The sequence below is a fragment of the Geotrypetes seraphini genome, chromosome 17 (assembly GCF_902459505.1).
Source record: "Geotrypetes seraphini chromosome 17, aGeoSer1.1, whole genome shotgun sequence".
In the NCBI taxonomy this organism is placed as follows: Eukaryota; Metazoa; Chordata; class Amphibia; order Gymnophiona; family Dermophiidae; genus Geotrypetes; species Geotrypetes seraphini.
Genome location: NC_047100.1, coordinates 30,663,197 through 30,807,375, shown reverse-complemented (window position 1 = coordinate 30,807,375; position 144,179 = coordinate 30,663,197). Strand labels below are relative to the sequence as shown.

The following is a 144,179-nucleotide window of genomic DNA, read 5'->3' as shown; positions in this document are numbered from 1 at the left end:
ATCTTAAACAATAAAAACTGAGCCAATAAAAACATAGAAGGCAAAGAAGAGTATGACGCATCATGTCATTACAAGGACGAGGAAGTTATGAAGATACATGTCAAGAAAAACACTTGTTCAAAAAGATGAGTTTTCCACAATTTCTTGAATTGCAGTACATTCCACAGAATCTCAAAATTCCTGAAAGGGCATTCCACAAATTAGGCCTTGCAATGGAGAAACGTATCTTATCGTAGTCCTTTTACATGTATCGAGTAACAAACGGTTCTCAGATCTCAGAGCTGTAGTCGGTTTGTTTACAGTCAAACACTTTGGGCTCCTTAGGGCCTTGACGCGCGGAATAGCGCGCTGGACCTTAACGCTAGCATTGAGCTGGCGTTATTCCAGATGCATACCGCGTGGTTTAGCGTGCGGTTATTTTGTGCATGTGCTAGCATACCTTAGTAAAAGGAGCCCTTAGCCAAATAAATTCTCTGCTGACCAAGTTTTGAGATTTTAAATTGTATGCAAAAATGGTGGTGTATTAGAATTATATGAGTCTCAAATGCCATTACAATAATCGAGCTTTGACCAAGCCATCGTTTCCAACACTTGACGAAAATCCCAGTGTACAAGGTATTGGAGCAATTCAGAAATGTTAGATTAGACAAGGCCATGACCCTTCTATGGCTAAATCCCCATTTTGAGTTGCACGCTCTGAGATTTGGGCATGCATCCAGTTATTGACTGTTAATGGCTGATTAACCTATTAATTTGCATGCAATGCCATAAGAACATAAGAATTGCTGCTGCTGGCTCAAACCAGTGGTCCATCGTGCCCAGCAGTCCACTCCCACAGCAGCCCTTAGGTCAAAGACCAGTGCCCTGATTGAGTCTAGCCATACCTACATACATTCCAGTTCAGCAGGAACTTGTCTAACCTTGTCCTGAATCCCTTTCCCCTATAACAGCCTCTGGAAGAACATTCCCGATTTCTACCACTCTCTGGGTGAAGAAGAACTTTGTACGGGATCGATCCCCTTTTAAAATGATTGCACATAGAATCCAGGGGCTAGGCTCAATATTCGGAAAATTCAGAGGTCCTAAATTTCTGCCTTCTAAATTTTTGCCCTGTTGTCAGCCAAACTTCGGCTGAAAAGTCATCTTAATTTGGGAGCTCATAAATTTAGGCCTGCCATTCCTAGTGCTGAAAGTCAGTGTCAAGCTCCTAACTTCTTTTCTCAGTCCTAAATCTGACCACTTTTTGCTGCTGCTGCATTTAAGAGTTGAGTGATATTTTGAGCAAAAATGTATCCACCCAACCCTAGTAATTTTTAAAGAGACCAACTTATAAACATAATTCTCAAAGTTAGTAGCACAAATCCTTTGAACATCGGACCCATATAGGATCCATAGTATTAATCCTGCATGTATTTATATATGATACAATGGTGAGTTGTGCAGAGCCAGCTTTTTGAAGGTCATACACCTAGAAAGCCTTTCTAAAAATTACCTTCCACATCTCACCAAAAATCTGCTGAGTGGAAAAGTTATTTATATAGTCAGAAGAACTTATCCATACAAGGGTATTGATAAAAGTTACGAGATAACTTTAAGACAGGCAGGAAGGTATTAATATGGAATACTGATATTTTACTAATAACCCCAGTTATTCGAAGTAGGTCTGACCACATAAAATGGGACCTGTGCTAAAGTGATACGAGTTAACAGTAGCTTACATAACTTCCCCCTTAGTGTGAAGAGTCTAAATCTCTGGTAACCAGAGCTGGTATTATGATGTCATAATGCTTCATTCTGCCAATGCCTAAGAGCCAACCTCATCAGTGATGTCACAATGGCTCGATTGTCCTAGACTTGGCTCACTTTTATTATATATGCAGTCATTTTGATTTCTAGAAACATTTCTTTTTGCTTTAATTAAGGAGAGAAGTTATCAACATGGTTTAACCCCCATTATTAGTAACTAGGTCTCGCTGCATAATATGGGACCTGTGCTAAAGTACCAGTAATATAAATTAGTGATAAAATAACGTCTTAACAGTAGCTCACATTGATAACCACCCCCTAATGATACCAACTACATTTTATCTGCCATTATGTTTCTGTGTTTCTATAAAAAGGGTGGTACGGTAGATATGTGGAATAGTTTCCCGGTAGAGAAGGCAAAGACTGTGTCTGAACTCAAGAAAGCATGGGACAGGCATGTGGGATCTCTTGTGGAGAGAAGGAAATATCAGATGCTGTGGTTGAGCAGACTTGATGGGCCATTTGGCCTTTATCAGCCATCATGTTTTTGTTTCCTATTTATCTGCCTAACTTTATTTGGCTTGCACTAAATATCACTGATAAGTAGATATAGATTAACCCTTAGCTTGCTGTCTTCTTGAGGAAGGGACCTGTAAACATGTGAATGATAATGTAGCCGGCAGATTTTAGACCCAAAGGAATGGTCCATCCCAAAGAGTGTTCATCCTCATTGTGCAGAAATGGACCTGATGGCATCGACCAAGAATGTAAAGGTGAAATGTTTTTACAGAGAGAGGCGAACCGAGAAGTACAGGATTGGACATGTTGGTTCAACCCTGGCCATAAGAAAGGCATCAATATATGTTTCCCCATGGCCCATGGTGGGCTGGGTCATCTACAGAATCGTGTTTCACCTTGATAGCCCCAGTCTGGCCTGGCCGGCCCTGGTATGTAGATCTTGTTCGTCTCCAATGAGTAAATGCCTCAAACTACCAGTGCATGCAGGTCTTTTCAGTCAGGGTTCGATTCCCATGGAAAACCCAGCTTGCTTTGGTCTTATAGCATGGCTATTGAGCGCATGGCCTTGACCCACAAGAGCTATTCTGAGGTAATTATTGCTACTCTCCTTCAAGCAAAGAAGCAAAACGTTTGCGGCCTATGCTAAAGACTGGAAGGCTTTCCAGCTCTGGTACTCCAAAGATCAGGTTGAGCCTTTCATAGTGCCAGTTCCTGTGATCTTGGTATTTCTTCAAGCTGGATTAGAAAAGGACCTAGCAGTGGTGTCTCTCATGGTTCAGGTGGCATGCCTTGCATGCTTCTGGGCTCAAGGAGGAAAACAGTCTCTGCCATCTCATCCTGATGTGACCTGGTTCTTGAAGGGAGCACTGAAGTTGTGACCTCCCATATGCTAGCCTTTTCCATCCTGGAATCTTAATATCATTCTGAAGAGCCTGTGCAAGCCTCCATACGAGCCTCTTCACAAAGCGTTTCTTCTATCCCCTTATGGTGAAGGCAGTATTCTTGGTGGTGATATTCTCCATGAGATGGATATCGGAATTTTAGGCTCTTTCTTGCACAAAACCCTTCCTAAGGATCTAAGAGGCTGGTATTTCGTGCGAGGTACCTTCTTTCCTACCAAAGGTTGTCAGTTTTTATGTCAACCAAGAGGTTTGTTTACCCACTTTTTATCTGACGGGTTCAAACAAGCAAGATGACATATTGCAGAGGCTAGATGTGCGAATAGTAATACTTCACTACAAATGAGTCTTGCCCTTCCGACAATTATTTTGTGCTAACTAGTCAGTCCAGACTAGGCAGACCAGCCTTCAAGTCTATTACCAGATGGATCTGCATGGCAATTTCAGTCACCTATTTCTGTCAAAGCTCATTCGACCAAAAGTGTGGCATCTTCATGGGTGGAGTCCCAGACAATTCCACCCAAAGAGATCTGTAGAGCAGCTACTTGATCTACTTTCCATATCTTTACAAAGTTCTACAGAGTAGACTAGGCAGCTCGAGAGGATGCCACTTATGGGTCTTCAGTCTTATAGAGAGGCTCATCTGTCCCTCCCTAGACATCTGGCACTGCTTTGGTATGTCACCTGATGTACACATTCCTGTGTATATGTAACAGAATGAAACAATAAGTTCTTACCTGGGTAATCTTGTTTCTGTTAAACGGGCCGAGTCGGGGAGGCAGCAGCTCAGGAGAGGGAGAGGAGAAACGCTGGTAAGAGCGTGGTCGCGAGGGACAGAGCAGGCGAAGGCAGGCAGAGCGGGGTAGCGGCGAGAGGAGGCTCCGCCCACCCCCAGCGAGTCAGAAGCTCCACCCACCCCCCAGCGAGTCAGAGCGCCCGGACTCCCCCTTAAAAGGAGGAGAACCGCGGCGCAAGGGAACTTGCTCGGGCCGAGTCGGGGAGGCAGCAGCTCAAGCAGGCACCAGCAGGAGAGGGAGAGGAGAAACGCTGGTAAGAGCGTGGTCGCGAGGGACAGAGCAGGCGAAGGCAGGCAGAGCGGGGTAGCGGCGAGAGGAGGCTCCGCCCACCCCCAGCGAGTCAGAAGCTCCACCCACCCCCCAGCGAGTCAGAGCGCCCGGACTCCCCCTTAAAAGGAGGGGAGCCAACGGCGCGCAGCCGTTCGGCGCGCGGCGAAGGCGAGCGGCAAAGGCGCTCGCCTTAGCGAGGGCGCCTTTGCGAAGGAGCCTTAAGAAGGAGCCTTAAGAAGGAGCCAGGGAGCTAAGCTGCCCACAGAGGGTTCCAAATCGCAATACATCAGTCAGTTACCTAGACAAGCTTCAGGGAACACCACACTCCCCAGACAAACACTCAACCGCACGCACAGTAGCACCAGCAAAATCACAACTCTCAGGGGACAACAAACAGTAAGCAAAACCACAGACAACCAATAGAAACAAACCAACAAACTAGCAAGCAGATTTCTCTTTCAAACTCTCAGGCAGCCTTTTTCCTTTCTTTCAAGCTCTTAAACAGGCAGACTTTTCTCTCAAATTCACAAACTAACTAACAGGCAGGCTTTCTCAACTAACTAACAGGCAGGCATACCTAAATAACAATTTGAAATGGCAGGGAGAACGAGAGGCACCAGGACTGCAGTCAAGACCAGCGTTCCAGTCACCGGAGGGATCCAGGGGATGGCTATGGCCTATGTACAGACGGAGGATGACCCGGGACGGTGGACAGAGGCGTGTGTGCAGACCGAGGCCATCCCCCCCCAGCAATACACCTCTGTCTCTACACAGACAGAGGAGATGGGACAGCTGGAAGGAGACATATTACAGGAACTGTTGAGCCTAAGGGAGGAGGTGAGGCGATTGAGGAGCATCAGAGAGGATGAGGCCTTCATCGACGGCGTAGTCCAGGAGCTGTCCCAAATCTCCGAGCAGGCACTGGACAAATCCATCCTCGTGATACCCAGACCCTCAGCCTTGAGACCAACGACTGGGGTACAGGAAATGGCTGGGGACGCCGACTCCTGGCAGCTGGTAACCTCCTCCACAGGCAAGCACAGGAGACCCCCCCCCTTTCTCAGTTTCTTCTTCATCTTCTTCCTTTTCTCTCAAACAGGGCAGTTTTACATCGACCCCACAAATCGCCCTGAGAAACAGATTCCAGATCTTACAGGAAGGGATTGCAGTTGAGGAACAGGAAGACGTCCAACACATGATCCCAGTCCCAGGGACGACTGAACAGCTCCCCTCAAAGAAACGCAGGGTGGTGGTCATTGGGGATTCCATGTTAAGGGGCACCGAGGGACCAATTTGCAGACCGGATATACAATCAAGGGAGGTTTGCTGTCTGCCTGGGGCCAGAATCCGAGATGTCACCACCTGTCTAGATAGACTTCTCAAACCACAAGACCACTTCCCCATGCTTCTCATCCACGTTGGGACGAATGACACTGCCAGGAACACCCCGGAGACCATACCCAAAGACTTTGGAGCCCTGGGTGAGAAGCTGAGGCAGTTGGGAGCGCAGGTGGTCTTCTCATCAATCCTCCCGGTAAGAGGTAAGGGTAGAGCCCGGGAGGAGCGTATCCAGAGGACTAACGAGTGGCTACATGGATGGTGCAGGGAGATGAACTTTGGATTTCTGGACCATGGAGATGCACTGCAGGGACTTCAGGGACCAGACGGACTCCACCTGACCAGAAGAGGTAAGAACGTCTTCGGACGTCGACTAGCCCGCCTACTTCGAAGGGCTTTAAACTAGGTAAGTTGGGGGAGGGTATCCGTTCATTCTCTGGAGCAGTAAGTAACTATCCTGAGGAGGTGAGTCGCCACTCTGAGTCTGAGGTAAGTGCACACACTGTAAACAATACATCAGGGGTCACACTAACTCAGGCGGGAAACTCTGTACAGGGACTTAGCAAACATAAGGTATGGAGAGCTATGTACGTCAATGCATACAGTTTGGGCAATAAAATTCTAGATTTAGAGACAGAAATAATGAACGCCGACCTAGACGTGGTGGCGATATCCGAAACTTGGTTCACGGACTCACACGGGTGGGATATGGTTATACCGGGTTACAACTTACTCCGTCGAGACAGGGAGGGCAAGTTAGGAGGAGGGGTAGCTCTATACACTAGAGAAGACATCAAAACTACCATAATCACAGATGTCAAGTATACCGGGGAATCCCTCTGGGTGAACCTGGCTAGAGGAAATGAAAAATGCCTGTATCTTGGTGTGATTTACAGACCTCCGAGACAACAGGTAGACAAGGATATGGAATTAATCGAAGACATTGAAAACATCACCTTGCGTGGGGACACAGTACTGTTAGGGGATTTTAATATGCCCGATACAGATTGGAATGCACTTACCGCACAAACTAGCAGCAGTAGAAGGTTGTTAACCTCCATAAAGGGTGCACAGCTCAAACAATTGGTATTGGAGCCCACTAGGAACCAGGCGTTACTAGACCTGGTACTCACCAACGGAGACAGCGTATCAGAAGTTTCGGTAGGTGATACGCTGGCCTCCAGCGACCATAACATGGTTTGGTTCAACCTTAGGAAGGGTTTCTCCAGATCGACCACAACAACAAAGGTCCTAAATTTTCGTGGCACTGACTTCAAACGCATGGGAGACTTTGTCCATCGGGCACTGCAAGACCATGCCGAAACCAATAATGTAGAGGCTATGTGGGCAAACCTGAAATCTACCCTACATGAAGCAATAAATCGCTATATAAAAACAACAAGCAAACGACGGAGGAATAACAGACCCCAGTGGTTCACTACAGAAATCTCGGACCTCGTTAAGAAAAAGAAAAAAGCATTTGTTTCCTACAAACATTCAGGAAGAGGAGCAGTAAAAGAAGACTATCTGGCCAAGTCCAAAGCTGTCAAAACGGCAGTCAGAGAGGCCAAGCTTCAGATAGAAGAGAATCTAGCAAAGGACATTAAGAAAAGGGATAAATCCTTCTTCAGGTACATCAGTGATAGGAAAAGAAACACAAATGGGATAGTACGCCTTAGGAAAGCAGACGGGATTTATGCAGAATCAGATTCCGATAAAGCCGAACTACTAAACGAATACTTCTGCTCAGTCTTTACCTGCGAGGCGCCAGGGTCCGGTCCACAGTTGCAAGCAAGGCATAGCTCAGATGACCCGTTCTGGAATTTCGAGTTTACACCCAGCAGCGTCTACTGCGAGCTATCAAGACTCAAAGTGAACAAAGCCATGGGACCGGACAATCTACACCCCAGGGTGCTTAGAGAGCTGTGTGATGTCCTGGCAGAGCCATTGTCTGTGCTCTTCAATCTTTCCTTGAAGGCGGGAAAAGTCCCCTTGGACTGGAAAACAGCCAATGTAATCCCACTCCACAAAAAGGGCTGCAGGACAGAGGCTGAGAATTACAGACCGGTGAGTCTCGCATCCATAGTGAGTAAACTCATGGAAACACTAATTAAGCATAAATTAGATACAATCCTAGACGAGAAGAATCTACGGGATCCCCGCCAACATGGATTTACCAGAGGCAGGTCCTGCCAATCCAATCTGATTAGTTTCTTTGACTGGATAACAAGGAAACTGGATGTGGGTGAGTCCCTGGACGTCGTTTACTTGGACTTTAGTAAAGCTTTTGATAGCGTTCCACACCGCAGACTATTGAACAAGATGAAATCAATGGGACTGGGAGAGACGTTAACTACATGGGTCGGTGATTGGCTAAACAGTAGACTTCAGAGAGTGGTGGTAAATGGTGCCCCTTCAAAAACGTCGGAGGTGATCAGTGGAGTGCCTCAGGGCTCGGTCTTGGGCCCGATCCTCTTCAACATATTTGTGGGAGATCTGACTCAGGGGCTTCAGGGTAAAATCACATTATTCGCCGATGACGCCAAACTATGCAACATAGTAAGCGAGAACACTTTACCAGACAGTATGACGCAGGACCTACTTCTATTGGAACATTGGTCCTCGACTTGGCAGCTAAACTTCAATGCTAGAAAATGTAAGGTCATGCACCTCGGCAGCAGGAATCCATGCAAAACTTACACACTAAATGGTGAAACCTTAGTTAGGACCAAGGCGGAACGTGATTTGGGGGTGATCATTAGCGAAGACATGAAGACTGCCAATCAAGTGGAGAAGGCTTCATCAAAGGCAAGACAAATGATGGGTTGCATCCGAAGAAGTTTTATCAGCCGGAAGCCCGAAGTTATAATGCCATTGTACAGATCCATGGTGAGGCCTCATCTGGAGTATTGTGTACAATTCTGGAGGCCACATTACCAAAAGGATGTGCTGAGAGTTGAGTCAGTTCAAAGAATGGCCACCAAAATGGTCTCGGGACTCAGAGACCTCCCGTATGAAGAAAGGCTGAATAGATTGCAGCTATATTCGCTTGAGGAACGTAGAGAGAGAGGAGACATGATAGAGACGTTTAAATATATCACCGGCCGTATTGAAGTGGAAGATGATATCTTCTTTTTTAAAGGTCCCTCTGCCACAAGAGGCCATCCGCTGAAAATCAGGGGTGGGAAATTTCATGGCGACACCAGGAAGTTCTTCTTCACCGAAAGGGTGGTCGATCGTTGGAATGAACTTCCACCTCAGGTGATTCAGGCCAGCAGCGTGAAGGATTTTAAAAGGAAATGGGATACACATGTGGGATCTCTAGGGGGGTAAATTCAAGGGGGTAGGGTTGTTGGGGTGGGCAGACTTGATGGGCTGTGGCCCTTTTCTGCCGTCATCTTCTATGTTTCTATGTTTCTATGAGTCCATACAGCCTGCCCTGTGTATTCTGCAATTCACCTGCTTTCTGCCTTGGACAATTCAATGATCTGGAACTGGAGTTCTTCTCCTGTCAGTTGGATGAACATGTATGATTAACTTACTAATAAAGTACTGAGTTATTGAGCTTTGCTGTTCTTTATGTGTTAGTGCTAGTTGCGCACACTAGGTCGATTCACTGATACACTTATGTTGCAAGTTCATAGTAATAATTGTTCTTTTTCTTGAGTTACAGAGCAGAACAGAAATGTATGTTTTTCCAGGGAAGTTCCCGCCCCTCCTTTTCTTTTCTCTTGATTGCTATGGTACAAACTGAAGAGGGAGCTATACTCCACCGGTGAAAGAGGAGGAGCTAAGAGATGTGATGGATACCCTTGTGCAAGTGGTTCACGAGCATGGATTGATCACCTAATGTACTAACAGAAGCAAGATTATCCAGGTAAGTACCTAATCTTTCATTAGTTTTGTTTCTATTTGTGCCGTTTTGTTGTGATTATTGGGATTACCGGTTGCCTCAGTCTCCTTTACCTCACTTTGAGTGATTTGCAGACGATTCAAGTAAATGCTTCAAATAAGTGAATTGTACACAGCAGTGTACACTGATAATATTTGTGTCAATCAGACTGATCAGTGGCTTTATTTTATTTTGTGCCAAATGTTTAATGTCCTTAGTGGCATCAAGTGACAAGACACTATAGGACTTCCTCCTGCCTCACCCCTCCCTTATCATACAGTCGCTCAGCCTGACAAAAAAAGAGAGCATCCAGTGTGTGTAGCTCAGACTCTTCTCTTGGAGCCCAGCCAAAGAGAAGCTGAGAGCAAGGCTCCATTTTATTTCATCTGAAGAGAAACCAAAGTAAATATATTGCATTTGAGGTGTTAACATTTGAACCACAGCGTGTGTTGCACTATTCTCTGCTCCTGTTCATCTGAACCTTGTGGTGCACCAGATTATAACAGCAGCCTGGTACTTTGCAGTACCCAGCTTTGACCTTGCTCTTGATCAAGTGCCTGAACAGGGTGTAACTTGTTTTCCCACCACTCCCTATTGTGCCATAACACTTAATTAGCACTGCAGGTTTTTTTCTGTTGTTGTTGTTGATGTTGTGGGGCGCTTGGCCCGTATGATGGCACATACAATAAGGTTGGGTGGCAATTATGAGTCAAAGAGTGGTAAAATTCTGTGGAAAACAAGGTTCAGTAGTTTTTCTCTGTACAATGCTGAATTACAGAATGCTTCGAAGCTTGGCATTGCCTCAGTGAAACCTAACCTGTTACACAAAGGTGACAGTGAGATTTAATTGCCACCTGGCTCCGTGCCATCAGAAACCGGCTAATCCAGTCCTGGTCTTAGCCTATGCATGCACAGGCTTGTAGTCTTGCTTTTCAGATCATAAGGGTAAAACCAGGACTGGACCAACCGGTTCTTTAAGACATGGAGCCCAGTCCACTGTACGGATGCATTTCTCTTATTCTGTATTTATGGGTACAGCAGTCCTCAAGCTGCAGATCAGGATTTTGTGTGTGCATGCTGTGAACAAAATTCAGCTCTCTAAGATCCTGATTTAGTAAGCCTGAAGCCGTTTTCTGTGTTTCTGTGCTTCTTGTTTTTAGAACCCAGGCTATTCAGAATGCTATTTTTAGCCCTGGTGTATACAGTACATTTGTTCAGGAATTTAAAGACTGTTCCTTCCTGAACTAAGGTCTGTCGTCAAACACTAATTCCCTAGAACTGCCTCTTGCTTCGTCCCAGCCTTATCTGTTTCTTTCCATAATCCAATAGAATTAATTAAAGCGCATCTCCCCTGTCTAATACAAAATATTGTTTGCCAGCTGCATATCTTTTCAGATTTGCATTTTACTGGGTTTTATCAAATGGGGTCTGGTGTAGTTCACTAGTGCTGGAATCACTGGGAACTTTGCATTTAACAAATCTTTTGGTCTGTGGCTTGGCCTGGCAGCAGTCTTTTTGATGACTCAGTCATACCAAATCACCTTCACAAACACTACGCAGCTGAGTGTCAGCGTCAAACTGGTGGCACAACATATCTTTGTGTCAAGGCATCTGTGCACTGTGCAGACAGGAATGCCTGCAGTACAGGATAAAGATAAGAGGTGTATGTTACCTGGTAAAGGCTATGAGTCATGTTAAGGCCATGCATATTTTTGGAGACAGTGCAATCGGCCCATAGCATGGTGCCAGCTTGGTACTTACTTGCCTAATTAAGCAGAAGTACTAACTAGATTCCTTGAAATAGAAGCCTACCTGTTCTTTGACTTTTTTTTTCCTTTCTAGGTGTTCATAAATGTCTAGAATACTTGCACTTATGTGCATACTATATATGTGTACTTACCCATAGCCTTGGCGCTACTCTTCAAATACCTACTTAGCTTACATGGTATGTATTTGCAAAGGAGCATACCCAGAAGTATAGCATGGGTGGGACAGGAACAGGGCTTCCACTTACAGCATTCTGAAAGTTATCTGTGTGAGTGAGAGGAGAATTCTCTAAAGTTACTGTGCCCTTAACGATGGTCCCTAAACCGGTTCCAGCCGGTTTAGCGTGGCAGTATTTTATCGGCCGATTATCCAAACGGCCTTTTCTGAGCTTCTTAGCAGTCTCTGACTCTGCCATGCAAATGTAGTACACACACAACAATTAACAAAACTACTTGCCTATAAACTCAACGTCTTCCCAAATCCACAGAGCACGTACCTTCCTATCCACTGTTAAATTATTCTATCACACTAAGTGCTACTTGATTGCTTTTGTACAAACTGAGGGGGCAGAAGCAGCTCCCTGGGAAGGACGTGGAGTTCAAAAGATGATTGACAGCATTGTGCAAGCAACTTGCGGGTTCAGCTGCATAACCACAGCATTCAGGACCACTAGGCACATCTACAAGAAAACAGATTATTGAGGTAAGTACCTAATCTTTTTTTGCATGCACTGCTTCCAATGCATGCAAATCTTTCATGAATATTCATTAAGGATCTCCTGAAACCCTGACTGACTGGGGGTCCCCCAGAACAGGTTGGAGAACCACTGGTTTAGACTATTGTAATTCGCTATAGAACAGACTCAAGCTATTCTTATTCAAGTGCTTACAAAAGCAGCCATAACTATAACCTTATCTAGAATTCAGTAGTTAGACTCATCTTCTATTCATAAAACATCTGACTGAGTTTTGGCCAGGTACTAGTGACCTGGATTGGCCACCATGAGGACGGGCTACTGGGCTTGATGGACCATTGGGCTGACCCAGTAAGGCTATTCTTATGTTCTTATCACTCTTTGATTGAAAAAACACCATTAGTTGCCAGGGATTCAAGAGAAAGTTAGACAAGTTCCTGCTGAATTTGATCTTAAATTCCATTGGCAACCAATGGTGTACAATGTGCATACAAAACAGCCTAAATGAAACTCACCATTGACAATCTTCTGTAACCATGGGGAGGAGAAGTGAGGACGAATTGGAGGAGAATTGGAGTAAGACCTGCATTAAAATGTAGGCGGAAGAAGACGCAAGCATAAGACCTGCATCTATTGTAGGTGAAGACCCCTGAGAACCCCAAATAGTTATATTTCCAAGAGAGACATTGTGCATATGAATTCAAACTTCTAAGCAGTCATTTTCCTCTCTGCTATTAAGAGAGAGATTCACCTTTGCTTCAGAAACCAGCAGTCAGATATCCTGACTGTGGCATCATTATTTGGGGACTTTTCAGAACAGTACAATACAGAAGCGCAACTCATGCAGCTACACTTAGGTCCAATCAATGATTGGAAATCCTACCAGAATCAGGCTACTTGGCCCAGCCAACCCAAGTATGGGTAATTTGGGAACCGCGCCAACTCAAATTAACCGAGCTGCTTGGGGTTCCTCTCACCCTGGAAGTCATATTCAGAGACTAAAGGGAAACCCTCATTTATACAGCTGTCATCCGTAGAGGGTGGTCTGCTCCTGGCCTCAAAAGATCATTGTTCTGCCAATGGATAACAGTGACTGAGACTGAAGGAAAGGGAGAGTCGGGGACCTAATGGCAAGGCCCGCACTGCTAGAACAGGAGAAGAAGAAAGGTGGAGGGGTATTATCTGATGCTAATGTTCTTGAGTGAAAGCTCAGCTATAAGAAAGGCCAAAACATTTCCTTGCTCATTTTCTTCTTGTCTGCCAGTGTCTCTCTTTCCCTCTCCTTATTTGATGAGCTCTATCGTTAACTTGCAATCACAGAATTCAAACAGAGCAAGCCCCCAACCTCTATCCTAAAGCAAACACATAAGCATAATTTGGAGAGTTTGGAGGGGCAGTGCTCCACTATAAATGTTTTGGTACTTTACTTTTCCTAACATGAAATTCCTTAGTCAGCTGTAAGAGCAAGCTGTGGTTTAATCACTGATTGCCGCAGGGCAAGACAGGGTCTGTGCTGTGGAGCTTTGCACTGCAAAGTCCATGTGCTTCCTGCATCACTTCCTGTACAGCTCAGCTATCACATTGTGTTGCCTAAATGACTGGTGCAGCCACAGAGACCAATGCCAGAGAGAGGTGTGTGTGTGCAGATGCTGTTCTGACATGGAGTTGCTGCCTCCTATCTTAATCCAAAAAAAGTGGTAGAGCCACCGGGAGCTTATCTTATGCTAGGAATTATTAGGAAAGGAATGGAAAACAAAGATCAAAATCTATCGCTCTATGGTACTGCCGTACCTTGACTACCGTGTTCAGTTCTGGTCGCCATACCACAAAAAAGATATAGCGGAATTAAAAAAGGTACAGAAAAGGGCGAGAAAAATGATAAAAGGGATGGGATGGCTTCCCTATGAGGAAAGGCTAAAGGTGTAGAAGTACAAGGGACGCTGGGAAGCAGTGATCACAATATGATCCGCTTCGACCTGGACACAGGGGCAAAACATCGATCCAGAACGTCGGCCATAGCATTGAATTTCCGAAAAGGGAATTACGAAAAGATGAGACTCATGGTGGGGAAGAAGATCAAGAAGAGAATAAGCACTGTAAAAACGCTAGAGCAAGCATGGTCCCTTTTTAAGGACAAGGTTACCGAGGCGCAAAATTTATATATACCACGTATCATCAAGGGATCCAAAAGGAAAAAGAACAAGGAACCGGCGTAGCTCACTGTAGCTGTGAAGGAAGCGATCAGAGACAAGAAGACTTTGTTTAAGGAATGGAAAAGGTCAAAAAACGGACAAAAACTGGAAAAAGCACAAACAACATCAAAGCAGGTGTCACAAGGCGGTAAGAAGGGCCAAAAGAGACTATGAGGAAAAAATAGTCAAGGAGGTGAAAAACTTCAAGCCGTTCTTTTGATATATTAAGGGGACACGACCCACAAAGGAAGCGGTTGGACCGTTGGATGACCATGGAATAAAGGGAGTGCTAAAGGAGGACAAAGCCATCGCCGACAAAGTGAACACTTTTTTTGCGTTTGTATTTACCAAAGAGGATATACATAACATACCGGAGGCTGATAAGCTATATGTAGGAAATGAGGATGGGAAACTGAAAGGGTTGACAGTCAGTCTAGAAGAGGTATGCAGGCAGATTGATAGGCTCAAAAATGATAAATCCCCAGGACCAGATGGCATCCATCCGAGGGTAATCGAGTAACTGCTTCAACTAATAGCCAATCTGTCGATCAAATCGGGAAGGATTCCAGAAGACTGGAAAGTGGCAAATGTCATGATGATCTTCAAGAAAGGTTCGAGGGGAGATCCGGGAAACTACAGACTGGTGAGTCTGATCTTGATACCAGGAAAGATGGTAGAGGCGCTAATAAAGGACCGCATCATTGATCACCTTGCCGGACATAATCTGATGAGGACCAGCCAGCATGGCTTCAGCAAGGGGAGATCTTGCTTGACGAACTTGCTGCACTTTTTTGAGGGAGTTAAACAGGCAGATAGATAAGGGCGAGCCGGTCGACATTGTATATCTGGATTTTCAGAAGGCGTTCAACAAGGTCCCACATGAACGACTACTTCAAAAAATTGCAAGCCATGAAATCGAGGGTGAAATACTCGTGGATTAAAAACTGGTTGGCGGATAGGAAACAGAGAGTGGGGGTAAATGGACGATACTCGGACTGGAAAAGCGTCACGAGTGGAGTGCCACAGGGTTCAGTGCTTGGACCCATGCTCTTCAACATATATATAAATGACCTGGAAATTGGTACAATGAATGAGGTGATTAAATTTGCAGATGATACGAAGTTATTCAGAGTAGTGAAGATGCAGGAGGATTGTGAAGGCCTGTAATGTGACATAAACACGCTCGAGAAATGGGCTGCGACATGGCAAATGAGGTTTAACCTGGATAAGTGTAAAGTGATGCATGTTGGTAATAAAAATCTTATACACGAATACAGGATGTCTGGTGCAGTACTCGGAGAGACCCCCCAGGAAAGAGATTTGGGAGTACTGGTTGACAAGTCAATGAAGCCGTCCGCGCAATGCGCGGTAGTGGCAAAAAGGGCAAACAGAATGCTGGGAATGATTAAGAAGGAGATCACGAACAGATTGGAGAAGGTTATCATGCCGCTGTACTGGGCCATGGTACGCCCTCAACTGGAATACTGCGTCCAGCACTGGTCGCCGTACATGAAGAAGGATACGGTACTACTCGAAAGGGTCCAGAGAAGAGCGACTAAAATGGTTAAGGGGCTGGAGGAGTTGTCGTACAGTGAGAGATTAGAGAAGCTGGGCCTCATCTCCCTTGAAAAGAGGAGACTGAGAGGGGACATGTGATCTACAGGTACTTTCTCACAATTTCAGTTTTTTTGTATCTGAGACAATGAAGGGTTAAGTGACTCGCTTGGGGTCACAAGGAGCTGCAGTGGGAATTGAACCCAGTTCCGCAGAATCACAGTTAGGCTACTCCTCCACTATAACACTGGGCAGCTTACGTAACAATAAGGCAGTGCAATCCGCAGCTTGAGGCATCCAGAAGTGTACGGTCATCACATCAACGTCCCTCCAGGCAGGCCCTGAGTCGCCAGTGGGGGGGGGGGGGAGTGCTGGCCCTGGCGCCGGCTGATTGCCTACAGGATGCGCCTCTCCTTCCCCCACACCTGGAATTTCAGGCAGCACACAGATTGTAGTACACTGCTAGAAGGTATTTGATTGGAGCATATTCTAGAAATTAAAGTAGTAGCTACTTGTATAACAGGTTAGATACACGCCCTGGCATAGTAAGGGGGGGTGCAGTCTGCCCTTGGCATGGTCTCTGTAAAAGGCACAGCCAACTGTCCTCCTCTGTGCCCCTTTGCCCTGCCCTCGTAACTTTTTAACGTTCCCTGCGTGAGCAGCATTACGAACTTGCTGCCTGCATCGGTGTCGCCTCTCTCTGATGTCACTTCCGGGCTCCGCACCTAGGAAGTGACATCAGAGGGATAGCCGACACAACATGGGCAGCAAGTTTGTGCTGTTGCTCTCGACTGGGAAAATTAAAAAGGTGCGGGAAAGAGAAGGGGACACGCATGTGGTGGGAGGGGGGGCAGGGGAGAGTGCCACGTACTCTTGCTACGCCACTGGATACATGCTTATAAATTAGGCATGGGCACGTATGGCAACCACAGAGCGAAATGCCTAAATGTCAGACATACGTGCATAAATGCTGGAGTCGAATTAGGCTGGGGGGTTGCCTAAAGTGTGTGAGCTATAATATCCAGTGGTGAGGGGGCAGTCCCCCCCTGGGCGCCATGAACCCCTCCGCCTCTTCCCACTCCTCCCCTCGCCATGCGTGGCCTCCCCTTCCCTTCCCCCATATCTCTAGTTGTTCACCACTCCGAGCAACAACTTCAACGTGTTCCTCACGACTGCATCAGCTTTCCTGCTGATGTCACTTCCGGGTGCTGCGCATGTCATTTTTAAACGTTTATCACGAGCCACAGCCAGAAAGGCACGCCTGAGACACACTTTTCACAGCCGGTAATTTTTGGTCGTCAAAAGCCAGCGCCACGCTTGGAAAATCACCCGGCCCTGATAGAGAATCGCCTGGAGTGCTCGTTTAAATATTAAGAATCCATTTTACTACCACTTTAATATTAATGACCTCGGAAAAGACCCCAGTGAGCCATTCGGATAAACACCGCCACACTAACCCGGCTGCAGCCATTTTAGCGGCCATTGTTAAAGGCAAGGTAAGTTTTGAAAATCCAGCCCTGAGTTTTAGATTATTATCCATGCATCTCTATTTCACAAAGGCCCTGATTTTGAAGTAGTTCTGTCTTGTATTTCAGCAGTAAAAATGGTAAATTCAGAACAAGGTTTCATTTTTTTAAACATAGAATGGCATTAATTGTCCCCAATGAACATGTTTATGCCAAAACTGGAATCTGTACTTTGGTCAGATCTGACATACAGTTTTTGAAGTACTTTCAGTGCTAAAAGCAGGCCGTGTTTCAAAAAAACCACAAATAGGCAGGAAGCTGTCAGTTACTCAGGGAGAAAGAAACAAGAGTGAACTTTGATAACATGTATCTGTCCAACTGAAGGAGCTCCTTTTTAACTAAATTAAGGGGTAATATGTTTTAAATGCTGACCACCGCTGCCAAAATTGTGCCATTTCTGCTTTCTGGCATTAAACATCTGAGTACGTGCAGAGATGGCCAGCAGTCAAGTGAGTAAGCGCCAGAATTCAGCCTTTATCCAGTTAAGCTGGCCAAAGATAGACTTCAATTTATGCAGTTCTATTTGGCAGGTTAACTTAACTAGAGAATGGCATGGGGAGAAATGTTTTTCCATCCCCACAGGAACTCAATTTCCCCGTCCCATCCCCGCGAGTTAACCGCACAGGCCTCGAACACTTGATTTTAAATTGTTTGAGGCTTGTGCAGATGAGGACGGAGCTTGCAGGAATGGGGCAGGGACAGGAAAAGAATTCACGGGGACGGGACGGGAAAATGAGTTCCCGCTGGGACGGGGAGAAATTTGTCTCCGTATCATTCTCTAAACTTAACCGGTTACTGTTAATTGCCGACTCCATCCACACAATAGCTGCCGTCAGCTTTAGCAATTAGAGGGAATGTTCAGGGACCTGCTCAATGCCATTATGTTTTATTTTCTGCATCATTAATTTCTCCAGGTTTTAATTGAAGCAGGTTTGACTCAAAATTTCAGCTCAGCATAGCATCATGGGATCGGTCTAGATCTGAATTCTCTGTACCTGTTTCAAGGCACACAGGGTAGTCCTATGAGCTCACTTCGGCTTCTTGATGGCATTTGTTTGTTTCCCGCTGAGGGCAAAGAGAGCATGAGATGTGGTGCAAAGTGCTCAGCACAGCAATAAGTTATGAAACATAACAAGAGTTATGTGTGGCCTTAACGTGGATGCCAGGCTCAGTTGAGGTGTGGTGACATCCAGCTCATGGCCCAGCGTGAACAGCAGCAAAGTTCTGGCAGTACATTTGGCCTTGGATTCACATCAGCATTGTCAGGAGCTATTTATAACCTGTACTTTATACCATTATGCTTTTAATGTTCAAGGTTTTAAACCTAACAGTTAACAATTTACCTTTTCTGTCGAGTGATATCAGTGAAAAAGAGAGAAACCATCTACTGTCACTCAGTTTATGCCCTGGGCATATGATTAAGCAATCAAAATATTTTTTCATAAGATGATTTTGGGAGCACTCCTCATTAATAATGACTCGCATAATCTTTCTTGCCAGTATAAGAATGAGAGGCCCTCTCAGCCTTCGTGGCAATTAAAGCATTCATCGTCCTGCAAACGTTTCTCAGCAACTTGGCCATACTTTTGGCATAGAGCATCTGAAGGAATCTTCGTAAATCAGTCTAAGGCACGCCAACTAGATTCCAAAGAATGAACTCACCATGTGACTGTGCCATCGAGTTTGTCTGCGTCTTCTGGAAAGTCCTGTTGTCATTTTGAGTCAGATTCAAAGTGACCATTGGTTTCAAATGATGTTTTACCTGCTCAGTTGCATAAATGAGAATAAGCTGGGCTACCTCTGTAAGAACACCTGCAGTCACTTGCAACTTTCAAGAACTCTGGTGACTAGAAAGAGGAGCAAAAGAACATCTATTTGGTTGGGGAAGAGGGACAAAGAAACCAAACTACACCCCCACCCCGCAACTCTCTAGTTGCTACTACTGTACTGAACGTTCAGACAGTTTCTACTACTACAAATCTATAATGCTACTACATCAAAACACAGAAGAGACAGTCCCTGCTCAAAAGAGCTTACAATCTAGTCAAGACAGACAAACTGGACAAGAAGATGTATCTATATATAGTGCTCAGGTGGGGGAACCATATACAGCTGCATTATGATGTCATCAATAATTCTGCGAATGGCTCAGATGCATTGTGATGTCACTGAACATTCAGACAGCTTCTAGTGCTACTAAACAGACACAGCGCTGTCCATCAAACACAGAAGAGAAAGTCCCTGCTCAAAAGAGCTTACAATCTAATCAAGACAGACAAACCGGACAAGATGGTGCCTCAATACACAATGCTCAGGTGGGGAGAATTACAGAGGGAATGATAATCCCAAACAAAAGGTAGAGACTGTGGAATCCAATGTTCTTGACAAAACAAAAGTATCCACTGTAAGTTGCTCCTGGCTAAAAGGGTTGGTTGCGGACCCAACATGGTCTGTGTTTCGGCTAACACAAGCCTTCCTCAGGGGTCCAGGTCAGTATATACTCAGAGTAGAAAGCGGATATAAATATAGGTACCACATGGCTGCGCGTTGGCCCTTATTAATCTCCACCGGCCTGGCCCAATCCTTCCTCTGAGCATCAGAGCTGTTACTGCTGTGGCCGGCGCTAAAAAAACACGCTACGGTTTTGTAAAAGGAGGAGGGGAGTTAAAATCCATGTGAAACCCAAATTGTGTCAATTAGCTTAAATAGCACAGAAAATGGCCACACCATTGAAGTTAATTGAAAAAAATGTATAAAAATCCACTAATTAAAAGTTGAGCACGGAATTCTACGCAGCACCTAGCGATATCTAAGTTGAGGCGCTCTCCAACGCCTAATGATACCTATCTGATGAATGGGCATGGTTACGGGCAAATAATAGGCAATAATAGGCAAGGTAAACTTATGACTCATGAAAGCATGAAGTCCACAATACCAGAAGGAGGACTACAAGAGGAAAATTCAACTGGCAATAAGAGAAACAGCTAATGCTGCCTACTTCCAGTAAATAAACATATTTCCTTGCTTAATTACACAAGGTTCAAATTGAGGAACAGAAATGTTCTTGCTGAATCGGTTCAGAAAATGGCATGCTTCACTGCTTTTAGCTTTGCAATACACTTACACGCATTGAAATATTTGATATTGCGTAAAATCAAAATTTAATAAACTTGAAACTTGAAACTATGATCCTATTTACCCAATTTTTAACTTGATCTCCAGTTGTTCTGATTTTGTTCTGATTTGTTCTGATTTTGTTCTGAATTTGTTTCTCATTGCCACTTATCACCCCTACGTGCTAATATCCTGCTACCAAGTTTGTTTCATTGTTTCTCATTGCCACTTATTACCCCTTACGAATTTTCTTCAGCCCTTGAGAGCCACCGAAAGCCTCTCCCCCCAGCGACTTCCTAAGCAGAGGAAGGAGGAAGTTTCTGCCATCTTGTCCCTCCTTCCTCTGCCCGACGCCGTTCAAGCAGGAGGACTCTGCTCTTCTCTTAGAGCCCCTGCTTCCTTCAGCCACCGGGGATCGCCGACTCAGCCCGACTTTAGCGCCGGATTTTCTTCAGCCCTTGAGGGCCACCGAAAACCTCTCCCCCCAGCGACATCCTAGGCAGAGGAAGGAGGAAGTTTCTGCCATCTTGTCCCTCCTTCCTCAGCCCGACGCTGTTCAAGAAGGAAGACTCTGCTCTCTTAAAGCCCCTGCTTCCTCCAGCCACTGGGGATCGCCGAAAGCTTCCTGCCAGTGCAGGTCTCTTATCTGGCTGCCTCTGCCCAACTTTAACTGGGTGTTGTGAGCCAGCTCTGTCCCCCCCCCCAGGCCACCGAAACCACGCGGATCTCAACTAGAGAAGGGCTACTGGCCGGTTCTCAACTGTCCTCAGTTCCAGCTCTCCTTCCAGTCACTCTCCAACAGCTATCCAACAACATGTGTCACAATCCTATCCCTAAAACGCAGCTTTTACCAGGGCAGGTCTTAGTGAAACCTGGCCCTTGGATACAGAGGGCAAACCACGGGGATAGGATTGTGACCAAGCCTAAGGAAAAACCTAGCTTTCCCTTGGATACTGAGGTGATTGATCTCCAGGGAGGAGAGGAGGAGCTTCAGAATAGCTCACAACAGCCACTGAGGAACCTCTCTCCCTCTGGTGGATATCAGCTGAAGGGAATGATTAGGCTCCCAAAGTCAGCCAGGAAAAGTAAGCAGAAAGCTCCTCCCCCTCAAAGGGCAGGGCAGTTTCCCTTGAGTACTTTGGAGGCTGCTTAGTGAGGGAGAATTGGTTATCCAGTTATTTTGGTGCCGCACTTGGGTTGGTCTTTCTGTTTGTTTTTCCCAGGTGTCAGGCCAAGATGGACCAGCCACAGCTGATGACATTCCTGACTGACGACAGGCAAAACCAGTCCGAGGACCTACAGGCCGCCCTGAAAGCAAGCCAGGATGTATGGACTCATAAGCAAGAAGGGCAAGTACGACAGCATGAGGAGTTGATGAGGGTGATGAACATCCAGGCCGAGGTCCTGAGACAGCTATTACGACCACCGTTGGTCGAAACACACACTACGTCGACGGTGGACCAGAACAGCTCACCAGGGGTAGGACAGAGTTTTTTTTCTTTGCTGGACATAACTGAAGGCAGGGATGGTCCTAAGCCCAACCAAGAGTTAGGGAGGCCCATGGGGGGCGCTGCTCAAAGGACCGAACCCCAGGGGAAAAGGGCTAGAGACTATGTAAAAGGTGACTGGTTGGACAGTCTGTGGCCCTCTCCCGGGGTTGAAGGGAATTCCGCTCCTTGCTCAAGGCAGCCTAAGGAGGGGGTGAGGGACACCAGGGTTAGGAAGGCCCTTAAGAGAAGCCCTCTGCGGTGTTGGAGCTGTGGGGAAAAGGGGCATGTCCAACGAAGTTGTGGGACCAGGAAAGACTCAGTAGTCGAATGGGGACCAGATAAATATAACCCTAGGGAATACCAGCTTCCAGTTTCAATTGCTGGAAAACAGGTTATGGCTCTAATAGATACTGGTGCAGACCAATCTATGTTGGCGGCTGATCAGTATCACTGCCTGTTCCCGGGGGAAAAGATGAGAGGGAAAGAAAGAACGGTGGTCATTAGGTGTGTGCATGGAGATAGCCTCAGATATGTTCTCCGGCCAACTACTATGTTGTATGGGGATAGGGTCTATAGGGTAGATCTAGCAATCGTGCCCAAAGCTCCCTATTCCCTGATATTAGGTAGAGATTGGGAAGGTTTGGGGGAGTGCCTAAGGGCCAGACAAGGCTTGGTGGGGACACGCTCCCAGGGTCCTGTGAAGACTAAGGAGGAGGAAGGACTAGACCATATTTTTCCCTTTAGAGGAGAGGTGGTAGGAAGCCCTTCATCGAGACAGTCTCGACAAACCTCAGCCCAGAAAAAACTACAGAAACATCAGAGGAGTCAGGCTTTAAGGAAGGTTACCAGTTTAAAGGAAATACCCTGGCTTCCCCAGGATATCAGAGATGCTTTCCCCACATTTCAGGCCGAACAAAAGGCCGACGCCTCGCTTCAGGAAGCTTGGCAGCAAGTCTCTGTACCTATCCCGGGGAAGATTCGGTTTCGGATAAGGCAGGGACTATTATATAGGCTGAATGGGGGGCCGCCCTCGAAAGAGACCCAGGAACAACTAATGGTACCTCAAGGGTTTCGCAAGTTGATATTGCAATCCGCGCACAACCATCCTTTAGCGGGTCATAAAGGGGCAGAGGCCACCGAAATCCAGGTTTTGAGGAGGTTCTTTTGGCCGGGCATATCCCATGAGGTGGCACGCTTTTGTCAGTCTTGCCCTATCTGCCAAAAACTATCCCTCAAGAAACCCCCACAGGTCCTGTTAGTGTCGGTCCCTAGGGTAGAGGAACCGTTAGCAAGGCTAGCCATGGATATGGTGGGGCCGCTAGAGAGGACTCCTCGGGGGCATAACTTTATTCTGGTCGTCATGGATGTGGCCACTAGGCATCCATGGGCCTTCCCGCTGAGGAAATCTTCCTAGGCGGCTATTATGAAAGAACTGGAAGGGCTGTTTTGCACTGTAGGATTCCCCAAGGAGGTCCTAACTGACCAGGGGAGTAATTTCCTGTCAAGAGAAATGGAAAAGTTTTGGACAGGGTTTGGCATTAGACACATAAAAACGTCAGCCTATCACCCCCAGGCCAATGGGTTGGTTGAACGGTTCAATCAAACGCTTAAACAGATGTTAAAAAAAGTGACAGGTTCTGATAGGAAAGACTGGGACCTGTTCATCCCGTTGGTATTGTTTGCTGCCAGAGAGAAGGTACAGGACTCCCTTGGGGTCAGTCCCTTCGAAATGTTATATGGGAGAGCGCCCCGAGGAATATTAGACATTATTAGAGATCAGTGGGGGTCCCAGGAGCAGGAGGAGACTAATGTTATATCCTACCTGACTCAGTTAAGGAAGAGGCTAGCACAAGTGGCGCGAATAGGGAAGGACAATTTGGAGTGGAGTAGAGATAGGCAAAAGTTTTATTATGACCGGACTGCTAAGTCCCGTCAACTTAAAATAGGAGATAGGGTATTGGTCCTCATACCCTCGGACCCTCACAAATTCCTCGCCGAATGGAAAGGGCCCGCCACGATTGTGGAGAAGCTCAATGAGGTAGACTATAGAGTCAGGGATGAGAAGAATAGGGTACAAACTTACCATGTTAACCTTCTGAAGCCCTGGCGGGAAAGGGAGGTGTTGGCAGTAATAGCTGAACAAAAGCAAGATGAGGACTTAGGGCCTCAAATAGCTGATTTAACGCAGGCCGAAGGGGTCAATATTGGGACCAGTTTATCGGAGGACCAAGCTAGGCAGCTTGAGACCCTTGTCCGGGACTTCCAGGATGTATTTTCCCCAATACCGGGATGCACCAAGGTGGTCACCCATGAGATACTCACTACTCCGGGGAAGATAGTGAGGGTGAAACCTTATAGGTTGGCAGAGAAAAAGAAAGAGTTGGTGCAGAATTTGGTGGAGGAAATGCTAACCCTGGGGGTGATTGAGCCATCCCAGAGCCCTTGGTCAAGTCCTATTGTGATCGTTCCCAAGGCAGATGGCACCCCCAGATTTTGCATTGACTTCCGGCAGCTCAACGAGATATCGCAATTTGATGCGTTTCCGATGCCCAGGGTGGATGAGCTCTTAGATCAATTAGGACAGGCCCAATACCTCTCCACTATTGATCTCACAAAAGGATATTGGCAGATTCCGCTGTCGTCCAGTGCAAAGCCTAAGACCGCATTCAGCACCCCTGGGGGCCTATATCAGTTTCGGCGCATGCCGTTCGGCCTTCATGGGGCCGCGGCTACATGTCAAAGAGGGGTCATGGAGGTACTGAGAGGGCACCAGGCCTACGCTGATGCCTACCTCGATGATATAGTAATACATTCCCAGGATTGGGGCCAACACCTAAGGCACGTTAGGGCAATCTTAGAGTCATTACGGAAGGCAGGGTTTACGGTCAACCCGAAAAAATGTTATCTAGGGCAAAGACAGGTGAAGTATCTAGGGTACATGGTGGGAAGAGGTCAAATTAGGCCCCTCATCGATAAGGTTGAATGTGTGAGAAACTTTCCGTGCCCCACATCAAAGAAACAGCTCCGAGGATTCCTGGGCCTGGTTGGGTACTACAGGCGATTTGTACCCAACTTTGCCACCCGTGCTTCAGCCCTCACTGATATGTTGAGGAAAGATAGGCCGGACACACTGAGATGGGAGGTGGCGGGCCGAGAGGCACTAGAGGACCTCAAGAAGGCTTTGTGTACAAACCCGGTACTGAGGTCCATTGATCTAGCCAAACCTCTGATACTGCAAACTGACGCCTCTGGCACTGGATTAGGGGCGATCTTGAGTCAGGAGGTACAAGGGGTAGAACACCCGGTATTGTATTTAAGCCGGAAGTTACACCCCAATGAGCGTAATTACGCGACGGTAGAATTGGAGTGTCTTGCTGCGAAATGGGCGATGCAGACCCTGGAACATTATTTATAAGAACGGGAGTTTACTTTGATAACCGATCATGCTGCGCTGAAGTGGCTGAATACCATGAGGAATAACAACTCTCGTCTCACTCGGTGTATTTAGCCCTTCAGACGTTTCGGTTCCGGGTACTGCATCGGCCAGGGCGGTTGAGTACGAATGTGGACAGTCTATCGAGAATGCAAAATGTGACTGAGAGGGGTTTAGAGTCCCGGGATAGGCAGCCCTTAAGGGTGAGGGTATGTCACAATCCTATCCCTAAAACGCAGCTTTTACCAGGGCAGGTCTTAGTGAAACCTGGCCCTTGGATACAGAGGGCAAACCACGGGGATAGGATTGTGACCAAGCCTAAGGAAAAACCTAGCTTTCCCTTGGATACTGAGGTGATTGATCTCCAGGGAGGAGAGGAGGAGCTTCAGAATAGCTCACAACAGCCACTGAGGAACCTCTCTCCCTCTGGTGGATATCAGCTGAAGGGAATGATTAGGCTCCCAAAGTCAGCCAGGAAAAGTAAGCAGAAAGCTCCTCCCCCTCAAAGGGCAGGGCAGTTTCCCTTGAGTACTTTGGAGGCTGCTTTGAGAGGGAGAAGGGCAGTCTGTCCTGAACGAGCTCAGGGAAGGATCTCCCATCCTGAAGGCACCCCAGAGGCTGGGGACTGGGAAATGCAGGAGCCTGACACAGACCCCTTGGACAACCAGCTACCCGGGGTAGAACCTATGGAGTTCAGTGAAAGTTCCAGTCTGCCTGAAGAAGTCCTTATGGAAATCAGTTAAGTGGCAGGGCCGGAGAATGTGAAGCTTATTTCCCTACTGGGAGGGGGTTTGCATTGCTTTGGGAGGAAAGGGTGTTTGTAAAAGGAAAACCCCTTTGAAGGACTTGTGCTGGCAGTGCCTGCTCTGCTTGAATTAAGCAGAAAGAAAAAAAACAAAACGTTTTTTTTTTCCTTGTTACAAGTTTAATTGGTCAGCTGGGTTTTATGCTGACTGGATGTATCAGGATATGTGTGAGAACCTGAGGGAAGTAAGTTGGGGAAGAATTCACTAAACAACCGGTTGGGTTAGTGGGGCCATTAGTGGCAGGTCTGTTATTCAGATTATTTAATTGGTGAATTCACTTGCTCCCCTCCCCCCTTTCCAACTCTTGTGGAGCTGGCTGGGGAAGAAGCCAGAACAGCAGAAGGCTTGTGCACCTGAACTGATTCAGCAGTGCTGTGAAATTGGACTTTGTGTGCCAGTGAAAAGAACTGTTCATACTCTTTTATTTTTCCTTTGATAATTGTTTTGTTTTACTTACCTGACTAAAGGTCTGAGTTGGTCCCTTTTGCTTTTGGAGACCACTTCTTCTGGAGTTCCTGATTTAAAGTGTTTGCTTTGTGACTGTGTGTTGTGGAACAAACTATTGGACAAAGCTTATCACACTTTCCACCGAATAAAGTGGATTACCCAGGATTAATGAATGATTGACTTTTTTTTGTCTTTTTGTTTTACTGATAAGTCAGAGAATAGTTTCCAGCAGGACCTTCCTCAGTTAGGGAGGCACGTCGGAGCAGCGTAACTGTGAGCGTGGGCCGGACCTCCTTGTTTCACAGGATCTGGCTCCGCTACACATGTCACCCTCCACTACCAAACTCCTATGCATCCTATTACTTCTCTCCTTACTCTCAACAAACTGGAGAACAGCAGGCCACCACTTCTCGCCAATACCAATAGTGACAACAACTTACAGGCAGACTCAATCACCCAAGAAACTTCACCAGACAAGAAACCTGATAGAATGCACGACAGACTCACAAGAAAGCATCCCACTCACATGGGGACGAAAACCACCCCCCAACACAAAGAAGTCGGGTCACAAACTCCCCCATACACCCAAGAACCTCCTTCACCCACAGATAAGCCCCAACTACCACAAACATCGTTTCTCAATCCCCTGTGCGTACATGAACATAAGATCAATCAGCCCAAAGGCAGACCTAATAAAAGACTGGATAGTTAATGAACAGTTAGGCTGCCTTTTCCTATCCGAAACTTGGCTATCCTCCTACTCGGACCCAAGCATTACAGAATTTTGCCCCAAGGGATACAAACTCGAATTAGTCTGCCGAGAAAAAAAGCGAGGGGGCGGACTGGCCATCCTAGTAAAAAACAACCTTACCATCATTGTCCTAGACAAACACTCCACCCCACAATCAGACCTGCTTGCCGTCCAACTTTCCAGTAACTCACTCAAAGACACCCTAACCTGCATCCTCTGCTACATAGCTCCAGGACAATGGAACACCACAAAACACGATCTTGAAGATTTCATCTTCCGGAATTCATTAACCTCAACACACAACCTGCTCCTCGGAGACATAAATCTCCACCTAGAAGACACCTCCTCCAAACAAGCTGCTGGCATAATCTCATACCTCAATGCACTCTCCTACCAAATTCTATATCCTCAACCCACTCATGAAAAAGGCCACCAACTTGATATTGCAGCTTACATGTCCCAACACCCCCACGCACCAAACATTCATATCTCCAATGGGGCCTGGCACCCTTCCCTCTGGTCAGACCACTTCAAATTCACCTTCAACATCAACTGGACTCAAAGCACAAACAAGCACGAAACCCACAAAACCTCATTCAAAACCCGACCAAAAATCGACCCTTCTACATTCTGGACCACAGTAGACCCCTCAATCGCCTCCATAGACCACAATGTATTCATTCACCAGTGGCGCTCCCTGATCGAAACAACCTTGAACGGATTAGCCCCAGAAAAAATAAAACACAAACTCTGCAGATCTTCAGACAAATGGTTCGACACAGAACTTCTTCAACTAAAAAGACACTGCAGACAACTCGAAAGAGCATGGCAAAAAAAGAACCAAGAACCAACCAAAGTAGCTTGGAGAAACCTAATAAAACAATACAAGATCAAACTTAAAGAAAAACGAAGAGCTTATTACTCCAAACTAATAGGCACAGAATCCTTAGACACAAAGAAACTCTTCCAACTTGTGAAGAACCTCACCGACACTCAACCATTCCTAACCACTCAAGAAATCCACCCTCCAACGGCCACCCAACTAGCGGACCATTTCAAGAACAAGATCGCCAATATTAGAGCCTCCTTCAACAACTCACCAACCCTCCTAGACGAGATCATAATAAACCCTACAACAGAAGAAGCCACTGCAGCTGACAGGCACTGGTCCAACTTTACAAAGGTGCAATGGTTGGACATGAACCGACTCTATAGAAAATACAGTCGAGCGTCATGCGACCTGAACAATTGCCCCTCATATTTACTGTTAAATGCATCCCCCAAATTTAGAGCTTGCCTCTTGCAATGGATCCAAACAACTCTCACGGAAGGCCAATTCCCACAAGACCTAGGGGAAATCATAATCACCCCAATACTGAAAGATCCCAAAGGACCAATAGACACCCCCTCCAACTACCGACCCATCGCCTCAATTCCATTATACGTTAAACTAATAGAAGGTCTGGTTGCCAAATACCTCACCAACTACCTTGAAGACCACAACCTACTTCACCCAACTCAATCTGGGTTCAGATCGAACCACAGCACTGAGACACTGCTAGTTTCCCTTCTAGACATAGCCAGACAGCACCTTAGCAAAGGAAGAAGGATGATGATAATTCAACTCGACCTCTCTGCCGCATTTGACCTGGTCGACCACACTATACTTCTTCAGATATTAGAAGCAATAGGGATCTCAGGCGAAGTATACAACTGGTTTCAAGGATTCCTTAAAACAAGAACATACAGAGTAAAAACAAAGGATCTTATATCGGAGCCTTGGACCAATCCCTGCGGAGTACCCCAAGGTTCCCCATTGTCACCCATGCTCTTCAATCTTTACATTTCCTCCCTCGGTACCCTGTTAGACAAACTCAAAGTACCTTCATTCAGCTATGCAGACGATATCACCATACTCCTCCCCTTTGACACACAAGACCCCACCAAATCAGGCATCCTGGAAAAAAACTCTAGAAGCGGCGGAAAAATGGATGACAGAACACAAACTGAAGCTCAACCCAGATAAAACTAAATTTCTACTGCTTGAAAAGGACAAAACCCCTTCTATAACTGAGCTAGAAATAAAAACCACCAAATATCCCTTACAACCCACTCTCAAACTCCTTGGAGTAACAGTAGACAGAGGTTGCACTCTTCAGGTGCAAATTAACAAAATCACACAAAAAGCATTCTTCACCATGCGCAACCTTCGCAAAATCAGAAAATTCTTTGAAAAAGAACAATTCAGACTCATAGTCCAATACCTAGTCCTAAGTCTATTGGATTATTGCAATATCCTCTACCTTTCCTGTCCCACCTACCTAATAAAACAATTACAGACAGTGCAGAACACTGCCCTCAGAATGATCTATTCCCTTGGAAAATTTGACCACATCACCAACGCCTTCCTAAACTCACACTGGCTTCCAATACAAGCCCGCATCCAATTCAAACTATACTGCATGTTATTCAAAACATTAAACGGAACGGCACCCACCCACCTAAACAACCGTCTAAACAGGAACCTCTCAACCAGACAGAGGAGAATCCAATCCCCTTTCTCCTACCCCCCTTTTAAAGGAATTAAACGCAAAAAGATGTATGACAACTTACTAGCAACACATGCAGCTAAACTGGATCCCACTATCACCAACCTACTGACAGCTTCAACTGACCTCAAGGCTTTCCGCAAAGAAATCAAGACCCTACTATTCAAGAAATTCACCCAAACGTCCTAATCCTCCCGTTTCCCCTCTCACCCCCTCTTAGAATCATCTCATCAAAATTGCTTTAGACCTTACGCCTTCAATTGTATTCCTTTACTGGAAAAGTCCAGCTATCTTTTTTGTTGTACTAGGACCAACTTCTTTAATTGTATTTCTCTTCCTGGAAATGTCCAGCTATCTTTCTGATGTAATCCGCTTAGAACTGCAAGGTACAGGCGGAATATAAGCATGTAATGTAATGTAATGTAATGTAATATTTGATAAGTTTGTATCCTAATGCACTCTTGTCTTTTAAAATAACTGTTTTTCTTATATTTTATAACTTGATGTGTTTCTATTATGAATTGTATTTTTTTTTTTTTTCACTGCATGCTCAGCCTTACTTGTTGTGAACCACCTAGAACTATTTCTGGTCTGGCGGCATATAAGATTAAAATTATTATTGTTATTATGTGCAAATCTGCAGACTGCATCTTCATAAAGATATAAACAGGATGGAGTCGGTCCAGAGGAAGGTTATTAAAATGGTCGGTGGTCTTCATATATTTTGGATGAAAGGCAGGAGAGGGAAGATATGGCAGAGATGTTTAAATATCTACATGTGCATGAGGTGAGTCTATTTGAAAGGAAGCTCTGTAGAGAATGACACGGTGACAAAATTCATCACCGTTCCCGTCCCCGCGGATAACCGCGGGAAACCATCTTCATGTCATTCTTTAAGGAGAGAGGGAAGAATCAGAGTATGAATGGCCACAACCACTGACCCGCAAGCTTTGGTACATAGGAGGATGGGGAAATACATGGAAGGACAAGAAGCTATATTGCACTGATGGGCTACATATTACTACAGCAGGAAAAAGAAACCTTGCAGAGAAATTTAGACAATATTTTTCTAGGCATTTAAACTAGAAGGTGGGGGTGGTGTATGTACGAAGGACAATTATAGAGACCACCCCCGGCAAAAGAAAAGATGTGATAGTAGTAAAGGCTGCAACATAAGCAATATCAGCAACTCATTTCTTAGTATTGCAACGGAAAGTGAAACGACACAAAAATCCATACGAAAAAGCAGATTATCGCTGAAAAAGAGCTGGAAAGCGATGACCACAAATGCTCGCAGTCTAAGCAACAAAGTTCATGATCTGCAAGCCCTGATATTAGAGGCAGATCTAGATATTGTTGCTATCACAGAGACATGGTTCAGTGAATCACATGGATGGGATGCAAACATACCGGGATATAATCTTTTTAGGAAGGACAGAGATGGTCATAAAGGTGGAGGAGTAGCTCTCTATGTAAAGATCAATATCCAAGCGACCGAAATGCAAGGGACCTGGGGAGAGGAAGAAGCGATATGATTGCTCTGAAAAGAGAAGATGGAACTTCTATCTACGTGGGTGTAGTCTACAGACCTCCGACTCAATTGAAGCAAATTGATAAGGATCTGATTGTGGATATCCAAAAGTTTGGAAGGAAAGAGGAGGTTCTGCTGTTGGGAGATTTCAACCTGCCGGATGCGGACTGGAATGTTCCGTCTGCGGAATCGGAAAGAAGTAGGGAGATTGTGGATGCCTTTCAAGAGGCTCTGCTCAGACAAATGGTGACGGAACCCACAAGGGAAAAAGCGATATTGGATCTGGTCCTCACAAATGGAGAGAGTATCTCTAATGTTCGAGTGGGTGCTCACCTGGGTAGTAGCGATCATCAAACAGTTTGGTTTGATATAACGGCTAAAGTGGAGAACGGCCGCACGATACTTAAAGTCCTAGATTTCAAACGTACGGACTTTAATGCAATGGGAAAGTACCTGAAGAAAAAGCTGTTAGGATGGGAGGACATAAGAGAAGTGGAAAGACAGTGGTCTAAGCTGAAAGGAGCAATAAAAATGGCTACGGACCTTTATGTGAAGAAAATCAATAAAAACAAGAGAAAAAGGAAGCCGATATGGTTCTCCAACCTAGTGGCTGAGAAAATAAAGGCGAAAGAGTTGGCGTTCATGAAATATAAAAAAACCCAAGAAGAGGAGAGCAGAAAGGACTACAGGGTGAAACTGAAAGAAGCCAAGAGAGAGATACGTTTGGCGAAGGCACAGGCGGAAGAACAAATGGCTAAAAATGTAAAAAAGGGAGATAAAAATTTTTTCAGATATATTAGTGAAAGGAGGAAGATAAAAAATGGAATTGCTAGGCTAAAAGATGCTGGGAACAAATATGTGGAGAGTGATGAGGAGAAAGCAAATGTGCTAAACAAATACTTCTGTTCTGTGTTCACAAAAGAAAATCCTGGAGAAGGACCGAGATTGTCTGGCAAAGTTACACGAGAAAATGGAGTAGATTCTGCGCCGTTCACGGAGGAGGGTGTTTATGAGCAACTTGAAAAACTGAAGGTGGACAAAGCGATGGGACCAGACGGGATCCATCCCAGGATACTAAGGGAGCTCAGAGAGGTTCTGGCGAGTCCTATTAAAGACTTGTTCAACAAATCTCTGGAGACGGGAGATTCCTGGGGATTGGAGGAGAGCGGATGTGGTCCCTATTCATAAAAGTGGTCACAGGGATGAAGCAGGAAACTACAGGCCGGTGAGCCTCACTTCAGTTGTTGGAAAAATAATGGAAGTGTTGCTGAAAGAAAGGATAGTGTATTTCCTTGAATCTAATGGGTTACAGGATCCGAGGCAACATGGCTTTACAAAAGGTAAATCGTGCCAAACGAACCTGATTGAATTTTTTGATTGGGTGACCAGAGAGCTGGATCGAGGACATATGCTAGATGTAATTTACTTGGATTTCAGCAAAGCCTTTGATACAGTTCCTCATAGGAGGCTGTTGAACAAACTTGAAGGGCTGAAGTTAGGACCCAAAGTGGTGAACTGGGTCAGAAACTGGCTGTCGGACAGACGCCAGAGGGTGGTGGTTAATGGAAGTCGCTCGAAGGAAGGAAAGGTGACTAGTGGAGTCCCTCAGGGTTCGGTGCTGGGGCCAATCCTGTTCAATATGTATGTAAGTGACATTGCTGAAGGGTTAGAAGGAAAAGTGTGCCTTTTTGCAGATGATACCAAGATTTGTAACAGAGTAGACACCGAAGAGGGAGTGGAAAATATGAAAAAGGATCTACAAAAGTTAGAGGAATGGTCTAATGCCTGGCAACTAAAATTCAATGCAAAGAAATGCAGAGTAATGCATTTGGGGATTAATAATAGGAAGGAACCGTATATGCTGGGAGGAGAGAAGCTGATATGCACGGACGGGGAGAGGGACCTTGGGGTGATAGTGTCCGAAGATCTAAAGGCGAAAAAAACAGTGTGACAAGGCAGTGGCTGCTGCCAGAAGGATTCTGGGCTGTATAAAGAGAGGCGTAGTCAGTAGAAGGAAGAAGGTGTTGATGCCCCTGTACAGGTCATTGGTGAGGCCCCACTTGGAGTATTGTGTTCAGTTTTGGAGACCGTATCTGGCGAAAGACGTAAGAAGACTTGAGGCGGTCCAGAGGAGGGCGACGAAAATGATAGGAGGCTTGCGCCAGAAGACGTATGAGGAGAGACTGGAAGCCCTGAATATGTATACCCTAGAGGAAAGGAGAGACAGGGGAGATATGATTCAGACGTTCAAATACTTAAAGGGTATTAACGTAGAACAAAATCTTTTCCAGAGAAAGGAAAATGGTAAAACCAGAGGACATAATTTGAGGTTGAGGGGTGGTAGATTCAGGGGCAATGTTAGGAAATTCTACTTTACGGAGAGGGTGGTGGATGCCTGGAATGTGCTCCCGAGAGAGGTGGTGGAGAGTAAAACTGTGACTGAGTTCAAAGAAGCGTGGGATGAACACAGAAGATTTAGAATCAGAAAATAATATTAAATATTGAACTAGACCAGTTACTGGGCAGACTTGTACGGTCTGTGTCTGTGTATGGCCGTTTGGAGGAGGATGGGCAGGGGAGGGCTTCAATGGCTGGGAGGGTGTAGATGGGCTGGAGTAAGTCTTAACAGAGATTTCGGCAGTTGGAACCCAAGCACAGTACCGGGTAAAGCTTTGGATTCTCGCCCAGAAATAGCTAAGAAGAAAAAAAAAAAAATTTAAATTGAATCAGGTTGGGCAGACTGGATGGACCATTTGGGTCTTTATCTGCCGTCATCTACTATAAGAATGCTGGTGTAGAAGGATTGAGATTGAAATAGACACTAGAAAATGACATGGGATTATTTCCCGCGGTTATCCGCAGGGACGGGAACGGTGATGAATTTTGTCACCGTGTCATTCTCTACTCTGGAATGAGAATGCATAGGATGAAGTTAAGAGGTGATAGGCTCAGGAGTAATTTAAGGGAATTCCTTTTTTTCAGAAAGGGTGGTGAAGACAAGGACTGTGTCTGAATTCAAGAAAGAGTGGGATAGGCATGTGGGATCTCTTATGAAGAGGAGGTGCTTGTGGAAGCTGTGGATGGGTCATTTGGCTTTTATGAGGGGATGCTAAAAAGTTCTCAGCCCAACCAAGAAGAGAATGAGGTGGATATGGTTCAATCAATGTAAAAAAAAACGAATAGATAACACTCTTTTCAGTTATTGTGGCAAAATAAGAGTCAGAATTTAGGAAGTTGGTTGCCTCATATCTGCCATCATGTTTCTATGTTAGCTGGTTTCTGGTGCTGCCTTCAAAGAACCATATTTGAGGGAATTGCACTAACTGCCAGTGCATCTTCACATTCGTTTTAAGTTGTTAGATATGGTTTAGGAGCATGTTAGTAAAATAGGATTGGATTGACCTAATTTGGCATTGCAGAAATGTATTCCCAGACAGTTGTGGTCTAGTCAGCAAGAGTTGGTTGGTTAGTCCACTGTTTAATGTACAAGTAGTTCATTTAGCAGTCTCAGGGGGTTCAGATGTTTGCTGTGCAGGACCTTGTTCAATCAATTACCTCTGGAAATTCAGAGGTAGATTATATTTAGGGAAACAAGCCTGAAGAGTAGAGTCAATAGAGAAAATCGGTAACGAGAGGTTTAAGTTTTAATGAAAAAATTGTATCCTAGCAGGCTGCCTCGGCCTCCGCAGCATGTTCCCTCTGCCGCGGTCCTGCCCCTCCTCTGATGTAAGGGACCGCAGCAGAAGGAACATGCTGCTGAGGCTATGGCAGCCTGCTAGGATCGCTAAAGCCGACCGGTGATCCTTGGCAGGCTGCTTAGAAGAGGAGGCCGGGATGGAGAGAGGGAAGGAAAGGTGGGCCACATCTCAGGCCAGACCAGAGCCAAATTTAATTGCCCTGTGGGCCAGAGTTTGACACCCCTGTCTTAGAGAGAGGAAGAGATAATGGTTACTATGGTTGGGCAGACTGGGCCATTTGGCCTTTGTCTGCCATCGTGTTTCTCTGTTTCCATAACCATAATACTCTATGACATCACAAGGCAGATGTAAAGAGCCTTAGCCAATAGGGAGAGGAGGAGATAGTGGATGCTGCGGATGGGATTGCATTTGGCACCCTAATTCATTCTGAAATGTTGGCACCCAAGCTCTGCACTGACTCTACTTCTGAACTACTCCAGCAGGAACTTGATAGTACTGTCTCAGTCAGAGTAAGTCTAATATTCAGATGTACTAACTAGACAAGGATTTAGGGGGATTTAGGGGGGCGGGGGAGTTATCAATGTAGGCTACTATTAAGACATGTTATTTTCCTGTTAACACTGAATTGGAAGCCGAGAACAGGCCTCAACTACAGGACAAAAGCACACAATGATGGAGTCATGAGAGCAGGATGTCAATAGATCAGCTAAAGGTGTGTTGTTCAAAATAACCACTTTATTGATGAATTTGCCCCAATGGCTCAATAGATTCGACACTGGCAGTGTTTTGGCGTCTGTGCCTTTACCAAGAGTCTGACTTGAAGATGGCACTGTGCATATTGTCACAAGCTCAACTCCCATACCAGCCTTGTGCCAGTTAAAAGACAGAAACACCTCTATTAAGTGGGTTCAAATTTGAAAATTTTAATAATAAAGAGCTGTTTGATGGGGATTTTTCATTCATCTGCCTGAGGTTTCCCACTGTTTGTTTTTTTGTCATTTGTTTGTGACCTGTTGGACTCTTCTGGTTTTCCCTTTTGTTTTTATGAAAAAGTACAATCACTGTCTAATCTGAAAATTGAACTAGGAGTGTTTAGAGACCATGAGAAAGCCAGTTACTAGTTCTAAATCATTGTAACTATCCCTTACCTTCATGTGTCTAGCAGAGACTCGTTTTCTGAGCTGCATGTTGTATACCACGTGCAATGTACAACTTGTCAGTGTCAGAAAGTACATTCTGTACAAGTGAGAAGACTGATTGACGTGTGGTTACACTGGCATGTGCAGTATGACTTGTAGCTCTTGGCACTTTCCAGGTGTGACCCAACTTGACCTTACTAATTTTGTGTACATAATCTCATGGAAATAAAGCCCTCTTTTCTGTCCGTCCAGTCCTTTAGGTTGTCTTTTCCCAACAGTGGTAGCTGCCACTGCCCCCCTTCCATAGGTGGTTCAGTTGGAGGGTTGTATGTCTCTTCACAGTGCATATTCAGAGTTAGTTATTGGTCAGTAGAGACCTGTGCATTGTTAATAGCTATAGTCTAGATCAGGGGTCTCCAAACTTTTTGCCACGAGGGCCACATTGGGTACTTCAGCACTTTTCAGGGGGCCGTTTTTGTGTTTTTTAAATCTTATTAAACTGAAAGTTCAAATTTTGAAACACTAATTACAAGTAGCCACATCAAATGTTCAAGTATTCTTATGGACAATTAACGACTAGTAACAAACTTCCAGATTCAATTTAAAGATTAGTCACAGCGCCAGAGCTACCTACAACACCGTGAATTGACACTGTCGATTGAGGAAATACTGTCAAGTGCGAAGAAATACTGTGAAGTATACAATTACAATTCAGAATTAAATAAAGTTGTGAATAATATTAATATAATATGGAATATCAATATAGTTTGAACACAATTTTAATTAATGCATTTGAAATCTATCAACACCCTGTGTTTTCTTTTTGCGGATTGTCATTGGAAAATTAATCCAATTGGCGCATTTCCACACAATTCTTCCACGGGCCGGATAAGATCATATAGAGGGTTGTACTTTGGAGACCCCTGGTCTAGTGTGACAAATCTAGCTTTCCTCCTAGCTTCGTCACAGGATTAACTAGGAAAAGCAGTAAGCCCCTATGCAGGAGAGCTGACCAGGTTGGCTATGCTGAGTATGATAGCGCTGACCTCCCTTGCACCATGATTGATGAGACAGACAGTGACTGCCAGGGAGAGTTCAGGCCAGCCGCAGGTCACTCTTCCAAGCCTGCTGTTAGAGCTCATAAGACCTCAGGAGCCAGGAAACTACATCTCCCAGAAAGGCAGAGAACTAGCAGGAAGCTGTCATGTGAGCAGACACAGCTGCAGAGGGAGCTTTCTCCCTTCCCCCTCTTCAGAGCAGGGAGGGGTGGCATGGAGCCTGCTAAAACGAGGCAGCTGAGACCCAGAGAGGGGGAGGAACAGAAAGGCTGGGAACGTGAGCCTGAGAGGCAGCACAACTCAGCTCCCCAGCTGAATGCTGATGAGCTGGAATGAGACTGTGAGATGGTGGCCATTTCAAAGGTGACTGAGCCCACCAGTGAGAGTCAGTTGCAAAGCTGGGAACCTATGGATATTGGTATGCCAAGTATTTCTAATGAGAGATTGGAAGCCATGGACACAAGCTAAAAGGTTGGAAGTGTTATGATATTTTTGATTCTTACCTGTTTTTTTGAAAGCTTTGGGACTGAGTTTATTTTGTGTGCAGAATTGTCTAAACTTTCCAGAGCTAGGCTCTGAGGAATTCTTTCACTCTGTTTGTTGCCTTGAACTGCTTGAACATTTGCAAACTAGGAGCATTTTTGCTTGCTCTCCTCTCCCACACAGCTGGAGACTACCGTATTTTCGCGGATATAACGTGCGCGTTATACGTGATTTTACGTACCGCGCATACCCCTCGCGCGTTATATGCCTGAGCGCGGTATACAAAAGTTTTTAAACATAGTTCCCACCCCGCCCGACGCCCGATTCACCCCCCCCAGCAGGACCGCTCGCACCCCCACCCCGAACGACCGCTCGCACGCGCTCCCACCCGCACCCGCATCCACGATCGGAGCAAGAGGGAGCCCAAGCCCTCTTGCCCGGCCGACTCCCCGACGTCCGATACATCCCCCCCCCCGGCAGGACCACTCGCACCCTCACCCCGAAGGACCGCCGACTCCCCAACAATATCGGGCCAGGAGGGAGCCCAAACCCTCCTGGCCACGGCGACCCACTAACCCCACCCCGCACTACATTACGGGCAGGAGGGATCCCAGGCCCTCCTGCCCTCGACGCAAACCCCCTCCCCCCAACGACCGCCCCCCCCAAGAACCTCCGCCCGTCCCCCAGCCGACCCGCGACCCCCCTGGCCGACCCCCACGACACCCCCATCCGCCTTCCCCGTACTTTGTGTAGTTGGGCCAGAAGGGAGCCCAAACCCTCCTGGCCACGGCGACCCCCTAACCCCACCCCGCACTACATTACGGGCAGGAGGGATCCCAGGCCCTCCTGCCCTCGACGCAAACCCCCCTCCACCCCAGCCGACCCGCGACCCCCCTGGCCGACCCCCACGACCCCCCCACCCCCCTTCCCCGTACCTTTGGAAGTTGGCCGGACAGACGGGAGCCAAACCCGCCTGTCCGGCAGGCAGCCAACGAAGGAATGAGGCCGGATTGGCCCATCCGTCCTAAAGCTCCGCCTACTGGTGGGGCCTAAGGCACGTGGGCCAATCAGAATAGGCCCTGGAGCCTTAGGTCCCACCTGGGGGCGCGGCCTGAGGCACATGGGCCAAACCCGACCATGTGTCTCAGGCCGCGCCCCCAGGTGGGACCTAAGGCTCCAGGGCCTATTCTGATTGGCCCACGCGCCTTAGGCCCCACCAGTAGGCGGAGCTTTAGGACGGATGGGCCAATTCGGCCTCATTCCTTCGTTGGCTGCCTGCCGGACAGGCGGGTTTGGCTCCCGTCTGTCCGGCCAACTTCCAAAGGTACGGGGAAGGGGGGGGGGGGGGTCGGCCAGGGGGGTCGCGGGTCGGCTGGGGGGGAGGGGGGTTTGCGTCGAGGGCAGGAGGGCCTGGGATCCCTCCTGCCCGTAATGTAGTGCGGGGTGGGGTTAGGGGGTCGCCGTGGCCAGGAGGGTTTGGGCTCCCTCCTGGCCCAATATTGTCGGGGAGTCGGCGGTCCTTCGGGGTGGGGGTGCGAGTGGTCCTGCCGAGGGGGGAGAAGAATCGGACGTCGAGGGGGGGCATCAGGCTTTCAGGATGGGGACAGGACTTCAAGGGGGGACAGGCAGATCTTCAAGGGGGACAGGCACGGAGAGGCGGGGCAGTGCACCGAAAGTCAGGGCGGGTGAACGGTGAGTCGGGGCAACCAGAGGAGAGTCGGGGAGGGCGAAAGGAGAGTCGGGGTGGCCAGAGGAGAGTCGGGGAGAGCGAAAGGAGAGTCGGGGTGGCCAGAGGAGAGTCGGGCAGCATGCGCGTTATATTCCTGAGCGCGGTATAGAAAAGTTTTTGTACATATCATCGTGATTTCTGCGCGCTATACCCCTGTGCGCGTTTTACAATGGTGCGCGTTATATCCGCGAAAATACGGTAATTATCTGGTGATAAGCTTGGAACGTCAGCCACGGAGGAGCTCCGTTTGATATAACTTCCGTAGCTGCAGTCAGTCTGTGTCAGAGTTCCAACTTTGGCAGTTTACTTTTGGCTTTTTTGGAAAGTTTTATTTTCATGCAACAAGAACCTTGTGTAGTTTTCTCTACTGCTCTTTCATAGAAAGAGAATATTGCTGAACTTATCTTTACCCTTTTGAAGCTGGTGAAGAGGACTGAATTGCAGAGACTGAAGTCCAGCCACAATTCTGGTTTGTGGGGTTTTTTTTTCTGATTTGATTTTTGAAATAAGAACCATTCTAATGTTTGTGAAGCCAGTGTGGCCAGGTTGGCCCAGCATTGTATGTTTTGGTTTCTGAATGAATGTGTTGGAAAGTATTACACCAGAGCAACCTGACTCAGGGTCAGGAATAAAAGTTTATCTTTATTTTTGACCTTTCTGGATATGTGATTTTCCTTGCCTACTTTTACTGTGGTCATTTGCCTGATGTTTTCATCCTAGGCCGGTGCCTAGGGAGCCTGAAGGATTCCCTAGTTGGAGGGAACATACTGGGAGAAGTATCAGTCGCTGTGAACTGGGCTCGCTGCACTTATCAAGAGCTCGGGTTGCGACATTGGATGATCACCATGTACCTGCTTGCACTATCATCCCAGTGCACCCAGGCCCAAGCAGTTCCAACCATAGAGCATCCAAAGCTGGATTCCCTCCACAGCGCTATGGTTGAGCCAAGAATCAGCAGAATGGGGTAAGCTTCTGGGGCCATCAATATTTGTTCCAGGGTAGGGTCAGGCACTAGTATGCTTTGCCACCCTAACCTAAAAGGTGCTCCAAAGCTGTTTTTTGCTCTTCCCTGCCTATGGCCAAGTGCTTTGAGATTAGATTTCTTGGACTATTCATGCAACTTGATAAAGAAAATGATGTTTCTTCTATTTCTCACTACCTGTGGAATAGATAAATTGCAAAACAAAAGGCAGAGGCAAAACATAACAAACTTCTCAATATGGTTCACAGTGAAAAGTCACTTTCTAAAGTGACTGCCGGAATATTTTACATTGACTAATTCTAGCATTGGTCATCTCTAAAATATGATTGAGGGGCACAGATAGTATAACGAATAAATTCTCTGGCCTAGCTGAAAACAGCAAGAGGCAGGGCTGATGCCTTCCTTCCTCATGCAACCTATCTGCCCTTCCCACCAGGAAAAAGGGACCTTAATAGTACGTCAAGTTCCTCAGAATATGAGCCCTAAGGTTATAGGATCTTGTGGTTTATACTGCGAGATTGACCTTGCCGCCCCCCCCCCACCACCCCTTCCTGCCAGCTATGGTGGCTGAGCTGCAGTAGGGTCTCTGGGAAGGGAGGACATTTAAAATACATGCTTGCAGTGAGAGGCACCCTTACCCTGTGCGTAACACCTTCCTTCCCCCTGTACCTCTAGTGGTTCAACGTGCTCCTTGTGACTCCAGAGGCTCTCCCTCTGATGTCACTTCCTATGCGTGGCTCCAGAAAGTGATATCAGTGGGAGAGCTGACGCAGTCACGAGGAACACGTCGAAGTTGTAGAGGGAAGGGGGTGCGCGCATGGCAAGGGGAGGAGTGGGAAGCGGTGGAGGGGTGCCAATGTCCCCTGCCCCTTCACCACCTCCTTTACCATGCCACTGCATGCCTGCTGTCTTTTGCCATCTCTAGAATCTCAGCACTCTAGGCAACCACCAATTTGCCTAATAAAAGTGCCAGTCCTGCAAGGAGGCTAAGAGACTTGTTCAAAGTCATATGTGCCTCACTTCTCCTAAATTCTCAAGCTGCATTCAAGGCCTAAGGTCTGGAGATGCTGCAAGAAACAGGGATGTATCATTCTGGAAAGTGTTTAGTTCTGTCTAGTGAAAGTGTAATGTGAATGTTTGTTTACCCCTCTGAACTTTGCAGAGTAGAGACAGAGGCTTAAACGTGGGTTCACAAGTCTGACTCTCTTAGCCAGACTCATTACAGACATTGTTTTGAACTGCTGTTGGCCGATGACTTTTGTGTGGATTCCCTAGAAGTCAGGGTTTGACATGTTTTAATCATACCATGATGTACACTTTTGTACATTTTACATTACATTACATTAGGGATTTCTATTCCGCCATTACCTTGCGGTTCAAGGCGGATTACAAAAAGATTTCTGGTCCTTTTTGGGGAAAAAAAGAGTAGAGCAGGTTGATTTGGGGGCTCGGGGGATGAAAGAAGGAAGCTTGAGAGGTTAGGACCTTTTCAGGGATTTTTTGAAAAGTAGAGTCTTTATTTCTTTTCTGAAAGTTTTGTATTTCCTTATAACTAATTGTTCAACTGTTAGAAAGTTGGGTTTGTGCAGAACAGTTGAACAAAATGTAACATTAATTCTATAAAATTCACTGATGAGACTTTTTCCATTCAGCTTTCAATGGAGAATTGGGGAGGGGAGGGGGGTTAGTCTTTTCTCAGCTCTTACCTTTTTTTTAAACTTATTTTCCATCCTTCCTGTGTTTATTATTCTGAGCGACAATGCCTAGCTGGACTCTCTAAGCAGGCTTACCACGAAGGTGTGTGTACACGGGAATCAGCTTAGTTACGTCAAAGACTGGCGAAAAATTTGTGATTTTTAAAATATTTCACAAATATGTGCCAATCAGGTACCTCCAGGCACCTATATATGGGCACAGTGTTATAGATTACCCCCGTGCTAGAAATGGTTGTACAGAAAAAAAAAATGGCATTACCCCGATGGCTAATCAGAACCTGGCCGAGCAGGATAAAGGGCGATAGCTTGTGCCCCATTTCTTCTATGCCAGCCTCATGGCTAGAGTAAAAAAGGTCTAAAGGAACAGAGGGGACCTATGGGTACTGTTTAATTTTTGATACACGTGGAACAAAAGCAAAAAAGAATTTCTGAAAATTGTTTTCTGATTAAATGAAACAGTTTTTCATTGCATTTTATATTGTTTCATTGGATTGTAGTCATTTTACTGTGTGCTGTTTTATTTTAATTTGATTGTGTTTTCATTGTAATACTAAAGGGCTTAAACCCTAATGTGTGCTTAGTGTGTGTGAAAAAAAAACAGGCTACTGCAAAGCACATTAAAGCATTTTGCAATGTTTTGCCCGTTAGTGCGCACTAAGCATATTTTGAACTGTCTTTTTGAAAATGTTTTTTACAGGGGGAGAATATGTGCTAACTGACTAATGCTGAGTTAACTACTATTTATTACTTCTATAGCACTGAAAGGCGTACGTTTTGACATTTAGACAGTCCCTGCTTGGAAGAGCTTACAGTCTTAACTTGGACAGACAGACATGACATATAGGGTTGGGGATGCAGAACCAAAGGTGAGAGGAGTTAAGAGTTGAAATCAGTCTCAAAGAGGTGAGCTTTTAATTTGGACTCGAACACTGCCCAAGATGGAGCCTGCTGTAGGGATTAGGGCAGTTTGTTCCAGGCGAGATAGAAGGGACGGAGTCTGGAATTAGCAGAGGAGGAGATAGGCACAGATAGGAGGGACTTACCAGCTGAATGGAGCTCGTGGGGGGGGGAAGGGTGGAGGACATAGGGGGAGATAAGTGAAGATAGTGAGGGGCAGTTGAGTTAACCCTACAGTCTTCCAGCTCTCAGCATTTGTCCCTACCATCACTACTTCAACACGGAATCCTGCCTTTGTGCTTCTGCGCCATATTTATGGAACTTTCTTACACTAAATGTAGAGGTCTTTTGAAAACCTATCTGTAATAAGATCTTTTGGATTGGAACTTAGGGAGGGATTCCAGACGGCAGCTTTGTAGGGTTTTATATTTTAATTTTTTAATGGGGGGTATATTTGTTTAATCTTGTTTTGAGGTTTTTAAAAATCTTTTCTCTTGTTAATGGAGTTCCTTTTTTTTGGAGTTTAAAATTGTAAACCGCTCTGCTGTTATTGCAAAGGGTGGTGTATAAGTATTAAAAAAACATAAACACTTGCCTAAAAGGAGGTCCTAAGTGCTTCTGTGTTAATTTTTTGCAAATCCCGTGCATTAATGGAACAATTAGCACAAGGACCTGTAAAATGGAATGAACTAGAAGAGTAAGCTAATGGTTAGTGCAGTGGGTTGAGAACCTCCTTGTGACCCTTCGCTGCCCCAGGTACAAGTTTTAGATTGTGAGCCCATTATGGACAGGGAAAGTACCTGCATATAATAGATGTAAACTCAGTGACATAGTAAAGGAGCCGGGGGCATCTCTCCTCCTCCCAACATGGGGGATGTGCATCTTTTAAATTTATTCTCTCCCTCCCCGTACCTCTTCTAGTTGTCATCAGCAACGAGAAGGGTCCTCCTCATCGCTGTTCACACCGGCCTCAGCCATCCTGCTGTTTGAGGGACCAGGAAGTGACATCAGAAAGCAGGCTCTGGCCAGTTAAGTTGCTTTGAATATCAATCCTGTAGATCAGTGGTTCCCAACCTTGTCCTGGAGGACCACCAGCCAGTCCTTAATGAATATGCATGAGAGATTTGCATATAATGGAAGGGACAGGTATGCAAATCTCTCTCATGCATATTCATTAGGGATATCCTGAAAATACGACTGACTGGTGGTCCCCTACAACAGGGATGGAAACCACTACTATAGATTATTAGGAACAGAAGATCAAAAGTTATCCATGTGTAATTCCTAGAAAAGTTCTAATCTTTTACATTCTGATCCACATTGAACCAAATTGATGGGTATTTGTGGAATCCGTTTTGAATTGTATTGAGGCTCTGATCAGTATTTTGTGCTCAAATCAAAATTTTCAAATATTGAAACAGTTTTTTTAAATTCTTCCTCTAAGGCTAAAACATGTGCATTTGAAGCCTGCAGCAGAAACCTTACATGCCAGAGTGCTACGATGGTGAGAAATCCCTCATTCGTACAAAAGACTGAAAACAGAACAGGACATGTGATGTGGCACTATGAGGTAACCCAGGAGTCATGTGAAATAGAGAGCTGATAGTCTGACAGGTCAAAAAAGAGCGAGGTTTTGTTGAAAAAGGGTGCCACACACTGTCAATATCATTGCATTGCCGCACTGGAAGAAGAATATGAGCTGGCTAGAGATATGCCAGAAGTTCATTAATTCAGGGAAGTTAGCTCTGAGAATGAAATTAAAATAATAAGCATAAATGGAAAAAAATATAGTAACTTCAAGACAAGCAAAACATTTGATTAAATTTTAACTTGATATACAAGCAATGTCTTTCAATACAAGTACATACAGTATTTTGTATTAAAGTTTTTGGGCTGTGGAGTTTCTATTATTTCTTATGGGGAAATTTGCTTATGAGTGTTTTGGATTACAAGCATGTTTTCTGGGAACAAATTATACTCGCATACCAAGGTTTTACTATCTATCTATTTATCTATCTATCTATATATACACATACTGTATATAACAAAAATAGCATTGCCTGAGCTTGTATACACTCATGATAAGACTGTAACTTTTCAGAGCTGCTAAGTTACATTGGAGGAAGATTTGGGATCAATCCTGGATTTCTGACAACCCCTTCCTATTGCCTTATAGGACGTGTGGTACTTATTTCAGGGGGCAGAATCAGGGACTACAAATAGCACACCGATATGTGATGTGAGTTTAAAACCAGGACTAGCCAAAAAGTCTCCCTCCTGGATCTGGGTAACTTGGCAGCTCCGTCTGCTCTACTGAATGCAGGTCTGAAAAGAAAGCATTTCCCTTTCGCCAAGAAACACATTATAAAAATAAGCAAAGTGCCTGGAGTCCTTAGGCTAGGAAGAATTCTGGAATTCAGGAATGTTTTCAGGCAGAACAGCAGTTTTTTGTGTGCTGGAGAGGGGCCTAGTCCTTCTGGGAGGTGCTGCCAATTGTGTTGGAACCTTTGATCTTTGTCCAACACCCAGCATTTCACATGCTCGGTTGCCCACCTCTTTCCTGGGAAAGTTAATCACTGTAGTGGTGTACTCTAATTCAGCTGATCTACGATATCCAATCCCAAGAATCTGCAATTGCCATTTAAATTAAATTATTTTATTTAACTATTGCAAGAATCCAATTCAAGACAAGATACAGATACTGACCATCAGAGCAGTAAAAGAAGTTTAAATTAAGAGCGCCAAACAAAGTATCAGAAACATTCCCTCAGAAGAGAAGCAATCCACCCAGTGGCATAGCTATAGAATTACACGGGCCCACCCTTTCTTAGTTCAGGGCCACCCTGTCTGGCGGTCACCTCACTCCTTTCTCTCCCTCTCCACCATCCTTGGATCCAGCATTTGGCCCTCCCATGGTCTAGCAACACTCCCCCCTCCTTGCTTTACCACAGCATTTGCACCGGTGGTAGCAACATTGTACCTCTGCTGCCTGCACTGACCCTGCAGGCTTTCCTCTTCCAAATCTCACCCTCTCTGGTGGCACTTCCTGTTTCCTCTCTGGCGAGATGTGGCAGAAGGAAGCCTACAATGTAAGTGCAGGCGATGGATGTACATCAATGATGCAGACAACGAAGGGGGTCAGAGAGGCAGGGAGTTGCCGGGCTATGGGCAGGGAGCAAATGCTAGATCTGAGGGTGAAGGAGAGGAAAAGAAATGTATGACAAAAGAAGGGGGGAGGAAAGGTTTTGGATCTTAACTCTGGGACCATCCAAAATGAAAGGTCCACCTCAGAAGATATGGAAGCAGCTATATATGGGTCCCCTCTATTCCTCTTTCACATGGAGGGAGGAGGGTTTGGGTGAAATTTATGCCATCTCACCAGAGCCATGGACAGACCAACATTTTGCCTCAATGGCAAAAACTAGGGGTAAAGATAAATGGATCAGTCTTGCTTTTGAACTTATATCCCAAAGCAGTTTGGAACTTTTAGTGGACGATCCTGCCAACTGAAATCATTTCTGTAACTCCCATAATGCCCCAGGATAGGATCTTCAAAAATCACAGACAGTGGCAAAATGTCTAGCTTGGAAATGTTACTCTCACCATCTTGAAGATATCAACCCCTTCTTCCATCTCAATCTCATTGCTCTCCCTCCTTTGAAGTTCACTCCAACTGTCTATTCTCTCCTCTACCTCTCTGAGTAACAGTCATTTACTGAAACCCCCCCCCGATAAGTTCCTCTTCCTTCCTCACTCTCCTTCTTTCTCGAACCCTCATCATCAGTGACTTCAACATCCGTGCTGATGATCCCTCCGACTCCTACAATTCCAGGTTCCTTGCTCTAACATCCTCATTCAATCTCCAGCTGTGCTCCACCACCCCTATGCATCAGAATGGCTACTGACTTGACCTTGTCTTCTCCTTCGACTGCTCTACCACCAATTTCTGCACCTCTACTCTTCTTTGACTATCAACTGTCAATGTTCACAATTCATCATCTTCCTCCCCCCCCCACTAGAACCGGCCAATCACTACCAATATGTTTAGGAACTTTCAGGCTATTGACCCTGGCACTCTGTCCACCACAGTCTCTTCCTTCCCTTCAACTACTATGGCTTATTAGTCTGTCAATGAAGCTGTCTTCTCCTGTAATAAATTCTCTCCTCTTCTCTAGATACTCTTGCTCCTGCCATCTCACATCCTGTAAGGCATGCCAAACCCCAGCCCTCTTAACATCCACTACCTGTGTGCCTGTGTCCACTCTGCTGAACGTCTTTGGCTTAAATTCCGCACATATGCTGACTTCATACACTTCGAATTCCTACTGACATCCTTCCAATCTGCCCTCTCACTTGCCAAACAAGAATGCTATGCCCATTTAACTAACTCTCTTAGCTCTAACACCTGCCATCTCTTTACTACACTAAACTCTCTACTCAAAGTGTTCTCATCTCCAATCCCCCCTTCACTTTTTCCCCAGACTATGGCTGAGTTCTTCTACAACAAGGTTCAGAAGATTCACCTTGAGTTCTCAACCAGGTCACCAACCCTTCTCTCTCCCCCTTCTATCTGTCCCTTCTGCCAACCTCCCTTAACCAACCCCTGCTACCTTTGCCTCCTTTTCTGAAGTCACTTAAGAGGAAACAGCACATTTTCTCTCCTCCTCCAAACCCAATACCTGCTCCTCTGATCCAATTCCCACCCACCTACTCAGCACTATCTCTCCCACTGTCATCCCTCCTATCTGTCACAAGCTCAACCTATCACTCTCCACTGCAACTGTTCCTGATGTCTTCAAATATACCGGTTATACCTCTCTTCAAAAAAACCTCACTAGGCCCCATATGCCCCTCCAGCTATCACCCCCATCTCCCCTACTTATCCAAGCTACTTGAACATGCTGTCCACTGTCATTGCCTGGATTTCTTTTCATCTCAAGCTATTCTTGATTAGGGTTACCAGACTCCTGGGAAACCCCCCCCCCCAGACATATCCTCTTTTTAGAGGACTGTCCAGGCTCCTGGATGGACATTCCAAAACCCAGCATTTGTCCAGGTTTTGGAAAGCCCTAATGAGCTCTGGCTGCATCTGGAGGGTCTCTGAGCATGTGCAGATGATGTCACACACATCCGCGCATGCTCCAGGCCCTCCAGACGTGGCTGGCGCTCGTCCGAAAGAAGAGAGGCAGTTATGTGGGGGTGGAATGAAGCTGGGTCATGTATCTGGTGTTTCCTGGAGAAAAATATGGTGATTCTATTCTTGACCCACTTCAATCAGGCATTTGCCCACTGCATTCCATGGGAACTGCCCTTGCTAGAGTGGAAGTAAGGAAGAAGTAGGGAATTACAGGCCAGTAAGTCTGACTTCTGTGGTAAGTAAATTAATGGAAACGCTTTTAAAACAGAGAATGGTCAAGTTTCTATAATCCTGTGGATTACAGGACTGGAGGCAACATGGATTCACTAGAAATAGGTTTTGTCAGACAAATCTGATCAAGTTCTTTGACTGGGTGATCAGAGAATTGGATAGAGGATGTGCGCTAGATGTGGTGTATTTAGATTTTAGCAAAGCCTTTGATAGTGTTCCTCACCGACGTCTAATAAATAAACTGAGTGCCCTCGGAATGGGGCCCAAAGTGATGGGCTGGGTCAGGAACTGGTTGAGTGGAAAGTGACAAGAGGGTAGTGATCAATGGAGATCGCTCTGAGGAAAGGGATGTTACCAGTGGTGTGCCTCAAGGATTTTGTTCTTGGGCCTGATCTTTTTAACATTTTTACAAATTATATTGCTGAAGGGTTGTCGGTAAGATTTGTCTCTTTGCGGATGATACCAAAATCTGCAATAGAGTAGACACACCGGATGGTGTGAATAACATGAAGAAAGACCTGGTGAAACTTGAAGAATGGTCTGAAAGTTGGCAGCTAAAATTTAATGTTAAGAAATGCAATGCATTTGATCTGCAAAAACCTGAGGAAATAGTACAGTTTGGGTGGTGAAGAACTTATGTGCACAACAGAATAGTGGAATTTGGATGTGATTGTATGTGATGATCTTAAGGTGGCCAAACAGGTTGAAAAGGTGACGGCGAAAGCTAGAAGGATGCTAAGGTGCATAGGAAGAGGTATGGCCAATAGTAAAAAGGAGGTATTGATGCCCCTGTGTAAGACTTTGGTGAGACCTCATTTAGAATATTGTGTACAATTCTGGAGGCTGCACTTTCAAAAAGATATAAAAAGGATGGAGTCGGTCCAAAGGAAGGCTACTAAAATGGCATGTGGTCTTCATCATAAGGCGTATGGGGACAGACTTAAAGATCTCAATCTGTATACTTTGGAGGAAAGGCGGGAAAAGGGAGATATGATAGAGACGTTTAAATATCTATGTAATGTAAATGCGCATGAGTCGAGTCTCTTTAATTTGAAAGGAAACTCTGCAATGAGAGGGCATAGGATGAAGTTAAGAGGTGATAGGCTCTGGAGTAATCTGAGGAAATACTTTTTTATGGAAAGGGTGGTAGATGATGGAAACAGTCTCCTGGAAGAGGTGATGGAGACAGAGACTATGTCTGAATTTAAAAGGGCCGGGGATAGGCACGTGGGATATCTTGGAGAGAGAAGGAGATAATGGTTACTGCGAATGGGAATACTAGATAGGCCAATTGGCCTTTATCTACTATCATGTTTCTATGTTTCTCCAATGACTTGTTTCTGGCCAGATCCAAAGGTCTCTACTCTATCTTCATCTTTCTCAATTTATCTGCTGCCTTCAACAGTGCTGATCACTATCTACTCCTTGATACTCTGTCCTCACTGGGATTCAAGGGTTCTTTCTCTCCTGCTTTTCTTCCTATCTCTCCCATTACACTTTCAATGTATGCAATGGTGGATCCTCCTCCACTGCTATCCCAATATCAATTGGTGTACCTCAAGGCTTTGTCTTGGGACCTCTCCTTTTCTTCATCTATACCCACTCCCTCAGTGCACTGATCTCCTCCCATGGTTTTCGGTATTACTTCTATGCTGATGGCTCCCAGATCTACCTCTCCACACCAGATATCTCTACAGGAATCCAGGCCCAAGCCTCAGCCTGCCTGTCCAACATTGCCATCTTGATGTCTCACTGCCACCTAAAACTGAATATGGCCAAGACTGAACTCCTTATCTTTCTACCTAAACCAGAGGTCTCAAAGTCCCTCCTTGAGGGCCGCAATCCAGTCGGGTTTTCAGGATTTCCCCAATGAATATGCATGAGATCTATGTGCATGTACTGCTTTCAATACATATTCATTGGGGAAATCCTGAAAACCCAACTGGATTGCGGCCCTCAAGGAGGGACTTTGAGATCCCTGACCTAAACCCACCTCCCCATCCTCCTATTCTCTGTTTCTGTGGACAACACTTTCCTTGTCATCTCACAACCTTAGGGTCATCTTTGACTCTTCTCTCTCTTTCTCCGCTCAGATCCAACAAACCGCTAAAAGCCTGTGGTTTCTTCCTCTATAACATTACCAAAATCCAGTCTCTCTTTTCTGAGCACACTACCAAAACCCTTATCTATACTTTTATCACCTCTTGCTTAGATTACTGCAACTTGTTTCTCTCAGGTCTTCCACTCAACTATCTCTCTCGCCTTCAATCCGTTCAAAATTCTGCTGCACGACTTATATTCCACAAGAACTACCTTACTCGCATTACTCTTCTTCTCGCATCACTTCATTGGCTCCCCATCCATTTTCGAATACAGTTCAAACTCCTCTTATTGACCTACTAGTGCACTCATTCTGCAGCCCCTTAATATCTCTCCTCACTATGCTTCCTCCCGTAAACTTCGTTCCATTGAGTCACTCTCTCCTATCCGTACCCTTCTCCTCCACTGCCAACTCCAGACTCTCCCTTCTATCTCGCTGCACCATATGCCTGGAACAGACTTCCTCAGTCATTATGTCAGGCTTCATCTCTAGCAGTATTCAAATCCAAGCTAAAAGTCCACTTTCTCAAGGCTGCTTTTAACTCCTAACTCCCACTCACCATATGATACCTACTCATATGTTCATCCTATCATTCTCTCTGCAAGAAACTCACCAATCCCTATATGTCATGTCATGTCTGTCTGTACAAATTAGATTGTAAGCTCTTCTGAGAAGGGACCATCTATTACATGTTAAATGTATAGTGCTGTGTACACCTTTCAGTGCTATAGAAATTATAAATAATAGTATCTGTAAACGGCAGAGATTGTTTGCTCGGTCCCCCTCCACCTCATCTAAACAGCTGTCCTGCTGCCCTTGCCACAAATGATGGTGAATTCTCAAAATTGTTCATACGAGTTTATGGAAAAACACTAAAATGATGAAGAGACATTCTTTGCAAACGGTGCTCAAGGCACTTTTTTGTGTAAAAAGTTGTGTACTTCTCTAATTACCTCAGCTTGCACACTCCCTGAAAGGCAGATAACATTTCCAGAACTCCATGTGCGCTATTTCTTTTGTTTGTACTCTTTGGATAACCATATTTTCATAGCTTTACATACTCTCAATAATTTTATACTCACTGAATCCATCAAATTTCAATCATTTCTTGGCTCAGGCAATAAATTTATACTTTTAAATCCAAGAAAATTAATCATATTATGCTACACAGTTCTTTAATTGTGTCTGAAGCTAATGCAAGAAATGGGCACTAAGGTCACCATAAAGCAAAGTCTGGAACAAAAGCCCTGGGTTGTATCAGATGGTTAAAATAAACAATGTCATTTCTTCAGAACTAGCAGCAGAACTCCTATCCTATTTTTGGCCTCTCGATGAACACAGAATATGAGTATGTGTCTATGTTTTACTGGGTTAGTTCTTTGCTGAAAGCTTAAATCCTGCCCGCCCTTTTGTGACAATGAGGACCAATATTCACTGGAGGGAAGTTATAAACCTTTGCTGCAAGTGCCATGATGGGGTGTGATCTGTTTAATTGCACATACAGTTTCCTTATGCAGTTGAAATAGTTGTATAAAATAACATTGCAAACTGAAATTGTACTCTTGGCTATGTTTTAGGTGTACTAAAGTTTCAGGTTTATTCAAATGTATTATCCTGCTTGTCACATTTCTAAGTGACATAGAGTTTAAAAATTTTATGAAATTTGGGGGATATACATTTAAATTCCAAGACAATAGACTATGACAATACCACATCATACTTATAAGGTGAAACAAGAGGTTAACGGGAAGAAATACAATAATGTATAGGAAAGTGAGATGGTTGTGTTGGTCCAATTTGTAGCGGGAAAGAAGTTGTAATTCAAATGCATCCCTAAACAAAAAAGTTTTTAAGTTGGATTTGAAATGATCAAGTGATTATTCTTCCCTTATCAACTGGGATGCGATACCAACTTGACATTCTTGGCTGTTGTTCAATGGACTGATGGAGAATGTAAACTGTATTTTGTTTAGATAGGGCCCGTTTTACAAAGCTACAGTACCGAAACCTGTAGGAATTGAATGGGCTTTGGTGCATTTGCCGCAGGGAAATCGTTTCCGTGGCTTTGTAAAAGGGGCCCATAGAATCCAACGCCTGTGCTAAGAAAATCAAGGGGGTTTAGAAAGCCAATCTTAGTGGAATATTTTCTTAATTTTTATATCTTCTTTTTATGTAATCCACCTGAACCTCCTTATAGAGAAAAGTGAGATACAAATGCCCACTTAGAGGCAATTAAATTACATTTAGAAAAAGTGTTCTATGGAGAGGGATCAGTTCTTTGGATCCAAATCGTGCTTTGGACACAGATGCTGCAGAAACAGTATTTATAGCTCCCGGGAGAAAGGGAACAAGCGTCTTGCTCAGCTCCTTGGGTGGCTCAAGAGAGTACCTGCTGCTGTAATAGACTAGATGGGAGGTGAGAAGACAGAGCTGTGAATCGTCATGGTGCTCTACCCTGCTTTAGTAGAGGAAACTACAACATTGAACAACACTAAAAGTTCCGGTTCAACTTCTCTGCATTTTCAAGAAGGCTTACCCAACAGCAGCTCCACTGCAACGCCAATTAGATCAGCTGTGTAATATTTGTGTAAGATGAAACTGTGCTTGAACAATGCCATACGCTGACATTGCTAATAGATTGGATCTTTGTTGTGCAGTGGCAAGCTTTCATTATAATGCTATGCGTCCAATGGAACAAACTCTGCACGTATTTACATTCAAAACTGATACGATTCCAAATGCTGTCAAAAATGAAAGCTTCTGAATGCAAGGGTAAAATGACAAAGGAATCAGAGGAGAGCTCAAGTGAATTTTAAGGGGGCCCAGAGTTCTCTGTTTTATACACTATAATCTAAAAATATACTGTAGGATCAACTGTGCAACTTACTTCTGATTTATTGCAACACATCTTTCTTGAATGAATTATTACCATTGGTAGTTATTTATGCACAAGAAAATTCAGGCTGTTACTGCACCTTGGTTTACTGTGCGGTTGACTCCCCTTAAGAATTCCAGTACCACAGGTTAATTACTGCCACAAGCTTCACTATTAGTAACAGGGAGTAGCCCAGCTCCCAGAATTCTAAAAGGACTGTCCAGTACTGGATAATTTCCACATCCTTACTCCCAAAGAGTCTCTCAGATCACAACCACCCCTCTAAAGAGCCTTCTGGCAACATATCCTCCCCCCAAAAACAAAACAAAACCCAAACAACTCCAGTTACCCCACCCCCCAAAGAACTCCTGCTTCCTTCTGAAGACTCCCTTGTATCACAATCCATTCAATGAGTTCACAGTTTGCAGCACTGACAGCCCTCTCCGTCCTTTAAGGTCCTCAGGCCTAACTTTACAAATCCCTGAGTTCTAAAGGGGACAGGGCAAAAGCAAATGCCAGTTCCTCCTCCTGTTGGGACTGGCTTCAAAATGGTGCCAGTGACACCTAGTGGTAGCCTTATAGTACTACCGCCAAGGGTCAAGATGCAAAACTACCATTAGGGGTCGCCAGTGCTATTTTAAACTGATCCAGCAGGGGATCTCTCCCACTCTCCATACCCACTAAACTACATGGGGTGGAGGCTTTGAAGGATAGGGTCTTATGCCCAGTCCCCTTACAATGTGGCCCAGGAGCATCAGGCTGTGGCTTAGTGGTCCAATGCTCTCAGCCAGGAAAAATAACCTAGCTCATGTTTTGGGTTTTATTTAAGTTCTCTACTGCATTCCTGTGCAAACTATGTACCCCCTTCCCTTCCAGTTGCACTCATCTGGGTCACAGTCTGCTTCGTCTATTGAATGTCACTGCTTAAGAAAGAGGCGATACTTAACTGCTTCCGATTTGGTCCATTTGACTCTTAGAGGTTTGGATTTTTTAGTGCTATTTTCAAATCCTACATTCAAACATTAGGATCCCTCAGCAAAATGGTTGTTTCTGGAGAAAGTAAAATCTGAACAATTTGGCCCATCCTAAATTGAACTCTATATATTAGGGCACGCCAGGCTTGTTGTTGCCAGAAGGTAGTGTGTTTATGTGCCCTAGGCACTGACTTTAGCTAAAATAAGCGACACGTGCAGTCATCATGCCAGAGCATCTGTGGGTATACAGAGGCCCTGTTTTCCAAGACTGCACTGCAGCGGCCATAGGGGATAAAAGCCAAATGTACCGGGCAGATGGCTATGGCATGAGGCTCCTGAGAGGTAATCTATCAGAGACAAGGGGAGTTAATGGGCTCATCTAGTGAATTTTAAGGACAAGATGAGCTTTAGCTATAATGTGCGAGGCTCTCTCAAACTGCAAACCAAAGGAGCCTGTCCTTATTCTATTGTCTTGTGGTTAGAGCAGTGGACTAAGTTGCAGGAAAGCCAGAGCACACATCCTACTTCTCCATGTGACCTTGGTCAAGTCTCTTAACCCTCCATTGCCCCAAATACAAAAACTTAGGTTGTGAGGCTACTAAGGACAAAGTGCCTGCCTAATGCATGACCTCTTGTTATATGTCCATATTCTGTAGTGTATGTTCAAAGACTTTTGGACACAATCACTTCTAAAAGCTAGCAAAAAATATACTACCTTCAACTATTGTCCTTTACTTCTCAAAACACAGATTAAAATAGCATTGTATATATTGATTATAATGTCTGCATTATATTAAAAAAAAAAAAAGTTGCTCAGCAAGAATAATTAAAGTAAAATAGCTTCTTACCTGTAAATCCCAAAGGCTCTTGGCTGCTGTGGGTGTGTCGGCCAGTACTAAGCATGCAGAATGAGGCTGCACTGCTGTGGTTTAATATCACTATTTTCCTTTCATTCTTCTGCATGCCAAATTGCCTTCTAATGCTTCCTGCTAAATCACCCATAGGACAGAGACTAGGACCAGGTGCCTTGTGATATGATGTTTCATTTCCAAGAGGAGGATTCACTATCCCAGGAAAGGGAATCTTCTAGTGAGTAAACCTTAGTGAAAGGAGAGAATGAGGCCGGGGAACGAACACAAAAGCCATCTTCAGTCACCTTGGTTGAAAGTATCAGTATCTAAAACACCTGATCCCAGATGTTACACCAGCTAGCACCACTGCAATTTCAATATAACCATGATGATACAGTGCAGGGAATCTAATGTGTGTTAGATATATATAAGAGAGAGAGAAAGAGGTTATGTTCCTTCCTGACAACTCCTGATGGGGCAAAATATATAAGAATGTTTTCAGTCACATGCTCATATGAATGAGAAGGCAAGAGGGGAAAAAATCAATACAGCCAATTACTATTAGAAGAGCTTTTCTATCCATTAAAACTGGCGAGCAGAAACATAACCCCTTTCATACAATCAAAGCTTGTCTGCAGGAGGACTGAAGTCATCTCCCACTCACAATAATGACTTGATATCTACTGTTTGCTATAAATAATATAAGTGTGCTCATCTTTGTCATTCTGATTACTTTTTGCTACAATGCAAAAGAGCAGAATTCATGAATCACAGCTGCTGGTCTTTTGCAGCAACTTATTTGAAATTCTGCAACATATTAACCGGAATATACATACAATAACATAGGGGATTTACACTATTTAAGATTTAACCAGCTACTTTCAGGTTAGCTTTGATTTTAAGAATACTCCCACATACTGACGGCCTGATTCTATATACTGTATGGTGCTGATCAGAATGGTACTTAGCGTGATTCTATAAAAGGCATGTGCCAATATAAAAAAAGCATGCTTAGCGGCCATATACCTCACTAACATTTAGGAGCACCCATTTAAGCCAAGAAAACTGAGGCCTAAATACCTGCACCTAAGTTGTGCTCAGTTCGGACATATTCTATAACTGTGCTTAACTTTGAAGAATGTCCCTAATTCACACATGCTCCTCGCCTGGCCACACCCCATTTTAAGATTCATGTACTAGAATGTGACTACCAAGTTGTAGGTGCATTCTATAAAGTGCCAATTAGCATCAATTATGAGGTATTAATTGCCAATGATCGGTGCTGATTGGCTTGTGAAACAATTAAGTTGTGTGTGCGAATGAGCTGTGCACACAACTTATGGCGCTACATGCAGAATTTGGGGGCGAGTGGTTAAATTTACTAGCAAGCGTTGTGTGGCGAACCACAAGAATCACCATTAGCTCATGAATTTTTATTGGTTCAGCTGGGGCACAATGGACCAATCACAAATGACCTCAAGAGTTCAGAGGAGGGGCAGAGTCTCCAAATATGATAACCATACATAGTCTATGTTGGCTTCTTGATAAGGTTGGCACTTAGAGTATTGTGATCTATGAGAGCATAGTGACAACTGCTCCCTTTATGTTTTTTTAAGGGAAGGGATATATTATAGCTTTCTTCATCATCTGGGGGTCACATGAATTGTGTATTTAAATGAGGTCATTTGGACATGTTTGAGCATTACGCAAGACCAGTTCCAGAACATTCATTAATGATTCACATCCTGCTTTCTTCTACCTCCCCCCATCTCTCAATTCTATCCCCTCACTCAATGATGCTGTTCATGAGCCAATGCTACCCCTTCAAGCCCCCCCCCCAATACTTTGACCCCGCTGACTGCTATGGGTACCATATTTGCCAAATTGATAGAACTCACCTAGATCTTTCCTTGCCCCTGCTCATCAGCTATTCCTGCTTTTTTCCCCCACAAATACCCTGCAAGCGCTAGCTGTGCCAAGCAGTCCAAACACATGAAGCAGGTAACAGAGCACCCCATTGCAACAGAAGCATCTCATAGCAATGTTACAAGGTTGGTGGAGGGAGGTAGGGAAGTCTCTCATAATAGGGATAGCACAGCCTCTAAGATTAGGCATCTATTTTGGGACATCACTAGAACACTCACAGCAATCAAACTCTAATCAAAATGCAGTATAGCTAGTGAAGGACCTTTATCACTTACACAGCTCAAGGCCTGAGTACCATGCTCTCCCAAACAGGAAGTTTGGAAGGAATAAGATACAACGGGCATTAAGGATGCACAGATGCTCCAGCTCCTCTGCTAGCTGTACTAACTATTTTTTAGAAACTGAAAACTACCCACCAAATTGTTCCACACTGGAGTGGGGGTTACACAGGGAAGGAAGATGCCGGCCATATCAAGGCAGGGATATGGAAGGGGTGATGGTGAACATTGTGAGGGATAAAGTGGGATACTGGACATCAGAAGATGGGGTAGCATCTCTATCCTTGGCCAGCCCAGCTATATCTCCAAAGCTAAGGCATACCAATGCATTCTCTGCCACAGGCTAGAAGAATGATCTTGTAATCTCTCTCAGGTCAGGCTTTCTTACATTTGTACGGAATCTATCCCCTTTTAACTTTAGAGAGTGCCCTCTTGTTCTCTCTACCTTGGAGAGGGTGAACAACCTGTCATTTTCTACTAAGTCTATTCCCTTCAGTATCTTGAACGTTTCTATCATGTCCCCTCTGGCTCCTCTGTTCAAGGGAGAAGAGGCCCATTTTCTCTAATCTCTCACTGTACGACAACTTCTCCAGCCCCTTAACCATTTTAGTTGCTCTCCTCTGGACCCTGTGTCCTTCATGTACGGCGACCAGTGCTGGATGCAGTATTCCAGGTGAGGGCGTACCATGGCCCAGTACAACGGCATGATAACCGTCTCCGATCTGATCGTGATCCCCTTCTTAGCATTGTTTGCCCTTTTTGCTGTCGCGCATTGCGCGGATGGCTTCATTGACTTGTCATATTTGCTTGGCGACTATCGAGCTGCATTTTGAGTTAATTTGCACTCAAAATCAAGCTCAGCCATCGCATTAGCAATTCTGTCTACTTTAGGGGTCCTTGTACTAAGGTGCACTAAATCGTTAGCGTGCCTTAGTAAAAGTACCCCTTAGTTTCACCGTTATTACAATTATCCATACGTAGCTTAAAGAACTTTAAAGAAATACTCTAAAAAATTTTTTGTTGTTTTTGTAATTTTATAGTTTCAGTTATAAAGAACTGTGATAAACATTTGCTCCATTTAGTGTGCCAGAGCTAGAAAAGTTTGAGACATTGGTCTAAATCAGTGTTCTTCAGCTGCTGGTCTGCAGCGCGATCGATGCGGCGTTATCTGCGGGCCGGCTCCCTCTTCCAGCAGTGCACAAAGCCACGGCCAGCGGCTCCTATGCCTGTCCTCCTGCACCTGAACCGGAAACCTTCTCTTTGATGTCGCAACGTCAGAGGGAAGGCTTCCAGATGAGGCGCAAGGAGCCTGTGGCTTTGTGTACTGCGACAGTGAGGAAGAGGGAGCCAGCCCAAAGATAACACTGGGGGCGGCATAAAACGGGCAGGCGGGAGCAAGGCAGAAGGTAAGGCACAGCATGGAGGGAGGGAGACAACAAAGGCGGGGGGATGATTTTATTTTTGGATTTAGTGATTCAATTGGGTCAATTTTGCACTGTTCAGGAAGAAATGCATTTGTTTCTTTTTCTCTGGGGGTTGTACTGCATGCAGAGTCTTGAATCTTAGGGTTTCCTTTCTATATATTAGTACTTTTAGTTTATCCCAGGACAAGCAGGCAGCATATTCTTAACGTATGGGTGACGTCACCGACGGAGCCCCGGTACGGACCTTTTTAACTAGAAAGTTCTAGTTGGCCGCACCGCGCATGCGCGGGTGCCTTCCCGCCCGACGGAGGAGTGCGTGGTCTCCAGTTTCTTCGTTTCCGCGGAGCGAAGAAGACGCATGTGCTTTTCAACGGCCGTTGAAAACTCTCATTTTGCCTTCCCGCTCGCGATTTTTGATCCACTTTTGGTTCTATTTTTGTCTTTCGACTTCATTCTTTACAAAAAAAAAAAAATTCTATTTCGTGTCTTTTTCTTTATTTTTGCAGCCGGCCCCGGCGGGGCCTGTTGTAATCATCCAAGCCTCCGGGTTTGATTTCGCGGAGGCCGTGTTTCCCTTCATGCCCCCTCAACCGGGCTTCAAGAAGTGCCAGCGGTGTGCACGCCCGATCTCTCTAACTGACCCACACAACTGGTGCCTTCAGTGTTTGGGTCCAGAGCATCGGGCTGACACCTGCACCCGCTGTGCTACTCTCAAGAAACGCACTCTTAAGAACCGGCAAATACAGCAAAATATTCTTTTCGGTACCGGTTCTACCATGGATCAGGCCCCGACGTCGACGGCACCGCCTAAATCGGCACCGACCACATCGACACCGCCTGATCCTTCTTCGGGGTCGATAGCGCCAGGTAAGCCGGCTAAGAAGCCTTCCACTTCCCTTGAGCGACCTCCAGTTACAGCGGTGACCCCGGTCCTTCCGACGTCCCGCCGATCCCGTAAACGCTCCGCTCCGATCACGGTGAGTGCCTCGTCATCGGCCTCCTCATCACCGGAGCGTCGAGCAGCACCTATGGTACCGAAGAAATCTAAAGCGGTACCGGTGCCCCCATTGGAGGACCGAATCTCGGCCATCCTCCAGGACAAGCTTCAGGAGCAGCTACAGAAGCAACTCCAACAGCTCCTTCCAACCTTACTGGCACCGCTCCTTCCGGTACCGGTCCAGCCCAAGCCTCGCACCGCTCCACCGGTATCCACCCCCTCGGTACCGTTGGACACATCCATGCCGGTCTTATCTGCTCAGCCTGCACTTCAGACTTGCTCGGCAGAGGACCCTTCCCAGGCCCCAGATCGACGCCGGTCGTCTCGGGATCGGCACCATTCCTCCAGGGACAGGGATCGACGCCGGTCTTCATCCCCCGGCACCGTATCCATGCGATCTGGCAAGTCCCTTTCTAAAACCCGCCATACTGAGCCAGCTATCAGGGATCCAGACCTATGGGAGCAATCCCCACTCGGTACCGAGGAGGATGCCTCTTCTACAGATGAGGAACCCTCCATGGCTGAAACCACTTCTAAGCCCGAGCAATCCTCCTTTACGAAGTTCCTTCGGGAGGTGTCCGCGGCTCTCTCCATCCCCCTTGAGTCCGACTCCAAGAAGTCCCAGGCCTTTTTAGAAGCTTTGGACTTCGACCAACCTCCCAAGGAGTTTCTTAAACTTCCTGTACATGATATCCTACGGGAAACATTTTATAAGAATTTGGAGACTCCACTTACTGTTCCAGGTGCCCCTAAAAAACTGGACAGTTTATACCGGGTCATCCCTATTCCGGGATTTGACAAACCCCAATTGCCCCATGAGAGCCTCCTTGTAGAGTCCACTCTCAAAAAATCTCAGGGCTCCAGCGTTTATGCCTCCACCCCTCCTGGCAGAGAGGGAAAGACAATGGACAAATTTGGAAAGCGCCTGTACCAGAATGCCATGCTGGCTAACAGAGCCAACAATTACACCTTTCATTTTTCATTTTATATGAAACACCTGGTCCAACAACTTTCTGCTCTAGAAAAATATGTACCTGAGCGTAAGGTCCCGCTCTTCCAACAGCAGATTTCCAACCTCCTTCAGCTCAGAAAATTTATGGTGCGCTCGATTTACGATTCTTTCGAGCTTACTTCACGAGCCTCCGCACTGGCTGTGGCCATGCGACGCCTAGCCTGGCTGAGGGTGTCTGACCTTGATGTGAACCACCAGGACCGTCTCGCCAACGCGCCCTGTCTTGGTGACGAACTTTTTGGGGAGTCTCTTGATACCACAACACAAAAACTTTCGGCTCATGAGACCAGATGGGACACCCTCATTAAGCCCAAAAAGAAAACTCCACCTGCACGACCATACAGGCCTCAGTCCTCTTATCAACGTCGATTCTCTGCCAGGCCGCTGAATCCTCCTCACCAGCAATCCCGCCGGCCTCGTCAACAACAACAACACACTCAGGCTCGTTCTCAGTCTCACCAGGCGACCAAGCCCCCGCCTCATACAAAACCTCCTCAGCCCTTTTGACTCCTTTCTCCAGGGCATAGCCAGTCTCCAACCATCGTTGCCTCTTCCTCAACCGATCGGAGGCCGCCTCACCATTTTTCTCCAACGCTGGGAGGCCATCACATCAGACCTGTGGGTTCTCAACATCATCCGTCACGGATACTCACTAAGGTTCCAGACTCTCCCTCTAGACCATCCTCCCGTAGAGTCTGCTTCTCACTCCTCCCAAACTCCACTCCTCCTCAGGGAGGTCCACTCCCTCCTCCTCCTCAATGCCATCGAAGAAGTTCCTCCAGACCAAAGGGGTCAGGGATTTTACTCCCGCTACTTCCTGGTACCCAAGAAAACGGGAGATCTTCGTCCCATCTTAGACCTCAGGAACCTCAACAAGTGTTTGGTCAAAGAAAAGTTCAGAATGCTCTCCCTGGCCACGCTTTATCCTCTTCTATCTCAACACGACTGGCTATGTTCCCTGGACCTCAAGGAGGCCTACACTCACATTCCAATCCATCAGGCTTCGCGTCGCTACCTCCGATTCCAGATACAAAATCACCACTATCAGTACAAGGTGCTGCCCTTTGGTCTCGCATCATCACCCAGGGTGTTCACCAAGTGCCTGATTGTGGTAGCGGCCTTTCTCAGGTCCCACAACCTACAAGTGTTCCCATACTTGGACGATTGGTTGGTGAAAGCGACTACATCTCCGCTTGTGCTGCAAGCCACTCATCAAACCATCTCTTTCCTCCATCTCTTGGGGTTCGAGATCAATTATCCCAAGTCGCATCTGCTTCCTACGCAGCGCCTGCAGTTCATCGGAGCAGTTCTCGATACCAATCAGATGAGGGCGTTCCTTCCTGCCGACCGGCACCGGACTCTACTTCACCTTTGTCGGCAGATGCTCCTTCATCCATCCATCCCTGCTCGCCAGATGATGGTCCTTCTAGGCCACATGGCCTCGACAGTCCATGTGACTCCTCTGGCTCGACTCCACCTCAGGATACCTCAATGGACCCTTGCCAACCAATGGTCACAGACCACGAATCTTCTTTCTCATCCCATCTCTGTGACATCGTCTCTTCAGCAATCTCTTCAATGGTGGTTGAACTCCTCAAATCTCTCCAGGGGACTTCTCTTCCATCTGCCCCCTCATTCCATGGTCATAACCACGGATGCTTCCCCCTATGCATGGGGGGCCCACTTGGGCGATCTCCGCACCCAGGGACTTTGGACCCCTCAGGAGCGTCAACATCACATCAACTTCCTGGAGCTCAGAGCCATGTTTTATGCTCTCAAGGCTTTCCAGCATCTCCTCTACCCTCAGGTTCTTCTCCTGTGCACGGACAACCAAGTCGCCATGTACTACATCAACAAGCAAGGCGGCACCGGATCTCGTCCCCTTTGTCAGGAGGCCCTCCGAATCTGGACCTGGGCCACGGCCCACAATCTTTCCCTCAAGGCTGTCTATATCCAGGGCGAACAGAACTCCCTGGCCGACAATCTCAGCCGCGTCCTTCAACCTCACGAGTGGACTCTGGATCCTCCCACACTCCACTCCATCTTTGCTCGCTGGGGCACCCCGCAGGTGGACCTATTTGCAGCTCCTCACAACCATCAGCTGCCCCAGTTCTGTTCCAGACTCTTCTCTCCGCATCGTCTGGCCCCGGATGCATTCCTGCTCGACTGGACGGATCGGTTCCTCTATGCCTTCCCTCCACTTCCTCTGATGCTGCGGGCCTTGTTCAAACTCCGCAAGGACAGGGCCACCATGATCCTCATCGCCCCCCGGTGGCCCCGACAGCACTGGTTCTCCCTCCTGCTCCAGCTCAGCTCCAGGGAGCCCATTCCTCTTCCTGTGTTTCCTACTCTGCTTACACAGCAGCATCAGTCTCTACTGCACCCCAATCTGTCTTCCCTCCACCTGACTGCTTGGTTTCTCTCGGGCTGACCTCTCCAGATACCCTGTCTCAGCCTGTCCGTCGCATTTTGGATGCCTCCAGGAAACCCTCCACGCTCCAATGTTACCATCAGAAGTGGACCCGGTTTTCCTCTTGGTGCCTCCTGCACCATCACAATCCCACCTCATTGGCGGTAGAGACCATTCTGGACTATCTGCTCTCTCTGTCCGATGCTGGCCTCAAGTCTATCTCAATCAGAGTCCACCTCAGTGCCATCACTGCTTTTCATGAGCCTATCCTCGGAAAACCTCTCACGGCTCACCCTCTGGTTTCCCGGTTCATGAGAGGCCTCTTCAACATCAAACCACCTCTACAGCCTCCTCCTGTCGTCTGGGACCTAAATGTGGTTTTGTCAGCCCTCATGAAACCTCCCTTTGAGCCTCTTGCTACTACTTCGCTCAAACTTCTCACATGGAAGGTGCTTTTCCTCATTGCCATCACCTCTGCCAGGAGGGTCAGTGAACTGCATGCACTGGTCGCCGATCCACCATTCACAGTTTTTCACCATGACAAGGTGGTTCTGCGTACCCATCCTAAATTCCTTCCCAAGGTGGTTTCAGCTTTTCACCTCAACCAATCGATTGTATTGCCTGTCTTCTTCCCAAAACCCCATTCTCATCCTGGAGAACAGGCGTTACACACACTGGATTGTAAACGTGCCCTTGCTTACTACCTTGACCGTACCAGGGCTCACCGTTCCTCTCCTCAACTTTTTCTGACCTTCGATCCCAACCGTCTGGGTCGTCCTGTCTCTAAACGAACGCTGTCCAATTGGCTTGCTGCCTGTATTGCGTTCTGTTATGCTCGGGCCGGCCTGTCCCTGGAAGGATCTATCACGGCCCATAGGGTCAGAGCTATGGCTGCTTCTGTGGCTTTCCTCCGTTCCACACCTATTGAGGAAATCTGCAAGGCGGCCACTTGGTCTTCAGTTCACACGTTCACTACTCACTACTGTCTGGATACCTTCTCCAGACGGGATGGACACTTCGGCCAATCTGTGTTACAAAATTTATTTTCCTAATGGCCAACCATCCCCCCTCCCTCTCTGTTAGCTTGGAGGTCACCCATACGTTAAGAATATGCTGCCTGCTTGTCCTGGGATAAAGCACAGTTACTTACCGTAACAGGTGTTATCCAGGGACAGCAGGCAGATATTCTTACGACCCACCCACCTCCCCGGGTTGGCTTCTTAGCTGGCTTATCTTAACTGGAGACCACGCACTCCTCCGTCGGGCGGGAAGGCACCCGCGCATGCGCGGTGCGGCCAACTAGAACTTTCTAGTTAAAAAGGTCCGTACCGGGGCTCCGTCGGTGACGTCACCCATACGTTAAGAATATCTGCCTGCTGTCCCTGGATAACACCTGTTACGGTAAGTAACTGTGCTTTGTGGTCCCTTATTTGCATAGAGGCTATGTTGAGAAGCTACAGCGTGCTTTGTGTAGTTTGATTTTGTGGTTAACCATTATGTGTTGTTTAATAGGATTATATTGTGTGTGTATATATATGAGAACTGGTGTTACAATGAGTGCTATTATGGGGCGGGGCCTGGGGTGGAGAGGGGCGGGGTATGGCCCACGACTTAGGCCCGTGTTCTTCAACGGCCGGTCCATAGGTGTCAAAAGCGACGGTTCTTCGAATGTGTGATTGTCCCCCTTGAAAGGACGTCCACCCGGCTGCAAGCGGACGCGACGGCGGCGTCTTCGGCCCAGCGCCACTGCTCCGCGTTAAGAAAAGAGGCGGGAAAAAGAGACGCCGAGCGCGGCCCATGCGTCGCTCTATGACTCAAACGGAAACAATGTAGTCTGGCAGAACGACACGCAAGCGGCCTTTTTGTTATTGGATCTCGGGGAGGAGGGGCGGGGCGGACCGCCGCGTTCTCATTGGTCTAGAGCGAGCAGCTGGGGTTTCTCACGTTCTCACGCTCATTGGTCGCTTGACTGAAGGAGCCGTGCGCAAAGCGGTGGCTGGTAGGGGTCGTGTGCAAACCGCGTGTGGCGCAGCGAGGAGGAACCGAAAATAAACAGGGGCGGAGAGAGGAAAGAGCGCGAGCGCCTTGAGGTGAGCGGTGGGGGGCAGCGCGTGGCGGCCTCGGGGTGACGGCAAGCGCGGCGACTTTGAGCCCAGCCGCTCTTCCAAGTGGGTTTCGTGGCGGCCCTGCGAGGCGCGTGAGCGAACGCGTCGGGGGTTTAACGGCCTGGGCCAGGGGGCCGTTGAGGCGCTGGGTTTGGGCGCGAAGCGGCGTTCCCGCGCCCTCTGAGGCGGCGGCGGCCATGTGCTCGGGCGGCCTATCGCCGGCCGTTCCCTAATAAGGTGGTGCGCGGTCGCCGCTGGGGCCAAAGTGGCTGTGAAGCTACCGTTGCCTCATCGGTTTCGGAGCTCTTTGTGCTAAAACTCGGTTCGTCCTGTCTTCAAATCGGAAATTATTTGGCCCCGAAACTTAGCAAGTTAAAAAAAAACAAAGTAAAGAATCGCTTTGATGTGCTCTGCTTTACCTAATTTGGATAAGTGCCCTGTGCCGTTCTTTGGGGTCTGGCCCAACCTCAGGCCTTCTATTTATTTATTTTTTTATTTATTCACTTTTTCTATATCATTCTCACAGGGGAGCTCAGAATGGTTTACATCAGGGGGGTCAAAGTCCCTCCTTGAGGGCCGCAATCCAGTCGGGTTTTCAGGATTTCCCCAAGGAATAGCAGTGCATGCACCTAGATCTCATGCAGATTCATTGGGGAAATCCTGACTGGATTGCGGCCCTCAAGGAGGGACTTTGACACCCCTGTTTTACATGAATTTATTCAGGTACTCAAGCATTTTTCCCTGCCCTCGTGGGCTCACAATCTACCTAATGGGGGGGTTAAGTGACTTGCCCAGGGTCACGAGGAGCAGCGTGGATTTGAACCCACAACCTCAAGGTGCTGAGGGCGTAGCTTTAACCACTGCGCCACACACTCCGTGCATGCAGGAGTTGTGCCCATTCATACATTTATTCCCGAAAGAATGACCCCAGGATGATTTCCTGCAGGGGCGGAGACAAATTCTGGCCCTGTATCATTTTCTACCGGTTACCTTAATGAAATAACCCCAACCTCTGCTAATTTTAAAAAGCAATCCATTCTAAATTTAACTGTACAGTACTATTTTAAAATTATAGCTGTACAGTAGCCATGAAGCTGCTTTTTAAGCTAAATAGACGCTTCAAAAATGTTAGGAAGTTTTGGAAACACGTGCTGTGTGGTGAGACGTCACTGTTTAATGATAGATCTTTACATTTTCTTTTAGCTGTTTTTAAAAAAATCACCACGAAAGCAATTATTGTTTCTTATTTAGATGGCATTAAGGGTTCCTGTGTTATGGGCCCTCTAATGTGCAAGCACTAGTTAATTAGCGCACATTCATTCTCCGCTTCTGGCATGCCCTCGCCAAAATAAAAAAAATTACTGTGTGGTTATCTTATGCAAATAGAAAAACTAATGTGGAATGCTTTAATATGGCCCATATTAAGCCATTTTTGCTGCCTTAGGTATTCATTGGCACCCAAAACATATCCAGTTTGATAGTACATTTTGCGGCCCTTTTAGTAAGCTGCATGATGGTAGATGAAATGTAAAATTGGTTATGGATAAACTTAATATAAGACATATTCTAGTGCAAAAGGCATTTGAGTCTTGAACCAGTGGGTTAACTCCTCTAGACATGAGTTGTAGAGAAGGTATCTTCTACATTTTTTTTTCTCTGTCTCTAGCTCAGGGGTAGGGAACTCCGGTCCTTGAGAGCCATATTCCAGTCGGGTTTTCCCCAATGAATATGCATGAGATCTATTTGCATGCACTTCTTTCAATGCATATTTATTGGGGAAATCCTGAAAACCCAACTGGAATATGGCTCTTGAGGACCGGTGTTCCCTACCCCTGCTCTAGCTCCTCAGTTTTTCCTTCTACTTGTGCGTTTGAAGATGTCTTTCTGATCTGGTCTTTATTCTGGGGGGTTTTTAAACCCAGATTTGGAGGCGTTTTGATGCACCAGATGTCCCCAGTGTTACTGGGAACAACTGTGCCTGAGAGAAGACACAGACTCTAGTCCAGGAGTCTCAAAGTCCCTCCTTAGGGCCGCAATCCAGTCAGATTTTCAGAATTTCCTCAATGAATATACATGAGATCTAGGTGTATGCACTGCTTACAATGCATATTCATTGGAGAAATCCTGAAAACCCGACTGGATTGTGGCCCTCGAGGAGGGACTTTGAGATCCCTGCTCTAGTCAGAAGTCTAGCTGAGAGGGCAACCCTTTTCAAGGGCACCTACATGGCTAGTCTGCATTAACATTTTCTGTGACTTAGAGTCCCCCTGGGAGCAAGGCTCGCTCCTAGTTGGTACCAGAGCTTGAGTGCATGTCAGTCCCGAGGGCCCCATGTCAATCTTGAGGGCTCTAGCAGGTCCTGGCAACATTCTACCCCCAATCCTTCTCTCTTCCCCCCCCCACCCCCAGAAGACACATTGAGGAACTGTTGGGGTCAGAGGTCTATCTCTCTTAGGGTCTGGCTGGCAGCTCAAAGAAACAAGCATCTGGATTATTTTTACATGCTTGTTTGAGGCAGAAGTCGTCTTCATTCCCTAATTGCAGTTCCTTATTGGCAGCAGATGAATCTAGACAAGTGGGTTAAGTCCATCTACCAGCAGACGGAAATAGCACAAAGTTGAGCTCTGCCATATATGCAATGGTCTGCTGACTGGTACTTCAGTATTCTCTATCTCTGCAGACAGATAAATAGTCTTTCTCCTGCTCCTGGTTTCATTTGCTGCTTCATGTGCCCTATAAGTGGTAGCCAAGCGGACTGCACAAGGTTTAGCTAGGTTTCTATTTAGCTATGCTATTTCAGCTGAACAAGGGGAGTAGGCTTCCTATATGAAGGTATAGTTGATTTCCTACCCCTTCCCTATGGCCCCATTCGGATTGTCTTCCACACCTGCTCTCTCATTACATTAAAATAAAAAGTGTTTGTAACCCCAGAAGGTGTGTTCTGGCTGGGAAAGAACACCTTAAGGATCAAGAGAAGTCATTTGCATCAGCTCTGCTAGCGGTGAGTATGTGATTATTTCCCCTTACCCTCAGCTGCTTTTGTTCCCATGCAGTTCCTCCTGCCTGGACCAGTGGCATCCATTCATGGGTCCTTGTTCATGTCCTAGATGTCCTAGGACTCTTGTCATGGTGTCCTTGCTCACCCTTATATTTCACCCTGAGCCCTTAGACTTCAGATGTTGGCCTTGGGTTCTGTTTTCCGCTGCCTGGCCGGCTCCCCATCCCCAATGCTACACCATGCATAGCGTTTTATGCCTGTTTGGATTAGTGTCGCCACTGCATACATACCATCACTGGCCCCACTCCTCTCCTGAGGGGGTATAGCTCCTTCTGTATGTTTGGACTTAGCTCCTTTGGTAAATCAGCACATTTTGGGGCCTTGGGCAAGATATCTTCTATCGATTGTCTGGTCCCATCTTTTACTCTGTTCTAACTTTACAAATAGTGCAAATTCCTTTTCTTGCGCCTCTGTTTCGAGCTACACTCTTCTGGGGGAACCTTGGTGAGATGCCTCCTTCGTTCTGGCACAATTTCATCTATGGCTTCACTCCCTTTCTAGATAGGGAAGTAGGGTGCTTTCAGCCGGTGTCCCACCTCTGCAGCAGCTGTGGCTAGATAGAGGCCACATCTCCTTCACTTGGAGGTAGATTGCAGCTCGGGATGACTGTGATATGGCTCCTTAATCAGAGCACAGTTTTGGCTGCATCTGTCACAGCTCCATCTGTGCCACGGATACATCGCTGGATGTCGAGGCCTGTTCTCACTGCATGCAGGCCCAGGCTCCATCTCTAGATGCGGACTGTTTTTTTTGCACTGCTGCTCTGGCTGGTTCAAGCTGCTCTGGCACTGTTTCATTTCTGAATGCACAGGGCTGCTTCGCTGCCTGTCTAGCGTTGCTCCATCTCTGAATGTACAGAGTGGCTTCGCCTGCATGTCTGGCAGTCAGCTGTCACTCCCCCATCTTTACAAGTACAAGACAGCTTCAGCTGCCTCTTAGAGTGACTTTGGCTGCCTGTCCAGCACTGCTGCATCTCTGGCCCTGTTTCATCTCTACACCTGGAGCGCAGGTTCGACTGCTTGTGTGGCACTGATCCATCTTTGATTTTAGTGCTCGGTACTACTCTATTTTGGAATGTAGTGCATGGATTCGGCCACCTGTTTGGCAATGCTCCATTCTAGATGTAGAGCACAGCTCCACCGGCCTCTTGGTCTCTGCTAAAAACCTGTTTCTTCTAAATATCTCTACAACATCTCCAAAATGTGCCCCTTCTCTCGGAGCATACCATCTGGACTCTTGTCCAAACCCTTATGAACTCATGGTTAGACTACTGCAATTTACTTCTAACAAGTCTCCCGCTGAACTGCTTCTCCCTTTTGCTGGGAGCAGAGTATTGCAGCAGTTGTGCGGCTTTGACGCTGCTCCCTCCAATGGAAGCAGGGATTGGTGGACCTTCAGCAATTATTTTTGGTGGGGGCGAGAACATTTGCGCCAGCCTCTTAGCAGCACTGCCTTTGGCCTTCCAGTTTACGGGAAGGCTCTGACTGTTCCCACGGTTTTAGCGGCTAGCCACCAAAAGGGCCATTATACTGGCTTCCCACCAGAAATTGAGCATTACTCCGACTTTGCCATGGAGTTCATTTGTCCAGGAGTCGGGTCTCTTTTCAGCTTGGAATCTTATCGGTTTCACCAATATTTTTTGTTGTTGCTGTATGGGTGATTTTTTGGCTCTAGCACAGTGTCGATAGTCGCCTGTGTCGCTTCGGTTGCCCCTGCCCTGGGTGCATTGTTTCTGGTTCTTCACTGGCCAGCTATATGGTCCAGCCCACTTCTGGGGAAAGAGAATGGCGTCCCTGATGTGCTTGGTATCGGATCCTTTGACCTGCCCCAAGTTCTTCTGGTACAGGTAGAGTGTGGTGCCTTCTGCCCATTTGCTGCGTCTCCATTTCTAATTCAGTTCCACTTGGGATTCTGGAGGATGGGTATCCTCTGTTTCAGCACAGCTTTATCTACAGCTTGTTCGGCAAGGCCCCTTTGCTGGATGTGCAGTTTGGCTGCACTCTCCTCGCTTGTAATGGAGCACGTCTTTGGATGTAGGTATGCTATGTTCCCATCAAGAGCACAGCTCTATTTGCAAATCTCCCCTGCCTCTGTCATTGAATGGTGCTGCAGACCTTTGATTAATTTGGAGGCCACACGGTTCCATCTCTGGATCTGGAATGCACCTCCAACTGCATGGGTGTCATGGTTCCATCTTTGGATGGGAATCACAGCTCTGAATGCCTTTCTGCCATGGTTCTAGATCCATATGGGGATTGCAACTCTGGCTGCATTTGTGCCATCGTTCCATCAATGGATGGGGATCGCAGCTCCAACTGATCTGCTCTGTTTGACTCTGCACTGTCTCTGGTTGTTGAGCACAGCTCCTCTTTCCTCATAGGGCAACATCATCTTTGGATATAGGGTTCAGCTCTATTTGCCTGCTATGTTATGTGCAGTTCTCTTTGGCATTCCTCCTCCTTTGGTTGCCGAGCGTGGCCCCACTGTCTGCTATAACTCCTTTATTGAAAGTAGAGCGCAGATCCACTTGCCTATGTGGGCACAATTCCATCCTTGGTTATAGACCATGGCTGTGCTGACCTGTTTGACACGGTTCCATTCGTTGAGGTAAACCAGGGTTCCATTTGCCTGTTTGCCACGGCTTATTTCTAGATGTAGACCACGGTTCTGTTTGCATGCTTGGGGCAGTGGCTCCGCTTGACTGCTTAGGGCAGCGCCATCTTTGGTCTATAGGGAGGCTCTACTTGTCTGTTTGCTATGGTTCCATCTACAGCGGCTGTTTGCTATAACTCCATCTACAGCGGCTCCAATTGCCTGCTTTAGTGTATAGGGCACTATCCCAGGACAAGCAGGCAGCATATTCTCAACAGTGGGTGACGTCACCGACGGAGCCCCGCAGCAGGCAGCCTCGAAAGCAGACTTGCTTGAAGATCTTTGTAACAGCTTCCGAGTACTGCACTGTGCATGCACGAGTGCCTTCCCGCCCGAGATAGGGCGCACGTCTCCTGTGAGGAACCTCAATTCAACATTTTCCGCGGAGCTAGAAGTCCTCTTCTTTTCAGCTCTTTTTTGCCTTCTCTCACCGCGGCTTTTTATTATTTTATCATTAAGTCGCTGTGCTCGCGTTTCCATTCATTCTTAAAAAAAAAAAAGTTTGTTCGTGTTTTTTCTTTCTGGTCAGCGACCTTTTGGCCTAAGCCTGGCCGCTCACTTCGTTCAGTACGTCAGACTTTGTTTTTTCTATGTCCCGGCCTCTTACCGGGTTCAAAAAATGTAGCCAGTGTAACAAGACCATTTCAATAACCGATCCCCATAGTCTGTGTATTGTTTGTTTGGGTTCTGAACATTGCCCCAATGCTTGCTTGCACTGTGCCGCTACCCTTCAACCTCGGGCCTTTCGTCAACGCTGTGCCAAGTTTCTCCAACTTTTTGGCACTATGGACCAACTGCCTGAGAAGGTCTCGACCTCGGCTTCGGGGATGCCCTTGACATCTAAGTCCTCAACCTCGACACCAGCTTCTGCCTCCACCAAGACCTCGACATCTTCGGTCTCTAAGGCCTCGCCGGCAGCTCCTTTGAAGTCGTCCCCGACGGGTAAGTCTCGTGCCTCTCCTTCAGGTACCATTCCTAAGAAGCCTCCAGAGTCTCAGGCATCCCAGGCCGTATCCGCGGTCCTGCCAGCCTCTTCGAGACCTCCAGCTAAGCATGCCTCCAATCATCGGGAATACTCGTCGGTCGCCCTCCTTTGAGCGCATTGCTGCATCTTCGAGACCTGATCCCTTTGTCTCGGTGCCTATGTTCGAGGACATGATAAAAGCCATTCTGACCACTCAGATTTCCTCGGTCGTGGCTCGGCTCCTTCCGTCCTTGACCCTGCTTCCTTCGAGCCAGCCTGAGCAGCAGTGTGGGACTCCAGGCAAGCCTCGGCAGCCTCACCAGTTCTCATCTAGTGACTCTTCACCTACTCCTCGGACACTGTCTCCTCAACCGAAACATTCTCGAGGCATTCAAGGCATCTCGCTTCCAAGCTTCCTCAGGAGACATCTCTGCCACAGAACCTTCGCCTTCTCTGGATACTGAGACTTCTATGCCTCGTTTATCGAAGGCTACTGAGACTTCTTCCAAATCTAAACATAAGTCTCGCACAGCCATTACACTGGCTGCTTCTCCTCGAAGTCCATCGAGATCGAGACCACCTCCGAGGGAGTCTTCTCCTCCTGCCTCAACCCACTCTATTCCTCGAACCCCGGGGACCTCACCAACGAGGGGTTTGAAGCGCAAACAGTCACTAACTCCGCTTCCTCAATCACTGTGCGCCTGGACTCTGAACCTTTGTCTCAGTATTCCAGAGAGTCTTCTCCGTCCTCGGTAGTTCCTCGGTCTCCCACTCCTTCTCCAGAAGGTGCCTCGACCTCAAAGTCTGCCTCTTTTGCCAGGTTCATCTTCAACATGGTACAAGCTCTTCAACTGGATCTTCACTCTGATTCCAAATATACACCTGAATACTTGGCTGACATGGAGCTGCCTCATCCACCCAAGGAGACCTTGAGGCTTCCTATGACTCCAGTATTGAAGCAAACTTTTTTAAGGAATATGGAAACTCCTTATTCCATTACAGCCATTCCATCCAAGCTGGAATCTAGGTATCGCACAGTACCTTGCAAAGGCTTTGAGAAATCTCAATTGTCTCACCAATCTTTGGTTGTGGAATCTTCTTTAAAGAAAGCTCATACATCTAAGCTTTATGCTGCGGTCCCTCCAGGCAGGGAGGGCTGTACAATGGACAAGTTTGGCCATAGTTTATACCAGAATTCTCAATTATAACTACATTTTCACTGCTTATTTTAACCATTTCCTCAAATTAATGCCTAAGTTCTATCCGGCTCTGGAGGAACAAAGTCTTTCTGAATTTAAACAGATCATCAAAACTCTGTCTCAACTTCGACTCTTCATGCTGCAAGCCACATACGATGCTTTTGAGCTTTCTTCTAGAGTTTCTGCCTTTGCTGCAGTAGCCATACGTTGTCTTACCTGGCTCCGCATTTTTGATATGGATCCCAATCTGCAGGACCCAATGTGCAGGCCTTGCCAGGGGAATGAACTCTGATGATTCTATTCAAGCTGCTAAAAAAAGCCTCTCTGAACATGAGCGCTCTTTTGCTTCCTTGATTTGGCCGAAGCCTAAGACCCCCTCCTGCTCGGCCATACAAGCAACCACCGCGTTGTTATCCCCAAAACACGACACCAGCTTTCTCCAGGCCTCTGCCTAGAAGGCCTCCACAACAACGACAGCAGAAGGCTCAGACTCCTGCTGAGATTAAACCAGCTCAGTCTTTCTGACATTCCCAGTCTGAGCATGCCGACCTCCCTGCATCAAAATTCTCTTCTGCCCATAGGAGGTCGTCTTAACCAATTTTATCACCAGTGGGAGATAATCACCTCATCTCTGGGTTCTTACCATCCTTCGGGAGGGATACTCACTTCACTTTCTTCAGGTGCCATAGATCGCCCTCCAAGAGAGTGTCCTTCCAATTCGTCACAACTTCCCTTTCTTCTTCAGGAAGCTCAGGCTCTTCTTTGCCTTCAAGCTGTCGGAGGTTCCTCTAAACCAACGGGACATGGGCTTTTATTCCCGTTATTTTCTAGTCCCAAAGAAGATGGGAGATTTGCGACCCATTCTGAACCTCAGAGCCCTCAACAAATTTTTAGTCAAAGTGAAGTTTCAGATGCTATTTTTACCAACCTTATATTTCCTGATGGATCAGGGCGATTGGCTATGCCCTCTGAATCTCAAAGAGGCTTACACTCATATTCCGATTCATCTAGCCTCTCGCAAATATCTTCGATTCAGGGTGGGGAATCTTCATCTACAATACAGAGTTCTTCCTTTCGGACTCGCCTCAACCCCCAAAGTCTTCACAAAATGTCTGGTGATGGTGGCTGCAGCCCTCCATGCCCAGGGTCTCCAAGTTTTTCCATACTTGGATGACTGGCTTATCAAGGCCCCTTCTCAACAAGGGGTTATTTCGACCCAACAAATTAATGTTCCTCCAAAGTCTGGGGTTCGAAGTTAACTTTCCAAAATCTCAGTCTCTCCAATTCATTGGGGCCACTCTAGACACTGTCCAGCTCAGAGCGTTTCTACCTCCACCACGTCGGGATACCCTCATTCGCCTTTACCATCAAGTGTCTCATCTCACATTAATTTCAGCAAGACAAATGATGGTTCTGCTCGGTCACATGGCTTCTACGGTTCACATGGTTGCTCGGTTACATGACTCCTTTTGCCAGACTTCACCTTCGCATACCTCAGTGCTCAGTGGACCCTGGCATCTCAGTGGCAACAAGCTACCGACCCGCTTTCTCAACAAATTACAGTAACTCCTTTGTTGAAGCAGTCTCTCCACTGGTGGATGCTCTCTTCAAATCTTTCCAGAGGTTTGCTGTTCCACAATCTCCCTCATCAGAAGGTTCTCACAACAGACTCGTCAACCTACGCATGGGGAGCCCATCTCGATGGACTCCGTATCCAAGGTCATTGGACTCCTGTGGACCGTCTTTGTCATATCAATCTGTTGGAACTCAGGACGATTTTCAATGTTCTCAAAGCTTTTCAACACCTTCTTCACGACAACGTAGTCCTTGTCCGGACGGACAACCAAGTCGCCATGTACTATGTCAACAAACAGGGAGGTACGTGATCTCATTCCCTTTGTCAAGAAGCTCTGAAGCTGTGGGATTGGGCAATCCATCAGAACATCTTTCTCAGAGCTGCATATATTCAAGGTCAGCACAATTGTCTGGCGGCCAAATTGAGTCGTCTTCTGCAACCTCACGAATGGACACTCAATTCCTCGCCTCTACGTCAGGTGTTTGCTCAAAGGGGGACCCCTCAGATAGACCTCTTTGCGTCTCCCCTCAACAACAACCTGCCTCAGTTCCGCTCTCGAATATACTCTCCCCAGCGTCTCGAGGCAGATGCTTTTCTCCTGGATTGGACGGGTCACTTTCTCTATGCTTTCCCTCTGATACTCAAGACAGAACATGCCACCATGATTCTGATAGCTCCTCGGTGGCCTAGACCAGAGTTTCCCAACCTTGTCCTGGAGGTCCACCAGTCAGTCAGGTTTTCAGGATAGCCCTAATGAATATGCATGGGGCAGATTTGCATGCCTATCACCTCCATTATATGCAAATCTCTCTCATGCATATTCATTAGGGTTATCCCAAAAACCCCAACTGGCTTGTGGTCCTCCAGGACAGGGTTGGGAACCACTGGCCTAGACAACTGTGGTACTCCCTTCTACTTCAACTCGGCACCGGGGAGCTTCTACTAGTTTTTCCCTCTCTGCTTACTCAGAGTCAAGAATCCTTGCTACATCCCAACCTGCAGTCTCTACACTTAACAGCTTGGTATCTTTCAACCTAACAGACTCTACAGTTCTCTCAGTCTGTACAAGATATTTTGGTAGCTTCCAGAAAGCCGTCCACTCAGCAGTGTTACGGCCAAAAATGGACTAGATTTTCTGCTTGGTGTTCTACTCGCCATATAGAGCCAATGTCTACCTCCTTGGCTTTTCATCAGCCTTTTGATGGTTGACTTCTGTCTGCACATTCTATGGTTTCATAAGAACATAAGAAGTTGCCTCCACTGGGTCAGACCAGAGGTCCATCGTGCCCAGCGTTCCGCTCCCACGGCGGCCCATCAGGTCCATGACCTGTGAAGTGGTTCCTGACCATTCTTATAACCTACCTCTGGTTCTATCTGCACCCCTCAATCCCTTTATCTTTTAGGAACCTATCCAAACCTTCCTTGAACCCCTGTACTGTGCTCTGGCCTATCACAACCTCTGGAAGAGCATTCCATGTGTCTACCACCTCTGGGTAAAAAAGTACTTCCTAGCATTTGTTCTAAACCTGTCCCCTTTCAATTTCTCTGAGTGACCCCTAGTGCTTGTGGTTCCCCACAGTTTGAAGAATCTGTCCTTATCCACTTTCTCAATGCCCTTCAGGATTTTGAAGGTTTCTATCATGTCCCCTCTAAGTCTCCTTTTCTCCAGGGAGAACAGCCCCAGCATTTTTAACCTATCAGCGTATGAAAGGTTTTCCATACCTCTTATCAGTTTAGTCGCTCTTCTCTGGACTCCCTCGAGTACTGCCATGTCTTTCTTGAGGTACGGCGACCAGTACTGGACACAGTACTCCAGGTGCGGGTGCACCATTGCACGATACAGTGGCATGATGACTTCCTTCGACCTGGTTGTGATACCCTTTTTGATGATGCCCAGCATTCTGTTTGCTTTCTTTGAGGCTGTCGCACACTGCGCTGATGGTTTTAATGTTGTGTCCACCATCACCCCCAGGTCTCTTTCAAGGTTGCTCAGCCCTAGCAATATTCCCCCCATTTGTAGCTGAACCTCGGGTTCTTTTTCCCTACGTGCATGACCTTGCATTTCTCTATGTTAAAACTCATTTGCCACTTTTTTGCCCACTCTTCCAGCCTCGTCGGGTCCCTTTGCAGGTCCTCACAGTCTTCCGTGGTTTTGACCCTGCTGCAGAGTTTAGTGTCATCTGCAAATTTAATGACTTCACATTTCGTTCCCGTCTCCAGGTCTTTGATAAATATATTGAATAGGAGCGGTCCCAACACTGATCTATGTGGAACTCCGCTCGTGACCCATTGCCAGTCTGAGTAATGTCCTTTTACTCCAACCCTCTGTTTTTTGCCTGCTAGCCAGTGTCTGATCCATCGGTGGACATCTCCTTGCACCCCATGATTCCACAGCTTCTTAAGCAGCCGTTCGTGGGGTACCTTGTCAAAGGCCTTTTGGAAGTTGAGATAAATGATGTCCATGGCTTCCCTTCTATCCATCTGGCTGTTTATTCCCTTATAGAAGTACAGGAAGTTCGTGAGGCACGACCTACCCTTGCAGAAGCCGTGCTGGTTCGTCTTCAGTTGTCCATTTTTTTCTATGTGCTTGCAGATTGTGTCCTTTACCAGTGCTTCCATCATCTTTCCCGGGACCGAGGTCAAGCTCACCGGCCTGTAGTTCCCCGGGTCTCCCCTTGATCGATTCCTTTTTAAAGATGGTCGTGACATTTGCTATTTTCTAGTCCTCTGGGATCTCCCCAGTTTTTATGAAAGGACTTTTTAATGTTCATCCACCGCTTAAACCACCCCCAGTGGTCTGGGATCTCAATGTTGTCTTTGCTCAATTGAAACCTCCCTTTGAACCAATTGATAAGTCTCATCTCAAGTACCTTACTTGGAAAGTAGTTTTCCTGATTGCCCTTATGTCTGCTCGAAGAGTCAGTGAGTTACAAGCTCTTATGTCTGCTCGAAGAGTCAGTGAGTTACAAGCTTTGGTTGCGGATCCACCTTTCACAGTTTTCCACCATGACAAGGTGGTCTTCCGTACTCATCCAAAATTATTACCTAAAGTTGTTTCAGAATTTCAATCAATCTTCCAGTATTTTTTCCTAAGCCTCATTCTCACCCTGGAGAAGTGGCGCTCCATACTTTGGATTGCAAGCGTGCCTTGGCTTTCTACTTGCAACGCACTCAACCTCACAGAACAGCCCCACAACTTTTCATCTCCTTCAATCCAAATAAGTTGGGGCATCCTGTCTCGAAGCGAACCATCTCCAACTGGATGCTGCTTGCATCTCTTTTTGCTATGCTCAGGCTGGTCTCCCTCTGCAGGGTCGAGTCACGGGCCACAGAGTTAGAGCTATGGCGGTGTCTGTAGCTTTCGTCAGATCAACTCCTATTGAGGAAATCTGCAAGGCTGCCACTTGGTCCTCAGTTCATACATTCCACCTCTCATTACTGTCTGGATACTTTCTCCAGAAGGGATGGCCATTTTGGCCAATCTGTTTTGCAAAATCTTTTTTCTTAACTTGCCAACTCTCCCTCCATCCCATCTGTTATTATTATGCTTAGCTTGGAGGTCACCCACTGTTGAGAATATGCTGCCTGCTTGTTCTAGGATAAAGCACAGTTACTTACCGTAACAGTTGTTATCCATGGACAGCGGGCAGATATTCTCACAACCCACCCTTCTCCCCTGGTTGGCTTCTTAGCTAGGTATCTGAACTGAGGTTCCTCACAGGAGACGCGTGCCCTAACTCGGGCGGGAAGGCACTCGGAAGCTCTTACAAAGATATTCAAGCAAGTCTGCTTTCAAGGCTCTCCACTGCGGGGCTCGGTCAGTGACGTCACCCACTGTTGAGAATATCTGCCTGCTGTCCCTGGATAACAACTGTTACGGTAAGTAACTTTGCTGTTCCACTCACCTGTTTGCCACAGCTCCATCTTCGAATGTAGACCATGGACCTGATTACATGATTATTGCAGTGCCATCTTTGGATGCAGAATGTGGCTTCCCTTCCTGATTGGTACTGAGTTACCCTTCAATGTACTATGTAGAGAATGACAGAAGGACAAATTTGTCTCCGTCCCCGCAAGTTTTGTCCATTTCCCTGCCCCATTCCTGTAAGCTCTGCCTTAACCGTACAAGTCTCGAACATTAATGTTTTAAGTATTTGAGGCTTGTGCAGATGAGAACGGAGCTTGCAGGAATGAACTCGGAGTGAACTCAGGGGATGGGAAAATGAGTTCCCACGGGGACGGGGAAAAATTTGTCCCCGTGTCATTCTCTAGTACTATGCAGCTCCTCTTGCCTCCTTGCCACAGGTTCAACTTTGGATGTTGAACGCCACTTTGGAAGCCTGCCTCGCACACCATCCTCTTCAGCTGTAAAATGCCGCTATGGACGCCTGCCTCGCACACCTCCCTCTTCAGCTGTAAAATGCCGCTATGGACGCCTACTTGGCATGCTTCTGTTTTCTGGTTAAACCATTTTCTTGTCTGCCAGGGGCATCTTAGGATGCGTTTCCTGCCTGCTAGGCTGGTCGCAGTTATAGCCGCTGCCGGGTTATGTCTCCAACTCTGGTGGTAGTGTTTCTCGTGCTTTCATCACGTCTTGGAGTCCAATAGCTCAAGGATGGGGTTCAGCTCCATTTGATCTGTCCACTGCGGCACAGGGTCAAGGATGTGCATGGCACTTCCTCCAGTGTGCAGTATCCTTCCCTAGTGTTGGGTGCATCTCTGTAGTGGACCTCCTCTAAAGGGCACGTGCCTTCTCTGTCATGCCTTCTCCTCCAGAATGGTCACATTGGCTACAGGTCTCCTGTTCTATCTCTAGGCGCTTCGCACCATTGGTTTATTGCATTCAAACGGAGTTGGTGAACTGCCTTATATGGTTTCTTCCTGCTGTTGTTCGTTCACTGGGTCTGGCAGCGAATTTCTGTTGGGCTGTCCTTCGCTTTTTCAGAGATAGTGGTCCACGACTCTTGGCCTCTCTTTTTTTTGTGTTCTGCTTTCTGTCTCACCCTAATATGGATTGCTTTGTTACATCCCACTCATCTGGATTCATCTGCTGCTGATGACAAGGAAAGCAACCTTATGTATCATACCTGATATTTGTTCCTTTAGTCACAGCAGATGAATCCAGAGTCCCGCCCTTTATGTTTCTTCAGGTTATGTTCTGTTTTCCCTTTCTGCCATAGGAATTAAGACCTGAGGGTGGCCTCAAGTTGCACTGATCAGCTGTGAGGAGGAAATTCTGCTCCACTGAGCCTGTTCGGTCGATCCTTCTTCTTTGTCATGAGGAATATCAAAGTACAGTGGTACCTCGGTTTACGAGTGCACTGGTTTGCTAGTGTTTTGCAAGACGAGCAAAACATTGCAAACTTGGGGCCTCGTAAACCGAGCTTGCCTCGCTGTACGGGCACCCCCTGCCGCAACCTGAGATCCCCCAACCCATCCGAACTCTCTTCTTACTTCCAGTGTAGCCTCAGCATCGGCACCGGCACCAGCATGTCCTGTGCGTTGGTGCCGGTGCCCAAAAATCTGCTTCCTGTGCCGGGCCTTGAGCATGTTCAACGTGAACTCTAAGGCCTTGAGCATGCGCGCATGAAGCAGATTTTCGGGCACCGGCACCAACACACAGGAAATGCTGGTGCCAGTGCCGATGCAGAGGTTACACTGGAAGTAAGAAGAGGGTTCAGGTGGGTTGGGGGATCTCAGGTTGCGGCGGCGGGGGGGGTGCACGATGGTGGCGGGGGGGGCCTTCGGGGGGAGCAATGCCGGTTCTCGGGGGGGGGGGGGAGCAGCGCTGCTGGCCTCGGGGGGGGGGGGGGGGGAGGGAAGTGGGGGGGGGGAACATATCAAAGCAAGTTTCCCTTACTTCCTATGGGGAAACTTGCTTTGATATAAGAGCATTTTGGATTACGAGCATGCTCCTGGAACGGATTATGCTCGTAATCCAAGGTACCACTGTACTTGTGAGCAGACCATAGTATATATGGCAGAGTTCAACTTTGTGCTCTCTGTGCCTGCTGGTAGGTAGGTGGACACAACCCACTCATCTGGGTTTATCTGTTGTGACCAAAGGAAGACTAAAGGAACGACCATTATCAGGTATGATAATAGAAATAGACGGCAGATAAGGGCCACGGCCCATCTAGTCTGCCCACCCCAATGACTCTCCCCTACCTATCTCTTTGAATAGATCCCACATGTCTATCCCATTTGGTCTTAAAATCAGGCACGCTGCTGGCCTCAATGACCTGAAGTGGAAGACTATTCCAGCGATCAACCACCCTTTCAGTGAAAAAGAATTTCTTCGTGTCACCGTGCAGTTTCCCACCCCTGAGTTTCCACGGATGCCCCCTTGTTGCCGTGGGACCCTTGAAAAAGAAGATATCTTCTTCCATAATGTTTCCTTTCTTACATACACCTGTGGGGGATCTGACAGCTACAGGAGTGCGTAATAATGGTGCACTGGTTACCTTGTTGCTCAGATGAGGTGGCCCTCATCAGTGGAGTGGGCCCAGGTCACCTCGGACCAGTAGCTCTTCGAGGTGATCAGAAGGGACTATGCCTTGGAGTTGCTAGTCTAGGCTGACACCTTCATGATGTGGTTAGTGTTGGCTGATTCCCTGAAGATTGCATGTTGGAATCTGGGGCAGCTGCCGTGGCAGACATCTTGTACAACTTTAGTTCAGATTTCTTCTCTTTCTGTTGTCTTGTTGATTGTAGTGAGGAGGTAGCTGTGGCTTTTGTTACTGATCTGCAGATGTGTCCTCCAAGGTGCTTGGGTAGTCTTGCTATTTTACAGGTTTTTGCTTTATAGAATCTCCTGTTTTTACATCAGCCAGGAAGCTCTCAGTTATTTTTAATTGAGAGGGTTTATTTTTCCCAAATTGGCATTATGACACCGGACTATAGATGTGTGTTTGCAATACCATCAACTCTTTATATTTTGGTAAGATTACTGTAAGGAATTGTGAAAGGTAGATAAAACTCTGGTGGTCTTTTTGAATAAATTATCTACATAGTAAGTTATTTACTGATGAGCTCTTTAGAGCATTCTGTAAATGAGAGATAAGTGATAACCTGATTATTATTTTCTTTTAAGAGTATCTAACTGCAGCCATGAGCAGTAACGAATGCTTTAAATGTGGACGTACTGGACATTGGGCTCGAGAATGCCCTACTGGAGGAGGCCGTGGTCGTGGAGGGAGAAGCCGTGGTAGAGGAAGCTTTACTTCTTCCAGAGGTAAAGAAATTGTGTGTCCAAAAAAAAAATATATATATATATTACTTTTTTTTTACTAATTTGTAATACTTGATTAAAACATCAGTTTTCTTTTTTTTTTCTCCATTTAAAATAGGTTTCCAATTTATTTCTTCATCTCTTCCAGACATCTGCTACCGCTGTGGAGAGTCTGGCCATCTTGCCAAGGATTGTGAGCTTCAAGAGGATGGTATGTGGTGGTTTTGCTTATGGCATTACCAAGTTTTATCAGGAATTTTTCTCCATTATAGGAGAATATTTTAAGATAAAAGTAGCAGTTTTCCTGCATCCTGTTTATAAAATAAAATGCAGCTTCTGTCGTAGTAGAATATATCCTCATAACTACAGCAGCTTAATCTGGCTCTTAATATGTACCTTTATACAAGCCACTTTTAACTTTCATCCTGATTGACCTGGCATCACTTTTAGAAAATGTAACAACTGAAGTTTTTGTAGAAGAATAATACTTGGGACTAGAAATTCTTGCTATAGAGACTTTTGATGTTAATGGCAAAAGTTTAAATTTGTCCTCATCTTTTTTTTTTGTTTTAGGCCTTTTGGCTCACAGCTGACTGCTTACACTTGGGCAGGCTTGTCCAACCTTTCTTTCAGGGGCCACATTTTATATTTTATAACATTTGGAGGGCCAAGACATGCACCATTATATTTTGCCATATGCTTTGTCAAATAGCAAAATACAACAGTGTGTTGTACATTCCCAGCCAGTCTCTCTTCTCTGTGTCTCATCCAGTCTACTTGCGCTCTCTTTCCCATGTACCCCATGAGGTTTTATTCAATCTTTCCCCCTCACCTGTCTTCAGCTGCAGAACAATGAGCTTCCTACTTCCCCAGTATTACTCAGCTCTCTGCAGCTCTGAGATGCATAGTGCTGGAAGTTCAGGTTGGTCTCATGGTTTCATATGACTTAAGACTGCAAGACAATCCAAATTTATGGCACTGCTTGGCTCAAACTTTCAGATATCGGTATCATGGTGGGGAAGCAGGCATCTTGCCATAGGCGCCAGTTCTATGGGTGCTAGAGCACCCCCAATATATTTTCCAGCGTTGCCAAGACATCAGAGATGAAATCTTTCCAATGTAGAGCTGCAGGGGAAAACAGGAAGTGTCTTTGTAGCTTCTGCTCTCACCTCCCCCTGCAACCCATTGGTCAGACATTCCTTACCTAGACAACAAACTGCAAAGAAATCAGGACCCATAGCTTAGGAGAGATCACTGATCAGACATTCCTAAGCAAAGAGTAGCACATGCTAGAAGAGATGGGTTGTGCGGGGAAGAGATGCTGAGAGAAGACACATGGACTTTGAAAAGGAGTACAGAGTTGAAGTGAATGCAAGCAGAGGGGGGGGGGCATGGGCTAGGATATAAATATAATTCCTTAGCAACAGCAGCAGATAAATCCAGAGACCAGTGGGATAGCACACATCTACCAGCAGGTGGAGATAGAGAAACTGATTAACAGGTGGTCCGATTGGCTGGCACTCCTCCTGTAGCTTCAGTATGCTCTTCTCCCAGCAGGTGATGGTCGATATTCAACTAGCTCCTGGATTCTGGCTGTGACTGGACAATTAATGTTCTCCTGTTGAGAGTGCTCTTCAGTGAGACAGGAATGTCCGGCTGAATACCTTACCCTCCCCTCAGGATGGATTGAGGGGTTTGGTTGGTACTCTATTTTTTTCTACTTTCCTTTAAAAAACAAAACAGAGACCAAATTGTGGCTGGGCTGTACTTTCCTGACAGTCTGCAGACTACAACTACCAGCAACAACAACAATTTCCCGAGGTCGGGTAAGGCAAGTTTCCCCTGAGGTAGATTTACTTAATTTTATTGCCGTCAGGTTGTGTGTGCTGTGCACTATTCAGGGGCAAAAATGGCGGCAGAAGTAGTGAAGAGGTGTTCGCACTGTGGGAAGCGCCAAACACCATCAGGGTTGTATGTGGCTGGCTGTGCAGACACTGGGAAAGGAGGCCAACATGGCGCTGGATGAGTCGGCTGTTTCCTGCGCAGATGAAGCGCAGTTGCGCTCCCGTTCACTTTCAGCAGTGCCCAGTTCAGTTCAGAGCACGTCAGCGAAGGCAGTGTGTTAGTTACAAATTAGAATTTTCCTCTCCCGTCACAGATTTTTTTATCAGTGTCCCATGTGTGGAGACAGGCAAGAGGGAATCGGTGCGAGACACCCTTCAGGTTCTTCTGTAACTCGGGGTAGTGGTTCCAGTTCTTCTGGAGCAAAGGGGCCATGGAAGATATTCTATTTACTTCATAGTGCCCAAGAAGAAGGGGCTCGGTCAGACCGGTGTAGGATCTCAAATGGGTCAGTCAGTTTCTCAACATCAGACATTTCTGCATGGAAACTGAGATCAGTTATTACAGTGGTTCAACCAGGGGAGTTCTTACAGCGCTCGATCTCAAAGATTCCCATCTGGCCACCGCATCAGCGGTATCTTCGCTTTGCTGTCCTCAGTCAGCACTATCCGTTTCGGGCGATGCCAATTGGCCTAGCCATAGCTCCACGGATGTTTTCAAAGGTGATGATGGTAGTAATAGCAGCATTTCTTCACAAAAAAGGGATTCGGGTACATCCTTATTTGGATGACTGGTTGATTCGGGCATCTTTCAGAGAGGAGAGTTTGACAGTGACCCAAAGAGTGATCTCCCTTCTTCAATCTTTGGGGTGGGTTAACAACTTTCCAAAGAGTTCTCTTATCCCCTTGCAATCATTGGAACATCTGGAGGTGATGTATGACCCAAAGGTGGGGAAGGTGTTTCTACCCAGAGACGGGCGACGTTAGTCTTAAGTTCGCCACTTTCTCCAGTCACCCAGACCAAGATTCTAGGATTATGTGCAGGTTCCAGGATCAATGGTGGTGGCTCTGGAAGTGGTGCCTTGGGCTCACTTTCACACGAGACCGCTGCAGCAATCACTTATGTCACGGTGGTCCCCGGTATCTCAGGACTACAATCGTCATCTCCAGTGGATTCCTCAAGCATCGTTCAGCATGAATTGGTGGCTGAGCGAGATCAATCTGTTCAAAGAAATGCCACTGGCATTGCTGGACTGGATCATAGTTACCTTGGAAGCCAGTCTGTTGGGGTGAGGGGCTCAGTGCCTTCAGTCCTCAGAGAGTTCTGGTCTCAGGAGGAGGCACAGTGGTCGATCAATCTTCTGGAGTTGCAGGCGATCCGGCTAGCGTTTCAGGCCATGATTCAGGGTTGACCAACGAGGGTCTTTTTGGGCAGTGGTGGTGTATATCAACAGGCAGGGAAGTATGCAAAGCCCTCTGTTGGCGAGCGAGGCAATGATCTTACTTTGGTGGGCAGAAACTTATCTTCCTCTTCTGTCGGTGGCTCACATTGTGGTACAGGCAAATGTTCAGGCAGACTTCCTCACAGAAACCTCCTCGATCCCGGAGAATGGGAACTGTTCACTCAGACGGTCAAATTCAGAGGGGGGATTTCTTGGAAATAGACCTCATGGCCTCATCTCAAATTGCAAAGCTTCCTAGATTCTTCAGCAGGCACAGGGAGCAGGTGTCAGAGGGGATAGACGCGTTGGCTCTTTCGTGGCCGCCTGGTCGTCTTCTCAGGGTATTGCATCACATAGCTCGCTTTCAGGGCACGATAATCATAGTAACTCTGGATTGGCTGCGCCAACTGGCTTGCTCAGACTGGACTGCAACTGGAGAATTGTATCATAGCTTGCAAGGTCCAAGCTATGGCAGTTTCTGTAGCTTTCCTTAGATCTATTTCTATTAATAAAATCTGCAACGCTGTTACCTGGTCCTCAGTTGATACATTCACGTCTCATTACTGCCTGGAAACTTTTTCCAGATGGTATGGACATTTTGGCTACTCAGTATTGCAACATTTATTTTTTTAAAGGCCAACTCTCCCACCATCCCATTCTAATTAGCTTGGAGGTCATCCATGTGTGAGAATATGCTGCCTGCTTGTCCTGGGATAAAGCACAGTTACTTCATAACAGGTGTTATCCAGAGACAGCAGGCAGATATTCTTACAACCCACCCACCTCCCCGGGTTGGCTTGTTAACTGGCTTATCTTAACTGAGGGATCGCGCGCCTACATCAGACGGGAAGGCACTCGTGCATGCACAGTGTGGGTTGATTGCGAACTTTCTAAACTCTTAGTTGCGATCCACTTTTCAAGTGTCCGTTCTGGGGCTCCGTCGGTGACATCACCCATCGGTGAGAATATCTGCCTGCTGTCCCTGAATAACATCTGTTACGGTAAGTAACTGCTTTCAGGGAGTGGAGCAGGAAGCGAGCTATTCCCAAATATAAAACATCAAATTAGGTCTGGGCAAAAGGAGAAAAATTGAAATAGTGCAGAGGGAATAGGGAGAGAGAGAGTTTCAAGGAGGAAGGACATAAAATAGGGGATAGTGAAAAAAGTGTGGTGAGGGATTGGTTGGACAAAAGTGCTACAGATGGCCTGAATGGAGAGAGAGTGGCAAGACCCTAGCTTTTGATTTGTCCACATTACCTGCCCTGCTCTTGGTGGTTGTTGTTCACTCCTATGAATCTTGCTAGCACTCCATGAATTACCAAGTTTCCTAGGGCCATAGGTTGAACAAGCATGATGCACTAACTCTTGCTTTTCACATGCTCCCCTCCCCACACATACCATCTTTCTTTTTTTCTTTTAAATTAGTTGATTTTATACAATACTACAAGAGTGGTAAACTAAAGTAGAAAGAGAGAAAAATGAATGCAGATAAAGACTTTATGACCTATCTATTTGGTCTATTCTTGTCATCTACTATCCCTTCCTCTCCCTTAGAGATCCAAAGTATTTTCACAAGCTTTCTTGATTTCAGATAACTTTTTTTTCTCCACCTTCACTAGGAGGCTGTTAACGCTTTCATCACCCTTCTTGTGAAAAAGTATTTTCTGGGGTTACCTTTGAGTCTATCTAAAATGCTAAAAAAATACTTTAGATATTATGACATTTTATCAATCAACTCAAATAACTTTTAGGATATTAGTGATAAAACAGTTTAAAAACAAACTGTAAAAATAATCCCTTCAGCACACTACACAACCATTCATACAAATATTTGCATATTTCTAAAAATAATAAATGTCATATTCATTTTAATGTTATTAAAAGCAACACATACTGAAATTAAGGAAATTTTCATCCACACCAAATAAATTACATCCCCTTCCCTTAATTTCTTCACAAACAGACAAAGATCTCTCTTAAATCATACCTCATACCCACATATATTCTTTAAAAAATACAAATTATTCATATTCCTACATAACATTATTCTGTGTTCTGGCAAAAAATTATTAACTTCTAATTAATTTCATGAGAAAGAAAACCTTCTCTTACATTCTGAATATTCAACTGCATAACTCATTCCATTCCCACACCCTATTCCAGAGTTGAATATATCATATATACTAATTGAAATTAATTAAAACAAATAACCACTCTCACTTCTCTACCATTCACACTCTAATCCAGAGACAACTGCATCACTGAAAGCTCACACCAAATTCATTACCCTATCAGTCATGTATCAACCCAGACTTTTAAATGCACTCCACAATGTGTCTGCAAATCACTCGTGTTCTTTATGGGAATGCAACCAATAGAGTGCAATTTTATCTGGAGCCGCCAGTCTTAAATCCATCCCTTACATGCCACGGGGAATACACACGACTCGACTTTCTCGCGTGTAAATATTGTTCACAAAAGATTCCTTTTATATTCTCGATTTTATTGGTGGTCATATTTATTTATTTATTTATTTTTCTATCATTGTTGGAGGCTTGGTGCACAGAGATTTCCTTTTTGTTAGGCAGAGAACTTTCTTCCTCAGGAGACAAAACAGCTGATGGACTGATGCGACAAAAGTTGTGGAATCGAGGAATGAACCTTAAAGTATTGTAGCCACGGTTTCAGGGCTTCGACAAGACATACGGCAAAAAACGCTGTTTGGCAGTTTTCTGCCAAAAGTTGGGACTTCTAATAAAATCTGAGGTTGAATTTAGATATCATCTTTGCTTTTTTTCCTGCGTGCTTTTCCCTAATACTGTGCAAAATAGAAAGATAGGCAGTTGTAAATTTGGAAAAACGAAATAACAATCACCACATTAATAAATAGAAATAAAACAAGAATGGAAATTAAGAAAAAAGCATTTTATTGGACTACTCCATTTTTGAATTAGCTTTCAGAGGCCAAAACTAACTAAACTAAACCTTAAGTTTGTATACCGCATCATCTCCACGGAAGTAGAGCTCGACACGGTTTACAGGAATTACTAAAGAAAGGAACTCTAATGGGAGGAAGGAGGGCTTGGTAAAAAGGAAGGAAGGATGGGGACTAAGTAGAGTGGAGAGGGAGGTAGTGGTTACATTTTAGAGAAAAGCCAAGTTTTCAAATGTTTTCTGAAACGTTGGAGTGAGGGCGAACTTCGAAGAGGGGCAGATAAGCTGTTCCATAGCTCTGTGATTCTGAAGAGGAGGGATGTTCCAAGTCTTCCTGTATGGGAGATGCCCTTCAAAGAGGGGAATGACAGTATGAGTTTTTGAGTGGATCTGGTGGAGTTAGGATTCGGGGAGAGCCAAGATAGTGGAAACAGGGGAGGAAGGATGCCGTGTAGAGACTTGAAGGCTAGGCAGGCGCATTTGTAGTGAACCCTGAGGAGCACTGGGAGCCAGTGAAGCTTAGACAGAAGCGGGGAGACGTGGTCGAATTTGCTTTTTTCGAAGATTAATTTAGCCGCGGTGTTCTGAATCCGCTGAAGCCTGAGAAGACTTTTCTTTGTTAGGCTTAAGTAAATGGAGTTGCAGTAGTCCAGTCTAGAAAGAATAATGGATTGAACGAGGATAGCAAAGTGTTGTTGGTGGAAGCAGGATCTGACTTTCCTTAGCATGTGAAGGTTGAAAAAGCATTTTTTTTACTAAGGAGTTAAGGTGATCGTTGAAGGACAGTGTAGAGTCGATGATGATTCCCAGAACTTTGCTTGAGTGCTCAAGCTGCAGTTTGGTGCCAGAGGATAATGGGATGACGGTGAGCAGCTGATCCAATTTTGGGCCTAGCCAGAGTAGTTTAGTTTTGGTTTCATTAAGTTTCATTTGAACGGTGAGAGCCCAGGATTGGAGATTCGTTATACAAGAGGAGATGTTGTCAGAGAGGTTGGTGAGGTTGGGATCAGTCTCAAGGAGGACAAGGATGTCGTCGGCGTAAGTGTAAAGTGTCTCAGAGGGGGATAGTTGGAGGAGTTTCAGGGAAGACATATAAACATTGAAAAGAATCGGGGATAGAGGTGAACCCTGAGGAACTCCACAAATCGGTTTCTAAGGGGAGGATGAGGTACCGTTCATGTTAACGAAGTAGGAGCGTGAACGTAGGAACTTCAAGAACCAGTCTAAGACTGTGGAGTGTGTGCCAATTTCCGAAAGTTGGAGGATAAGAATGTCATGATGGACAATGTCGAAGGCTGCAGAAAGATCAAATTGAAGAAGGACAGCGAACTTGTTGCAAGAGTGAAGATGTTGGACTTTAGAAATTAAAGAGGCCAGAAGGGATTCAGTGCTAAAGTTGGGTCTGAAGCCATGTTGGTAGGGTAGAAGAATGGAAAATCTCTCAAGATAGGATGAGAGTTGGGTACCTATGATGGACTCCAGCATCTTGGTCAGAAGAGGAATGTTAGCTATTGGGCGGTAGCTGGACGGTGTGGAGGGGTTTAGATCAGCTTTTTTCAGTAGGGGGGATAATGCAATGTGTCCCATTTCTACAGAAAAAAGGCCTGAGAGTAGGGCGGAATTTATAAGTTTGGTGAGAGATGAGATGGCTTGTGTGGGAATATTTTCGTATAAGTAGGATGGGAAGGGATCCAAGGTACAGTTGCAGGATTTTAATTTGAGGCAGAGTTTGGAAATTTGGGAGTCTGAGACGGGATCGAAGGCGGTCCAGGATCTATCAGCTGGGATATGGTTGGCTTCGGATGGATTAGTGTTGCTCCTCATTCTTCGGTCAGTACAATATACTGCTGTTACAGTATCCTGTCCTGAACTTGTTAGTAAAAAAATGTATTAAAATTAGTCTAATAAAAAGATTACTTTATTCCCATTTTCTATTTAAAAAAATCAATACAGCTACAGTAAAGCAACAAAAATTTGTTCTATCTTTTCTCATGCTTTAATCACCTCTTCACTCCTCCTTTGTAGCCTCTGTTCTCTCTCCCTTCCATGTGTCTACCCTCACTTTCTGTGCTTTCCATCCACTGTGTCCCCATCTCTCCCCCGTGGCCCTGCCTCTCCTGTCCACCTTTCCCCCTTTCTTTTCCCCTACATCCCTCATCCCAAGGCAAGCATCTTTTTTTCCTTTTCATTTGTGGATTTAGCGTCTTTCCCACTCTTCTCTCCTTATTTTTGTCTTTCTCTTACCTCTGCTGTTCTAGCATCTCTTTTCCTCCCTCCTTGACTTCAGCTCCTCCCATTCTTCTCCACTGCCTTATCTTATCTCGCTTGTCTCCTATTCATCACCTTCCCTGCTTGCCTTGTAGTAAGGCATCTTTTTTTATTCCTCCTCCCTTGCTTTTTCTTGTCACATAAGCAGCACAGCTTTCACAATATGCTGCTCTTGCCAGCATTGAGCCTTCCATCTCTGCCGGGACCCGCCTACTTCCTGTTTCCACGAAAGCAGGAGCTGGCAGAGAAAGGCCCGATGCCAGCAAGAGCAGTGTTTTTTTGTAGAGGCTACCATCGTGGAAATGTTCTCACACCATAAGGACGCTGGGCCTGCACTGAATTGGTGAGACAAGACACCCCCCCCCCCTCCAAACAGATCTAATAGATTCAAATGGATTCAACTGAGGTGAATTGGAAATCTGCCAGCTCTACTCCCCCAGTAGTCCAACATCTCTCTCCTTCCCTTTCTTTTGGCTTGGATTGGCCACTGTGCGAACGGGCTATTGGGCTTGATAGACCATTGGTCTGACCCAGTAAGGCTGTTATGTCCTTCTCCTTCCTACTATGGTCTGGCATCTGTCTTCCCCTGAAGGTCTGACATCTTGTCTTTTTTTTTTTTCTTCCCCATCTCTGTGGGTCAACATCTCTCTAATAACCATCGTCCCACAAACCTCCTTGCATTCCTCCCCTCTACGGGATCCATTAAGGCAGCAGCTCTTGCAATCTTCGGGCGGCCAGGAAGCTTTTCCTCTGCTACTGCTTTCTACCTATGCAGAGAGAGGAAGCAGTAGCAGAGGGAAAGCTTCCTGGCCAAGGCAGCGTGTTTACCTCACTCATGTCTCATACAGTAGAGAACACAAAAAAGGAACAAGGTGGGTAAATGAACTTCTGATTGACATGGAAGGAGGATGTGTGGTGGGCATATTTTTAGATTGCCTAAAACATCCTTTGGTGGGAAGGGAGCAAAATAGTACAAATGTGAATAACTATGAAATTGAATGTTAATCTTCATTTGATAATGTTAAAAATCAGTCTGAGGCATACATTTTTGTCCTTTTAACCATCATCTTGATTGTCAATAAGGTATGTTCTCCCACATATAAATTTCTAGTCCATACAGCTTGTGATAAGTGAGGAGTTTACTTGAATGCATTTGTGTCTGTGTGAATAACTATTCAACTAACCTTTTCATAGCCTGCTACAACTGTGGCAGAGGTGGCCATATTGCCAAGGATTGCAAGGAACCCAGAAAAGAGCGGGAGCAATGCTGCTACAACTGTGGTAAACCTGGCCACCTGGCTCGGGACTGTGATCATGCAGATGAGCAGAAATGTTATTCTTGTGGAGAATTTGGTCACATTCAGAAAGATTGCACCAAAGTCAAATGCTACAGGTAAGTTGAAGATAACATGAAATAGTTACAGCTAGTGCTAGTTGTATCCATAGTTAAAATGGCTTTGCTGTGAGCATTATGATGTAACACTGCTCTAATTGTGTTTTCTAAGTAAAGTGCTTTGTTCTTTCTGATGCAACTAAAAAAAAGAGGTACAGTTGCTACTGTTTTAACATGAAGCAATGCCATTAGCATATTTTTGGTTAGGAATGAAAACAGTACAGTGTAACATTTTATTATGTCCTTGTATTTTAAATATTTGTAATTATCTAGAATTTTGTTTAAATTATTTCATTTAAGATGTGATATAATTAAAATTCTTGTAGAATCCCACTCTGTTCCTGGACTATTGGGTTATTTTCCCATACTTGCCAGAACGTGTAAGAAGCCTCATAACATAGTCTTGAGCTCCTCCTCTCTTACCTCAGGACTGCTCCCCAGGAAATCAGTTTCTTTCCTACAAGCCAGATTGTAAGAGCTTGTCTCTTCTGCTCATGTCTTTTTGTTCATGGATCTTTCCCTTGCACTGTAGAGGTTCCTCACAGGGCCAACTCTGGCTGCGGGAAATTGCAGACTTTCCAGGGGGTTGGCTGCTTGTTGGTGCACTCTGGACAGCTTGCATTTCAGATCAGGGCTCAGGGACTGTTCCCTTGGGAGCTTGCTCACCCCGTGTTTGTTCGCTAGTGTGTCAGGCACAGGCTCCATGGTGGTTTTTCCAGGATTGGGGCTAGACTGTGTTCCTCAACCAGGCATGTGCGCAGCGTGTCCGAGTGTGGCAGAAGTACTCGGCCATGGATGTCAAGCCAGTGGGGCAGGCAGAAGATCGGCAGTCCAGCTTGCTTGCTTCTTAAGGCAGAGGCTCTCCCTGTAAGCAGATTCAATTTCTCTGGCAGCATTTCCGGACAGCACATGGAACAGTGTCCCTTTTCAGATTCTATACTCTCGGTGTTCAATCCCTTCCCAAAATCCAAGAGTTGCAGAAATTCAAATACTTTTCTGGAAGAGATGATGGTTACTGTGGATAGGCAGACTGGATGGACCATTTGGCCTTTATCTGCCAGCATGTTTCTGTTTCTATATATCTTAGAGAGTAAGTTAGAGCAAGCCCCCTGCTAGCAATCCATGCAGAAGTCTTTTGAATTGCTCTGCTGCTTTTTCTTCATTTTTTGCTTAGTTAATGCAGTCCTGCAAGTCTGGACTGCTGCTTCACAGAGAAATTTTGGTAGATCTGTGGAGCCAGCCAGCTTGCTTGAATGCATTTGTGTCTGTGTGAATAACTATTCAACTAACCTTTTCATAGCCTGCTACAACTGTGGCAGAGGTTGGCCATATTGCCAAGGATTGCAAGGAACCCAGAAAAGAGCCACCATTCTTTAACTCTGAGTCTATTCTCCCGGAAGTTAGCTTGCCCGCTGATCTTGTCAGGGGTTAAGCGCAGGCTGTATGCATCCTGAACAAAAATTCCCCAGGTTTCAGGGTGCAGACTGCATGCCCTGTCGCATGGAAAGAGGATCCATGGCGGAAGTTAGTTGGTGGCCGGCTGACTGACGGTCTCCATTCAGCTGCTGTGTGAAAAAGCTGACAGACAAGGCACTTCAGTGACTTTGAGTAAACCTCCATTATTTCCTATGGGTACTTCAGGGGTGGTTTGTAAAACGTGTTTAAACTCGTTTTTCACAGTTTGAGGGTAGGGTTCAGGTCCCCCACCTCCTCAGACCACAAATCGCTATTTTTCTAATTTTTGGTTTTATAAATTCGCTAGCGATGGCCATCTTGGATTTTAATCAATCTTTCCCCCGCCCCTCCCCCCCAAAAAAAGTTTTATTTCTGCCTCAAAGCCCCTCAGTTTGGCTAAAAATTTTTGGGATGGACTCCCCAGCCCTTAATCTGTCAAATGTGTGCCTTGATTGTGCTGGATTTATGACCGTATACCATGTGCTGCAGCGTGCTGAGGGAAGGGAGTGGGAGCTTTGGCCTTTGCTGCTTTCAGGTCCTACAGGGCTGGGGAGCCAGCCTGGGTCTGTGAATTCAGAGAAATATCTCACCCAAGGGCTGTTTGAAGTTTGGCACCAAATGCCTGCGTTCCAAGCCTGGGGACTCTCTTGGTGCGGTGTGAGCACCTTAGCAGGGCCCTGCAGTGCACAAGGTGTGAAATGTCACTGAACCTTTTTTTGGCTCACCTGGAAAGTGTTTTTATTTTATTTTATTTTTTTAAAATCTTTATTCATTTTCAAATCAAACAACAAATGCACAAAAATATATCATACAAGTAATTCCAATATAGCACAATAATATCTAACACATAAGATCTAATAGTGTAAAAAACAAAAAAAAAACCACCCACTCACCCACCCACCCTTCATCACATTCTTTAGATCCAGGTCATTGGATGCTGCTGGAGGGCACATCAGTTTCTTCTAAACCAGTTGCGCCAGTGGCAGAGGTCCCTTTTCTACAGTCTTCTTGTCCGGCTATGGCTGAGCTCGCTTGCATTGTCAATAATAATAACTTTATTTTTATATACTGCAATACTACAAATAGTTCTAAGCGGTTTACAGAAGAAGAGACTGTATATAGACAGCAATATTAAAGAGGATTTTTGAAATTACATTAGCATGTTGAGGTTAGTCAAATTTATCTGGAAGTGTTTTAGGAATGCATCAAGGCTGAAGTGGGGTCAGAGAAATTTGTCATAAGTTTTGACTTCTAAAAGTTTGATTAAAGTGCGTTTGAAATAAAGTTTATCCAAGGACAAGCAGGCATGATATTCTCACATGTGGGTGACGTCATCTACGGAGCCCCAGCGCGGACAGCTTTTCAAGCAAACTTGATTGAAGTTTCAAGTTTGCTATACTGCACCACGCATGTGCATGCCTTCTTGCCCACTAGAGGGCGCATCCCCACCTCGTGGTCCTCAGTTCAGTTTTTTCCGCGGAGCCAGAAGCCCTGTGGAAATTGTGCTCTATATCTTTTGCCTTCTGACACGCGGCTGAGAGTGTTTTCTCGGTCGCTGTGCTTGATTTATTGTTTTCATTCGTTCATGTGTTAGTTTCCGTCAAAAAAAAAAAAAGTTTTTCGTTCGGCTCCGGGGGCTCCCGGTAGCCGCGGCCGCGGGACCTCGTTTGTTCCCGGCCATTTTTGAGTTCATGTCCCGTCCCTTGACGGGCTTTAAAAAGTGCACCCGGTGCGATCGGTTGCTTTCAATTACCGATCCCCACCGGTGGTGCTTGTTGTGCCTAGGTCCTGAGCACCCGACCGACTCCTGTACCAGGTGCTCGACGTTTCAGAAGAGAGCTCTCCGCCGCCGTCGTTCCCGAATGGCGGAGCTCTTTACTATGGACCCCGTGGCGGGGAAGGCCATGACGTCGGCCTCGGCTTCGGCCCCGGCCTTGACCTCGGCCTCGACCTCGCCCCGACAGTCCGCTTCGTCCAAGCCGGCGTCCTCAACCCCGAAGTCGACGGTGGGTAAGTCCTCACTTCCTTCTTCTCTTCCAGCCTCGAAGAAGCCATCCTCGGGCTCATCGACAGGGCGGGTGGGTCGTCCTCGGCCCCGCCCCGAGCGTCGAAGTCGGGTGCCCCGAGGGAATACTCGAGACCGAGGTCGCCCTCGAGGGAGCACCCACCGGCCCCGGATCTACCGACTATGATGGGAGTTCCTGTTTTTCAGGACTTACTCCGGGCACTCATTGCTTCGGAGCTGTCCGGTGCCCTCGCGCACCTACAGCCGGCATCGACCTCGACGGCTTCGGCGGCCTCGGTCTCGGCTCCCTCGACTTCGGCCCCCGGGGTGATTCCGACCTTGCCCTCGACCTTGGTTGACCAACCTGAGCGGAGTGTGCGGCCGCGGGACAAGGTGCGTAGGGTTAGGAGGATCTCTTCCACTTCTTCCTCGTCGAGGTCCTCCCCGGGCTCATCGCCCTCGGGTCGGCCTCGGGCGAAGCGTCGGCCGAGGAAGCCCAAACGTCCTCGGGCTTCCCCTCGGAGACGCGGTCGCTCCTCGCCGACCGGGGCTGAGACACTGCGTGTCTCGGAGCTCCGCCTCAACAATCCGAGGCTTTTTCGTTCCTCCGAGGGAGGGTTATCGAGGGACTCCTCGCCGAGACGGAAGGGACAGGCCTCGGTGCCTCGTACCCCGGGGACTTCCCATAGGGGTTCTTCAGGGCATAGACGGTCCCCGACCCCGTCGAGGTTGCTTGGTGCGGCGTCGTGTGGTTCGGGGTCTGGCACTGGTAGGGAACCTCGGTATTCCCGTGTGGCTTCCCCTTCCTTTTTGGCGGCGTGAGCTTCTCGATCTCCCTCCCCACCTTCTAAGCCCTCCTCCTTTTCGAGATTTGTGCTTGATATGGGGAGGGCTTTGGACCTGGATCTGGTTTCCGGGTCTCAATATACGAAGGAATTTTTGGAAGAGCAGGATTTGCCTTCTCCCCCGAGGGAGACCCCTCGTCTGCCTCTCAATAAAGTCCTCCATCAGACCTTCCTGAGAAATTTGGACTCCCCTCTTACAGTCACAGCGGTTCCGTCGAAGATGGAGTCGAAGTACCGTACCATCCCATGCAAGGGCTTCGAGAAAGCACAACTGTCTCACCAGTCGTTGCTGGTCGAGTCGGCATTAAAAAAGTCTCAGCCTTCTAGGGTCTCGGCTGCGGTGCCTCCCGGACGGGAAGGGCGGACCCTGGACAAGTTTGGTCGCCGCCGCCTCTACTCCAATTCCATGATGGCGGCCAGGGTCCTAAATTATGCGTTCACTTTTTCATCCTACCTGAGGCAGATGGTGAAGGCGTTACCCCGTTATCATGGGGTCATGCCAGATTCCCATAAGGGGGACTTTGGTACTTTTATTTTTTTTTTTTTATTATTATTTATTTATTTAAATTTTACATAATTCACAAGAATATTCCTCTTGTACAAGTAAAACAGAAAAGAAACAAATTAAATAAACTCACAATTTCTACTATCAGAAAAATTTCATTCTTTCTTAGACCAGTAACTCTGGAGGGAGAGGAGATGAATATATTGAAGAGATAACAAACATAAGTAATAACTATATTCTTGAAAGGCTTAACAGTCTTTAACCCCCTCTTTATTTCCTACTCTTAAGCATTCCGGGTAGCAAGATTCTTTAAATCTAAAAAGGTGCTTAACTGTTCTGGTGCATAGTAGACATATTTAACACCTTGGTATTTAATTAAACATTTGCATGGATATGCTAATAAGAATGTCGCTCCAAGGGTCAAAGTCTCTACTCTCATTGCTAAGAATAGTTTTCTTCGGTCCTGCGTTGTTCTCGTGACGTCTGGAAAAATCCATACTTTCTTTCCAAGAAAGATTTGTTGAGGATTTCGGAAATATAAACGCATAATTGCATTCATATCTTGTTCGAAAACAAAAGATATGAACATTGTGGCTCTCTCTATAGATTCGGAAAGTGTAGTTTCTAATAGTTCAGTAACATTTAAAGCGTCTATTGTCAAACGTTCCTCTACACCTGGGTCGGTTCCTTCAATTTTCTTTTTCGGCAAATAGTAAATTCTGTTAAGTGGAGGTATATGTTCAGGGGAAAACTTTAATACTTCAATTAAATACCTTTTCCACATATCTATAGGTGTAACCCCCAAGGCCTTCGGAAAGTTCAAAAGACGCAAATTCAGTCTTCGGTTGTAATTTTCTATTTGTTCAATTTTTTTACTCAAAATTATTCTTTCCTTTATCAAATTATTGGTTATAGCTTGAATATTTACCACATTGTCCTTAACCTCTTTTATCTCCGTTGAAAATTCATCTTTAGTTTTCTCCAAGGATTTCCCCAAAGCGTCCACAGTACTTACAAGTGTTGTCAAGTCACATGAAGATCTGGCTACCTGGATGTTTAGTCTCTCGAGAGAATCCCAAATCTTCTCGAGGGTAATCGCCTCCGATTTAGATGTTTCAGAGCCAGTAATAATACTGGCTCTCACTTCCCCCTGCTCTCCTCCTACTCTCGCGATTCCGAGCCCCTGAAACGGGGTCTCCCCAGCGTTCACTTCCGCAGAGGAAGCCTCCATTCGGGCCGCGAGTTGAGCAGGGTGCGGAGGCGGAGCAGGCTCCGGAGGGGAGAGAGAAACCTCCTGCCCGAAATCCCCAGCCGCTCTTCCGGCCGGAGAGAGCCCGAGACTACCTCCTGGAGTTACGGGGCCAAACGAAGCTGCAGCGAAGTCCAGGATAGAACGCTGAACGGAGGTAGATGTCTGGGCCACAGAGGGCTCAGCTCGGACGCTGCCCTTCCGTTTAGAATGAGGCATCACGGAGTAAGTAAAGAAACTGTCCCGGACCGCTGGTGTAGTCGCAAGCTTCACGCTGCCGCCATCTTGACTCCTCCCCCTCTTTTCCCGACTTTGGTACTTTTATGGCCAACTTGTCACAGCTGCGTCTATCTTTTTCATGCCATTTACGACGCATTTGAGTTGGCATCCAGGGTCTCCGCCTTTGCGGTAGCGATGCGCCGTCTCGCATGGCTCCGGACGGTTGATATGGACCCCAACTTGCAGGAGCGCCTGGCTAATCTGCTATGTGTTGGGTCGGAATTGTTCGATGAGTCCCTGGAGGCGGCGACCAAACGCCTGTCTGAACATGAGCGCTCCATCGCCTCCTTGGTCCGTCCTAAACCCCGGGTACCACCGCAGAAGCCATTTAGACCTCCACCGCAACGATACCCTCAAAAGTCCACGCCGGCATTCTCTAGGCCCCCGCCCCGGCGCCCCCAGCAGCAGGGCAGAGCAGGCCAGCAAAAACCTCAGGCGCAAGGGGCGTCTAAGCCGGCGCCGTCTTTTTGACGTGATGAGCGGATGGGGGCGGGCCCCCTCCGCACTTGTACCGGACCCCCTGCCCATAGGGGGCCGGCTGCGGGCCTTTCATTCGGCCTGGGCGATGATCACGTCAGACGCTTGGATGCTCCGTCTCATCTCCGAGGGTTACTCGCTGTACTTCTCAGCCATGCCGCCGGAACAACCGCCAGGGGCCTCTCCTTGCAGTCGATCCCAGCTTCCTCTTCTCCTCTCGGAGGCCAGGGCCTTGTTGAGCCTTCGGGCGGTGGAGCCGGTCCCCCCAAAACAACGGGGGCGGGGGTTTTACTCCTGTTACTTTTTGGTCCCAAAGAAGACCGGGGACTTACGCCCCATTTTGGACCTCCGGAAGCTCAACAAGTTCCTGGTCCGAGAGAAGTTCCGTATGTTATCGCTTCAGGTTCTATACCCTCTGTTGCAGGAAAGGGATTGGATGTGCTCCCTAGACTTGAAGGAAGCGTATACTCATGTTCCGGTGCATCCCGCCTTCTGCAAGTTCTTACGGTTCCAGGTGGGGGAGTTGCACCTTCAGTATCGGGTCCTTCCCTTCGGGCTGGCGTCGTCGCCTCGAGTCTTCACGAAGAGTATGGTGGTAGTCGCGGCTGCCCTGAGATCTCAGGGGCTACAGGTCTTTCCCTACCTGGACGATTGGCTGATTAAGGCATCGTCCAGGGAGGGGGTTATCTCAGCGACCCAACAGACTATCATCTTCCTTCAAAGTCTGGGGTTCGAAGTGAACTTTCCCAAATCTCAGCTGTGCCCTGCTCAATCCCTTCAGTTTATCGGGGCCGTGCTGGACACGGTTCGCCTTCGTGCGTTCCTCCCCCCTCCGAGGTTGGAGGCTCTGCTTCGACTGTGCCGTCAGATTTCGCTGCAGCGCTCCGTCTCAGCGCACCGTCTGATGATTTTACTTGGCCACATGGCGTCGACGGTTCATGTCACACCGTTCGCCCGATTGCACCTGAGACTCCCTCAGTGGACCTTGGCCTCCCAGTGGCGTCAAGATCGGGACCCGCTCTCCTTTCCTGTAACAGTGACTCCTTCCTTGAGACGCTCGCTCCGTTGGTGGACCAACTCTTCCAATCTTTCCGGGGGTTTGCTCTTTCTCGTCCCTCCGCATCGCAAGGTCCTGACCACGGACTCTTCGGAGTACGCTTGGGGGGCTCATCTCAACGGTCTGCGGACTCAAGGTCTATGGTCAGCGGAGGACCGTCTTTGTCACATCAATGTGTTGGAGCTTCGTGCCATTTTTCTGGCTGCTCGAGCGTTCTGCCACCTGCTGCACGATCAGGTAGTACTCGTGCGGACGGACAACCAAGTGGCAATGTATTATGTAAACAAACAAGGGGGGACGGGCTCTTGGTCCCTGTGCCGGGAAGCCCTGCGCCTTTGGGAATGGGCGGTCTCCCAGAACATCTTCCTGCGGGCGGTTTACATTCAGGGAGAGAAGAATTGTCTGGCCGATAAACTCAGTCGTCTACTCCAGCCGCACGAGTGGTCCCTAAACTCCCGAGTTCTGCACGAGGTTTTCGGCCGCTGGGGGACTCCTCAGGTGGATCTGTTTGCCTCCCCGGAGACTCACAAACTGCCCCTCTATTGTTCTCGGATGTACTCCCCGGACCGTCTAAAGGCCGATGCCTTTCTTCTCGACTGGGGAGGGAGGTTCCTTTATGCGTTTCCTCCTTTCCCCCTGATCTTGAGGACGCTGGTTCATCTCAAATCGTCCAGAGCCACTATGATTCTCATTGCGCCGCGTTGGCCTCGTCAGCACTGGTTCTCCCTGCTCCTTCAACTCAGTGTCAGGGAACCTCTGCTTCTGCCTGTCTTTCCCTCTCTGCTGTCTCAGAGTCGGGGTTCGCTGTTGCATCCCAATCTTCAGTCCTTACATCTGACGGCTTGGTTCCTTTCCCCTTGACTTCGGTTTCTGTTTCGCAGTCTGTCAGGGAGGTTTTGGAAGCTTCGCGCAAGGTCTCGACTCGGCTTCGTTATTCCCAGAAGTGGACCAGATTTTCATTCCGGTGTTCCTCGCACCATCTGGATCCGAGTTCGGCTCCGGTGTCTTCGGTTCTGGAATATTTGTTGCATTTGTCCAAGTCTGGACTGAAGACGACTTCCATTCGAGTCCATCTTAGTGCTGTTGCTGCTTTCCATCGGCATCTTGAGGGTCGGGCTCTCTCTCTTCATCCTCTGGTGACTCGTTTCATGCGGGGTTTGGTGAATGTTCATCCCCCTCTGAAACCCCCTCCTGTAGTTTGGGATCTTAATGTGGTTTTGGCTCAGCTGATGAAGCCTCCTTTTGAGCCTATTGATAAATCTCATCTTAAGTTTCTCACTTGGAAGGTGATTTTTCTGATTGCACTCACCTCTGCTAGGTGAGTTAGTGAGTTGCAGGCTTTGGTTGCGGACCCACCTTTTACGGTGTTTCATCATGACAAGGTGGTTCTTCGCACCCATCCTAAATTTTTGCCGAAGGTTGTGTCTGATTTCCACCTCAATCAGTCCATTGTTCTTCCGGTGTTCTTTCTGAAGCCCCACTCGCATCCTGGCGAGGTGGCGCTCCACACGCTTGACTGTAAGATGGCGTTGGCTTTTTATCTTCAACGCACTCAGTCTCAACGGAAGGTTCCTCAATTGTTTTTGTCCTTCGACCCTAATAGGTTGGGACGTCCGGTTTCCAAGCGCACCTTGTCCAACTGGTTGGCTGCTTGTATTTCTTTTTGCTACGCTCAGGCTGGTCTCGCGCTGCATGGTCGGGTCACGGGACATAAAGTCCGAGCTATGGCAGCTTCTGTCGCTTTCCTCCGGTCTACTCCGGTGGAGGACATCTGCAAGGCTGCCACTTGGTCTTCGGTTCATACTTTCACCTCCCACTACTATCTGGATACGTTGTCCAGAAGCGACGGCCGGTTTGGCCAGTCGGTTTTGCGTAATCTGTTTTCCTAAATTGCCATCCTCCCACCTGCCCTTTTTTGGTTGGCTTGGAGGTCACCCACATGTGAGAATATCATGCATGCTTGTCCTGGGATAAAGCACAGTTACTTACCGTAACATGTGTTATCCAGAGACAGCAGGCATATATTCTCACAACCCGCCCTCCTCCCCGGGGATGGCTTCTTTGCTGGCTATGGAACTGAGGACCACGAGGTGGGGATGCGCCCTCTAGTGGGTAAGAAGGCATGCACATGCGTGGTGCAGCATAGCAAACTTGAAACTTCAATCAAGTTTGCTTGAAAAGCTGTCCGCGCTGGGGCTCCGTAGATGACGTCACCCACATGTGAGAATATATGCCTGCTGTCCCTGGATAACACCTGTTACGGTAAGTAACTGTGCTTTGTTAAAGCATTTATTCCATTTGCTGCTTAGTATCTCTTGTAGATACAGTCCTTCAAGGATTGAAAAGCGAACAAGTAGGCACTTTGGTATAAGTTGTGCCTGGAAATTCGAAATGATGAGAGAGATTGGGGATGAACTTGTTATAGTTTTGAAGCAAAGGAAAGCAAATTTAAATTTGACCCTTGCTTCCATAAGCAGCCAGATACTATGCCATATTTGTCTATTGACTCTGCTTTTATTTTGGATCCAGCCGATATCCTTGCTGGGACTGGTCAACATTGTTGCCCTGAGAGTTAGGATTTGGATGAGGACCCCTCCATCAGCAGGTCTTTCAGCATAGATTTGTCCACCATTTTATTGCTGGGGTTATGCAAGAGAGAAAAAAGACCTTCTCCCCCCCCCCCCCCCCCCCCCCCCCCAATCCATAGCTTCCTGGCTGGTTACTGGACAGTAGGATGCCCAGGTTGCTCTTTCTGGCTATCTCAAGCTATGCTTAAGCTTTCTCCGTTGGCTCCTAATTTTCAGCGGTTTTGAGCACCCTAAGGTGAATTTCGCTGTGGCGCAAGATATCCTAGTGTTGAAGGAGTAGTGTTTAAGGACTCCCAGGATCACACAGTGATGGTTTTTATTATTATTTATTTTACTTTTTTTTTTTTAATCTTTATTCATTTTCAGAAATTTCAACAAGTGTACAATAATCATTCAGAAATACCTTAATTCATCACTTGACATTCTTGTTTGTATTACTCCAAATAAATATTTATAAAAGAGACCCACCCCTCCCACCCATATACAAATACTTAACATATATCAATTATTATCAATCATAATCCCACTCCTCTTTATCTTGTCCAGTATTCAGGTGTTTAAGATGTCTGATCACTAGAATAAATAGTCAATGGCTCCCAAATCTTTTTAAACTTATTATAATTGCCTTGTTGCATAGCAAATACCCTTTCCATTTTATAAATATGGCACACTGAGTTCCACCAAAAAGTATAATTTAGTTTAGTATGATCTTTCCAATTCCCTGTAATCTGCTGAATAGCCACCCCTGTTAATATTAATAGAAGTTTATTATTATTAGCTGAAATTGGGCTTTTAAATCTCATTGAAGTACCAAATAATTTAGTATCATATGAAAGGCAACATGATTTTCTAACAATGAATTAATTTGGGGCCAAATTAACTTCCAAAAGGCATTTATATATGGCAAAAAAAAAATCAAATGATCTAATGTCCCAGCTTCTAAACCACAATGCCAGCATCTATTGGATCTTGAACTATCTAACTTCTGTAAACATTTTTTGAAGTGGCTTCTTCAGGTTTCCAGGTGGTGGCAGTCTCCTTTGTGGTGTGTACTTGTCATGTGCGATTGCACAGGGTGTCCTCTTGCGGAAATGGAGGTCTGTCACCAGCTAGTGCTGGAAGGTGTGGATTAAGTGGCAGACACCCTTTCTGATCTCATTCGAGTTCTTACTGCTTATGTGATGTCTGTGTGCCGGCCTCTTTGATTCTACGGTCAGCTTCTTTTTTGGGACAGGGCCGGTGTTACTAAACACTTACTTGCGTCTCTCCCTGTGCACAAGTGTCACCAAACTTTGGGAGAGGATGGTAGTAATTTTCGTCCCTCGTGCTGTTTTCATCAGAGATCATCTGGCTTTTACTCCTAGAAATATTCCCAAGGATACGGACAACTCTTCCATTCCAGCCGTCCTCAGACATCCGGATTCCGGGCAGCTACTTCTCCTAAACAGCCCTTCAGAGGGCTGCCTTGCTCAGTTTTACTAGGAGTGGACTGACAGCATTTAGGAAGGGCACAAGATTGCTTTCTTTTGCATGCCTCCAGCTTGTTTCTGGACTTGCCGGCAGGTCGGCCAAACAAGGAGTCGAAGGTCTGCGCTACTTTGCAGCGTCTCTTAGATATCTGAGCACTAGAACCTATTCCTGAACATGAATCTGGCTTCGGCAAATACTCTTTATACTTCATCATGCCAAAGTACAGCTCAGAAGACTGAAGGCCCATTATGGATCTCAAATTGGTCACGCGCTTCCTTCGTCTTCCTTATTTCCGAATGAAAACCATGCGCACGATCATTGCTGCTGTCTCCTGGAGTGTTCTAGTGTTCTTATCGCATAGAGGCTTTCCTTCATATTCCAATATTTCCGGAGCATTGTAGATTTTTGTGTTTCCATGTTCTGCAACAACATTTCCAGTCCACGGCTCTTTCCTTTGGGCTTGCGACAGCTCCCCGTAGTTTCACCAAGGTGATAGTTCTAGTAGCGGTTTTACTCCACATGCAGGGTGTCCAAGTCATTTTTTCTTGGACAACTGGTTGATCCAGGCTCCATCTCAATACAAGTTCACCCATATGGTGGAGACAATAGTGTCTCTGCTATAGAGCTGGGGTTGGATTGTCAACTTCAAATAGAGCCAGTTGACACTATCTCAGACCTTGGAGTATCTGGGATTTCTTTTCGTCACCCAGCAGGATAATGCGTTTCTTCCTGAGCCATGAAGTCCGCAACTTCAGTGACAGATCAGAGATGTCCTGAATCTTCAAGCTCTCACTCCCTGGCATCTGCAGGTGCTGCGGTCCATGGCAAATTCCTTGGAGGTGGTCTCCTTGGCCAGTGCACACATGTGCTCTCTACAGGAGTCCCTCCTTTTGGTGGTCTCCACGTCATCTCTTTCAGATGCCGCTCCCCTGGATGGCACCAGCATGCAGAAGTCTGCATTGGTGGCTTCAGAGAGGCTGTCCGCCAGGGCAAGTTTCTTCAGATATTAGAATGGTTAACTCTTATGACAGATCCCAGCCTGGGGTGATCACTGTGGGGACCGCTCCATTCAGGGGCAGTGGTGGTCTTGTCAGTGGTGGTGGTGGTCGATCAATCTTTTGGAACTTCAGGAGATTTGCCTGGCATTGCTCACTTTCAGCCCACTCTGGAAGGAACAGTGGTGCGACTATTCTCAGACAACACCACTGTGGTGGCATATATAATTCATCAAGGGGGCACAAGAAGCACTCCTTTGGGCCTCAAGGCTTGCATGCTGTTTCGCTGGGTAGAGTTACATCTTCTGTCTCTCTCAGCAGCTCATGTGATGGGAGTCGACAAGTCCTGGATCCAGAAGAATGGTCCCTCTCGCAGAAAGCGTTTCCATCTGATCGTACAGTGCTGGGGTTGGCTTCAGATGGACAGTCCAATCTGATGTTGCCAAATCGATTATCACAAAACATCATTCTCCTGACAAGCCGAGGCATTCCACAGAGCCTAATAAAGCAGACCAAATCTGGACTTCATTCTCTAGCTTGTCCATCTCAGATACAACAAAACTATTATCCAAACTGTCAGCATTTCGCAGTCCCCTAGACAACTGCCCCACATACCTCCTTGCAACCATTCCCGAACAAATTATCATCTGGATCACCAACCTTCTTAATACCTCCCTAAATCAAGGCCAACTACCAGAAACAATGGGAAAAATTGCTCTTACTTCCATACCAAAAAATCCAAAGGCAGATCTCATGTTCTCCATCTACAGACCCATTGCTGGCATACCTATTCTAACAAAAATCATCGAGACCCATGTAAGTAAACAACTTGCAACCTACATCAAGTAACATTCATGTCTCCACCCAACCCAATTAGGATTCCGTCAACAACACAGCACTGAACTTCTCATCCTCGCTTTAATCACATAAAACAAACTACTATTCAGTACGGGACGTCAGGCAATACTCCTGCAATTTGATATTTCAGCTGCCTTTGACTCTGTGGATAATTGCCTTCTACTAACAAAACTGTCAGAAATCAGAATAACTGGTACAGTGCTAAAATGGTTCTCTGACTTCCTACAAAACAGAATACATTGTCTAAAAGAATGAAGAGATCTCCAGCCCCTGAAAAGCCTTCTGTGGGGTGCCTCAAGGCTCTCCACTTTCCCCCATCCTGTTTAACTTCTTTATGATCTCCCTCGGAAACATCAAATTTGATGATGAAAGCATAATGTCCTTCGCAGATGACATTCTGCTACTTATTCCCATAACCAACAACCAATCAGATGTCGCCAGCAAAGTCTCGATCTTTGAAAGAATCCAAAATTGGGCAACAATCAACAAGCTAAAACTAAACCAAACCAAAATCGTATACTTCCACACAGCCCAACAGACAGCACCGACTAGCATCACTCTCCATTTGTGCTTCAGAGCATGCAGAGGTTCTAGTTCGCTTACTGCTCATCCAGATGCGACTAGATTTATGAGAGGGACGCTTTGTTTGTGGTCTCCCTTGCGTCATCCTTTCCCTTTGTGGAATCTTAACATCGTTCTTCAAGGCCTGGGGGAAGCTCAATTCAAGCCACTGGAGGATGCTACTCTTCAGGATATGATGATCAAGACGGTCTCCTTTCTGGTTGCCATCTCGGCCCTGTGTATTTGAAGTTTCTGGCTCTTTCCTGCAGGGAACCCTTTCTCCGTATTATGGACACAGGAGTTGTTCTCTGTACTGTACCTTTCTTTCTACTGAAGGTGATTTCTACCTTCCATGTCAACCAGTAGATTCATTTAGAGCGAAAGAATCAGATCTTGCTCAAGTTGGCTGTCAGTCTTGCTCCATTATTTGGAGAGGACTAATGATTTCCCACTGTCTGATCACCTCTTTGGCCTGACTGCCTCGCTGTGGTTGGCCGGCATCCAAGTCCTCGATCACTCGATGGATTCACCTGGCCATTTCCATGACTTATGTGGCTGCTTGCCACAGGTGATGTTTCTCTTAATGCTCACTTGATTAGAAGTCTTGCTGAATCGTAGGCGATTCATCCAGATGAACTTTGCAGGGCGGCTACTTGATCCTCTCTTAATACCTTTACCTGGTTTCACCAAGTGGATGTGGCGGCTCGCTCTGATACTGCTTTTCAGATCTCGGTTCCTGGAACCTACCCTGTGATTTGCTGATTCACCGATTGTCTGCCTTTGCATGTACTGGTAAGCTGGATTTCAATTTCCTAACCAGTCTTTCTAAGAGTACCATGCAAATGTGTTTTGCATTTTGTCTTTTTTTGGTAGGGGGGGTTCCCTTGGTATGGTGCCCCCTTCTATCTGTAAAGACTGTCTCTTTATAGCATTGTTCTTTTTGTTCACGATCCTAATGTTTGCTGACTTGTTTCAATTGTTTGATCTAATTTATTCTTAGCAGATTTGACTTACCTGTTGGGGAGTATCCTCGTACCCTCTCTTTTGCCTTTGTCTTCTACGGATGTTCCTGGCTGCTTTGTCAACAACTGATTTCCTGGGGGCAAATCATGAGGTAAGGAACACAAGAATCTGTTATGAGGCTTCCTACAAGTTCTGACGAATATGAGAAAATAACCCAGTAGTCCAGGAATAGTGTGGATTTACAAGAAAGAAGATTAGAAAAGGTAACCTAAACTTTTGTTTCAAAGGAGGATCTTCCTCCAACCCCTCCCCCCACACACACACACTCCTGCACTGTCTTCTACTCTTCCAACCTTGCTTATACCAGCCTGACCTCAGCATTTCTGCCTCTTGATCCCTCACTACTTAGCTGCTACCCTTTTTCTTCATGTGGCCCAGTACTGGAAAGTTTACATTTTTCCCAGCACACCTCCTATTGCAGAAGCCATGGACAGACAGTCTTATCACAATAGCAATATTGCTAATCCTGTTAGACCAGCTCAGATCCGTGGATTATGCTCCCTTATGGAGGTAGAGAACCTGGAACTTAGCAGCATACGTATTTTCTTTTGTATCTTATATAGGTTTTTGCTTATGAGGGATATTAAATAAATAATGACCCTGGTACTTTTGGATAGATTGTGAGCCTACCAGGACAGATAGAGGTAATGCTTGAGTGCCTGATGGTTAACCGCTTAGATAATTTTGATAGGCGGTATATAAATACCTAAAATAAATAAAGATTGGTGCAGCTCTGGAACTTGCCAGTATTCTTGTCTCCAGTTGATTGTATTAGTACATAACATTACATTACATTAGGGACTTCTATTCCACCTATACCTTGCAGTTCAAGGCGGATTACAAAAGAGCTAACTGGACATTTCCAGTGAAGTTACAACAGTTTTTTTTTTTGTTACAAGGGAGGAGAGGTAGTTGGATTAATTCCGGAAGAACTTGCAAATTGGATATTAAATTGACTGTACGTTACCGGTGGTTTTTGATATCCTGTGGGTGCTTCATATTGAGTTCTGTGGAAGTCGAAGTCTTCATCAGATTGAGATGATACAGATAAAACTACCTCCAGCTTTTTATTTAATGCAGTCTTGTCTGATCTGGATTTATGTCATGTACTAGTTTGAGAATGACACCGGGGGGGGGGGAAAAGGGGGGGAATTTGTCCCCGTCCTCATGAGCTCGGCCTACTTCCACATTCCTATTTTTCCAGTTGACAGGATGTATTTGCGGTTCCATGTACTGGAGCAGCATTTCCAGTTCTCCACTCTCCCCTTTAGCCTTGTCATGGCGCCTTGCACCTTTACCGAGGTTATGGTGGTGGTGGTAGCAGCGCACCTGCACAAGGCAAGGATCCATACTTGGACAATTGGATAATCAGGGCCTCATTCAAGGGAGAGGGCAAACCTGGTAGTCTCGAGAGTGGTCCCGGTCCTGCAGGACTTGGGATGGATAGTCAACTTGAAGGGTCATTTGGAGCCGACCCAGTGCTTGGAGTACCTAGGAGTTCTTTTCAACATAGCTGTGGGCCAGGTTTTTCTTCGAGCCATGCAGACAGAAGCTCCAGAAGCAAATGTTAGACCTGCTACTGAGTCCGGCTCCAAAGGCATGGCATTATCCTAGGACAGTATTTCTCAACTCGGTTCTGAAGTACCCCCTTGCCGGTCAGGTTTTCAGGATATACACAATGAATAGGCATAAGATTGATTTGCACACACTGCCTCCATTCTATGCAAATTTCTTTCATGCATATTCATTGTGGATAGCTTGAAAACCTGACTGGCAAGTGGGTACTCCAGGACCGAGTTGAGAAACAGTGTCCTAGGACAAGCAGGCAGCATATTCTCACATATGGGTGATGCCATCCATGGACAGTCTGAAAGTAAACTGTCACTTTAAATTTTTTAAAGTGCTCACAGTTATCCGTACTGCGCATGCGCGACTGCCTTCCCGCCCAAAGAGGCTTGGGGTACCTCAGTAGTTTGTTTTCTGTGGGGCAAAGAAGTCTGGTTTTGACTGAACTCTGTTCAGTTGGCATTGCCTTCCTGCTTCATGTAATTTTATTCCTTTTTCATTTGGTTTTCTTTCGTTAAAGTTAAGTGAGTAGAGAACTTTATATTTTCTTTTTCCCCATTTAATCGAAGCATCATGCTACTTCTCATTAATCTTCTTTGAGATTGATGCTCTCCATTGAAAACATGATACACTGCTTCGAAGCATATATGCTCTTCTTCAACAAGGCGTTCCAAGCCAAGGTATCATCCTTTCTCATCGTGTCGATCTTATGCATCTAATTGAACCAGAGATACTCATCGATCTTCATCGGATTGGTACCAAGGACATTGTAAGATTGTATTTTTTTGTTTGTTTTTTGAAGACACAAACTTCTCTATAATTCAAATTTCCAATTGGACTCCGGGAAACATTCTGAGCCTGCGGTACCAAGCTTTCTTGTGTTCCAACTCCCATTGATTACATTTGCAAAGCAGCTACTTGATCCTCAATTCACATCTCACTACTGTCTAGAATCCTATTCCTCTTTTTTTTTTTTTTCTTTTTTTTTAATTCTTTATTCATTTTTAAACTTTCATCAAGTGTACAGAATTCATAATAAACACTATTAATTAGACCACTTGAACATCTTATCATTATATCTTATAAATATAAACGCAACCCTATTCCAGATGAGATGGTCATTTTGTCCAAGCAATATTCAGAATTGTTCTTTCTCATTTTAAAACTCACAATAAGTGTTTCAAAACAATTTTACATAAATATAACACTTAATATTCTGCAATTAGCCATTTAAAAAGTTTTACATCCTCCCTCCCCACCCTTCCACAACAAAAATATAACAGACATTTCATATAATAAAATATTTCCTAATTTTTCTTACAATTATAAAAACCACCCCCCTCCCCCCATCTTGGACATGTACTAATGAGGGAAAATCTTTTTTTTTTTAATTCTTTATTCATTTTTACATAGTACATACAACAAGTGTAACATAGAAACACATTTGACCTTATACAACAACACTTGATTAACTTATATGTATCACATAAATATAATGAATAAACCTCCCCCCAACCCTGATAATGCATATTTTATATAGACTTCATTGTATTAATAATGTTCCTAATTACAACTCTTAATACCAAATCTGAGATCTCTCCCCTCCCTCCCTAATCCTTACATATGTCCAACCCTAACACTCCAACCATATTCATATATTTTATACATCAAACTATTTCCTAAAATATTACCCACCCATCCCCATCCCATCATTACAATTATTTTATCTTTGGGAAAATGTTCATTACTCATTACAAAAATCTTCTTTTTTAATTTGTTTATTGAAAAGTTTTTCAGAATACAATACAAAAGCTCAGAGGAATAGCAAATACAAAGCCAAAAATTCACAGAAAACACATCCTCCCATACCCCCAAATTCCAAACAAACAACAGAAAAGATAAAGTTGTACCGTAACTCTTCAGTACAATGCATAAAATCACAACCATCAAAACCAAACCCCCCATCCCACCTCACCCCAGGGTCAAAAACAAAACATATCTAAAAGCAATACAAAAGGTTTACAAAGAAATAACAATAATATGGCTAACCGTAGGTCATGAGGGACTTTCATACCACCGAATATAGGGATTCCACACCTTAAAAAAGGGAGCAAGACGAGTCTTAGTCAATGCCGTCAATTTAGACATACGAAAAATAAAGTCTACTTTTCGCAATAAATGAGTCCGACCTGGGGGAAAAGACTGTTTCCAATAAGCTGCCAATAAAAGTCTAGCAGCAGTAAAAATAAAACAAGCAAATTTATGGGCTTTAGCAGTCAATGGAACCAAGGGGAGATGTAAAAGAGCACTACCCATAGATCGAGTAAGAGTGGTGCATAAAATATCAGACAATAACTCAAAAACCATATCCCAATACGGTACAACCCTCGGGCAGTCCCACCAAATGTGAATAAAGGTACCCAACTGACCACAATGTCTCCAACATAAATTAGATACTTGAGGATACATAAGATACCTTACGCTGGGGTGTAAGGTACCATTGGTAAAGCATTTTGTATCCATTTTCCACCAAAGAGCTAGCTATAGAAACACGAAGCAGGCGACTAAACACCTGCTCCCAATTAACAGTGGGCGGCACTGGGCGCAAGAGTCCCTCCCAAAGAGATAAATATCGAATCGGGGGAGCCTGTTGTTGAATAAGGGCCTTATAAAATCTAGAAATGCACCCCCTACCACTACTACCCATAATCGCCCACTCCAGGGGGGTTTCCTCCAAACAAAGATCACTGGGAGCCCTGCGACCAATAAAATCCATCACCTGATGATATCGAAAGTGATCAGTCAACGGTAAATCATCAAGTTTCAAGTTTATTAGTTTTTATATACCGCCTATCAAGGTTATCTAAGCGGTTCTACAATCAGGTACTCAAGCATAAATCATAAGCTTCCCTTAAATCAGTAAATGATATCAATCGGCCTTCCACAAAATCCCCCAAATCCATAAGACCATGTTGGGCCCAAACACGAAAGCGAAGATCAACTTTTCCAGGTGCAAAACCCAACGCCACCCACAATGGGGTGCTACAAAAATAAAGTCGAGAAGGAAAAAAACGAGTGCGCGTCCGGGCCCACACCACAAACGTATGATGCAAAAATGGGTTAGCCCCTTTAAGTAACTGTCGAGCCTCCCCCGCTGATAACCAAGGGAGCACCCGACAAATCTCCTCAGAACCCAAAATTCTTTCCAAGCGAACCCAACTCTTTGATCTGTCTTTACACCAAGCTAAAAAAGACTTTAATTGAGCTGCCACATAATAACGCCTCAAACAAGGTACCGCCATGAGTTCGGAATTGATGCAACACACTCCTCGGTACCCGCGGGGGTCGACTCTTCCAAATATATTTAAAAATTCTTCTAGCCACCCCACGAAAGAAAGTAGCAGACAAAGGAATGGGCAAAGCTTGAAAAAGATAAAGTAATTTCGGTAAAACTAACATTTTCACACTTTGAATGCGACCATACCAAGATAAAGAAGTATTATCCCATCTATCCAAATCAGCCCAAAGGGATTGCAAAAGTGGCGGAAAATTGACATCAAATAAAGAACGAAGCTGTGCTGGGACATTAATTCCCAAATAACGGAGAAATTTAGATGCCCATTTAAAAGGATATTTAGCCTTCAAGAAAACACAATCTCTGGGGTGCACCGATAAATTTAAAATCTCCGACTTATCCATATTAGTACGAAAACCTGAAATTGCACCATAACAAGTCAATTCATCTATAATCCCCGAGAGGGAAATACGTGGATTGATTAACGTGAAAATAACATCATCAGCAAACATCAGCAACTTGGTAGAAAGCCCACCACATACCACACCATGAATAGAGTGCTGGGCACGAACATGAGAAGCCAAAGGCTCCATAGCCAATGCAAAAAGTAACGGCGAAAGCGCACAGCCTTGTCTGGTTCCTCGGGCTAACATAAAGGTATCGGTATAGCTCCCATTAATACGAAGAGCTGCTAAAGGCTTTGTATAGAGAATCTGAATCCAAGTAAAAAATTTCCCTCCAACACCCATAGCTGATAAAGTGCTCAACAAAAATGGCCAAGACACCCTATCAAAAGCCTTTTCCGCATCTACACTCAACAACAAAGCTGGCAAATTCTCCCGCTGTACAAACCAAATCAAATGAAGCAATCTACGGATATTATCAAAAGATTGTCTCCCTTCAATAAAGCCCGCCTGGTCATCATGTACTAAATGGGGCATATAACTTTGCAACCTACGAGCCAAAATTTTTGTAAAAATCTTATAATCTTATAATCTAGCAATGAGATCAGACGATACGATCCACATTGCGCAGAATCCTTACCAGGTTTCAAAATAAGCGTTACACCCGCTAATCTCCATGAAAAAAGCAGCTCCATACCCGTATCCAGGCTATTAAAAGCCCGGGTAAGGGAACCCACTAGTAAATGCCGAAAACATTTATAGAAGCGATTCGTAAAGCCATCCAACCCAGGTGCTTTCCCATAAGCTAAAGTAGAGATCGCCCACTGAGTTTCGTCTTCTAAAATAGGAGCGGACAATTGTTCTGCTTCTTCAGGTGTCAGTTCAGAGAGCTGCGCCTGAGCCAAATAGGTATCAATTTGAACCTGAGATACAATATGCTCAGGGGTATAAAGATGTTGATAAAAAGAAAGGAAAGCACCAGCAATAGATTCCGGAGTATAGCAGGCAGAACCATCAGCGGCTCGCACCATAGTAATCACGTTTCTCAATGTTTTGGCCTTCAACTTGTAAGCCAGCTGACGGCTCGCCCGATTACCGTATTCAAAATGTTTCTGTTGGACTGATTGTAATTGTTCCGACAACTCATCTAACTGCATCACCTGAAGATCTTTTCGCACTTTATCTAAACGAGTCACAAAGTAGCAGAAGAGGGAGTCCGCTTATGCACTTGCTCTAAATAATGCAATTGTTGTCGTAAGGCTTCTTGTTTTCGCCCACGTTCCCGCCGTCTATGAACCCCAATAGAAATAATATGGCCACGTGACTTCCCAAAAAATCAAAGGAGATATCTCATCACTAGTATTAAACTGAATATAGTCCCTAAGGCTCTGTTCTATCCGTGACACTATTATAGGATCCGCCAATAAACCATCACAAAGTCGCCAAAACCGCCGTCCAAAAGGAGCCATATGAGGGTGCAAAACAAAATGTACCGAGGCATGATCCGACCACACCCGCGGAGCTATAGAAACATCAGATATCTGGGAAAGTAAAACCTTATCAATCCCCCAAAAATCAATATGAGAATACAAATTATGCACTTCAGAAAAATAAGTATAATCTTTGGTGGTAGTATACAGATGTCTCCAAGGATCAATCAAAGCCCAGGACGTAAAGAAAGAGTGCAATTGCTTTCTATCAGGTTTTCCATATTGAATCAACTGTGTTGAATTATCCAACCCAGTATCATAGGTCAAATTAAAATCCCCCTCTACTAACAAAGGGCCCTCTACTACCCCACGCAACACGAGATCCAGAGACTCCAAAAAAGCTTTTTGCTCTGAATTGGGAGCATAAAGATTACAAAAAGTATATATCACCTGCTGGAGCTCCACTTGCAAAATGAGATAACGACCCTCCGGATCACGTACCACTTGTTTAACCTGCGGATCAAGATGCTTAGCAAATAAAATCCCTACACCATGTTTTTTAGACCCCTCTTCATTTGAAGCAAAATAAATATAGGGATAACGAGGATGTTTCAAAAGCGACTCATATTGAGGCTTAAGATGGGTCTCCTGAAAGAAACCCACCCCAGCCTTCAACCGGTCAGCCTCTTTAAAAAGCAATTGCCTCTTTCGAGGTACATTCAAACCTCGTACATTTAAAGTAAAGAAACAAATACCGTTAGGAGCCATTCAAAATCAACATACCCACACACAACCATACTCCCAGCAAACAACTCAGCACAGCAAACCCCGCTTTAATCTACAGCAAAAAAAAAAAGACCCCTTTCCCCACTCCTCCCCCCAACCCCTAACAAACCAAAGGCCCTCAATAATTTGGGCTTAAAGAGAAAGTGACAACCCAGCAAACCCCAAATCACGCTAGTCATACAATAGGTGAAAAGAGAAGTTGCCATACACTCAAAAAGCAAACGAGGAGCAAGCCAAACTAGACAACTCCAAGTCTTTCAGCCAATTAACAAACCAGCACAAGGTTTCAGGTAAGTCCAGAAGCCGAACCCTGCTCCAAACCAGACCGCCGCTGTAGCCGCTTGCTATTGGTAGGAATCCTCTTCCAGCGTTGCGATGGAGCACCGGTTCCAGATGATGCAGCCGGCTCTTCCAGAGGTGAATAAAGTTGAGCCTCTCGCAATATTACAACAGCTTCCTCCACTAAGGTAACTCTATGCTGTTGAGAAGCTACTTGGAAGGAAAGTCCAAAAGGAAAAAGCCACCGATAGCTAATGGCATGGGATTATAAACAGTGAGTGACCTCCTGAAACTCCTGACGTTTCCGGAGAGTAATCGACGACAAGTCCGCAAAAAGTTCCACTTTGGAATTTTCCCAAGTAATATGCCTCACTTTTCGGGCGGCTTGAAGGACTTGAGCTTTAACCGGGTATCGAGAAAAACAAACTACCACATCCCGGGGTCGATCACCCACCCGGGGACCCAGAGCTCGATGAACCCTCTCAAAGTCCATCACTGGTATATGAGCCCCTGGGTCAGCTGCCTGAAGAAAGCGCGTACAGATATCTGAAAAATGAGCCTGTAGCTCCGTAGCAGCCAATGATTCAGGGACTCCTTGGGCCCGCACATTATTCCGTCGACTGCGATTCTCTCCATCTTCCAAACGAAGCTGAAAATCCTCCTGTCTGCGTTCAAGATGGGCACAACGCGTTTGTAGGGCCACAAGATCTGTATCTTTATCAATCGCCCGTTCCTCGAATTCATGTAACCGAGCCCCCATGTCCTGCACCGATTGCCTGATCTTAGTCACCTCAGATTGCAGGGAACTTTGTATTGAGAGCATAGTAGATTTTAGATCAGCCATCCAAGAGCGCATTTCCCCACATGTAGCTGGACGAGCATCAGACGCTATAGCAGAAGACTCCGCGCTCAACAAGGTAACGCCCTGATCGCGTTGCGGTTCGCTGACCTCACAGGCCTCAGAAATGTCCGGCGGCTGATATGCATAATTTTTCAAATCGGCTCGCCCCTTCTTAGTCGCCATCCACACCCCGCAGGCTTTCCACGCTATAAAACCAAAAGAACAAAAAGTACTGCTCTCTCACCGCAAAAATAAAGCTGTAATTATAGCGCGATTCGGAGGAGCAACGATTTCAAGCTACCATCACTCCCGGTGATGTCACTTCCTCTACAAAAATCTTCTTAATGGCCCCTCCTTCCTTCCATCCATTTCTTTTTTTTTTTTTTTTTAATCTTTATTTGTTTTCATATCTTACAACAAGTGTATAATATTCAATCAAAAAAATTTTTTTACAAATCACTTGACATTCTTACTTATAATCATCAAAGCATAAAAAGAATCCCTCCCCACCCATCCCACCATTAGTAATAAACCAATTAAAACAAATATCATATATCCCAATCCCACCCTACTTATATCCTTATATAATAAGGTGTTTAATGATCATTAGAATATGTAATCAATGGCCCCCAAATCTTTTTAAAATTATGATAATTTCCTTGCTGTATAGCAAGCACTCTCTCCATTTTATTAATACGACAGACTGAATTCCACCATTTCTGTTCAGCTAGGGAATCCCATATGTGAGAATATGCTGCCTACTTGTCCAAGGATAAAGCACAGTTACTTACAGTATCAGGTGTTATCTGGGGACAGCAGGCAGATATTCTCGCATCCCTCCCACTTTCCCTGGTTGGCTTCTTAGCTTGCTTTCAGAACTGAGGAACCATGAGCCTACATCGGGTGAGAAGGCACTTGTGCATGCGTGGTGCGGGCTGTCGCAAAGTTTCTTAAAAGTTAAGTGACAGTTCACTTTTCACACTGTCGGTACTGGGCTCTGTAGATGACATCACCCACATGTGAGAATATCTGTCTGCTGTCCTCGGATAACACCTGTTAAGGAAAGTAACTGTGCTTTAGTAGTAAATTGGAAGCCCAAAACATAACAACTGCCTGAGGTTAAATATAGGATACTGAAGAGCTGAAGGCAGCATCAGCCCTGTATAAGGGGAGTGAAGTTAGTTCTGAGCTGTTTTTCTCTGGCTCTACTTGCTGGCAGGGAGCAATACCCAATTATCTGGACTGGTCTGACAAGACTCAAGGAATAGAAACCAACAGGTATGTCCAAATTTTCCCATGTGTAAACTAAATAGTACTGCAAGCAAGACTTCTCAAAATATGTAGAACTTAGAGTATAAATATATAAAATACATCTATACAATCTTCACATACACCGACCAAGAGCCGAGACTACTATTTAGTTTACTATTTAGTTTACACTTTCGACTTCTCTATTTCAAATTTCTTTGTAAGTCCTGTCCTCTCCACTCAGTATTTGTGACTTAGTCTGCAAATTTTCCCATGTACCATGTTTCCCCGAAAATAAGACTTCTCATATTAATTTGGGGTCAAAAAAACGCATTAGGGTTTATTTTGTGGGATGTCTTATTTTTTTTTCACATACAACAATCATCTCTCCCTTCCTCTCCTCCACCCCATTTCTTCATTTTTCTTTCTTTGCTGCATCTTTCTATTCCTCCCATCCTCCTATGCAGCAGAACCCCACCGTGAGACTGACATACCTCTGCTCCAAGGCCTCCTAAAGCAGCAGGGGTGGGGGTTGCTGAATCGAGTCTAATTTTTTTAATCAGGCAGCACTAGTGTTGGACATTCGGGGGGTGTGGCTTCAGGGGTCAATATTAGCTAGGGCTTATTTTCGGGGAAACAAGGTAGAAGTCTCTTGTTAAGCAGATTTCAACATTCAGGGGCAGTTGATTTACAAGTTTTTTTTAAATTTTATTCTGGCAAAAATGTCTGAACCATGAGAACACACATTTCTATAACTGCATTTTTGTATTCTAGAAGTAGCTTTTAGGGGTATTTAAATTTAACAAGGAAGGAAAGAGCTTAGGAATAAGAACAGTTTTCAATTTGCAAAGACTATAGAATTTAATTTCATATAGATTGGGGTTAAATTCCCTTGAAGTACAAACTTAGATTCAGATTTTTTGTCTGCTGTCTTTGTCGTGCTGTAGTTCTTATGCAAAGCAGTAGCCTGCTTTTGATGCATTTCATGGAAATTAAATTATAGCAATAAGTTGACTAGACAGCTGGTGGATGCATATAGCTGTTTAGTAGTCCTTTCCTTCAGAGATCCTCTGCTTGAACTTTCCTGTTCTATCTCTTCTACCTCTACTGGGAGACTGTCCTACGCTTCCACTATCTTTAAGCAAAAATGTTTCCTTAGAATACGCCCCAAATATACCCTTTTATAATCTTATCATGTGATCCCCTCCATTTAGAACAGCTTCTGAAAGGGTCCATATCCTATGCTTCATGTTTCCTATCTTGCCTTTCATACAGGATTTACATGTTTAGAAGTAGTCTGCATAATTACAGTGTTTCGAATGAGGTCTCTCACCAGAAACTTCCACAGATCCTGTATTCCCTTTTTCTTCTGCCATTATCTCCCTGCTGTCATATATATATATCTACCTATTTAGCTAATGTAAGATTCTACTCTAGTTTGTGTATGTATAGACTGGACACCAGTTTTGAAAGGCTATAAAAATTAATATTTGCAGAGCCATTTTCAGGTCAGTACTTAGGTCTTGTCCTGTTCGTGTGACTTTGCAAGTCAACATGGCTTGTTATGTTTGGAAATTGCTTGTTGGCTTTGAAAGTTACACTGATTATAAATATGGATCTTTGCAGGATGTGACCACTGAAAAATTCCCTTTGCAGGTAATTTTCCTTTTTTTTTTATTAATATGATATGATGACTTGGAATATGTAGTAATGTAAGAAATATTTCTGTAAAAGTGACAGTGCTGGCTGTTCAGGCTTTTGCACAGTGAGTTTATTCATATGTAATCATATGGTCCCTATTGTGAGCTGCAACAGTGACTAACCTGCTCTTGGCTATGAGGTCAAGTGCATTGAAAGGGCATTGTGGGTAGTGAAATGTTGGCCATATACCTGAGCTGAGTATAGACATGATTTTTACTGCTAAAAATGTGGGGTTAACTATTTTCATCCAGCACGAACTTAATCCAGCACTAACCAAACCGATAAGAATGCAAGAACAATTTAGTAATTAGACTAATGCTAGGTTTAGCAGACACATGAACACCTTCTGGAGTGTGGAACATTTTTCAGTATTTTTTGTATTCTTTTTCTAGGTGTGGTGAAACTGGCCATGTAGCCATCAATTGCAGCAAGACAAGTGAAGTCAACTGTTACCGCTGCGGAGAGTCAGGGCACCTTGCACGGGAATGCACAATTGAAGCTACAGCTTAATATTTTCCTTTTGTCGCCCCTCCTTTTTCTGATTTCATGGTTGTATTTTCTCTGAATCCTCTTCACTGGTTCCAGGTTGGCGGATAGAGTCTAGTCCCAGGCCAGTGAGCTTTACTTGACGTGTAAAAGGAGGAAAGGGGTGGAAAAATCGAATTTCTGCATTTAACTACAAAAAAATGTTTATGTTTAGTTTGGTAGAGGTGTTATGTATAATGCTTTGTTAAAGAACCCCCTTTCCATGCCACTGGTGAATAGGGATTAATGAGTGGGAGGAGTTTTCAGACAAGTAAATCCTCACCAAGTTCCTGGGCAAGTGAACCTGTGTGAGAGTGGAGATGTATATTTAAAAAAAAAAAAAAAAATTGGAAGTGTGTGAACTTCCACAAGTAATCTAACTTGTGTTGCAATGATGGCCTTGGATTGTCTTGACCTCAGAAGTTGTTCATAACATCAAGTACATCTGTATCGGGCCCTCTACCTACAGTTTAAAGTGGAGTGAGAGTAAACAAAAAAAGCAAGATTTGCATTGCTAGTTGGTGGCCATGGGAATGAAATCAGGACTAAAAACATAACAGAATACTTTGGTCACCCTATTAACATATTGATGTCAATGGCAAGGTTTTTGAATGAATTTACATAGAAGCTAAGAAAACCTAAAGTCCAGAAAATACATCAGTGCAAACAGCAAAGAAAACAAAATTTGGAACTCTTCAGAAGTTAATGAAATGTGTTTTCACAGAAATCAAGATGTTATTTTTGTATACTATATCACTTAGGCAACTGTTGAGTTTCATTTGCTTGTAATCAGTTTTTAAAAGTCAGATGGTAAAAGCAACTGAAGTCCTAGAGTATAGAAATGTAATTTTTAAACTATCAATAAAGCTGGAGGAGGAAGGGGAGTTTGACTAAACTTTTTTTTGTTTTGGTATTTTGATTTTCTTTTTCTTTTTTTTACTCTTCATTAATTTTCTATTGGCTGCTTGCAGTGAATGAATTAATATAAGGAATCTGAGACGTAATTCTGTGGAGCATAATGTATCTATGCCATCATTATTTTGGATTTAATTTTCTTATTCTCTCCTGTTTTATGTTTAGTAAATTGTTATTCCTGAAACCAAATTTGAAGGGATATATTCATTGACACTACAGTTGCACCATGGTTTTATTCATTTTCTTGACTGCTTTAAGGAGATACTATTCTAACTTATATGGTTTGTCTACCTTTTTTTATTTTTTTTGTTTCTGTATTATATATATGGGTTTCATGCATACAATGGATGAAACATACATTGGAAAACGTATTGACCTTTTGTAAAATCAGCTTTTTAATGTCCTGGGTTTGGTCTAAACGTTAAATATTCAAGGCAGCTTAATTCTATAACTACAGTGTATATGTTAGGATTGCAAAACCATGGTAATTCTGGTTTGGGATAGAACTTGTGCTTGCTTAACGAACTACTTGATCTCAAGTCTTCCTGCACTTGTTTAATTTTTGCTGCCCTGGAAATGGCTAGATTTTTCTGTAATACAAGCCGAAATGAGGGTTCATCTATGCAATATAGTAAGTGGCATGGAAGCTATGTCCCCTTATTCATATTCTGTGTTATTCCTTTGGTGTAAATATCCCACAGGGGTAACTGATAACTTATTTTGGAATATAGCATCAACGCCTAAACTTTTTTTTGGTTTAAGCCCCTTTCTTTTTGAGAGGTAACTTAGTTGGCGTGAGTCTCTCTGGCCACTGTGTAACTTCATTTGCAACAATTTGAGGTTTAAATTCCCTAATCCCAAATTTCTAACAAGTTCCTTCTGGTATCTGGGTAAGAACATAAGATTTGCCGCTGCTGGGTCAGACCAGTGGTCCGCTCACACGGTGGCCCTTAGGTCAAAGACCAGTGCCCTATTTTGAGTCTAGCCTTACTTGCATATGTACTGTTCCAGTAGGAACTTATTCAACCTTGTTTTGAATCCTTGAAGGGTGCTTTCCCCTATAACAGCCTCCGGTAGTCGCTTGTAATGGTTCCCTGTCACTGCAGTAGATCTCAAGGGTGGGAATGCAAAATTGGAAAATCATAGTGCAAGAAATGACCACTTGCTCCCACTGGCCTTTCCCCAGTAGCATGAGATGGGAGGAGGTGGGGAAGGCAGGGTGGCTTATTGGCCTATCATACAGACAGGAAGAAAAAGGGAGGTGATAGCTTTATCAGTTTGCATTTGCTACATTGGGAGTCCATAGAAGTAGAAATAATGTGTTATGCTTAGGATAACTGGTTCAGGGGAGTGTCATAATCTTGTTCTGGGGGGAGAAGTGAGTGGTAGATTGGTCCCGGGAGTGGGAAGGAGGGTAAAGAGCAGAGGACATTACACTTTGGAAGAGTTGGGGGGAGTGAAGTATGATGATTTTGTATAACAAAATGTATGAGGGGTCCACCACCATCTTTTCATGTACTGGGGTAGTGAGATTTTTATATGCAGTCATTTTTCTTGTATTTTTACCAAAAAATGATTTGGTATTTTAATAAGAGAACCACACGGAGCCCAGCAAATCAAGGTCCACGAGAACAAAACCAAAGGGAGAGAAGTGGGACTGGACAATGATCCTTCAATGTGCACTTCAAAGCCAATGAACCAAACTTCAGCCAAGGAAAGTTGTGTGTCAACTTTATTAGCATCCAAAAGCAATCAATCCAAACACAACACAGTACTGTGTTTCAGTGTGAAGACAGGCCTGCATCAGGGGTATTATGAATTTGGAACAAAATTAAAATGACTTTAAAACTATAAACAACCAAAAAAAATATAATAAAAGTGAATAATAACATAACTTTATTCTTCTATACCATCACAATCTAACGATTTCTAGGCGGTTTACACAGAAGAGAATTGGACAATCGGCGAAATACAAAATATCAGTAATAAAAGTAATAATAACTTTATTTTTGTATACCACAGTAGCAGAATAGTTCAGAACGGTTTACATGACAAAGAGACTGTACATCTACAGCGAAATTTACAAATAAGTCAATCAATCAATATAGCTTAGCAAGTCGGGAGCAGGCAAGAAGGAGATAGAGAGGTTATAAACAAGTCATGTTACATAGAATATAAGCAATGTAAAATTTTTGCTATGAGAAAAACTTCAGTTAAGAAATTAATTTATCAAATAGTACAGTCTTAGTTTCTTTTTGAAATGTGCCATAACTCAGCATGGCACCACTAATATAGTTAACACTGCTGTTGACTTGCTTGAAATGCAAGCGTCTTATCCAAAAAAGACCTGTATCTACAGCCTGTGATCTTTGGATAGGCAAATAAATTGCAATTCCTGGTTATCCTTGTAGGGCTGTATAGCACAAAATAAGATAGCAAGTAGGTAGGGGCCAAACCCCAAACCAGCTTAAAGCAAATACATGAGAACTTAAATATTACTCGTGCTTCTACCGGCAGCCAATGCAACATTCGGTAATAAGGACTAATAGGATCATTCTTCTTCAACCCAAATATCAGACAGCAGCCGTGTTCTGCACTATTCTCAATTTTCTTATCAACACAAACATTAAATGTATGTTAAATCAAACATTAAAACAAGGAGGAAGGAAGGGTTTTACAATTTTGAAAATAACCAAGTTTTCAGATGTTTATGAAGTATTTGGAGAGCCCAGATCCCGCAACTGTAAAGGAATATTATTCCTTTAATCAGTTATTTTGAAAAATAGAGATTTCCCCAATTTGCCAGTAGAGGCGATGCCTTTCAATGAAGGGGAGGAAAGTTTAAGTTTTTGTATGGTTCTAGTTATGCCGGGTGTTTTTGAATTCCAAGACAAAGGGATTAGTGACTGATGCCAAACAAGATCTTAAATGTTATATAGGGACATTTAAAGTATACCCTAGAGATTATTGGAAACCAGTAAAGTTTAGTCAAGAGCGGAAATACGTGTTCGAATTTACCGAAAATCAACCTAGCCGCAATATTTTGGATCAACTGGAGTCTTTGTAGACTTTTTTTGGGTCATACTTAGAATTACAGTAGTCTAACCGTGAAAGAATAACTACAAGAACAGCAAAATGTTGTTCGTGGGAACAAGACCTAATTTTTCTCAGCATGTGAAGGCTGAAGAAGCATTTTTTTTTTTAACTTAGAGAATATGTTCATTAAATGAAAGTGAGGAATCTATAATGAAGCCCAAAATTGTGCTTGAAAAGACAATCTGCAAAGATGTCTCTGATGGTAATTTGATAGAAGGAAGATGGTCTAACTTTGGGCCAAGCCATAACAATTTTGATTTAGTCTCATTTAACTTCATTTGAACGGAAAGGGAAACCAGGTCTAACCGCCTGACTTAAATGCCGACAGAGTTATCAGATGACTAGGACGTGCTCACATCAGAGATCAAGGTAGCGTGTCATTTTGAAAAAAGACTGGACAAAGATAAAGGAGGACAATTAAAGGAACATCTAAAAGGAAGTGTTCCTATAAATTGAAACAAGGCAGAAAAATAGCCCAAGCCATAGATGGTATTGTGACAGATGAAAATAAAGACTTGAAACAAAAATAATGCATATAAAGCAAGGGGAAAGGATGAGAGGAAATGTGAAAAAAAGACGTTCCTATAAAAATGAGACAAAGCAAATAGCCTAAACCTGATGTGTGGGAAGGGAAAGATATAGCCTAATAGAGATACATATGAAGATTAAAAATAAATATTGTGAGAGAATGAAAAAAGCATATGGCATAAACAAAAGAAAAAATGTACAAAACTGTACTGTGAAAGAAAAAAATTCATAAAAAAGGTCTAAAATCTATTTCCATATTGAGTCCATTAGGTATGACCAGTATTAGCAAATCAATCTGTTCTTCTCTGCACAGTATATAGTCAACATCCCCATCTTTGGATCTAGTTTTACTAACCTTCAATACAAAATTTTTTTCATCGTTAATAGTATGATTTTCTTTTAATCAATGTTCAACAAGAGGTTCCATGAAAACATGACGACTAAGGCAACTCCTGTGTTCTAGCATTCAAGTTTTTAGTAGGCATTTGGTTGTACCAACATAAAGTAAATTGCACAGACATACTACTACATAAACAATCTGTGCCATGTTGCAATTTGAGGTATGTAAAAAGTTTGTTTTTCTTGTTTGTCTGTGGGTGTAGGAAGTCTGTGATTTTTAAACAATGCTTACATATGATGTATCTCCCACATTTTTAGTGCCCTAAGGGAGGGGATATTTCTTTATCTTTAATGGGGAGCATTGAAGGGACCAAATGTTCTTTTAAAAAATTTTTTCTAGCATAAGCTACTACCAGGTTTTTTAAAATGAAAACATTCATGTCCCTCAAGTATGTGCCAGTTTTTTTTCTAATACTCTTAAAATCATTGGCAAGATGAGATTTTCAAATTGCATACGACGTCTGGAGGTATTTTCGGTTCCCTTACTATAATTAATGGATCTCTATGCGTCAAACATGCTTTATCCCAGGACAAGCAGGCAGGTATTCTCACTAGTGGGTGATGTCATCCAACGGAGCCCCGACGTGGACATCTCACAAGCATACTTGCTTGTAGAAACTTTTAGAAGTTTCGAGTAGCCCACACCGCGCATGCACGAGTGCCTTCCCGCCCGATGCACCGGCTCCTCAGTTCTTTCTCTTCCGCGGAGCTGAGAAGTCCGTCTTCGACTCTCTGCGCAAAGTCCCTTCACTTGTGCCTTCTGTGCCCGCGGTTTTGAGTTTTCTTTGCTCATCGTTGGCTCACGTGTTTTCTTGTTTTCCAAAAAAAAAAATTTCTTTCCATCGTTCGACTGGGCAGGTCGCATGGCCACGGCCCCGCGGCTTCGATCTTGCGGCGGAGCTTTTTCGGCCTATGTCCCGGCCTGTGTGTCAAGTGCCAGCGCGCGATTTCGTTGATGGACCCTCATCGACGCTGTCTTCAGTGTCTCAGGCCTCAACATCTTCCGAAATCGTGCCGGCCTTGCTCCACACTTACAGCACGTGCTTTTAAGCGTCGCTGCTTTTTGTGGAAGTCGCTATTCAGCATGGAGGCGTCGCCGGAGCTGCCTGCGTCGCAGAGCGCCACGCCTTCGACTTCCGCTTCAGCTTCTTCGGCCTCGAATCTGCTCAAGCCTGCCTCGTTCTTGCCGGCTTCGACTCCGATGCCTGCTGCGGTGCCTTCCGCTGTCTCCTCAGGTCAGGTAACGCAGCCTCCCATTCCTCCAGTGGTGCTCAAGGTGCCCAAGGCTTCTAAGCCCAAGCCCCCGGGCGGCCGAGTTAGCGATGTCCGTGCTGGAGGTCCCATTGCGGATGCGGATCCCTCTTTGCCGGCTTCGTTCCATGCCATGATGGAGAAGCGATTTGTTGAGCTCTTTACTAAGATTGGGCCGACGCTTCTCTTCCAAATCCAGCCTGGGCAAGCGGAAGCCTCCCGCGAGGTCGAGGCGCCTCCGGTGCCTCCTCGACACACACTCTTGCTACTGGGAGCAGAGTCTCGGCGAGTGTCTGGTCTGGCTTCGGGGCATGCCTCGCAAGGAGCAGAGTCTTTGCCCATGCCACCTTTGGAATTGATACCCTCGATGCATGGCGCATCCACCTTGTCTGGAACGGATCCTTCCTCTTCGATGCCGAGCCTCGAGCCTTGGGGAGTGCCTCGGGGGGGGCTTCGTCTCAGCCTCCGCTGCTTCGATCCATAGCATCCAGCCCCATCTACTCAATGGCTGCCTCGTCTGGGCTTCGCTCGCCTCGACGCTCGAGGCCTGCTTCTCGACACAGTTCTGGTCGTTGCTCGAGACATTGAGGCATTCTTTGAGGCATGCCCTTTCGGGAGTTTTAACCAGATTACTCGCCTCCTCTTCCTATGCCGGAACTCGAGGACTTCGTGGGTTCGTTCTCTCCCTACCGGTCCTCGGCCTCAGTGGACCAGGCCGCCTCGTCTCGAGGCCCGGCTCTGGCTGACCAGTTGTCCTCGTCCTTCCTGAAGCAGATGGCAGTGGATCTGGATATCACCCTGGATTCGGGTTCCAAGTTTTCTAAGGAGTATTTGGAGACGATGCATCTTCCCCCAACCTCCTGCTGAGTCTCTCCGTCTGCCTCTCCATAAGCTTCTGGACCAGACTTTCATGAGGTGTTTCGAGACTCCGTACTCCATCCCCGCTGTCCCAGGGAAGTTGGATGCCAGGTACCGCACGGTGAACCATAAGGGCTTCGACGGGGCGCAGCTCTCTCACCAGTCCCTCTTGGTTGAATCCTCCTTGAAGTGGTCTCATCCCTCCCAGGTCTATGCCTCCACTCCTGGCTGGGAGGGCAAAACCATGGACAGATTTGGCAGGCGCATCTACCAGAACTCGATGATGGCTTCTCGAGTCCTGAATTATAGTTTTCATTTTTCGACCTACTTTGAGTTTTTTCTCTCCATTCTTCAAAAGTTTTTGCCATATCTGGACTCTCAGGCTCGCTTCGAGTACTCTGAAGTCCTGGCGTCGTTGTCCCAACTCCACCTGCAGATGATGCAATCGTCTTACGACGCCTTTGAACTCTCGGCCAGAGCTGCTGCTTGTTCGGTGGCCATGAGACGCCTGGCGTGGCTCCGGACCATTGATATGGACCCGAATCTCCAGGAAAGGCTGGCAAATGTTCCCTGTGCGGGAGCAGACCTTTTCGACGAATCCATCGAGGTGGCAACGGACAAGCTGTCGAAACATGAAAAGTCTTTTCAATCTATTCTCCGCCAGAAGCCCAAGCCTGCTATTGCTCGTCCGTCTCGCCCGCCTATGATCTATCACAGGTGCTATCCACCGAAGCAGGCACCCACCATCTGTCCGCCTGTGAAGAGGCAGCACCAGCAGAAGCCCCAACAAAAGCCTCAACCTTCTGCTGTCCCCAAGGCTCCCCAGCCTTTTTGACTCTCTCGTAGGGAGCATAACTTCCATCGTTCTGCCCTCCCCGTTTTTTCCCATCGGAGGTCGTCTTCATCACTTTTACCATCGATGGATGACTATTACCACCGACCTCTGGGTCCTTTCCATCATAAGAGAGGGATACTCTCTTCAGTTCCATCAAGTTCCTCCGGAACATTCTCCAAGAGAGTGTCCTTCCAACTTAACCCAGACCGCCCTTATTCAGGAAGCTCAAGCTTTGCTCCGACTTGGTGCCGTCGAGCCGGTCCCTGTGGACCAACAGAACAAGGGTTTTTACTCCCAGTACTTGTTCCGAAGAAGACGGGCGACCTGCATCCTATTGTGGACCTCAGGGTGCTCAACAAGTTTCTGGTCAGGGAGAAGTTTCGCATGTTGACCCTGGCTTCTCTCTATCCCCTTCTCGAGCAGAACGACTGGTTATGCTCTTTGGATCTCAAGGAGACCTACACTCATATTCCCATCCATCTGGCCTCCTGTCAATACCTCAGATTTCGGGTGGGACATCTTCATCTTCAGTACAGAGTGCTCCCTTTCGGCCTAGCTTCGTCATCCAGAGTCTTCACCAAGTGCCTGGTTGTAGTGGCCGCAGCACTCAGGAACCATGGTCTGCAGGTGTTTCCCTACCTTGATGACTGGCCCATCAAGGATTCCACGTCTCAGGATGTCGTCCAGGCCACTCAGAAGACGATCTGGTTTCTGCAGAGTCTGGAATTCGAGATCAACTTTCCCAAATCCCATCTACAACCTTCACAGACTTCCCTTCATCGGAGCTGTTCTGGATACTATTCAACTCAGAGCGTTCCTTCCTCCTCAACGCCTGGCGGCTCTTCTTCATCTTTGCCACTCGGTCTCCTCTCGCCCGTCCATCTCGGCGAGACACATGATGTGCTTCTGGGCCACATGGCCTCTACAGTACACATGACTCCTTTTGCCAGACTTCACCTGCGGATTCCTCAGTGGACCCTGACATCTCAATGGTCGCAGATCTCCGACCCTCTGACTCGACACATTCAGGTCACTCCTGCTCTGCTACAGTCGCTTCGCTGGTGGATGGTCTCTTCCAATCTCTCCAGAGGTTTGCTTTTTCACATGCCTCCCCATCAGAAGGTCCTCACGACCGACTCCTCAAACTATGCTTGGGGGGCTCATCTGGATGGTCTCCGCACCGAGGGCTATTGGACGAGTGCGGATCGTCTGTGCCATATCAATCTCCTGGAACTCAGGGCGATTTTCAATGCTCTCACTACTTTTCAGCATCTGCTTCACGACATGGTGGTCCTCATTCGCACGGACAATCAGGTCGCCATGTATTATGTCAACAAGCAGGGAGGCACAGGATCGGCCTCCCTCTGTCAGGAAGCTCTGAAAGTTTTGGATTGGGCGATTCACCACAACACCTTCCTCAAAGCTGTCTACATTCAGGGGACGGACAATGCCTTGGCAGACAATTTGAGTCGTCTTCTGTAGCTTCACGAATGGACACTCCATTCCACGTCCCTTCATCACATCTTCTTTCTGGGGAATGCCTCAGGTAGACCTCTTTGCAGCTCCCCACAACTTCAAACTGCCTCAGTTCTGCTCCAGGATCTACACTCCTCATCGTCTCGAGGCAGATGCTTTTCTTCTGGACTGGGGGTATCTCTTTCTGTATGCATTTCCTCCATTTCCTCTCATTCAAAAGACTCTGGTCAAGCTCAACTCCGACCAGGCCACCATGATTCTGATTGCTCCTCGGTGGCCCAAGCAACCTTGGTACTCCCTTCTTCTGCAACTCAGCAGCAGGGAGCCCTTCCTTCTGCCAGTGTTTCCGTCTCTGCTTACGCAGCATCAGGGATCTCTGCTTCATCCCAACCTGCAGTCGCCACACCTGACAGCTTGGTTCCTCTCAGCGTAACTCCCCTTCAGTTTTCACCAGCTGTGCTGGGATGTTTTGGAAGCTTCAAGGAAGCCTGCTACTAGACAATGCTATTTCCAGAAATGGACTAGATTCTCTACTTGGTGTTTTTCTCATCACAAGGAACCTCAACATGCCTCCTTGTCCTCTGTTTTGGACTACCTTTTGCACCTGTCTCATTCTTGCCTCAAGTCTACATCGATCAGAGTCCATCTTAGTGCAATTGCTGCTTTCCATCTGCCTCTTCAAGGGAAACCTCTTTCTGCACATTCTGTGGTTTCCAGATTCATGAAAGGACTTTTCCATGTCAATCCTCCCCTCAAACCGCCTCCAGTGGTTTGGGACCTCAATGTTGTTCTTTTTCAGCTTATGAAGCCTCCATTTGAACCTCTTAACAATGCTCCTCTGAAATATCTCACTTGGTAGGTGGTGTTTCTCATTGGCCTCACCTCTGCTCGTCGAGAGAGTGAGCTTCAAGCATTGGTTGCGGATCCGCCCTTTACAGTGTTTCATCATGACAAGGTGGTCCTTCGCACTCATCCCAAATTCCTCCCCAAGGTGGTCTCGGAATTTCATCTGAATCAATCCATTGTTCTTCCTGTGTTTTTTCCAAAGCCTCATTCTCATCCTGGAGAATCAGCTCTTCACACTCTGGACTGTAAACGTGCTTTGGCTTTCTGCCTGGAACGCACCAAGCCTCACAGAACTGCTCCTCAACTTTTCATCTCCTTCGATCCGAACAAGTTGGGACGCCCTATCTCTAAGCACACCATCTCCAACTGGATGGCGGCTTGTATCTCTTTCTGCTATGCCCAGGCTGGATTACCCCTTCACAGTAAGGTTACAGCCCATAAGGTCAGAGCAATGGCAGCCTCTGTAGCTTTCCTCAGATCGACACCGATTGAGATTTGTAAGGCTGCCACTTGGTCCTCGGTTCACATCTTCACTTCTCATTATTGTCTGGATACCTTCTCCAGACGGGATGGACAGTTTGGCCAAACAGTATTACAAAATTTATTCTCCTAAGTTGCCAACTCTCCCGCCATCCCATTGTGGTTAGCTTGGAGGTCACCCACTAGTGAGAATACCTGCTTCTTGTCCTGGGATAAAGCAATGTTACTTACCGTAACAGTTGTTATCCAGGGACAGCAGGCAGCTATTCTCACGTCCCACCCACCTCCCCTGGGTTGGCTTCTCTGCTAGCTATCTGAACTGAGGAGACGCGCCCGGTGCATCGGGCGGGAAGGCACTCGCGCATGCGCGGTGTGGGCAACTCGAAACTTCTAAAAGTTTCTACAAGCAAGTATACTTGTGAGATGTTCGCGTCGGGGCTCCGTTGGATGACGTCACCCACTAGTGAGAATAGCTGCCTGCTGTCCCTGGATAACAACTGTTACGGTAAGTAACATTGCTTTATTGTAACTTTCCAAAATGCTGTACAAACCCAATGATTGTCTCTGAAAATCATCACTGAGCAAATTTTCTTCATTCTGAGCAACTGACAAAAGGCAATTTTTTTTCTTTAGTGAATAATAGAAACTTGTGAAGTGTAGGAAAGCATTTTTGTCAGTAGGTTTCCTATACAGTGAGGTAGTAAAACGGTAAGTATCTTTTCTGATGACCAGATCCAAAAAAGGAATGGACAGTGGATCATGTTGCATCTTAAAAACAAGGTTGGGATCACAATTGTTAAGCCAAGACAAGAAGGTAGTCAAAGTATTAAGGTCACCCATAACAAAAAGATATTATCCATATGTCTTTTGTAAAGCCTAACGTTATCGTTAAAGGGGTGATCTGTCGGATAAGTAATTTCAAAATGGGCCACATACAAATTGGCTATGTCTGGTGCCATTGAGGCACCCACCCATAGCTGTGTCTTTAATTTGTTGGTATATTTTTTTCTTGAAAAGTAAAATAATTCTTTGTCAGGCTATTGTTGCAAGAGTAATAATGAGACAATTGGGTATTCTTTGTCTAAGGGTACTTTCTATGATGATCAGAGATTCAAGTCGGGGTATATTTGTGTAGAGTGAGTTGCTTGTAAGATTTGTTTGTACCTCATTATTCCTTTTGTATATTTTCATATTTTTTTACAGAATCGTATATGTATTTTACCTTTTATGTATGTGTGTGTGTGTATATATATATATTTATATTCACTCACCTTTTTATGAACAACATTCATTCTTTCAGGTTGACCATGTTTTAATGTTTGTGTTGACATCTTATTCGCTTTTATTATGTTATTTTTTTGTTGTTTATAGTTTTAAAGTCCTTTTAATTTTGTTCCCAATTCATAGTACCCCTAATGCAGGCCTGTCTTCACACTGAAACACAGTACTGTGTTGTGTTTGGATTGATTGCTTTTGGATTCCAATAAATTGACACATGACTTTCCTTGGCTGAAGTTTGGTTCATTGGCTTTGGAGTGCAAGTTGAAGGATCATTGTCCAGTCCCACTTCTCTCCCTTTGATATTTTAAAATGTGTAGATCTTATGGTGTGTTTTGGTGCATATTTTCCCAGGACTATTTTTTTCTTTTTCATACGGATCGTGCTAGGTTATATAAAAGGTTGCAGACTTGCAGCCTTTGCTACTCAGCAGATTGAGGACCTAAATAGGGATTTTTTTCTATGGAGCTATCAGGCTAGTAATACACTTCCCCCTCCCGATTTGCAGTTTTAGGACTTGGCGATCTCTTAAAACCAGAATCACTGCCTCCCGGTCCTTACCTAGTGGTCTAGCTGTCTTTCAGGGCAGGAGCTATCATCCTATGCTCCTGCCCCAATGCAGATCACTCATCCAAAATGGCTGCCGTGAGTTCCCGTAGTCTCTTGAGACTACGACAGGAGCTCATGGCAGTCATTTTGGATGAGTGATCTGCACGGGGCAGGAGCATATGAAGATTGCTTCTGCCCCGAAAGACCGCTAGACCACCAGATAAGGTCCAGGGAGGCGGAGGTTGGTCAGTCGATCCAAAAGTTATTTGTGAATTTTCAATATTCACGGGCCGCCTCTGCCCCTAACCCCCTCCAAATATTGAGGGAGGAGTGTAGATTCAAATGAGGTTTGAATGAAATAAAAAATAGGCCACTGATTCTTTTAAAAGTATAAGGAAACCTATAAATTTAAAATGAAAGGCCACTCTATATTCTGCATAAAAGGAGTTTAGATGAAATTGATTATTTTCAGAATGGCGTACCACCCTTTGTCATAGTGAAATTCTTAAATTCTGTTCCTTATGAGCAGATGAATCTAGACAAGCGGGTTGTGTCTATTTACCAGCAGGTGGAAATATAGAGCACCAAGATGAGCTCTGTCCTGTATATGATTGTATCCTCACCGGTACTTCAGTATTCTCTATCTCCACAGGCGGATGGATGGTCTTTCTTCTGCTCAGCCTGGCCTATAAGCAGTGGCTTGGACCAGCTTCAGGTGCAGGTAAGATCCTGTTTTGGCTATGCTGACTCAGTTGAGCAAGAGGATTAGGCTTTCTGGATACCTATTTTAGGCTATAGCTGGCGGTGCCAGTTCCCTGCTCTTTCCCTGTAGCCCCATCTGGCATGGTCTTGCACTCCTAACTCTCTCCTCACTTTAAAAAAAAAAAAAAAGAGAGAGAATTAGTAAACCCAGAGGGAGTGCAGTAGACTGGTGGCAAAGTTATAGCACATACAGTGCCTAATGAACTGTTCATTCTCTGTTTTCTGACACTGCTTTCTCAGCACGGTGGGGTATTATTGCTCCTTTCTTATTCCTCACGGTCCTGTGTTTGTGGATCTGTAATACTACAGTTGTGCTGTTGATCTTCCTGTGGCCCCCTTTCGGTCCTGCTTGTGGATGTTCAAAAGAACACCTTTTTGGTGTTCGGGTTGGTTGCACTCTGCTAAGATCCTCAACGGGGAGTTTATTGCATCGGCCCAACCTTGGGTACAGCTATGTTACCTGCTGTTGCCACATTATCTGGCAATAATTTCCAGAGCTTAACTTGTTTTGAGTATCAGCGTGCTCCTGTGGGGTGACCACTGTGGTGCTATGGGACATGGCTCCATCTACCTGTTTGGGTACTGGGTGGAGGATATTGATTCATATCTAGCTGTGGAGTTAGTAGAATTAAGTTGTTTTGTTTTGTTTTTTTCCAAATCTTTATTCATTTTGATATCTCACAACAAGTGAACAATAATACAACAATTGATTCATACAAATCACTTGAAAATCTTTTCTATTATCATTATAAATACATAAATTTAAGTCGCTCCCCCACCCTCCCCTTCCACCAATAATATAATTCAAGCATATTATACATATATTATATTCAAAGATATTGAAAAGCCAGTACAATAACAATATACCCCCCTTTCCATTCTTATAACATACTATTTGTGCAAAAAAAGTGTCTAATCATCACAATATGTTGTCAATGGCCCCCAAATCTTTTTAAAATTATTATAGTTCCCTTTTTATATGGCAATTATTCTTTCCATTTTATATATATGGCACAGTGAATTCCACCAGAAGGTGTAATTAACTGGTGTAATCCTTCCAATTGCAGGTGATATGCTGAATGGCAACTCCTGTCATAGAATTAAGTTTTTTAAAAATATAGTACTGTAATAATTCTGACCAAAGCAAGACGTTGCTTCCAGGTGGCCATGACCTCCAAGTGCAAATCTGCAGCTCCGGAGAGCAACACAAGGGAAGCACACTGATGGCACTTGGCTTCAGCCTGCTGGACTTTGCCTCTTCTGGGTAGTGTCTATGCCCCATTCTCAAGTTTGTGTGCCTGTGGCCTGTTCTGGAGTAGCTCTGTTGCCTTTTCTTGGGCTGTACTGGGATGCACTTTCCATCTCCAGGGTTGGCATATGGCCTCAGTGGCCTGCTGAGTTGTTAGAACAACGCAGAGCCGGAGCCTGCTCTTTGTGTCTTTCCAATGGAGAGCTGTCTGACATAGAACCCAGTGAAGATAGGACTTGCCTGAATTTTGCAGGTCTCCTTTACTCCACTATACCCTTTAATCTGGCACACACAGGGTGCAGAGACCTTCCCAAGCAGGAGCTGTGAGGCCTTGGCTGTGGTTTAATCAGTTCTGCAGGGATAGTAATCGCCTGCATTGCTCCAGTTGCCACAGCCTATTCTTTCAGTAAGTGGTTACTTCAGCTGCAGTAACACAGGGTTTACTTTCTGACTCCATCTTACTAGGCAGCGCTGTCTGATATATCTGAAGCTCTAGCGCTCTGGCTGTTTGCACGTACATTTACAGGTTCTATTTTTACATAAGAATAGCCTTACTGGGTCATACCAGCCTAGTAGTCCATCCTCACAGTGGTCAGTCCATACCTGGCAAAAAAACAGAGTAGCAACATTCCATTCTACCGATCCAGGGCAAGCAGTGACTTCCCCTATGTCTTTCTCACTAATAAACTATGTACTCTTCCTGCAGGAAATTATCCAAACCTTTCATAAAACCAGTTACGTTATCCACTCTTGCCACAACCTCTGGCAATGCGTTCCAGAGCTTAACTATTCTCCAAGTGAAAAAATATTTCCTCCTATTGGTTTAAAAGTATTTTCCTGTAACTTCATTGAGTGTCCCCTAGTCTATAAATTTTGATGGAGTGAAAAATCGATCCACTTGTACCTATTCTATTCCACTTCAATCATATCCTCCCCTCAGCAGTTGTTTTTCCAAGCTGATGACCCTAACCTTTTTAGTCTTTCCTCATACAAGAGGCGTTCCATCCCCTTTTATCATCTTGATCGGTCTTCTTTAAACCTTTTCTATTGCCACTAGATAAGAAGACCAGAATTGAACACATTCTTAGTTTTGTTAACCATCCCATTTTTAATAAGTCCTAGCATCTTGTTTGCTTTTTTGGCCACCGCCACACATTGGGAAGAAAGTTTCATCGTATTGTCTACAAATGACACCCAGATCTTTTTTGGGCACTAACCCCCAAGGTGGACCCTAGCATCTGGTAATTGTGATTTGGGTTATTCCCAGTGTGCATCACTTTGCATTTGTCCACATTCAATTTCATCTGCCACTTAGATGCCCAGTCTTCCAATTTCCTAAGGTTTGTCTGCAAGTTTTCACAAGCTGCATGCATTTTTAACAACTTTGAACAATTTACTGTTGTTTGCAAGTTGTTTTTTTTATTTATAACGTTATTAATATTTATTACATCGATAACAAAAATGAAGAACGTTCATAGTATCTACAGGAAATAAAATTGAAATAAAACTTTACATTGTTCTAGTCCACATCATTGTTCTAGTCTATATCAATTAAAACCGCTCTGTTTGACAAATTCATCTCCTAAACAAGCCTCTCCACTCTCAAGGATATATTCCCTATCTTTCACGATGCAATTTAATATCCTCTAACTATTTCTTATGTAACCCTCATTCTTGTAATTCGCTGATTGTCCAGCCTTCTTCGAATGTAAACCGCCTAGAAGTCTCTCGACCTTGGCGGTATAGAAGAATAAAGTTATTATTATTATCCCAGGACAAGCAGGCAGCATATTCTTGACTGATGGGTGACGGCACCGACGGAGCCCCGGTACGGACAATTTTAGAGTGATTGCACTCTAAGAACTTTGAAAGTTCTAGTAGGCCGCACCGCGCACGCGCGAGTGCCTTCCCGCACGACAGAGGCGCGCGGTCCCCAGTTTCTTAGTTTCCAACTGCTGTTGGAAAATTTTTTTTCTAATTTTTCTCGCCTTCCCGCTCGCGTGTTATTTTCTTGTCGTGATCTATTCACCTTATCGTTTCTTTCTTTTATTTTTTTAAAAAAAAAGTCAATTTTTCCGGTCAGCCCCGGCGGGGCCTGTTGGCACTATCGAAGCCTCGGGCTTCGATTTTGCTACGGCCGTTTTTCCCTTCATGCCCCCTTCACCGGGTTTTAAGAAGTGTCAGCGGTGTGCACGTCCTATTTCCCTTTCCGACCCACACAAGTGGTGCCTTCAGTGTCTGGGTCCGGACCATAGGGCAGAAACGTGCACCCGCTGCAGTTCTCTCCAAAAGAGAACTCTAAAGAATCGCCAAATTCAACAGCAAATTATTTTTGGTGCTGCCATGGAAGTTCCCCCGGCATCGACACCGTCATCTTCCTCCAAATCGGCACCGGTGACTTCGACACCGCAAGATCCATCCTCGGTGTCGCACCCTGTAGGTAAGCCGGCTAAAAAGCCATCCCCTACTGTCCTTAGCCCACCAGTCGAACAAGCAGACTGCGCGCCGGCCTCGCAAACGCTCCGCTCCTATTGAAGTCACTGCCTCTTCATCGGCATCGACTTCGCCTGAGCGTCGAGCTGCACCGCAGGTACCGAGCAAGAAAAAAGCGGTACCGGTGCCATCGGGACCGTCTCTGGATGAGAGAATAGCATCCATCCTTCAGGTCCAGCTTAAGGAGCAGTTACAACACTTGCTCCCGGCTCTGCTGACTCCGTGCCTTCCAGTGTCGGTACCTACTGAGCATTCGGTGCCGATCGTCGAACAGCCTGTTTTGTCGGCATCGACGTTGGCACCGCAAAAATCTGTTTCTATGCCTGTTCTCTCGGCGGAACCGAAGTCTCTTCGACGCACTGCTGTACAGTCACCCGGTACGGTGTCCATGAGATCTGGTAAATCGGTATGCAAAACAAAGCATACCGAACCTTCTACCCCACTTTCTCAGGGTCGTATGTCATCGGTACGGGACCCTGATTTGTGGGATGATTCTGATGACCCCCTCGGTACCGAGGCAGATTATTCCTCGGAGGAGGATGTTACATCGGTGCAGGATCCTGCTGGTAAGCCAGAGCACTCGTCCTTCACCAAGTTTCTTAAGGAGATGTCGGACACCCTTTCCATCCCTCTAGAGTCTGACTCTAAAAAATCCAAAGCATTTCTTGATGCTTTGGATTTTGACCAGCCTCCGAAAGAATTTTTAAAGTTACCTCTCCATGACATCTTGAGGGAAACTTTTTACAAAAATTTAGAAACTCCTCTCACCGTTCCAGGAGCCCCTAGGAAGCTGGAATCGCTTTACAAGGTGATTCCTATTCCAGGGTTTGACAAACCCCAGCTGCCCCATGAATCTCTGCTGGTGGAGTCCACCCTCAAAAAATCGGCAGGCTCTAGTGTATATGCCTCTGTCCCTCCTGGCAGAGAGGGAAAGGCCATGGATAAATTTGGTAAAAGACTTTACCAAAATGCAATGCTGGCCAACCGTTCAGGTAATTATGCGTTTCACTTCTCTTTTTACCTGAAACATTTGATTCAGCAAGTCTCTTCTTTTCAAAAGTATCTTCCTGACCGTAAGCTTCCTGCATTCCAACAATGCACTTCCCATCTCCTACAACTCAGGAAGTTCATGGTCCGATCCATCTATGATACTTTTGAACTCACATCCCGAGCCACGGCTATGTCTGTAGCGATGAGACGATTGGCATGGCTCCGAGTCTCCGACCTTGATGTGAACCACCATGACCGCCTTGCCAATGCTCCCTGCCTGGGTGATGAGCTCTTTGGAGAATCTACGGATACCACCACTCAAAAGCTCTCTGCCCATGAGACGAGGTGGGATACTTTGCTGAAAAATAAAAAGAAGCCTCCTCCTCCTCGTCCATTTAGACAGCAGCCATCATATCAGAGGCGGTTTGACTCCCTTCTCCTGGGCATTGCCAGTCTCCCTCCCTCCTGTCCTCTTCCACAGCCCATAGGAGGTCGATTAACCATTTTTCACTCTCGATGGGAGGTAATCACCACCGACCAGTGGGTGCTCTCGATCATAGCCCATGGCTATTCCCTCAATTTTCAGACTCCCCCGCAGTTAGGCCTGCCAAAAGAGTCTGCTTCCAACAAGTCTCAGTCCCTCCTTCTCGCTCAAGAGGTTCAATCCCTCCTTCTCAATGCCATCGAAGAAGTTCCTCAAGATCAGCGAGGTCAGGGTTTTTACTCCCGGTACTTTCTAGTTCCCAAAAAGACCGGAGACCTCAGACCCATCTTAGATCTCAGAGATCTCAACAAATGTTTGGTCAAGGAGAAGTTCAAAATGCTCTCTCTTGCCACCCTCTACCCTCTTCTCGCTCAGGGCGACTGGCTATGCTCCCTCGATCTCAAAGAGGCTTACACACATATTCCTATCCATCTGACGTCCAGGCAATATCTGCACTTTCTCATCAATCAACATCATTATCAGTACAAAGTGCTACCCTTTGGCCTGGCCTCCTCTCCCAGGGTATTCACCAAATGTCTGATTGTGGTAGCGGCCTATCTCCGCACTCAATACTTTCAAGTCTTCCCTTATCTGGATGACTGGTTGATCAAAGCTCATTCCCCTCAGGCGGTTCTGCTTGCCACCAATCAGACCATTCACTTCCTTCGACTATTAGGGTTCGAAATCAATCTACCCAAGTCTCACCTCATTCCGACCCAGCGACTTCAATTTATTGGAGCCGTTCTGGACACTGTTCTGATGAGGGCGTTTCTTCCATCCAACTGCCTTCACGCCATCCTCCATCTCTGTCAGCAGGTGTTTCAACAGATTACCATTTCTGCGAATCACATGATGGTGCTATTGGGGCACATGGCTTTGACAGTACATGTCACACCCTTCGCACGTCTCTACCTGCGTACTCCTCAATGGACCTTAGCGAGCCAATGGTCCCAAGCGACGGATCCTTGTTCACAACACATATCTGTGACCTCGTCTCTTCGACAGTCGCTTCTTTGGTGGTTGACATCTTCAAATCTATCCAGAGGTCTGCTGTTCCATCTACCTCCTCATCAACTAGTCATCACCACAGATTCCTCCCCCTACGCCTGGGGAGCTCACTTGAACGAATTCCAAACTCAGGGATTTTGGACTGCCCAGGAAAAGAAACACCACATCAATTTCCTGGAACTCCAAGCGATGTTCTATGCCCTCAAGGCGTTTCAACATCTTCTCTTTCCTCAAGTACTACTCATTTGCACAGACAATCAAGTTGCAATGTACTACATCAACAAACAGGGAGGAACGGGCTCTCGCCTGTTGTGTCAGGAAGCCCAACGGATTTGGTCTTGGGCGACAGCTCGTCACTTATTCCTGAAGGCTGTCTACATTCAAGGGGAACAGAATTCCTTAGCTTTCAATCTCAGCAGAATTCTCCAACCTCACGAATGGATTCTCGATCCCTCGACTCTTCAGTCCATTTTCGCTCAATGGGGCACTCCTCAAGTGGACCTTTTTGCAGCTCCCCACAACCATCAGCTGCCCCTGTTTTGCTCCAGACTCTCCTCTCCTCACCGTCTGGCGCCCGATGCATTTCTCCTGGATTGGACCAGTCTCTTCCTATATGCTTTTCCCCCTCTACCGCTCATGCTGCGAACACTGTTCAAGCTCAAGAGGGAACAAGCCTCCATGATTCTCATCGCTCCACGGTGGCCCAGGCAACATTGGTTCTCCCTTCTACTTCAACTCAGTTCCAGGGAACCCATACCTCTTCCACTGTTTCCTTCTCTGCTTTCTCAGCATCAGCAGACCCTACTGCATCCCAACCTACAGTCTCTGCACCTGACAGCTTGGTATCTCTCGGGCTGACTTCGGCTCACTCACTCCTCCTTTCTCAGCCTGTCCGCTCTATCATTGATGCTTCCAGGAAACCGGCCACGCTCCAATGTTATCAACAGAAGTGGTCTCGGTTTTCTTCCTGGTGCCTCTTACATCACCATGATCCCATGTCTCTAGCAGTGGGACTTGTGTTGGACTATCTTCTTTCCTTGTCTGACTCTGGTCTTAAATCTACTTCTATCAGAGTTCACCTTAGTGCCATTGCTGCCTTTCATGAGCCAATTCATGGAAAACCCCTCTCGGCTCATCCTTTGGTTTCTCGGTTCATGAGGGGCCTTTTCAATGTGAAACCACCTCTCAAGCCTCCTCCTATGGTCTGAGATCTCAATGTGGTTCTTTCTGCTTTAATGAAGCCTCCTTTTGAACCTTTGGCCACAGCGCATTTCAAATTTCTTACCTGGAAAGTGGTCTTCCTTATAGCTCTCACTTCTGCCAGGAGGGTCAGTGAACTGCATGCACTAGTGGCCGATCCACCTTTCACTGTTTTTCACCATGATAAGGTGGTTCTCCGTACACACCCCAAATTTCTTCCTAAGGTTGTGTCTGACTTTCATCTTAACCAGTCCATAGTCCTGCCTGTATTTTTTCCAAAGCCTCATTCTCATCCAGGTGAACAGGCTTTGCATACCTTGGACTGTAAACGTGCTCTGGCTTACTATCTTGAACGTACTAAGCCCCACAGATCATCTCCAACTATTTTTGTCCTTTGATCCTAACAAGTTGGGTCATCCTGTATCTAAACGCACTCTCTCCAATTGGCTTGCTGCTTGCGTTTCTTTCTGTTATGCTCAGTCGGACCTGACACTGGAAGGTTCTGTCAAGGGCCACAAAGTTAGAGCTATGGCAGCGTCTGTAGCTTTCCTCCGATCTACTTCCATTGAGGAAATCTGCAAGGCTGCTACTTGGTCCTCAGTTCACACTTTTACATCACATTATTGTCTGGATGCATTCTCCAGACGGGATGGACACTTCGGCCAATCTGTTTTACAAAATTTATTTTCCTAATGGCCAACCTTCCCTCCATCCCTCTTTTTATTAGCTTGGAGGTCACCCATCAGTCAAGAATATGCTGCCTGCTTGTCCTGGGATAAAGCACAGTTACGTACCGTAACAGGTGTTATCCAGGGACAGCAGGCAGATATTCTTGCGTCCCTCCCACCTCCCCGGGTTGGCTTCTTAGCTGGCTTATCCTAACTGGGGACCGCGCGCCTCTGTCGGGCGGGAAGGCACTCGCGCGTGCGCGGTGCGGCCTACTAGAACTTTCCAAGTTCTTAGAGTGCAATCACTCTAAAATTGTCCGTACCGGGGCTCCGTCGGTGCCGTCACCCATCAGTCAAGAATATCTGCCTGCTGTCCCTGGATAACACCTGTTACGGTAAGTAATTGTGCTTTATTGGGGCCATTTAGCTCCTTAATATCAGCACTAAACAAGATAATCAGAAAAAATTTGTATTATGCTGCTGTCAAACAAAAAATAAAGGCTACATGTCACTTATTGTCATCAAACATATTAATTTCTGAAGTTTTCTCAAGCAAAGGTTTATCTTTCAAAAAATTCTCTAGCTGGGATGGATCCACAAATACACATTTATCACTACTGTAAGGTGTGAGTCATTTGCAAATTTAATCACCTCATTCGTCGTTCCAATTTCCAAATCATTTATAAATAAGTTAAATATCAGTGGTCCCAGTAGAGATCCACTGTTTACTGGCAAGCTACTCTGCTGCAGTGCAAGGTGTCTCATTCTTGTTCGTCTCAGTTTCATCTCTTGATCAGCTCCATCTATGGATCCAACTCCCTTTCTGGGGAGAGAGTGAGATACCTCCTGTATGTTTGGGCAAGGCACCTCTTGTCCGTTCAGCATGGCCTCATCTAGGGTCCATTACCTGTACAGGTAGCATATGATGCCTAATGCCTATTTGGTTTGACTTCATTTTTGGGTCCACTTCACCTGGTAATCTGGAGGAGGAGCCTCCTTCCTTTCAGCACAGTTTCTTCTATGGCTCAGTGCCATTTCTGGATGTAGAGCTGAGGTGCGTTCAGACAGTTTGTCACAGCTCCTTTCAGGGTTCACCTCCATCTCTTGTCTGTTTGGGGCTGCTTCATCTCTAGATGCAGAGCAGGGTGCCTTAAGCCTGTTCAGCACATCTCCCTTGCTGGATGTAGAATGAAGCTTCGGCTGCATCGATGCCACAGTTCCCTAAGTGGAAGTAGAGCACAACTTTGGTTGATTGTGTGCCAGGACTCCATATCCGGATGTGGAATACAGCCCTGGCTGCTTCTGTGCTAGGGCTTCATCGTGGATGTAGAATGCAACTTCATCTACCAGGTTGATGTTGGCTCCTGGTTTTGGGTACTGCTCCATCTCTGGATGTAGAGCATGGCTCCAACTGCCTGCATAGCACAGCTCATCTTTGGATGCAGAGTGCTATGCCAACTACCTTCTTGGCACAGCTTTCTTGCTGGATGTAGAACAACTATCTGGCTGACTGTGGCAAAGCTCCATCTCCAGTTAATGCACACTGATTCATCAAGGGAGACTGGGGGCACCCTCTTGGTGGAGCACAGCTCTAATTTCAAGCAGTTGACCGCAACACGGTTTTGAAAGACGTAACCCCTGGTATGATTGGCAAGTATGTTCTTTGCGGTCTGCTGTGTGGGACACACTTGGTTGTCAGATGTGTCTCCATGGAGCATCTTTGTTTCTAGAGGCATGTGCGCCTTCACTCTGATGTAGAGAATGACACGGGGACAAATTTGTCTCCATCCCCACGGAATCTATTCCCATCCCGTCCCATTCCCGTCCCTATTCCCGTCCCGTCCCATTCCCATCCCATCCCATCCCCATATAAGACGTTCAGAAAAAAAATAAAAACCACACTTTTCAAGAAATTCCTAAAACAGAAATAAAAACACGACCACTAAAAGCCCTCAAGATCTTCATATTACCTCTCTAGCTATGCTCTACAATTCATATAATTCTGTCATTCTGTAACGCTGTAATTCTTTATTCATTGTAATTCTGTCCTTAAACTAACCTTTTGTAATCCGCCTTGAACCGCAAGGTAATGGCGGAATAGAAATCCCTGATGTAATGTAATGTAATGTAATCCCGTCACTTCTCGTTCTGTCCTGTTCCCATCTTGCAAGCTCTGTCCTCATCTGCACAAGCCTCAAACACTTATGGTTTTAGATCTTGTGGGCACAGGGACAAATTTGTACCTATGTCATTCTCCACTGTGATGTCTGCAGGGATTTTTGGCTCTGCTGTCCTTTGAGGCTCAGAGATGGTGATTTCTTCTCAACTCTTGGGGCTCTGGTGCCCTAGGTTCCAGTACTCCTCACCAGTCTGGTGTAGGCTTATTCCCATGCATTGCATTTAACAGGTTTTGCTCTCTGTGTGATCTAAGAGACAGCAGATCTAAGTTGGCCCTTCCTTCTTGGTACTGCGTACTGGTTTCTGTCCCACCCTACTTAGGACTGCTTTGCTACATCCCACTTGTCTAGATTCATCTGCTGCTGACAAGGAAAGTATTATGTATCATACTGATAATGTCCGTTCCTTTATTCACAGCAGATGAATCCAGAGCCCCTCCCTTTGTGATACTTTGTTTTGCTTTATTTTTGCTCCATAGGAATTTGCCCTTTGGGCAGCCTCAGTGTGGATTCCACAGCTGTGAGGAGGGAGTTCTACAGCTTGTTACAAGGAATACTGAAGTACCAGTAAACATACTTTCGTATATAGATCAGAGCTCAGCTTGGTGCTCTCTGTCTCCGCCTGCTGGTAGATGGAGGACTCGCTTGTCTGGATTCATCTGCTTTGACTAAAGGAACAAACATCAGGTATGAGATATAATAGTTCTTTCTTTCCAGAGGAAATTTTGCACTTTAATTCTCACTTCTGCCCCAAAGTCACCAAAGAATAGCAGCATTCAGGTGCTTAATGTGAGAGAAATATGGAAAAGGCTTAAACTGAAATGACACCTGACCACTGATATTTAAAAAGCATGTTGTAGCAAAAACTTAGCTTGTGAAAGTTATTAAAAGGTGAGAACTAGGTTCTTTTTATTTTAATCTTCTAACGTAACTAGCTACACATCGAAAATGATTTCATCAGGTGCATGGAGGAAACAGTTTCTATCCTGTTTTCAAATTAGCTCCTGAGAAAACTGTAAAACTGCATTCCTGTCCAGTAAACATGTTTTGGCTGTAGGAACACATTAAACAAAATTATTTCCATACGAGTTGAATTGTGTATACATTACAATAAATTACAGCATTCAATAAAAATATTGTAGTTTGTGTAGTTGCTACTGCCTTCTTATAAAACTAGAATCGGTTCTAGAAAGCAGGAACATATTTTGCTTTCATACTTTTAGCTTGTCAGCATGGAAACAAATGCTGCATCTCAGTCATTGACTTGCCTTTTTGATCCAGTAGTCTCCTTCTCTGGACT

The 144,179-nt window shown here is 45.7% G+C and overlaps 1 protein-coding gene across 2 annotated transcripts; it reads left to right on the top strand.

The window, feature by feature from the left end:
• The first annotated feature begins 65,122 nt into the window (after positions 1-65,122).
• CNBP (CCHC-type zinc finger nucleic acid binding protein) lies at positions 65,123-119,742 on the top strand. Of its 2 annotated transcripts, none has more exons than XM_033926407.1 (5): positions 65,123-65,322; positions 81,880-82,020; positions 82,166-82,228; positions 91,697-91,895; positions 119,205-119,742. In XM_033926407.1, the coding sequence occupies exons 2-5, from the start codon at positions 81,897-81,899 to the stop codon at positions 119,320-119,322; spliced, it is 504 nt and encodes a 167-aa protein (XP_033782298.1). In that variant the 5' UTR covers positions 65,123-65,322; positions 81,880-81,896; the 3' UTR covers positions 119,323-119,742. The 2 variants fall into 2 exon arrangements, with proteins under 2 accessions (XP_033782298.1, XP_033782297.1); XM_033926406.1 differs by having other exon boundaries at positions 65,151-65,322; positions 82,136-82,228.
• Positions 119,743-144,179: the final 24,437 nt, after the last annotated feature.

What these genes read in the sequence shown, in the direction of transcription:
- CNBP (XM_033926406.1), top strand. Translation starts at nt 81,897, where the DNA reads ATGAGCAGTAACGAATGCTTTAAATGTGGACGTACTGGACATTGGGCT. An exon ending in AAGCTTTACTTCTTCCAGAG is followed by an intron (nt 82,021 to 82,135) that starts GTAAAGAAATTG and finishes CATTTAAAATAG; the next exon opens with GTTTCCAATTTATTTCTTCA. An exon ending in TTGTGAGCTTCAAGAGGATG is followed by an intron (nt 82,229 to 91,696) that starts GTATGTGGTGGT and finishes ACCTTTTCATAG; the next exon opens with CCTGCTACAACTGTGGCAGA.